Genomic DNA, 144179 nt, shown 5'->3' with positions numbered 1-144179 from the left:
GATAAGCCTTTGCATCCTTTCATTTGTCCTCTAGCCATCCCTGCTTAGCCAATTTGCACTTCCTGTCGATCTCATTTTTGAGATGTTTGTATTTCTTTTTGCTTCCTTTATTTACTGCATTTTCGTATTTTCTCCTTTCATTAATTAAATTCAATATTTCTTCAGTTACCCGAGGATTTCTATTAGCCCTCGTCTTTTAACCTACTTGATCCTCTGCTGCCTTCACTACTTCATCCCTCAGAGCTACCCATTCTTCTTCTACTGTATTTCTCTCCCCCATTACTGTCAATTGTTCCCTGATGCTCTCCCTGAAAATCTGTACAACCTCTGGTTTAGTCAGATTATCCAGGTCCCATCTCCTTAAATTACCACCTTTTTTGCAGTTTCTTCAGTTTTATTCTACAGTTCATAGCCAATAGATTGTGGTTACAGTACACATCTGCCCTTGGAAATGTCTTACAATTTAAAACCTGGTTCCTAAATCTCTGTCTTACCATTATATAATCTATCTGATAACTTCTAGTATCTCCAGGATTCTTCCACGTATACAACCTTCTTTTATGTTTCTTGAACCAAGTGTTAGCTATGATTAAGTTATGCTATGTGCAAAATTATTCCAGACTGATTCTTCTTTCATTTCTTACCCCCAATCCATATTCACCTGTTATGTTTCCTTTTCTACTTTTTCCTACTCTCGAATTCCAGTCACCCATGACTATTAAATTTTCGTCTTCCTTCACTACCTGAATAATTTCTGTTACCTCATCATAAATTTCATCAATTTCTTCATCATCTGCAGAGCTAGCTGGCATATACACTTGTACAACTGTAGTAGGTGTGAGCTTCGTGTCTATCCTGGCCACAATAATGCGTTCATTATGCTGTTTGTAGTAGCTTACCCGCACTTCTATTTTTTTATTCGTTATTAAACCTACTCCTGCATTACCCCTATTTGATTTTGTATTTATAGCCCTGTATTCACCTGATCAGAAGTCTTGTTGCTCCTGCCACCGAACTTCACTTATTCCCACTACATCTAACTTTATCCTCTCCATTTCCCTTTTTAAATTTTATAACCTACCTGCCCGATGAAAGAATCCGACATTCCACGCTCCGACCCGTAGAACGCCAGTTTTCTTTGTCCCGATAACGACGTCTTTATGAGGAGTCCCCGCCCAGAGACCCGAATGGGGGATTATTCTACCTCCGGAATATTTTACCCAAGAGGACGCCATCATCCTTTAACCATATAGTAAAGCTGCATGCCCCCGGGAAAAATTACGGTTGTAGTTTCCCCCTGCTTTCAGCCGTTCGCAGTACCAGCACAGCTAGGCCGATTAGGATAGTGTTTCAAGGCCAGATCGATCAATCATCCAGACTGTTGCCCCTGCAACTACTGAAAAGGCCGCTGCCCCTCTTCAGGAGAGAAGAAGAAACAATAGTCGATTTAGAAGAGACAGGGTATCCAGTATTAGAATCAAAATTTAACAGAGCTTTGGAAGACTTACGATCAAATAAGTCAGAAGGGATAGAGAGCATTGCATCAGAAGTGGCAACAAAACGACTATTGACGTTGGTGTGTGAATATGGCGACATACTATCTACATCTACATCTACATTTATACTCCGCAAGCCATCCAACGGTGTGTGGCAGAGGGCACTTCACGTGCCATTGTCGTTACCCTCTTTCCTGTTCCAGTCGCAATATGGTTCGCGGGAAGAACGACTGCCGGAAAGCCTCCGTGCACGCTCCAATCTCTCTGATTTTACATTCGTGATCTCCTCGGGAGGTATAAGTAGGGGGAAGCAATATATTCGATACCTCATCCAGAACCGCACTCTCTCGAAACCTGGGCAGCAAGCTACACCGCGATGCAGAACACCTCTATTGTAGTGTGTGCCACTTGAGGTTACTAAACATCTCCGTAACGCTAACACGCTTACCAAATAACCCTGTGACGAAACGCGCCTCTCTTCTTTGGATCCTCTCTATCTCCTCTGTCATCCCGGCCTGGTACTGATCCCACACTGATGAGCAATACTAAAGTATAGATCGAACGAGTGTTTTATAACCATCTGAGTTTCGGAAAAATATCATTCGCTCAATTCCGTAGACTGCAAGAGCCTAAAAGTGTGAGAATTATTGCACAACCAGATTAAGAGCTCATGCATCCAAGTTGCTGACAAGAATAATGTACAGAAGAATGGAAATGGAAGTTGAGGATGTGTTAGATGACGGTCAGTTTTGCTTCAGGAAACGTAAAGGCACCAGACAAGTAACTCTGACGAAGAGGTTGATAATGGAAGCAAGACTAAAGGAAAATCAAGACACGTTCTTAGGATTTGTCAACCTGGAAAAAACGTACGGCAATGTAAAATAGTGCAAGATGTTCGTAATTCTGAGAAAGATTGGTATAAAATTGTACAAGAGCCAAGAGGGAATTGTAAGAGAGGACAACCAAGAGCGATGTGCTTGCATTAAAAAGGGTGTATGGCAGGGGTGTAGACGTTCGCCGATATTGTTCAGTCTGTGCATCGAAAAAGCAATAATAGAAGTAAAAGTAAGGTTCAGTAGTGAGAGAAATGTTACAGATAAAATGGTATTAATGATAGGATTCGCTGAGGACAATGCTGTCCTGAGTGAAAGTGAAGAAGAATTACAGGACCTGCTGAATGGAATGAACAGTCTAACGAGTACAGAAATGGACTGGGAGGAAATCGATGAAAGACGAAAATAATTAGAAGTACCATAAATAAGAACAGCGAGATACTGAACATCAGGACTGATGGTCACGAAGTAGATGAAGTTGTGCATTTCTACATACCTAGGTAGGAAAATAACCCATGTCGGACGGAGAAAGAAGGACATCAAAAGCAGACTAACACTGGCAAAAGGGGCATTCCTGTCCAAGAGAAATGTACTAGTGTCAAACATGAGCCTTAATTTCAGGTAGAAATTTCTGAAAATGTAATTTTGGAGTACAGCACTGTATGGTAGTGATACATGGACTATGGGAAAACCGGAACAGAAGAGAATTGAAGCATTTGAGATGTGGTGCTACAGAAGAATGTTGAAAATTTGGTTTACTTATCAGTTAAAGAATGAGGAGTGTCTGCGCAGAGTGGGAGAGGAAAGCAACATGTGGAAAACACTGACAACTGGAAGGAAATGAGTTCGATGTTTCTAGAGAACGCTGTAGGGTTCATAAACTGTAGAGGAAGATAGAGATTGGAATACACTCTGCAAATAATTAAGGACGTAGATTGCAAGTGCTACTCTGAGATGAAGCGTTAGCACAGGAGAGGAATTCGTAGTGGGCCACATCAAACCAGTAAGAAGACTGATGACTCAAAAATATGTCAATGTTAGAGGTAGATCGTGACTGGATGTCCTTCTCCTCGGCACCTCTTCCCAGCCCCTCACCACCCTCCTCCCAGGTAACGGAATATATGTACTCCACCTGCCTCTATCTAGTATTATCTCATGTGAAAGTGTATGAACGTTTACGAAATATTTGCATTACGTGGAACTGAGACTAGGCTGCCTGGTTTGATGTGGGGAAAGCTTTCACATGGCACCGATTATTTCATTTGGGAAACGAATAGCAGTTTTGCCATATTCTACACACGGTTCTCCACGTACCACACATACCGCCAGCAGTGTGTAATGATCGGAATAAAGAGATAGCAGTGGAAGACTTTAGTTGTCAGGGTCCCACTAAAATTAATACTGAAGCCATTACCATTCCTGTTATATGGTAATTAACTCAAGACTTTTTTCCATAGAAAATATCATTTATTCACCGATAATCTGGAATTATAGCTACTTGCAAGCCAAAAAACCTGCGCACAGCCATTCAGAAAGTGAAAATTGATTTTCTTGCTTTATCAGAATGGGCGCAGAACATAAGTTTGAAACTTACCAATTTAAAATGCAAGCAATCTTAGTCCCCCAAAAAAACACTTATCACTCCTCAGCTCAGAGTATATCTTTCAGCTCTGACCTTAAAATGCAGAAAATTGGCTTTTCTTCTTCTACAGAGAATATGGGGTAATTCTGGACCAATACCTGGACTGGACTGAAATCACAACTGTGGTCGATAAGAAAGTGTCGGCATCACTGAATTCATTACATAAATATAGAAAAATATTTTCTCTCTAGCTTAAAAGAGAAACGCGGTAGAGAACACTAATACTCCCCATTCTTGTTTATGGTGATCCTACTCTCCAAGGACTTTCATACGATGGCTCACATCGATTGGAACTGGCAATGAATGCTTGTATTTGATGCATTTGTGAAGTACGATATTTCGACCGTATCACCCCTGGCTATGAATACTGATCATAACTACATGCTGTGTTTGCTGCATCTTCTTGTTAATCACTGCGCAGCTTTCTACTTATCTTCACCCTTTAAGCTACTGACTAAACAACAAAACGGCAAACTCGTTCTCAACACAGTATAGTCCTCTCTGTAACAGTACACAACACTGCCATAGCCTCTAAATAGTTTCGTATATCAGGATCCTGACTTTGTAACAATCTTCGTCAAAACATGAGAGAAATTAAATTTCTTTGAAAGTTCGAAAGACAGTCTTTGGTGACCTGAGTGTAGATTTTTCTTTTGTGAGGTTCGAAGGAAAAAGATACTGTTCACCAAGTAACTAATGCTTTCTATTATATGATGCACAGTTAGTTAGGAAAAATATTATAGCACCTTAAGAGTACCGATACAGCTCAGAGGAAATCACAATAAATAATGACTCCACGACAAATGTTCTTAAGCACAGTTGAGATAACATTGTATGAAATTTATAATGAGCCAAATCGTAAGATTAAAGTTAATATATTCCATGATAAAATCATATGATTCTTTAAAATTAATTTTATGCATAAGCTAATCAGAAATGACACTAAACAGGCATTTAAAAAACCATGGACCAATAGAGCCGTGAAAGAACCTTCTAAAAGGATATGAGATATACATATTTTTGCCAGAACAACAGTTGCACACAGCAAAAACAACTGAGAATTACTGAATAAACTTGTTAAAAAACCAAGGAACAAGCACATAATTAGAGAAATTACTAATTTGAGCAACAGAGTGAACGCTACATGGAGGGACGAAAAAGTGTGATAGGACAACCAGCCACAGTACGGGATAACATGACCATTGAACTGAATGGAAGGGCTGTATATTATGAGTCACAGTTGGCAGTTGTATTCATTTCTTAAATATAGTGGGACATTCAGAGTCGAATAATTGAAGCGAAAAATCTCAGCAGCAAGCTGAATGAATAATACTCACCAACTTCTCCTTCTGAAATGAAGATAGCTATACATTTTTTCTCAAATTTTAAAGCTAATCATGTTTTGGTGGCGAGTCCAGTAGAGTACTACAGGTTCTCTTCCGTAAACCAAGCAGGTCTTATCTGCAGTATGTTCTGCCCCATAAGTCAAGGCATTCTTGTTCAGAGAGACTGAAATATGCCATTGTTAAACCCCTTTTTAAGAAAGGTGATGCAAGAGCTTCCAATATCTACAGAACTATTTCACTGCTGACAGCATTTTCAAAAATATTTGAGACGGGGATATATTCTATAACATCAATAAAATAGAACCTTACCAACAACATTATCCTCATCAAATCACAGTATGAGTTTCAGAAGAGTTGCTCTACTGACAATGCCATTTAAATGTTCACTCAGTAGATTTTGCTAGCATTAAATAATAAAACAGTGCTGGTTGGTGTCTTTATGACCTATCAGTGGCATTTTACTATGTGAATCATAGTACTTTCCCACATAACAGGTTTTTTTTGGCTCATGGTATAGCCAACCAATGGAAATCATATCATACTAAAAGAACATAGAACGTTGAACGTAGGAATTCATCCAGTATGCTCAGAGGACATAATTCTGACTCGGGAGAAATCATGTATGGGGGACCAAGGTCTCAGTCTTAGGTTCACTGTTGTTCCTCATATACGTAAGCTATCAGCCATCCAGTATTCAACAAACAGAAGTAGTTCCTTTTGGGGATGAGACTAGTATTGTAGTCAATTCAAGCATGCATACAGAAAAAGAAGAAACGTCAAAAAACGTTATTGTCAGTATCATTAACACTTTTCCTGTGGGTGGTCTAACACTCGATTTTGAAAAGACGCAACATCTTCAGTTCTGCACATTTAGCGGAAGTATACCACTTATTAATGTAACACATGGTAAAGAAATAGTAAATAGAGTAGAATCTTTGAAATTCTTAGGTGTCCTTTTTGATTAGAACATAAGCCTGAAAAAGCACATCTTGGAAATGCTAAATCAACTTTGTTTAGTAACATTTGCACCTAGAATCACCGCAGATCTTGGTGAGAGACAAAGCAGGACAATGACAAATTATGCACATATTCATTCAATAAAGTAATGTGGAATAATGTTCTTGGATAAATCATCTTTAAGACAGAAAATCCTCGTTGCTCATGTTGTATGAATAGTTCACCCAAGATCACGTCGTAGGTATCCGTTTAAGGAATTCTAACTACAGCTTCACACTCAGGACGTCTGTTATAAGTAATCAACTACAATTTATAAAGATCAATGACGTACGTAATTACAGTACCAGATGAAAATTGAATAACATTCATTACTCCACATTAAGTTTGGCTTTAGCACAAAAAGTGGCGCACAGTGCTGAAATCAAAATTTTTGGATACTTACCCAGTGATACAAATCAAAGTAAAATTTGAAAGGAAACGAAGAAAACTTCTCCGCAACAATTACTTATATTGTGTAGGAGAATTTATGTTATAGTAATGTGCAAAAGATGGTTCGTAGGAACTACTAACTACCACATGAAAATCTTTCTTATGTTAACAAAAATAAAAATATTCAGCATGTAACCATATGTACAAATTAATTGGCAGGGAGAACGTAAAATGAGACGTGTCACATCGTCTTGATTTATCACGCAAAATGTTCCATGGAACATGAAACAAATGTAATAAATTACAAAGTAACGAAGTAACCTGAAAATAATGCTCTGAGTCTTATAGTCAAATGTGTGATAAAGTCCTGCACTAGTCCCATGCTGTCTACTGTTTCGCAGCTCACATGGTACTACATAGCAGGACAACGGATGGCAACTTCAGCGGCACACATAAAGGAAACATTTCGTCGAAGTCTATTGGAAAAGGGAAGACACTGTCACGAGACAACCGTCAGGATAGATAAAAATGGTCGTATCTGTGGCGACATGACAATACAGCATTGAAGACTGCGCATGTTAAGACTAACGCATTCAGTAAGTGACGCAAGTCTGCAAAAGAAGGCAACAGTTTCTGGTACTGCAAGGCATATCTGAGCACTATGGGACTTAACTTCTGAGGTCATCAGTGCCCTAGAACTTAGAACTACTTAAACCTAACTAACCTAAGGACGTCACACACATCCATGCCCGAGGCAGGATCTGAACCTGCGACAGTAGCGGTCGCGCTGTTCCAGACTGTAGCGTCTAGAACCGCGCCGCCGTTCCGGCCGGCATTTGAATACAGATACTTGACTTTTGAAAACGACGTTGAGTAAATGTCTTCTAGCAAAAGTGGATGAAAACGAAAATAAAATTTGCTTTATATGACAAAATGTCGGAGTAAGGGAGACTGAATCTGAAGTACTAAGTTTAGCCAGTATCCTAGTCGGACAACATAACTGGTAACATTATCGACAGCGAAGACACAGCCGTAGTTTGAAGTTAGTGCTTTGCACATGATTTCACCTTCACTCGCAATTCTATTATAGCAAACACATGGCTGCAGATTTGCAGATTCATTCTTGAGAGCTGACCATCGGCAGCATAGTCGACCGATTGCGGACCTCTGGTACAGAGCCGTGTGGAGGGTTTGAATCAGAGGCTCAGACGGTACTGTGACCATGTAGGCTGCAGATTCCTCGACTTGCGCCAAACCGTGTTTGGGTTTCGGGATCCCCTGTGTAGGTCAGGTGTCCACTATACGAAGGAAGCGGCTACACGGATAGTAGCGATTGTGTGGTTTGGAGTGGACGGTTTTTTAAGTCAGAGGGTCTCGGGAACAGTCACAAAGAGTACAGGCCCAACGCAGATACAACAGTCCTAAATGGTCGTAGCTGTGATGGGAAAGTACGAGAGATCCAACCGCTAATAGAAAGCACTGATGCTCAATTCATTACACGCAATGTAAGCTGGCTAAAGCCGGAGATGAGCTAATCCGAAACTTTTGCCGAGAACCTAACGGTGTTCAGAATGTGTAGGCTAAACACGGTTGGCGGTGGCGTGTTTTCTGCTGTTAGAATTAGTTTATCTTGTCACGAAATTGAAGTAGAAACTTCCTGTGCGCTAGTATGGGCAGATGTCAGTGGTGGCAGTCGTAATAACATAATAATAGGATCCTTTCACCGACGTCACAATTCAGATGATAGAGTTGCTCAAATGTTAAATAACTCTTGAGTTTGTTTTCAATCACGTACTCAACTCGTACGATAATAGTTGGTGGAGACTTTAATTTACCCTCAATATGTTGGTGCAATCCATGTTTAATTCCGGAGGTACACATAAATCATCATCCGAAACTGTGCTTAACGCATTCTCTAAAAATTGTTTCGAGCAGTTAGTTCATGAGCCCACGTGGAAAGTAATCCGGTCAGAAAGCAAACTTGACCTCTTAGCAACGAATAATCCTGAGTTAATAACGAGCATCAAAACGGATACAGGGTTCAGTGACCAAAGGGTTGTCGTAGCGAGACTGAATATTGTAACACCCAAATCCTCCAAGAATAAACGAATAATATACCTATATCACAGTTCGTGGTAATTGACGGAAAGTCATCGTGTAAAGCAGAAGTGAATTCTGGCGTTCCCAAAGGTAGTGTTATAGGCCTTTTGCTGTTTCTTATCTACGAGTATATAAACGATTAGGGAGACAATCTGAGCAGCCGTCTTAGATTGCTTGCCGATGACACTGTCATTTATGGACTAATAAAGTCATCAAGAGATCAACACAAATTGTAAAACAATTCAGAAAAGATATCTGAATGGTGCGAAAATTGGCAGTTGACCCTAAATAACGAAAAGTGTACGTTCACCCACGTGAGTGGTAAAAGAAATTCGCTAAACTTCGTTTACACGATAAATCAGACAAATTTAAATGCCGCAAATTCAACTACATACTTAAGAATTACAGTTACGAACAACTTAAATTGGAAGTAACATATAGAAAATTTTGTGCGGAAGGCTAACCAAAGGCTACATTTTATTTGGAGGACACTTAAAAAATTTAACAGACCTACTAAGGAGACTACCTACACTACCCTTGTCTTTCCTCTATTAGAATACTGCTGCGCGGTGTGGGATCCATACCAGACAGGACTGACGAAGTACATCGAACAAATTCAAAGTAGAGCATCACGTTTTGTATTATAGTGGAGTATGTGAGAGAGTGTCACTGAAATGGTACAGGATTTTGGGTGGACATCATTAAAACAAATGCGTTTATCGTTGCGACGCAATCTTCTCACGAAATTACAATCACCGACTTCCTCCTCCGAAAGCGAAAATATTTTGTTGTCGCCGACCTACATAGGGAGAAACGATCACCACAATAAAATAAGGGAAATCAGAGCTCGTACGGAAAAATATAGGTGTTCGTTCTCTCCGCGCGCTATAGGAGATTGGAATAATAGATAATGTGAAGGTGGCTCGATGAAGCCTCTGTCAGGTAATTAAATGTGATTTACAGAGTATCCATGTAGATGTAGGTGTAGGTGATAGAAAATCGTAAGACTACACACTGCTGAATATCTGCCGCATAATATATTAAAAATTTCTTTTTTATAATCACGTAGCACATAGAACTATGTGTTGAATTACAGTTAAAGGATCGGATACAAGTTATGCAAATCATTCAAGTACCACTACAATTAAAAAAATGAGGTAGCATAGAATGACAGAAAAAACATTTGTATAAAGTCAGTATCAGTCGGCGTAATGAGTACAACATAACCGGATTACAAAGGGGGGGGGGGGGGCTGACATGGCGTGGATTCACTGGGGAGTTACTGCACAGTACCAATGGGACTTTCGCCGTTGTTGATAGTGCAGTGATCTCGTTTACTTGAGGGAAGTTCGTGACCTGTGCTATATATATATATATATATATATATATAAATGACCCTACGCATTGTTCACAGTGTTTTCTGAGTGAAATGAGCAAAGACACTTCCGGTTGTGCTGTTGCTATGAGTAGTAATTCTGTGCGTAGAACCGAGGGCGTTCTTCACCATCGGCTTTTGAAAGACTTTGTACTCCAACGTGAATGGTAGTCTCGTTCTACATGTGAGGACAAGAGCAGTATAAAAAATGCAAGAACATGTTCCGAAAGTTTTCGTCCATAGGATTACGAACGGGACATGCAAAATGTTTTACTGGGTTTACCTAGAGAAAAGTTGCTGCAGTCACATGTAGTTCCATCCCAGAAGATATCAACTGCTATGGAAATGAAACTGGTTGCTACTGATATTGCCTGCGTGGAAGACGATGTAAAAGACAGGGAATGTGGTAGTGCGGAAGAGGCATCTCAAAACACTGGAAGTTTTCTCTTCCAAGAAAAGAATACCGTACAAGTCAAGTTGCACAGAAATTTCCTATGGTCCGATCTGTATAAGCAAAGAGGAAGAAATTAAGGACTTAAACAAAGACTTGGCTATTATAGATAGAAGAAACACTTAAGTTGAGCAAAAAATTTAAACTCTGAAGAAAGCTAGGAAACAAGGTCCACCCCTCAAAACATCGGTTCCTGCTACTAAGAATACGGGAAGACTAAATAAGGAGTTTAAGATTAAACTATCTTAGTGTTTCACCCAAGGACAAATTTGGTAGGTGACGAAGAAAAGGAATTGTGTCTTGGAGTTCGGAAGGCACGGAAAATGCAATTTGTTTGAGAACTTTGTCTGCAAAATCAATTCCTTCCTTAAAATGAAAGCCTTGTCATTTTCCCTGTCGATCAACACTCCAAAATTCGACCATGCAGTTTCAGTTTTAACTAGTCATTTTAAACAATGTACTATATTTTATTAAGGGTAAGTTAATAATTTATATATGACTTGAGGTCAGGGCTGTACTATGTGTTGATGCTACGAACACTGACAGTCGCGTGAGCTGCGATTCATCTGACGATGTCATACTTGAACCACACAAGAACGTTCAGTAGCCGTGATAAGATATTTTTTTAAAAGTGGAAACGGTCAAAATATTACGATTTTGATGTCACAGTCACATGCAGTTTGTTTCATACAATCTTTCTGAACTTGATGGAGATGTGGTTCGTGTGGTAGCTGTTACATGAGATATGGGAGCGAAACAATTCGTAAGTGAGGAGAAAGTTTGGTGTGTCCATTATTGTATTTACAAAAACTGTAATAGAAGATCTTGTGCACCGCCAGACAAGTGACGTTTCGATCACCTATCACAATGACGATTTCCGTATGTTGAATGCGGGTTACACTGAAGATGATAATGCACCTCTTAGAAGTGGTCGTGGTTTCAACCTCAGAAGTCAAGAGAGTTTCCTGAAGAAATTTTTGGAAATTTGTTAGAATATGCAATTACGTTAGTTTGAAACCGTACCAAATTGGATTTGCTTCATAAATTAGTCAACTTTTTAGGCTTTTCGCAGATGTGGAAAATGCCGGGGCAACCTAAACCCTGACTGCCAAACTGAATTAACATTGTGCCGGAAATGCCATTTCAAAAATTCGTGATCTTGATACCTTTTCTATAATTCGTGAACTTGGTACATTTTATAGTAATCCCACGCACCTTGAGGTGAAAAACAGGGTACGCCTACTAATACTGATTGACAATGCGAACAATATGCCTTTTTCCTTGGTGCTACCATTGCAGAGGAAGAGGACCAAAATTCTGCCGAAGAAATAGTGGACGAATTCGAGAATTTTATTTCTAAATATTTGCGAAACAAAATAGCCGGGACTTAACATCCCGATACTACAGATGAAGATTTGTTTTGAGATTACGATCTTAGTGATTCAGCGAGCTCCAGTGAAGACGGTACTCAGAATCACTTAAAGTACTTGGTAGGTTACATCGCATTTAAGAACAAACACATTGACATTTCATTAGGAATTACAACAGCAAACTGCCACGTAGATGCAAAATTAATAGCGAAACAACACTGTATAAGTGTACTTTCGAAAGATGGGCTTACTTCTCCATGACCTGAGTCGTCTGCAACAATATCATATGTTGAAATTATTGTTGTATGTTTAGTTGGAGCAAATATCTCACGTTTAAAATGCGTGAGATAGTCAGTAGCACTAGTACAATCAAGATTTCCCGAAACGTAAAAGAAAGGAACTGATGTTTATACAAGTAGGAGACTTTTCATCCGCAATAGATTTTTTTAACAAAAGTGCCAAATAGAATGCAATGAAGTGGGCTTCTGCGAAAATATATGTTCTCTGGACTGATTCCTCATTTCTCTAAATATGTCTAAACTAAAGCAGTACATAAAACTGTAAAATATTCAGCGTATTCACTTACTGAAGCTAGAAGTATTAGTGGCGATCATCTGCAGTCACCTTTGGGGACCGAAAAGTGTTGTCGTTAGTGCTTTTTACCGCCTTACATTTGCTTTCGAATATTTCGTTTACTAATTCTTTCGAATTATATTGAGCCCCATCAATGAGATGTTCAAAATTCGAATGAAAAGGGACGTGAAAAACCCTTAGCGCGTGCGCTAATGCGCCAACGCTGGCTATCCAAATGACGTAACACATCGCCGACGAATGAGAGCGTACTCGCGGAATGGCTGACGATTTTTGAATATGGTTCAAATGGCTCTGAGCACTTTGGGACTTAACATCTGAGGTCATCAGTCCCATAGACTTAGAACTACTTAAACCTAAGTAACCTAAGGACATCTCACACATCCATGCCCGAGGCTGGTTTCGAACCTGCGGTTCCAGACTAAAGCGCCTAGAACCGCTCGGCCACACCGGCCGGCCTTTTAGAATATATACAAACATCTGATACAATTTTACAACAGCACGACGACTGCCAAATATACCTGACAACAAAAACGTTGAGAACGGAAAAACGTGGTACTTGCAAATGTTCAAATGATTCCGCACCATATAACGTAACCGTTAATGAAGGACAGAATAAGGCGGTTCTGTAAAACTATTATCGTAGCTTTAACTCTGATCAGTACAAGAAATAGATTTAGCAGTGGAGCTGAATAAAGTGAACCTCTGAAAAGGTGAAAAAGGTTTATACTTTTAATTGACCAACTAACATCACATCGTTCTGCAATAGATGCGTATACGGCATGCCAACTTGGAATCATCACTGTGTGCATACGAGAAGTCTGAGAAGAGATGATTACTGGTCACTTACTTGTTCCTCAACAGAATCTCGTCAGATACTGGTTTTCTGTCTTCTTCTTAGAACTCGAGAAAGTTCGCACACCCCTAGAAACCAAGAATCACTGTAAGATGTTAGTTAACTAGCGCACGACACTTAATACAGCACAAGTAGCAACACAGAAAGCGTTCACTCGTCGCGAATAAGTATCGCAATGATGCCAGGCAACTGCTCGTGACGTATCAAGCTATATTTCATTGTTGAGAGTGTTGTCTGGGATCGATGATAAAACGTGACAATAGCTTCGACGGTACGAAAGCCTTTGCTCGATAATACGTAAAATGTAACGCATTTACCACGATTATGAGTCTTCAGAATATTAATAACAGAAGATTACGAAACCGTTAACATGGGAATTTCTTCCTTGAATCATTAAACAAGCTACTATTGAATGTAATGTTCAGAAGGATGAATTTACGTATGTCACTACAACAGTCTTTGAATCGAAATCTGTTGCCTTAATATTAGTTTCAAAATCTACAGAACGTCGCTTTGTCTAGAATGCACGGTTATATCATAATCGAAAGTATCCGACAGACTCTAATTGCGTTCCACCTTATTTCTATGCCATACACATAACGTAGCTTCCTTGCAGATCTTCTAATCTCTGTTTGGTACATTCGTTCGACTGTACCAAACTGTTACTACAAGAGACCATGACATAATATTCCTCTTAATGGCAACGAGTCCCTATGTAAATTAACAATTCGATAATGTAAATATCAGGAATGGAGGTATTAGAGATGACGTGGTTTTTAATATTTTTTATTCACAAGTAACAGAGTGTGCAGATGCTTAACTTTAAATGAAGTGGCGTAAAATTTTGTGTTGGGAGAGGATTTGATCCAGAACCTGATCGATTGTTAATTAAGCACCCTCAAATGTAGGATATCAAAATTTTTCTGCAGCCCAACATGAATGAAACCGAAATGACAACAGAAAATTTATTTGCCTTGCCAGAATTTCAAATCAGCAGCTATCTTGGTCGTTTTCTTGTCAGATTAGACATTATTAAATATTTGGTTAATTTAATCAATAGCGAGATGTCCGTATGTGTGAAGTTCGGTTCTGACGCGGAGTTGAACATGTAGGACCATCGTTCTTGCCTACATACGAAGAGACGTTACCTATCGAAATATTTTCACCAGTAGCTAGAAGTGGTATGTTTGAATATAAAGTAATGTGATGTAAGTGTTGTATATGACTGGACTTCAAAACTTTCACCAATAGTAATAATTGACAAAGCATCGGTAGTGGGCCGTTATAAATCGTAATTTTTCCATGTGTGTTTCGGTATGCGCGTGCTACAACCTGAAACGAGGTGATCAAATGTTTTTTGTTGTTCCATGATTCTTAATCAGACACGTGCCTTACGTGAAGACCTTGAGGAGTTTCGTAGCGAAGGCACATGAAATTTAATTTGGATTTCGGACCACTGTGCGACATCCTCAACTTATGCTCGTTAAAAATGGCTTCCTGAAGTCTCAAACGAACTCAATCCTCAGGAATATTGTGTGGGATTTAATAGGAGTGGTATCCGAGTGGCGTATTGTGTAGACAGGAGGCCCAATATTTTTATTAAGTCTTTATTTGCCATACAAAAGACGAATTTAATAGGATGGAAACACTACTGTAAAACCAAAGTTCCTTTGTGGCACGATCAAACGTGAACAGAACTTGAATATTAAAAAATATCCCATTAAAGTAATAGCAATAAATAATACAAACAATTTAATCTATCACTTCAAAGGCAACCATATACAACGTAAGAATTTTTCGTGGTTCTAAAACACTTGAACTGATCTGTAATAAAACAAAATGTCTTCTTACAATAATAATGATAAGTAATACGAATAGTTCCTTCTGTTCCAAATAATCAGCCCTTATACAAAGTTACACGATACAATATACAGCCTGCAGCCGTCAGTAATTGTGTGAATAGTGCTTATTATCCCAAAAAATATTTGATTTATCTGTTATTGAAAGCTAAAATCTCTAGTAGCTACTGCTTGCCTAGATGCTACTAACGTCTCCCAATCACCTATACGTCAACTAGCAATACACTACACAACTGCCCTCTTTTACGTCTATATGACCAGTATACCAGCTACATATGCAAGGTACGTACGAAAAGTTCGGTGAATAGTCGCAAAAAATAAAAGAAATCAGAGTTATAAGCAAAACACTTTTGTTCGTCTTCACAGTAATCAGAATTAGCTAGACAACTTCTGACATCGTTTGTAAACCACGTGGAAAGTGTCAAAAAAGCTTCTTATGGAAACACTGGAAGCACATTGGTCACGCATCATCACGGGAAATGAGACCAGCTACTTACAACATGGCGGGACTAAGTGACTGTTACTGCCATGGTGTTCATCGCTTTTCATGCCTCCCTTGGGCAGAAAGCCCTCGCCGACCAAAAGGGAAACAAGCACTATGTTAATCTTGAATTTTGTCAGCCGATACTTACGGGGAGGCAGGGAAGACGAAGAAGACCATGCCACTGACTGTCTCGTTGTGGACGAGCGGTTCTAGGCGCTTCAGTCCGGAACCGCGCTGTTGCAACTAGTGCAGGTTCGAATCCTGCCTGGGACATGGATGTGTGTGATGCCCTTTGGGTAGTTAGATTTAAGTAGTTCTGAGTTCTTTGGGACTGATGACCTCAGATGTTAAGTCCCATAGTGTTTAGAGCCATTTGAAGCATTTTTGAACTGACTGTCACTTTGGCTCAGGATCGTAATTGCAGTATCAAGATTGAAAGCAGTGTTGTAACACCAATGGATATTTATGGCTCGAACAAACTTGAAGCCTCGTGGAGTAACTGCGCAATTTGAGTCGCTAAGTTACCAATGGCGCGTCCCTTTCCGCCGGAGGTTCGCGTCCTCCCTCGGGCGTGTTTGTGTTTGTAATTTGCTTAGCATATAGTGTAAGTTGTGTGTAAGTCAAGCGACCCACGACCGCAGCACTTTTGGTCGCTTACAAATTCATACACATTTGAAATTTTTTTGAACAAACTTCAAAATTGAATGAATAACACAAATATCGTCTTAAAATAACAATAATAATTAATAAAATAAAATAAATTTAGGTCCACACAGGCAACCAAAATGTTGATGTATTTGTGACCTTCAGTCCAGAGACTGGTTTGATGCAAATCTCCATGCTACCCTATCCTGTGTAAGCCTACATTCTTCTCAATCTACTTAGTGTACCGATCTCTTTGTCTCCCGATATTCACTACCTCCTCTTTAGTTATGTGATCTACCCATCTAAACTTCAGCATTCTTCTGTAGCACAACATTTCGAAAGCTTTTATTACCTTCTTGTCAAAAATATTTATCGTCCATATTTCACTTCCTAACACTTAAATCTATACTCGATGTTAACAAATTTATCTTCTTCAGAAACGCTTTCCTTGTCATTGCAAATCTGCATTTTACATCCTCTCTACTGCGACCATCATTAGTTATTTTACTCCCCAAATAGCAAAACTCATCTACTACTTTAAGTGTCTCATTTCCTAATCTAAATCCCTCAACATCACCTGATTTAATTAGACTATATTCCATTATTCTTATTTTGCCTTTGTTGATCTTCATCTTATATCCTCCTTTCAATTCAGTGTCCATTCCGTTTAGCTTCTCTTCCAGGTCCTTTGCTGTCTCTGACAGAATTACAATGTCATCGGCAAACATCAAAGTTTTTATTTCATCATCATGGTTTTTAATTCCTACTGCAAATTTTTATTATGTTTCCTTTACACCTGTCTCACTCCATGCTTAACCACTGCTTCCCTTTCATGACCCTAGACTCTTATAACGGCAATCTGGTTGCTGCACAAATTGTAAATAGCAGTTCGCTCCCTGTATTTTACCCCAACCACCTTCGTAATTTGAAAGAGAGTATTCCAGTTCATGTTGTCAAAAGCTTTCTCTGAGTCTGTAAATGTTAGAAACTTAGGTTTTCCTTTCCTTAATCTGTCTCGTAAGATAAGTCGTAGGGTCAATATTGTCTCACGTGTTTCAGCATTTCTGAGGAATCCTAACTGATATCCCCCAAAGGTCAGCTTCTACCAGTTTCTCCTTTCAACTGTAGTGAATTCGTGTTAGCATTTTGCAGCCATGACTTATTAAAATGATAGTTCAATAATTTTCACACCTGTCGACATCTGATTTCTTTGGGATTGGAATTATTATATTCTTCTTGAAGTCTGTGGGTATATCACCTGTCTCATACATCTTGCTCACCAGATGGTAGAGTTCTGTCATGGCTGGCTCTCCCAAGGCCACCAGTAGTTATAATGTTGTGTACCCCCGGTTCCTTTTTTTGAAATTGGTCCTTCAGTATTCTGTCAAATCCTTCAGGCAATATATCCCTCACTTCATCTTCATCTACATCCTCTTCCATTTCCGTAATATTGTCCTCATGTACATCGCCCTTGTATAGACCCTCAATATACTCTTTCCACCCTTCTGCTTTCCCTTCTTTGCTTGGTACTGATTTTCCTTCTGAGCTCTTGATATTCATATAGATGGTCTCTTTAATTTTCCTGCAGACAGCATCTGCCTTACCCCTTGTGATATATGCCTCTACATCCTTACATCTGTCCTGTAGCCATCCTTGCTTAGCCATTTTGCATTTCCTGTCGATCTTATTTTTGAGACGTATTTATTCCTTTTTGCCTGCTTCGTTTATTGCATTTTTATATTCTTTCCTTTCATCAATTAAATTTTACGTTACGCAAGGATTGCTAGTGGCCCTCGTCTTTTTACCTACTTCATCCTCTGCTGCCTTCACTATTTCTTCTCTAAAAGCTACCCATTCTTCTTCTAGTGTATTTCTTTCCCCTATACTTGTCAATCATTCCCTAATGGTCTCTCTGAAACTCTCTACAACCTCTGGTTCTTTCTGTTTATCAAGCTCCCATCTCCTTAAATTCCTAGCTTTTAGCAGTTTCTTCAGTTTCAGGCTACATTTCTTAACCAATAAATTGTGGTCAAAGTCCACATCCGCCTGTATAAATGTCTTACAGTTTTAAGCCTGGTTCCTAGACCTTTGTCTTACTAGTGTATAATCTATCTGAAACCTTCCAGTGTCTTCAAGCCTCTTCCACGTATACAATCTTTTTTCATGATTCTTAAACCAGTGTTATCCATAATTAAGTTATTTTTTTTGCAGAATTCTACCAGGTGGCATCCTCTTTCGTTCCTTACCCTCAGTCCATTTTCACCTCGTGCTTTTCCTTGTCTTCCTATTCCTACTATTGAATTCAAGTCCCCATGATTATTAAATTTTCGTCCCCCTTCGTTTTCTTTTGATGCCATATGGCGATCTTCTCTAACTCTCCTTATATAAATACACTCCTGAAAATGGAAAAAAGAACACATTGACACCGGTGTGTCAGACCCACCATACTTGCTCCTGACACTGCGAGAGGGCTGTACAAGCAATGATCACACGCACGGCACAGCGGACACACCAGGAACCGCGGTGTTGGCCGTCGAATGGCGCTAGCTGCGCAGCATTTGTGCACCGCCGCCGTCAGTGTCAGCCAGTTTGCCTTGGCATACGGAGCTCCATCGCAGTCTTTAACACTGGTAGCATGCCGCGACAGCGTGGACGTGAACAGTATGTGCAGTTGACGGACTTTGAGCGAGGGCGTATAGTGGGCATGCGGGAGGCCGGGTGGACGTACCGCCGAATTGCTCCACACGTGGGGCGTGAGGTCTCCACAGTACATCGATGTTGTCGCCAGTGGTCGGCGGAAGGTGCACGTGCCCGTCGACCTGGGACCGGACCGCAGCGACGCACGGATGCACGCCAAGACCGTAGGATCCTACGCAGTGCCGTAGGGGACCGCACCGCCACTTCCCAGCAAATTAGGGACACTGTTGCTCCTGGGGTATCGGCGAGGACCATTCGCAACCGTCTCCATGAAGCTGGGCTACGGTCCCGCACACCGTTAGGCCGTCTTCCGCTCACGCCCCAACATCGTGCAGCCCGCCTCCAGTGGTGTCACGACAGGCGTGAATGGAGGGACGAATGGAGACGTGTCGTCTTCAGCGATGAGAGTCGCTTCTGCCTTGGTGCCAGTGATGGTCGTATGCGTGTTTGGCGCCGTGCAGGTGAGCGCCACAATCAGGACTGCATACGACCGAGGCACACAGGGCCAACACCCGGCATCATGGTGTGGGGAGCGATCTCCTACACTGGCCGTACACCACTGGTGATCGTCGAGGGGACACTGAATAGTGCACGGTACATCCAAACCGTCATCGAACCCATCGTTCTACCATTCCTAGACCGGCAAGGGAACTTGCTGTTCCAACAGGACAATTCACGTCAGCATGTATCCCGTGCCACCCAACGTGCTCTAGAAGGTGTAAGTCAACTACCCTGGCCAGCAAGATCTCCGGATCTGTCCCCCATTGAGCATGTTTGGGACTGGATGAAGCGTCGTCTCACGCGGTCTGCACGTCCAGCACGAACGCTGGTCCAACTGAGGCGCCAGGTGGAAATGGCATGGCAAGCCGTTCCACAGGACTACATCCAGCATCTCTACGATCGTCTCCATGGGAGAATAGCAGCCTGCATTGCTGCGAAAGGTGGATATACACTGTACTAGTGCCGACATTGTGCATGCTCTGTTGCCTGTGTCTATGTGCCTGTGGTTCTGTCAGTGTGATCATGTGATGGATCTGACCCCAGGAATGTGTCAATAAAGTTTCCCCTTCCTGGGACAATGAATTCACGGTGTTCTTATTTCAATTTCCAGGAGTGTAATTCATTCATACAAGAATATATACCAACTCATAATACATGCGACTGAACCGCTGGTTCAGTAAAATGACGCATACTGCATCAACAATATAACTAACAAGTATGGAGCATATCCACTGTTTTAACGAGATTTTAAACTACATTTAATTTTTTCCCACTCACATGCGCTCTGCGTACTGCAATAACCCAGTTTCCTTTGGGACACAATATTCACGTCAGAACACATTGCGTGCAGTAATCAATATTCACTTATCACAGCCCCGTGTGCAGTAGCCACAACGAACCGTAACTACCGGCTGTGGTGTCCGAGCGGTTCTAGGCCCCTCAGTCCGGAATCTCGCTGCTGCTACGGTCGCAGGTTCGAATCCTGCCTCGGGCATGGATGTGTGTGATGTCCTTAGGTTAGTTAGGTTTAAGTAGTTCTAAGTCTAGGGGACTGATGACCTCACATGTTACGTCCCATAGTGCTTAGAGCCATTTGAATCATTTTTGAACCGTAACTGCTGAATGTTGATCGAGAGCCGCCTGACCCCGCAAATTTCGGAGCCATTTTTAAACTTGTGCTAAACAGAAAATAAGAACTGAAACCACGCTGGAAGAAAATTGGCTGTATCGGGGATTTCTATACGGAACGAACTGACTGTCTGTATAAACGAGGAGATATGTGAATATAATATCCAGGTTCGGACAGAACCTTATTTTACGTCTGCATTGAGGACTAGCAATCGACGCTTTAGACAAGTCACAATGCTTTATTCTTGTGGACTCCAGCGGGGACATTCATGATATTTTCCTGGTTTCCACGATGTTAGCGGAGATGGAACTGCTACTGTCTTATTGACTGTGCTGAAAGGCGTGCTTCGGAATTTTGATATGAAGAACTAACTCGTGGCTCAAACGTATGATAGTGCTTTCGTTCTGGCAGGAGAATTAAATAGCCGCCAAGCTCCTATCTGAGCAACTGCCTCACAAGCTCTTTGAACTCACTGCTTTGCACTTCGTTTCAAGTTAGTTTCGCGGCAGAGCTGTTCTTATACCGAAGCAGTGAGAATTTTTTTCTCAACGCTTCATGGTATTCCTCCTTTCTCACACTTTCTTCTAACAGTTGAATGAGACGAAACTGAAACACCAAAATATCTGCCATTTATGAAAACCGTCCAGGGCTACCTTAGGGATTAACTGAAATTATTGAGTAGTCCAGGCTATGTAGCATAGCGACTTCAAGAGAGGCCTGTGGTTTGAAACATACTCTCATAGACCTTGACTTTATTTTCCTTCTCTTCGTTATGAAACCATAATTTTAAAGACTGAAATGCCTACTCAGAAAAATACACAGTGATGTATAGTTTTTGCGACAATGCTGTCTCAGAATGCTTAGCTTACATGAAGAACTCAATAAATGAACATAAATTGACCGACTTTTTAAATTCCACGATGCACTCGACTACTTCGTAAGCCGAAGGTTCGGTGAATAGAGCTCTAATGATGAATGAATACATTGGGAATCCATTGATGTAAAAATAGAACCGGGGAACTTTGATGGTCTGGATAATATTGTATCACAACTGGAAACAAGGTTTTCACATTGTGATAAGCTGCTGTACCTTAAATTAAGTGATACTGCTCAGTTCGACAATCGTATCAGCATTTCCCTGCAGACGGCATGGACTCATTATTGCAAACGTAAATTACCTGCTTCAGTCGCTCAAAGTTGCTTATAGAAATGGAAACTGTATTTTCTTCAAAGTATAAACAAATATTTCAATCCGTAAGTTTGAGAGACGTTGTCAAAAGAATGATTGAGAATGAAACGGATCAATTCTTACAGATGCATACAAACTACTTTTTCTAATTGCTATCATTCCTGAAAAATCTGCTTCAGTTGAAAGGAGTTTCTCTTGTGTAAAACGCGTAAAAACATATTTGTAGAACAGTACGGACCAGGATCGCTTATCAGGTCTTACTTGTACCCCAACTGGAAAACCAGTACTGTGAATACTTGAAAGCCGAGACACATGGTACGACAATGTCATCAAAAGATTCGGAAGAAGCAGTATTGTGGAGTTAATTTGTTTTACAACTAACAACGCTGAAACGCCCACTCTACCAGTACGTTTGTAAATTAAAGTGGATGTCATTATTCTCTTTTTCTTTTTCTGCTTCTTATTATTATTATCGGAGTAGTAGTCGTGGTAATAGCAGTAGTAGTAGTCGTGAGGAATGATAGGTATTCCTATATTAAAACTGCACTGTCCGCTCTTCTCACCAGCAAGGGCCACCGTGGCGTTCTCATTGGTCACGTGTCTCACAGTGCATGCTATCTGGTGGCACTAGTACTGCATATCTAAAACAAGAATGCTGGCGCCAGGGAACATAGCCGTGCCGTTCGACACGGCACGAAGGAACGAACCGAGGATCATTTCAATTGACTATTGCACTACACATACGACTCATTAATTCACCACTATGGAAGAAGCACTGCTCTGGATGATAAACGTGATTGCCTGCAAGTAACTAGAACCCCACTCAATAAGTTCATATCCATGTTCGACCGCATTTCAATTCGCCAGTTGCCTCACCTACTTTTAACTTCATTTTATTATCACTGAAATAATGTGATACAACTGTCATCTGCATCAAATCGCAAAGCTGCTGGAAACTTGTCTTATACAGAATGTGATGTCTTCCACTTTAGAAAATGTGATACAGTATCTGTTCGTGGTGCAGTGGTATATGCTGCGCATTTTATAAGCAAAGTTAACTGTGAAACCACTGTTTTTTTCATTTTTTATATGCATTTTGCCTCTCTACTGAAAAGGTTGGAACTTAAATAGTGGAAGCTATTTGTTCACAACCGATACTAAAGAGATACATGTTTGCACCTGTTGCGGTCCTTCAAAGTACTCACCATCGTCTTGGAGAACCCGTTGCCAGCGATGTGGAAGGCATTGTATTCCGTTAGCAGAGCCTGTTCTGTTGATGGTGCGAATGGAGCGGTCTACTGCCTGTAGAATCTCTAGAAGAGCTCTGAAGCGAATGCCACGCAGTGGTTCCTTCATCTTCGGAATCAAATCAAAGTCACAAGGACTTAAGGCTGGAGAGTATGGTGAATGGTACAGTACATCCCAGCCCCTTTCGACCGAACAGGGCAGCCACAGCTTGCGATGTATGCGCACGCGCATTGTTGTGCAAAATTATGGGTTTTCTGCGAGGTATTAGCCGAGAGGCCCAAGGCGCTGCAGTCATGGACTGTGCGGCTGGTCCCGGCGGAGGTTCGAGTCCTCCCTCGGGCATGGGTGTGTGTGTTTGTCCTTAGGGTAATTTAGGTTAAGTAGTGGGTAAGCTTAGGAACTGATGACATTAACAGTTAAGTCCCATAAGATTTCACACACATTTCAACAATTTGTTTTTTTCATGGGTGGGTCTAGGATAGAGTAGCATGGAGAGCTGCATCAAACCAGTCTCAGGACTGAAGACCACTACTACTACTACTACATGGGTGGGTCTTGAAGTCTTTGATCACACTGTTGTGCTGTACGAGCTAAGGCACATTCTAACTTGATCCAACTCCATTGTTCCCGTTTCGAAAACATAGTGACACCGTTACGTTAGACCGCTCCCTCACAAGTGACTGCGTTTTCCTCGATTGTGTCGCTCGCCGGTGACGCGGGACGGTCGAGAGCATTTGTCCGGAGGTAAAGTAGGTATGGCAACAAAGTGTGCTATCAGCGACAATAGTATATTCCATTGCATAGAGTCTCCACAGCAGTGTTGCCACTATTTAAGTTCCAACCTACGTATAAGCATTACTCTGATGGAACTGAAAGACTTTTTGTTTCACTTCTAAACCATTAGTAATAGCGAAATTAAGAAACGTACTCCTAGGGAAGTTCTATTGTTCCTTTATCCGCACTACAATAATTTCAGCGTGAGAGTTTCGTCAGGAAGCCGTTGGTGTGTAGTAGCTGCCAGCAGCCACCCTGACGCTGCCCGCCTAGTGGCAACTCTTGTGATCGCAACAGTTCAAGCACGTAAATGCAGTGGCAGTAGCTCGATACATGTGTGACGTGTATGGGCCGTGTGTCACTGAATAACTCACCGCAGAAAATCGTTTTTTCGCCTGCTGTATGGTAGTTTTGAAGTGAATTGTTCGACATTCAGGTAGATAATGTACATTAATGATGACTGCTTTTATTGTTTCCACTATAGACCCTGTCAGGATGCCCGTAAATTTTCTGATGTGATGATAGTTATCATTTAACCATAATGCAAAATTTGCATTTAATGTGCAAAGTGTGGAAGTTACCTGTAACTGTAGTACATGCTGTAACTGAAAGAAAGAAAACGTTGTGCTATCCGTTGAAGTGGAATTCGATCTTATCTTTTCTACGAAACATTCAGAACAATTTCTACGTAAGGTGCGACCATGAGAAAAAGAATTTATTTTTCTATTGGGAACCGTAATGTAACACATAAATTACAACCAGCAGAAAACTTCTCTAATCGGAGAGAAAAATATATATTTAAAGGAATGTCTCACTCTAGCTTCCTCAAAACCTTTAACAATTATCACAAAACTTTTGGCATGCGAACATTTGGTGCTTTTTTTTAAAATTCAGGTCATTTCAGACTCCCACAAGCTCCCCTAACTGTAACTCACTCACACCCAGCAGTCCATTGCTGTAAGTCCCTCATAACTTGCCACTCACAGTTATCCATCCTCACTCACTCATTCAGCCCAGACAATTGTTATTAACTCTTAGTGCCTCTTTGGCATTGTTTCCTCCGTCCTATGTCACAGTCACAGACACTTTCGCTCTGTCCTACTAACACAGTCTGCTCTCACTGTCACTGTCTCCCCCTTACTCTCTCTTACTGCTCATGTTGTTTCCTTCATACAGCTGCAGTTGCTTCTCACTGTCACCCTCTCGGCCTTCTTCGTTTTCACTGTCATATATTCTGTCCGCCATTATCACTGCCTGTCACACACTGCTCCTCTCTTTCACTTTATTCCTAGCACCTCCCCCCCCCCCCCCCACGCACCTCCTCCTTCCATGACACTGTCTCCTTCACACTTTTACACTTTTCCTAGCACTGATCTGTGAGTGTCAACAGTGTTCCCCTTCCACTGTGTCCATATCTTTCTCTCACACTGCCACTGTCTCCTTCGCTCATTCTATAACACAACCACTGTCTACTACATTACAGTAGTTATTACTTTTATGTCTCTTTTCACTGCCACTGTCTTCTTCAATCTCAATGTAAAGAAGCGAGAATATATTCGCATGCCAAAATATTTTACAAAAATTTTAATGGTGCTGAGGAAGGTAGAATGGGCCCGCATGGAGTGGCCGCGCGGTTAGAGGCACCAGGTCACGGATTGCGCGGCCCCTCCCGCCGGAGTTTCGAGTCCTCCCTTGGCCATGGGTTTGTGTGCTGACCTTAGCATAAGTCAGTTACATTTCTGCATGTACATCTACATCTATGTGATTACTCTGCTATTAAAAATAAAGTGCCTGGCAGAGGATTCAGTGAACCACCTGCAAGCTGTCTCTCTACCGTTCCACTCTCGAACGGTGCGCGGTAAAAACGAGCACTGACATTTATATATGTGAGCCTTGATCTCTCATGTTATATCGTAATGATCATTTCTCTCTATGTACGTGTGTACCAACAGTATGATTTCGCAATAGGAGGAGAAAACTAGAGCCGGCCGCTGTGACCGAGCGGTTTTAGGCGCTTCAGTCCGGGACCGCGCTGCTGATACGTTCGAAGGTTCGCATCGTGCCTCGGGCATTGATGTGTGTGATGTCCTTAGGTTAGTTAGGTTTAAGTAGTTGAAAGTCTCGGGGACAGATAACCTCAGATGTTAAGTCCCATAGTGCTTTAAGCACTGTAAACCTCCCCCCCCCCCCCTTTGAGAAAACTGGTTACTGAAATTTGCATGAGAAGATACCGTCGCAACGAAAAACGCTTTTGTTTTAATGATTGCCACTCCAGTTCACGTAAAGTCTGTGGCACTACCTCCACTATTTCGCGATAATACAAATCGAGTTGCCCTTCTTTGTACTTTTTTGATGTCATCCGTCAGTCCCACACAGCACAGCAGTACTCCAGAACAGGACGGACAAGCGTGGGTTATGCAATCGCTTTAGTAGGCTTGTTGCACCTTTTAAGTGTTCTTCCAATCGCAGTCTTTGGTTGGCTCTACCCACAACACAATCTATGTGATCGTTCTAATTTAGGTGATTTGTAATTGTAATCCCTAAGCATTTACTTGAATTTATAGTCTTCAGGGATGTGAGGCTTATCGCATAATCGAAATTTTGCTGATTTCTTATAGTACTCATAAGAAGAAGTTCACACTTTTCTTTATTCATGGTCAATTGTCAATTTTCCGCACCATACAGATAACGTACCTAAATCAGTTATTTCTGTAGCGTGCCAGTCCAAGGACCAATGACCTCAGCAGTTTGGTCCCTTAGGAATAAAGACATATTTGAACATTTTTAAGGTATAATGAGGCACAGGGTACAACACTTTAGAGTCAGAGACTTTTAAATAAACAGGAACGTTTTCGCATTTTTGAGCCCCGAAAAGAGTATTTTTCCTTTGGTTCCCTTTTTCTACCTGCAGCAGCAGTGCATGTGTCTTATTTGAAAAAAAAAATGAATGTGATCGTCAGTCTTATTTAGAGAACAAGTTTGTTTGCATGGCCATCCTCCGCAGCAAGCACGGAATTAGATTTGTAAATAATTTCGCATTTTCCTGCTTCGAGTAGCAACAGGAAAAGACTGTTTTATTTAAAAAACACAAATTTAGATATTTCACATATGTACAATGGAAATAAAGCAAAAGTAATTGAACACCTAAACCCAGAATTTACGTGTGAAGCGCTTAGCATATGGTTCAGTACTACAGAATGAGGTTGCTAGATTATATCGGAGACACTTTATACGGCATATTTTGCTGCGCTACGTGACTTTATAAACTACGATTTTGCCTCAGACCGTATTTGACGTACGTATTTTACGTGTAGTAGTAGGGTAACTTTGAACCTCTGTATCGCGAATCGATTGAAGATAGGAAGAAAATTTTCAATGTTTTTTGAGATCAGGATCTAAGAAATACACGCTAAAAATTGCAGCCTTTTCATGCCTTTTCTAGCTTTTTGGAAACCTCGGCTGGATTTTAGTTCGCTGGTGAAGGGGAAAAGATAGTGAAAAGATCCTTTTTGTGAAGTATTTCATGGAACCGCCCATGAATATTAAAGGCGCCTCCATAAGTCCTAAGAAGCCCACCGCAGATCACATCAAATGCTAAAAGAACAAACCTCCTTGCTCCATTTGCCCAAGAGGGAGGAAATGTGTAATATTCACGTTTTGACACTGGATGCCGAATTCTGCTCAACACCTACTCACAAGACTTTCACCAGGATTCTTGTTTCCCGTAGTTAATGCCGCCGTAGCCGTAAGTTAAAAATTGGCAAAAATGCGGGTGTATTTCATTCCAGTTTTTTCTTTCTTCTCCATTTCAGCTGAAAGCAACCATAACGATATCACAAGGGCGTAGTCCGTTAAGCTCTACTGTTCCTAACATTTCGTCCGTAACTGCCCTGGAAGTTTTCAGAGGCGTTCCTCCTCCTTTGAATCTTGCTGACTGACCTGTCGGACGTCTGAGAGCGGCAGATATACTGCAGGAAAAGGGCTTGGCTGGAGTTACACGTGACGAACAGAGACGATCCTTGTTAAAGATATAGCTTGACTTTTGAGTGTCGTCTTGCCAAAGATAAAGAACTGTTTAGTGATTCTGCAGAGCTACCGTACATATGTCACTAAGTTCCACTGTCTCTTCTTTGTTATTAATGTTATCCACTTTTTATATATTTCAATAGCTTCTACTTATAGCCTTGGAGAGTAGTTCGTCGTCATAGGTAAAATTTTATTTTCTGAACATTTTACTTCGCAACTTTCTAACTAAAAAGACAAATCAGTCGTAGCGTAACATGCCCTTCAGTCAGGAAGTCACGAAATGATTTTTCCTGAAACAAAAAGTTTATGTACGAGGACGAACTAATCTCCAAGGCTATGTATAGAAACCACTGGAATATGTAAAAATAAGGATAATTGTAATAGGGAAGGAGAGACTCTGAAACATAGCGAGATACGGACAGCAGCTCAGCACAATCGCTAAACAGTTTTTTTTTTTATCTTCGACAGGACAACAATCGATAGTCAAGTTATATCTTTGACAAGGATCGTCTCTACTTATCGCATGTAACTCCGGCTATGGCCTCTTTTCTGCAGTATTTATGTCACTCTCAGACGTCCGACGTGTCATTCGGCAAGACTCAGTGGAGGAGCAACGGCTCCGAAGACTTCCAGTGTTATCCTAGACGAAACGTTAGGAAAATAAGAGTTTCGTGGCCACGACCCTATACCCCGGGAGGTTTACCAGCACCAATGTCATCCGGTCATGAAAGCTTGTGACATTACAGCCTTTATCACTGCGATTTTTAACATGTAAATTTATTTTTTTCTGTATTCGCGTCAGTATGTGCGAACTTTTAACATATACCAACGAATGTTGTAACCAGATATCTTTGCCGCGCTCCTGAAAAGCGCAGAATATCACGATAGCTATAAACTGTTATACGCTGCTATCGATCAGTAAAAAAAAAAAAAAACGATGCACCTATGTTTTAAAATAACAATTGCCAATTTTTACTTCTGCAGGGAGCCACGCTGCTCTCTAGCTGTTCTGTGAATGTGTTGCGAGTCGGACGCAAAAGTATTGTGCTCCATACTGATATAATCATTTTATTGTAACTTTAAGAGTTTAAGTGATTAAAAAATATATGTAGCTACAAACAAGCGAGAGTGTATATCATGAAAATTCGCTCCACCGCCACAATGGGTGGCCATGTTAATGTAAGTTTCCGTTTCATAATATAGTACTTGAAGCCTTGAAGTTTATTTAATTTCAAAGAAAATCTCTCAACCTTAATTTCATTAATTATACTTGTGATAATCTTTCCTGTTTAAAAGATTTATGCAGCTTATGATCCAGCGTGTGTTCTGTCGGAACAAGAGGCTGTCGTGACGACATCGTTATAGTATTTATTCCAAGTTCTTTCAGTTCCGTTTATATGTTCGTACAAATCCAATTAGTTGGTCCCTTAGGTTTCTTTCATGTAACTTCCGTCTGTTTTCTCCGCGCGATCTTCCTCCGAAAAAAAAATTTCTGTTCATTTTTTTTTAGTAATTTTCGATATCGCGAATGAGAAAAGACAGCCGCCTCCTGCTCCGAACGGAACACCACGACTTTTCTAACGTCGGAGAGTACCGCACGAATTTTCCGCTAAAAGGTAATAGAATTTCTCAAAGCTCGATCAATTACACATGTTGCTGCTGTTCTCCGAGAAATCTGGTGTGATTAATAGTGATTTATTCTGTCACGACAAAAAGAACCAATTTTATTTTTACCAAAGCAACAAAGCTTTCAATTAAATTACTAAAAAAAAATCATACCAGAAGCTTACACTCAGATGTCATAAGAACGTTCCTGACCACGTGCTGAATTTGGTGTAGAATAAACTAGCGTAATTTAGTGCTCATCATCCTTGTACTAGAAAGTCTCAATTTCCAATACTTATTATAACATTTCTACTGTTAATTGGTTAAAATGAGCACAATACTTCATGATGCATCTGGGAGAATGTAACAATTGCGTGTTCCATACTCACAATACTGAATTACAGCGTTACGTCAAAGGTTGCGGTGGAACACAGCAACACAGTCAGACATTGCGGCCCATAGGGACTGACCCAGGCAAAGATGAGCATGACTTTACGTTGCTTATCCACCGGTATTGATAACTGATCGGAAGCTGTGGTGTTCAAGGTGGACTTCCACTGGCTTGGAAACGGCTGATGTTATTAAGCGAAGAGAAATTTGTAAAGGAAATGAGCACTAGTGTTAGGTATTGACCTAACAAAGCAGTTCTTAAAATGTCGTTATATGTACTACAACACTTTACGTGGTCCTCAGGAAACTTAGAAGAATACAAAAACATAGTACTGCACTGGGTCCGTTTAGAACAGCTGACATACATGACCTTCGGGTATCAACACTCGTGTCCCTACATGAAAAGCGCCATTTCGTCAACGCTTTGCAGATGCAGCTGTCGGCCTAAAGACAAGCGTGGGTACAACTGTAGGAACTGCTTAGTGTCAGCAGGTGCTATTTCGACCGTTAGTGTTAATTCTCAACAAGCATTCCTTTACAAAAAAGAACAGCAGAAAAACTCATTCCCTTTATACAGTATCACTTACAGTTTTACTTTACATTGCAGCACTATTTAATCTATTTAATGAAATTTCTATACTGTGATCCCGACTGGGTCGCCGCGTAAAAACCAGTATCAGAAGACAAATTCACCTTCCTCCATTGGTAAACAGGTTCTTCAAGATAGTAACGGTCCATCTCCCTTATTACCACAAACTATTGTGCTAGTTAGATCCATGACAATATCTCTTGCCCTTCATCATAGATGTAAAACATTCAACTGCTACCGTCTTCTTTTTCTCTTTTAAGTTTTCTTACCGTTTCCACATACTCATATTCTGTTACTGTACATTTAGTATTTGTTTATTGTGTGTTATGTATTGAACCGGGGACCTAGAAACGACGGAGAGGCTTCGTCCTGCCGTGGCCCTCTGTAGTTCACACTCCCACAATAGGCCACAGCAGTCCACCCACCCACCTCACCACGCCCCACACTGAACCCAGGGTTATTATGCGGTTCGGTCCCCAGCGGCGCTGTGACCCGTGGAAGTCTTGCACCCCACTCTCAGGACATTAATGCTACAAAGTTTGGTGCTCGTACGGTAATTAGTTTCCGCGTTATAAAGTGTTAAATAGGAAGAGTTTAATTATAACCACCCTTCATAGAAATTTTGGTTCCCATATATACATATGTATAATATATACATATGTAGAATTTTTGTGCACTGTATGACAACCAATTCTGTACAACAGACATTACTTAATTCAGGGATTCAAATAAATAATGAGCTGTTGATTACAGTAGGTCATAAATGTAATCCATTTTAAGACATACAAACACATCTTACATGGCGTCAGCATTTGTTAAACGTAAATAGGCGTTAGTGCTCTAGAATTAAGTTGGAGTGAGCGTGCAGGCCAGTCTACTCACCGAATATCCTCTCGCTCCAGGAATTCCTCCACTTGTGCAGTTCGAATGCGTCTACCATAAAAATGTGGTTCCTCGTTGCACCTCTGAACAGATGCACGTGGGAAAGCAGTACAGCGTCATAATAACGGTGACAGGTGAGAGTCCACTTTCAAAAATATGGAGGTCAGTACGCCCATGAAACATCATTGCTCGCCACGCCACAACACATAGACCACAAAAACGATCATGTTCGACAATGTTCCTGGCCGCATGACGTGTTCCCGCCACCCGCCATATGGCGTTCGACGAGAACCACTACTGAGACTGAATCTGCTGTCGTCAGAGAATAGCACACGACGCCACTGCTCGTTGCTGCAGTCCCTGTGCCCTTGGAAACATCGCAAACGGTGCCACCGGTGGGTGGTTGTCACTGGTGCACGACTTACTGGTCGTCGGAAGAAAAGACACTCCCTCCGTCGCCGTGCTACTATGGGCTGTCAGTCTGCCTGCCTGGCAGTCATGTTAAATTGGTTGAAACTGCTCGCACAAAGGAATTTAGCTATTCGTATTTCCCGCACGCTATTCGAGAGCAATCTGGAGCAATAGAGAAATAACTTTATGGTGGTTCGATGAAACCTCTAATAGGCACATAATTGTGAATCGCAGAGTAATTATATAGATGAAGGTGGTAACTGTAGCATACTTCTCTAATAACCGTGAAACATTAATTTAATTATTTATTTACCCATAGCAATTCTTCATGATTTTTTTTTACATGAAGTAAAGTTATCTTGTATCGTTCCACAGTTTTAATGTAATACCTTCCTTCTATCCTCTATGTGGTTCATGGCAATTTAAAACTCACCGTAAGTTTTGACTATAAATTAAACGCTTTTCGGAAAGTGAACTGATAGTGGTTCATTAATTTCTACGTATTTTGTTTTCGGAGATAAGCATCAGCAATTAACTAACTGGTTCTGTCTGTAAATATATTCTAAGCTAGTAATTATAACGAGGTATTAACGTTTCTTACGTTTTCTGTGCTAACAAGATTTCTTTGGTAAAAATATAGAATGACTTATACATTAACAATTAATAACTAAGAAAGGGGTCTTTTCGGTGAAATAAGTTCATACTGTTTCCAAAGGAGGGGGTCGAGTATATCTTTGAAGTGATGTTTATGTTTCCCTCGATATCTTCCCTCCACGTTTCACTGTTGTTTTAGGATGTACATATCATAGAAAATGTATTGGTGCGAATAACTATCTGTACCGTACCAATAATGACGGATATCTTATTTTTCTTAACATTAATCTCTCTCTTATGTTATTAAGAGATTACCAAGTGAAAAGTGGGTGGAAGCTGTTTTATAAACCTTAATAACCGGCTTGGGCGAAATTTGTATATCCACCATTGTGGTCATTTCAACGAGATAACTACATATTTTATAACTATTTAGAAAATTGCCTTCATTTAATTGAACGTATGCTGACAGCCGACTGCAGAGTAAATTATGACAGTTGAAACATTCCAGCTTCATACAGGTGCGAAAAGACGAAACCAAGCCAGTTATTCCGAAATTGTTACTTTTTGTCCTATCATCTTTAAATACGTAGACATTTCGCCAGTTTAACTCGCCTAGTCCTTATGAAGGAGAGTTAAATACAGACTCACAGACTATTCAATAGCATCACATTTTCATAAACCGTAAATGCTGTAAGACTCTAATAATACTTTACAAAAACAAATAAATTTTGGTGTTATATCACTTTTAAATTTTTATTATGTGTTAAGCAAATGGTTTGTCAATATACAAAACACTGAATTTAGTAACATCAATTTACATGACTCTCCCGAAAGCGTTACAAAACCAAAAACGTTTTGACTTCTTTTCAGTAACACCGGACGGTCCACTGCAACATTTTCCTTAGTTTAACTGCTTGCTGCATATGCGAAAGTTCAACTCTTACGTAATTCTTCGGATTTAATGTCTTCTATTACCAGTTGCCAATAACCTCAAAAAAGACAAACAAGGAACAGGTGAGAAACAGTTGAGAAAATCACCCTATTTCAGTAAATATCATATTTTTCGATTTGCACCAAAGTCGAAGCTGAGCAGCGAAAAACTTCTCTTCTTCAACAGCGTTTGGTGCTAAGAGTTAGTCGTTTTCGCCCTCGACAGGCTGCTGCTGTTCCAGTCTTCCGGTCTCCCATTTCTTCCTGTCTGTATTCTTCCCATTTTAACGCGTCTCTCCTCTTTCTTCCGCGCGGCTTCCACGTTGAAATCTTCCTCGGCGTAAATTTTGATTAATCTTCGAACGTACCGGTACCAGTGAATGTCTGTATTCTTCAAAGATTTAGCTGTGGAGTACGTTATCTCTATTGTCTCCACACTTTATTTCGAAATTTATCTTGTCACGTTACCTGCAGACTTCTCATATGGTCCTATTCCAGTGTTCTAATTATCTCCCTCAATCTCCCCGTTTCAGGCCACATCTCAGCTCCTTACAGAACTATATTCTCCGCCACACTTTAATAATTTCTTTATTAGCGTCCTGCCGAACAATATTATTCCATAATACGACATGGAAAGATTTAGAAGCTCTCATTCCCGTTGTTATAGTGAATTGTATCATTTTCACACGACCAGAAATTTGCAGTTTCTGCAGGATTTCAGTTCTCCTTCCCCATGTCAAAGCTTTATCTCCTATTTAGGCGGTAGCCCTGGCGACCGTGTGGCAGAACGACCACCTTCTCGCCCAGTCTCTCCGCCCAGCAACGGCGGCAGCCGCGTCTGCGGCGAGTTGGAGGCGGCACCTCCCCCTCACTGGAAGCTCCATCGTCTGGGGCGGAGTTCACCTCGGCGACCGTCGAGACAGCAGTCGCATCACTAACCTGCACAGAAAGCGAATACTCACATTGAAATGCTTCAAAGTAGACTGTTCGCGAATATGTAATTTGATGTGTGCACAGGATAACAAGCGTTTTGGAAAAAGTTAATATTGGTTGAACATTGACTTTGCAATAGGACACTGCGCAAGATCTACTTCAGATTAGCAGTGAGAGCTCCTCTAAGAACGAAAGTCTGAATTTAGAATAAAATACGCAAATCTTGTGTTATTAGTATCAGTTCATTAGGCACTATTAATGTCTCCATATGTTAACAACTGTCTCGTAGTTCGCGATTGTCGTGCGGATTATCATGCATTTCGCTGCAGTCGGAGAGATTGACCATTTAGTTCCCGGTACGAAATAGTGGTAAAATATTTCAGCATTTCTGTGCAAGAGATGGTTTCGCAGTTCAGAATGGAATCGGAGGAAGAGGAGTAACAGGAGATTTGTGTTTAACGTGCCGTTCAGAACGAGGTCATTGGGGATCGAGCACAAGCCCTGATTCGGGAAGGATGGAGAAGGGAAGCGGCCGTGCCCTTTGGAAGGAACCACCCCAGCATTTCCATAAGCGATTTAGAGAAATCAATGAAAACCTAAATCAGGAAGGCCGAAAACGGGTTTGAAGTGTCGTCCTCTCGAAAGCGAGCCCAGTGTGGTAACCACTGTGCTACTTCGTTTGGTAAAACGGAATCGTTAACGATCAATTGCTGCTGACCCTGTCTGAGTAATCAGTGATCAACATTGTGCATAGTCTATTACTTCGCACGCGAAAACCGCAAGGTCTGTTTCAGACGAGTGCTGTTTCTGAGAAAGGAATGTAATATCACTCGGCCTTTGATCTACAGTGAATACTTGTCAGTGGTCGACTTCGTTACTTTTCCTTTTCTATTTAGTTCGCTACATTCCATGGGACACTGTCATCGAAAACTACGTGGTCATAGAATGAGGTACTTCCAAAATCGCTCAAAATAGTAGAGGTAAATACCGTAGAAGCTTTTGAAATATGGTGTTACAGAAAAATTCTGAAGGACACAATTCCACACCGAAGGCAAGCATGGGTGGTAAGAGGGGGGGGGGGGGGGAAGGGTAAAAGTCGTAAAGGAGACCAAAAGATCAATACGATGTGCAGATTCAGAAGGATGTAGGTTTTAGTAGTTACTCGGAGATGAAGGAGCTTGCACAGGATAGAGTAACACGGAGAACTCCATCAAACTACAAATACCGAAAGAGCAAATAAAGTAAGAAACCGGTAAGTTTAAGATGACATTATTATTATTAATACATTGCAGTTCAAGTTTCTAAACCACTACGAGGAACTTCTATAAACACTAAAAGCACCGCTTTCAAACAAGAGATGTGATTGTGAAGTTGTTGGCCCTCATCCTTTTTCGCATTTTTGCTCTAACCCACTGAAATTAATTGCTCTAGGACAGTGCATACAATTCCGTACAACTGTTAGAGAAGCATTGAGTAAGTGGGAGAATTTCCTCCGATATGCGTTGGCGAAATCCATCATTGAATGAATCACTCCGTCCTACTAACTATAAATTTCATGAAGGTGTAGCTGTGCATTCTGATGGTATCGGCTCCTTTCATGAACATCATATATGGAAAAATGTCATCCCTAAACTTCCGAAGACAGGAAGGGTAAATAAACCGGCCGACTCTCCACGTGATCTAACGCGCTGCTTTCCGAGCGGGAAAGGGGTTTCTCTCCCCGGCACAAATCCCCCCGGCGGATTAGTGTCGCCGTCCGCTGTGCTGGCCAGCCTGTGGATGGTTGTTAAGACGGTTTTCCATCTACCTCGGCGAATGCCGGGTGGTTCCCCTTATTCCGCCTCAGTTACACCATGCACTATGTCGGCGATTTCTGTGCGAACACTGTCTCTACGTACGCTTACACCACAATTACTTTACCACAGAAACAATTGTGGTTACACTGGTTTGTTACGAGACGTTCCCGTGGGGTGAAGGGGGGGGCGGATGTACGGGGGTTTGGGGGGGGGGGGGATCCACTGGTGGCTGAACCTCACAATAACTCTATGTTCGGTGGGGAACGGTGGTGGGTAGGTGGGCTGTTGTGGGTTCGTGAACCACTGAAGGCTACGGCGGGACGAAGTCTCTCCGTCGTTTCTAGGTCCCCGGTTTAATACTCACAAGGGTGAATAGGTGCGAGATATCCCACAATCTGCTTAAAAGCTCGAGCATCCAAGGTGCTGACGAGAATAATATACAGAAAAGTGGAGAAGCATATCTGACATTGTGATTGACAACGGAAGGAGGGATGCAGAAAAATGATGACACAGTCGTAGCGTAAGTAATCATTCAAAAATTGTCCAACTACGTGAAATGGTGTAAGACATTCTAAAGTCTGAGAGAGATAGGAATAAATCACAAACTAAAATTGAAAAATAATAAAGCTTCACGTTCTCTGATTAGAAAGAGTGTAAGAAAGGACGCAGTCTTTCAGCCCTACTTTTCAATCATTACAGCACAGAAGCAAATTAAAGAATGGTTCAAAAGATGGTCCATAATTCAAGGTTCAAGAATATGATCAATAATAAACGCTGATGACAATCCTATCCTCAGTGAAACTGAAGAAGATGATGAGATTTGTTGCAAGTAATGAACAGTCTAATAAGCATAGAACGAGGATTGAGAATAAACCAAAAAATGAGAAAAAGAATGAGAAGCGGAAAATGAAAATACCAAGCAACTTGACATCAAAATTCGGGATTATCACGTAGGCGAATGTAGAGCGTTCTGCTACTTTGAGAGAGAAATAACCCATGATGGAAGACTCTAGCAGGACATGGAAACCGAAGTAGTACAGTCAAAGAGGACATATCTGGCCAAGATAAGTCTACTGGTAATAAACAAAAAGAATGTGCGTTTGGAGGACTGCATAGTCATGGCAGTTAATCATACACCGTACGAAAACCGGAATGGAAACAAATCAAAGCGTCTTACACGTGGTGCTAAAGAAGAATGATATGAATTAGGGGGACTGAAAAAATAAGAAGTGGGGTTGCACACAGAATACGCGCAGGAAGGACCATATCAAAAACAGTGAAAAGAAGGGACAGGATAACAGGACATGGGTTAAGACATCAGGGAATAACCTCTGTGATACTAGAGGGAGCTGTAGAGGGTAAAAAATATTGGGGGGGGGGGGGGACAGAAGGTGCACAAACTCAGAATTGGAATTTCACTGCCCTAACTTTCGATATACCTTCAGTATTCTTGTCACCTTACCTTCCCCATGCTGCGCTCCTCCTGCTGTGTGTCCTGTAGCCAAGGACTGGCGTCTGCAGCATCAGCTGACATCGGCATCTTCTGCAGCTCTTCTGACTTCGGAAGACCACCCTCCTCTTGACCAGGGCCCAAACGGAACCGCATCCACACCACGTTGAAATCCTGTGGGAGTTTTGTTTTTACCGTCATGTTTTCATTTATTGAATTTACTTTATTTCATTCTTATTATTTAACCATAATCTAAAACAATCGTGTTTTCCAATACATGATACTGTGATTTTATCATCATATAACTACAGTCATGTAATTTTCTCAGTTGGTACAACAAAATTCCGACTTCTTGTGTAAGATATATATCAGGTTAATACGGCATGCTGACGGGTTTATATGGCAATGCGGACGAGAGCATCCGCTCGTTTTCTCCGTGAAGTACTTAACGGCGGCCCTAGCTAACACGAAGTTTTAAACGCCGGGTATGTTGACCCACTTATATTAACTGTGCCCTTAGTGCGGATGTCACTCCGCGGTTACGTTCAATCATGTCCATTGATACGTCGTTGCTTAGCGATGAAACCGAAACACGAATCATCTGTTTCACGATTTTCAGTTTAGTTGGGATAGGGAGGTCAGTGGTCTGACCACGGTGGAGGTCACATGACAGGATGTGCTGCTGTGCTGAAGACACTAATCAGCATGGGAACGTGCAATCATTTATCCATGAAGCATCAAAAAGATTGTGGGGGACCTTTGCCTATAAATATCTCTTTCAAGGGTTGATACACGTGTTTGATAAGAAATCTGTCCACAAAGAAAAGTGATAACAAATATAAAAACTAGTTATGTTTACCTATTTAACGTGCCGTACTCCCCCCTCCTCAAGATTTATCCATTTATCCGGAAATAAGTTCTGATCATGTTTCAGGCAGTGTGGATGTAATTACTGCTCTGTTACATCGGAATTGACAGGAAACTAACACAGACGGTGAATAGTCGGCTTCAAGTTGAAGATGGAAAGTTTGTTGATAATAAAGTGCGTAAGCAGCTAGTCTTCATTTACGCATTCATTGCGTATTCCATCCGAAGCTAAGATGAAATCTAACGTTGTGAGAGAATGTTTGTAGGAATGGTAAAATATAGGCTGGGAGAGTAATATCAACACCAGAGGTGATAAATGGCTACATAAAAAATCTGCGGATCGGTCTTATAGCAGACGGAGGTTACATCACGTTCGACACCGCTCCGTGCCGACACAGTGGGAATACAGTAAAAACGCTGACTCCGCCCACAGACCATCGATACCGTTCAATCGCCGGTTCATCCTCTGGCATTGGCGTCATTGAATGTGGTATGGAGGGGCGATGGAGCATCACACCGTTTTCCAGGTCATTGTCAGTTTTCAATTGCTGGAGCCGCCAGTAGTTCCTCGATTGGTCTCAGGAGGCTGAGTAGCTCGTTCCCGTCCTCAAATTAAATAAAATTCGCTGGAATTACCGGAAACTGATCCTGGGTTTTCCATGTGGTACTCACATCTACTGACCCACTAGCCACGGTGACAATAACCCAGTGAAACTAAGTACTAGCCCACTACATAAGATAACATTACAGCTACCAGTAAGTGCTGGCTCGCTTTTAGCTAACTGTAGCTTTAGAAAATACAGAATTATTCGCGCTTTTCTGTAATGTGATGTGTTAATTAATGACCACTATGATTATGTAGAATCTGCGTTCCCATAAGCTTCAGTGTTACATTCTTCACACTCCTCGACGCTGCTCACCTGTGGGTCCAATAGCACAGGGTCTACGTCGTCATCGCAGACCGCTACGACACGAAGATCTTCGGTGTCGGTCTCCCGCCCACAAGGGAGACAGAAAAAGGCGAGAGCTCTGCGGAACATCTGCGAAGATAAACGAAGTGTATACTTGTATGAAGTGTTGACCTCGATTCATAAAATAGCACAGCAGAATGGTTGCAGCACATATGTAGATTGTAAGGCAATCTCAAGGTTTTGGATGGGTGCTGCGACTGAGTTTTACAAGAAATTTCACGCCTCATCAACATGCTACCGAAAGCTCTGAAAATTAAAGAATTTCTGGCAATGTACGATTTTCGCCGACTTAAAATATTTTCTCACAAAAACCACGCCTTGAGCTCAGACCAAATCAACAGCGCTTACTGCCAGAGTTACACGTATTTACTGAATATCGACATCAGTTCTTCAAGTAGAGTGAGTTTTTGTAGCCCTATACTGGCGAACAAATGGGAAAACTAACTATTTAACGTAAAGAGAGTTTGGTTCCATCGTTAGTTTAGAAATATTGTATGAACGATATATTAAATTGAAACACAACCGAGTCAAGAAAGCATCCCCATACCATATTTTTCAGAAAGTAGGTATTCTCCAATTTGAATTATAGCTCAGGGGCCATGGACACGGTAGACTAGCGATTATCGGCTTTGTTGTAATTTACTACAAAGATGAAAAGGTAAGTCGTCAGATGCACAGGTGAATCATATTTGGTTCCTTTTGCCGGTTTCCAGGCACAAATCTTTGGTACGTCAACGTCAAAATAAGATTAACACTATAGTATCCTTTGAAACAGAGTCGATAAAACAGAGTGACATCTCAAAAAAAAATTCATACTTGTCATGAGTGTTGAATTTCACACAGTACATACTACGCGCGAGAAAATTAAACCACCAATCTGACGTAAGTTGCTTTTCAAGCCAACCCTGCGACCTGCTCGTTTGGAGACGATGGTTGGTAAAGGAACAGTTGAGAGCGCAGCCAGGTTCAAAAAGGCGATAAACTCTATGTTTAATCAATGTGAAATATACATTGCAGAAAGCACAGCTGTCGGTCTTACTACCGGCAACTGCCCACCAACCGCGGATATTTCTTGGCCGAGCGAGACTGAGGCGACCGCTAAAGAGCAGATAATAGCGAATGCCGAAGATTGGACTTCATAATGTATTAAAAAAATAAAATTTAGTGCTGTGTGGCATCAGATCATGTTCGAATGCATACCGAGGCAAACAACAAATACGGGTTTCTTCTTGAATGTCGTATTGAAAGTGAAATATTTTTAGCATTTTCTGTTCCACGTTGATGTATTCATTGCCAGAAAATAGAGAAATGTTGATATTTAATTCTGCTCTAAGCGGTAAATAGCTTGGACTTGGGTGGTTTCTTCTGATGAATGATTACGAACTTAACTAGAAATGTAACTCTTTGACTTTGGTGTATTTTGGGTAACACTCATGTTACAAGACGTTCTGCAAATACACCAAGCGCAATATCGACAACCGCAAGAACAGCCATGGTATTTGTTACAAGGATGAATATAAATGTTAATGCTCCTCGATTCACTCCTAGCAGTTTTGGTTGTCTTCTTCGGTTCCCGCCTAAACATGGACTCGGAAATCGCCAAATATTTATTCATGTATCGTTCTATAATAAATCGTACCAAGAAATTCATGATTCCTTAAATATCCACTACATGTACATGAAGTCATGTGAGAGGCCCGTATCGAACGCTAACGGAAGCCGACAACAGTTACTACTGTTTTTGACATTGCACGTTTGCGGAAAGTATTCTGAAATGAGTGTTAGCCGTGAATTTTCCACATCCATCATAGTTATGAGATTTCTCCCCCTCCACTTCTGCTTAGGCACATTTCAATAGCTCAAGTCACGGCTTATTAACAATTAGTAATATTGTAGTAGTCTAGGGAATTTATCCATAAGTTGATGACTTCATCTGGAAGCACTCAGGTTTCCCCTGGCCAGTCGGTTGAACGAACCTAAGAGCCTGTAGAATAGGAGAACCGCCACAATAGGTGACAACGTTATTTTTGGTTCATTAGGAAAAATGAAAGTTTCATTTCAGTTAGACTTGCCGGGAAGCAGTAATTATGACATGTAAATGCACTACGGTTAGTCTGTCCGGAAATGACCCCAAAGGGAAACCGAGACACCTGTTGCAAACGCACCAGCCTCGTCTTATTAATGAATCAGAACCACGTTGTGGCGGATTTCTTGTGTTGTGATTGATAGGGAACAGCGAATAGTGTGGTAAAGTGTTTGGGACACATGTGTCTTATTAATTAAGAGCTGGGTTCAAAACAGGTATGGCCGATTTACTGCCACTTCGTTGTCCAGTCAGATCTTGGGTGTGGTGCTCATCACAGTTTCCCTTTCTGTTGTCAAGGCCTTGCGATATGGCTGAAGTTCTAAGAAAGCACTACAACGTCTTTACTGCAAGTGGCAGCTTTTGAAATGGCAGTCAACGTTATTTAGAATTATCCCAAACTAAAGCTTCCCAATTGCGCGTTCTTCTGCATTTGTCTCGGACTTATCCCGCGCCGTTACTGGGTGGCGAATTAGTCTGAGAACGGCAATGTTCGGAGGAACCTGTGGTCGAGGGGCAACGTCTTCGACTAGATATTAAAACGTTGCCGGTCCAGGCTTCTAAACCAGCTACCGCTTAGGTTTTGATTTGTAATCAACATTGGCGGCCGAAGACCTCGGCATAAGTATTCACCACCATTCTGCCAAGGGCCTTGTCAAATTTGGCGGAGGAGCAGACAGAGGTACAGGGTACTCTCTCGTTCTTGGTGTGGTAAATTGCCCATTCAGGCAGAAGAATCAGTAATGATCAACGGCATGAGGATGCAGAAAGCAATGCAAACCATTGCATGAAAGACACATAAATGGCAACCACGGACATGTGGTCTGTATCTGAAAAAGTGTCATGATGATCTCTCCATTGGCAAAAGATTCCGGAAAAGTCCTCCATCGGGTTCTGCGGTTGGGGACTGTCAAGAGGGAGGTGGCTATGAGAAAAAGGCTGAATAACCAAAGAGACGATAGCGTTCTCTGAGTCGGAGAGTGAAATATCAGAAGCTTAAATGTGTTAGGGAAGCTAGAAAATCTGAAAAGGAAAATGCAAAGCCTCGATCCAGATATAGTAGAGGTCAGTGAAGTGAAATGGATAGAAGACAAGGATTCCTGGTCACATGAGTATAGGGTAATATCAACAGCATCTGAAAATGGTATAACGGGAATAGGATTCGCTATGAATAGGAAGGTAGCGCAGAGATTGCGTTGCTCTGAATAGTTCAATGTTAGGACAGATCTTATCAGAATCGACACTAAACCAACACCAACAACGATAGTTCAGGTATACATCCCGAAGTCGCAAGCTGAAAATGAGGAGATAGAGAAAATACATGAGGGTACTGAAAGGGTAATTGAGTACATAAGGGGAGATGAATGTTTCCCAGTCATGGGGGACTGAAGTGCAGTTGTAGGGGAAAGAGTAGAAGAAAAGGTTAGAGGATAATGTGGGCTTGGGACAAAGAATGAGAAAGGAGAAAGACTAATTGAGTTATGTAATAAATGTCAGCTAGTAACAGTGAATACTTTTTCCAATAATCACAGGAGGAGAAGGTATACTTGGAAAAGACAAGGTGATATGGGAAGATTTAAGTTAGATAACCACATCGTCAGCAGAGATTCCGAAATCACGTACTGGAGTGATAGGCGCAGCCAGAAGCAGACAATGTAGTAGTGATGAAGAGTAGGCTCAAGTTTAAGTGTTTAGTCAGGCAGAATCAATATTCATAGAAGCATGACACGGATCTACTAAGGAATGATGAAATACATTTAAAGTTCTCTAAATCAATAAGAACTAGTTCAGTATGCAGTACAGTTGAAAACGAATGGACATCTCTAAAAAGGGCAGTCGCAGAAATTGGAAAGAAAAACTTGGGTACAAAGCATATAACTGCGAAGAAACTATGGGTAAACGAAGAAATACTTCGGTGGATCGATAAACGAAGGAAGTACAAAAATGCTCAGGTAGTTTCAGAAATACAGAAATACAAGTCTCTGAGCAATGAAATAAATAGGAGGAGCAAGGAAGCTAAGACGAAATGATTACAAGAAAAATGTGAAGAAATCGAAAAAGAAAGGACGGACTCAGCTCATAGGAAAGCGAAAAGAATCTTCGATGAAATTAAAATCAAGGATTATAACAGTAAGCGTGCAACGGGAACTCCACTGTTAAATGCAGAGGAGAGAGCGGATGGAAGTAAAGAACACGTTTAATGTCTTTATAAAGCAGATGATTTGTCTGATTTGATAGAAGAAGAAACAATAGTCGATTTAGAAGAGTTAGGGTATCCAGTATTAGAATCAAAATTTAAGAGAACTTTGAAGGACTTAAGATCAGATAAGGCAAAAGGATACATAACATTCCACCAGGAGTGGCAAAAAAAAACAATTGACGTTGGTGTGTAGAGTGTACGACACAAAGTTTCGGAAAAATATCATTCGCACAGTTCCGAAGACTGCAAGAGCCTACCAGTGCGATAATTATTGCACAGCCTGATTAATAGCTCATGCAACCAAGTTGCTGACAATAATAGTATACAGAAGAATGGAAAAGGAAATTCAGGATGTGTTAGATGATGATCAGTTTGGCTTTAGGAAACGTAAAGTCGCCACACAGTAATTTTGACGTTGCGGCTGCTAATGGAAGCAAGGCTTCAGGAAAATCAAGACACGTTCTTCGAATTTGTCGACCTGGAAAGAGCGTTCGACAATAATAAAATGGTGCAAGATGTTCGAAATTCTGAGAGAAATTGGTGTAAGGTATAGGGAGAGGTGGGTAATATACATTATATACATGATCCAAGAGGGAATTATAACAGTGGACAACCAAGAGCGAACTACTGGGATTAAAAAGGGTGTATGACAGGGGTGTGGTCTTTCGCCGATATTGTTCAGTCTGTACATCCAAGAAGGAATAATGGAAGTACAAGGAAGTTTCAGTACTGGAATTAAAGTTCCTGACGAAATGATATCAGTGGTAGGATTCGCTGAAAACATTGCTATCCTGAGTGAAAGTGAAGAAGGATTACAGGACCTGCTGAATGGAATGAACAGTAACGGAGTGAAAGTGAAGAAGGATTACAGGACCTGCTGAATGGAATGAACAGTAACGGGTATAGAAAATGGACTGAGAGTAAATCGAAGGCAGACGAAAGTAATGAGAAGTTCCAGAAATGAGAACAGCGAGATTCTTAAAATCAGGACTGATGGGCACGAAGTAGATGAAGTTAAATAATTCTACATACCTAGATAGCAAAATAACCAATGGCGGACGGAGCAAGAAGACCATCGAAAGCAGACTGACACTGGCAAAAGGGGCATTTCTGGTCGAGAGAAATGTACTAGTGTCAAACATAGGCCTTAATGTGATGTAGAAATTACTGAGATTGAACTTTTGGAGTACAGTACTGTATCTACATCTACATCTACATCTATACTCCGCGAGCCACCTTACGGTGTGTGGCGGAGGGTACTTATTATACCACTATCTGATCCCCCCTTCCCTGTTCCATTCACGAATTGTGCGTGGGAAGAACGACTGCTTGTAAGTCTCCGTATTTGCTCTAATTTCTCGGATCTTTTCGTTGTGATCATTACGCGAGATATATGTGGGCGGTAGTAATATGTTGCCCATCTCTTCCCGGAATATTGTCGTGCAACATGGACTGTGGGAAAACCGGAACAGAAGAGAATCGAAGCATTTGAGATATGGTGCTACATAAGAATGTTGAAAATTTGGTTTACTTATCAGTTAACGAATGAGGAAGGTCAAAGCAGAATGGGAGAGAAAAGCAGTATGTGGAAAACACTGTCACGTGGAAGCGAATGAGTTCGATGTTTCTAGAAAAAGCTGTAGAGTTCAGAAAATGTAGAGGAAGACAGAGATAGGAATACATTCTGCAAATAATTGAGGACATTGCTTCTCTGAGATGAAGAGTTTCGCACAGGAGAGAATTCGTAGTGGGTCGCAATAAACCAGTTAGAAGACTGACGACTCCTAAAAATGTGAATGTTAGAGGTAGAGGGTGGCTGGATGTCCCTCCCTTCCTCCTTCCAGGGAAAGGAATACGTGCACTCTTCCTGCCTATAAGTCGTATTATCGCATGTGGAAGTGTGAGAACGTTAACGAAATGTTTGCGATATGTGTGACCGAGACGAAAGGGGACACCCTAGTTTGATGTGGGAAAACCTCCCACAAGGCACCGATTATTTCATTTGGAAAATGAATCGCAGTAAAGCCATATTCTGCACAACGGTTTCCCCGTACCTTACATAGCGCCAGCAGTGTGCAATGATCGGAAAAAAAGAGATCGCAGTTTAAGAAATTAGCTATCACGGGTCCACTAGAATTAGTACTGAAGCCAATCCTATTCATGTTATATGTTAATTATATGAAGACCTTTTTTCCCGTTGAAAATATCATTTATTCGCTGATGACTTTGAGTTATAGTGACGTACGGGCCAAAAAAACCTGCCCACAGCCATTCAGAACGTGAAAGTTGATTTACTTGCTTTATCAGAATGGGCGCAGAACATAATTTTGAAACTTACCCATCTAAGATGCGAGCATTCTTAGCCCTTCAAAAAAGACTTATTACTCCTCAGCTCAGAGAATCTCGTCCAGCCATAATCGTAAAATGGACAAAATTCCCTTCTCTTCTTCTGCAGAGAATCTGGGGATTATTCTGGACCAACACCTAGACTGGGATGAAAACACAACTGCAGTCTGTAAGAATATGTGTGGGCATGATTTCACTCATTACATAAATATAGAAAAGTATTTTCTGTCTAGCTTGAAAGAGAAACGCGGTAGAGAACACTAACACTCCACATTCTTATTTATGGTGGTCGTATTCTCCAAGGACTTTCGTATGAGAGGTCACATCGTTTGGAGCTGGCAAAGAATACTTGTATGTGATACATTTGTGAAGTATGATATTTCGACCGAATCACTCCTGACTATGAACACTAATCATGATTACACACCGAGTTTGCAGCAGCCTTTTTGTCAATCAATCACTATGCACGTTTCTATTTATTTTCATCCCTTAGACTACTGGATGAACAACACGCCGGCAATACTCGTTCTCAGCACAGTACAGTCCTCTCTGTAACAGTACACAATACTGCCATATTCTCTAAATAATTTCGTATATGAGAAACCCGACTTTGTAACAGTCTTGCTCAAAACTTGAGAGAAGTTTAAGTCCTTTCAGACTTCGAAAGACAGTTAACGGCCCGTTATCGGTGAGAGTGGTTCTCTCTAATTCTGCTCATTCTCATCAACGCTCCATCCTCCATCACTTTTCTCTTCCCTTGCCTACAGCATTCTCTTCTAAAATTTCTTCATTCCGAGCATCCATTGACACTTTCATTTGAATCCCCACCTCCTCCCTTCCACTTTCTCTAATACCATACACGGCTTCAAAAGTGCTAAAACAATCAATATCATTTTTAATGCCTCCATTATATTATTATTATTATTATTAGTGGTGCTATTATTATCGTTGTTATTTAGAACTTTAATTTTTTGTTAATAAAGCAGATTTCTGTTACTGAGTACGTTGAGTAACAAAAATTTAGTATCGTTAGTAATTCCTTCATTATTTGATTATCATTATTAGTTGCACTACAACTATTATTAGTATTCAAACTATTAATTTTTAATAACGTATTAAAAGTATTGTGATTTTTATGTATTTTTCTGTTCATGTTTACCTTCTCAGATGTAACTGAGGGCCTTAATGACCTGATCTGGTAAGGCTAGTACGAAATAAGTAAATAAATACGGATTAAGTGGTCCATGTTTAGCGTTCATCCGCTGTGCTATGTCAAGCACATTTGAGAAATTCTTTGTCACTCGTGTGCGAAAAACCGCTGTGATGAGTCGAAGTTGCACAATGCGTTTGTCAATTTTGATGGTTTCCTTTTGAATTTAGCATGTAAACTAGAGAGTTGTTCGCTAGAGTTGCGCGAGAGAGGTGCTTAACGTAATTTCGTAGAGTTGTGTGTGTCGCTAAACGTTGGCAGAAGTGAGCAGTGATTGGGAATTGACAACTGTTGGGGACAGACAAGTTATCGTGCAGATACAGTGTGTGGTAAGGCGAGTTCAAGATGACTACCAGGAATTTTAGTGACTTGGATTGAAATCCCGTGAAGAACTATGTTTAATTTTTGTTTGTCTAGGTTCCAAAAATAAAGCTGAGATATTACGAAATATCTTCCCTGTGGCAAGGGCCATTTGTGAGATTTAGAGTTGGTGAGTGGGAACATTAATTTTTGTAGTGATGGAGGGTCACGTGTATAGGATAGCAAGTTCAAATGCTAGTACTTGTTATTGGAGTAATATTTAATGGTATCGGAATCCTCCGATTTTCTGTGATGAACTTTTAGGTCGCCTTTTCACTCTGCCAGAGGTAACTGGCTATTTGCAAATTTACTTTACTGGATTGTGTGGTGTATTGTTGCATCGAATGAGGTAATGTCTCCATTACGGTTGTGGCTTAGGTGTGGCACTAACAGAAATATTCACAGATTTTGCTTACTTGAGTTCAAGTTGTTACCGTAAAGTAACTGAAATCGCTCCTTAGTCAGAAATGGTTTTTTGAAAGTTGGTAGACCTCAAGGAACCATCTATACAAAATGAATAGCATTACTGAGACATATAAATTTAAATAAAGTCGAGTTACTGTTGAAATGTTTCACTGTGGATTATAAGAGGATGCATACTTCCAACGGTTGAAGATGTTTAGAATAGCACTTTTTGAACGAACGTTAATGTAAGGTAATGGTACAAAGTGGCGGTGGCATTTAGGACTTTATTTTGTTTTTGTGTTTTTGTTCTTAATGTATAGTGATAAATGATGTTTACCTTCTATCATAGCACTCGCTATTTAAAACCTAAGAAAATCAGTAGTAATTTGAGTTCACTAAATAGAAGAACTGCAACGCTGGCCCCAAGATAATTATATCTGCTTTATAACTGTGGAGTATTACTTGATAGTGATCGTTATTATTCAGTTAGGTGTGAAATAATTGAACGGTTTGATTTGACGGATGAGTACAAAAATTTAACGAGAAAGATTATCTTTAGAAGACAAAGATACTGCTTTCGTTTGATAATTAACGAACGGTATTTAATCTGGTAAAACGATATTACTGTGTTTTTATTTGAAAAGAGACTTTGTGAAAATGCTTAGAGGTAACTCTGAATTATTACAACGTCAATCAAAGCTGATATGTTAATATTGTGACTCTTAGGAACTTCAAATCGAAAGCAACGACCCACAGGCACAGACTGACTGTTTTAAGCAGACGGAGAAACTAATACTTTGATGAAATTAGTTCCGACTGATAAAGGGAGAACACTTTGTCTCGAAAGCAAGTCGGTTACGTGTTACCTCGACTATGACAGAAGCTTTAGGACAAGGAACTCTAATATATTTGTATGTACGGAATTCTGTCTCATTTATGAGCTCATTACTAAAGAAGTTATTATACATTCAGTATACTATACGCATATGATCGCTGACCAAGATAAAGGGATTTTGTTGACAGTTGGCAAGCTCAGGAAGTTAAACATTTGAGAGACCTGTCTGTATCATTTACGGAATACCTCTGTAAGTCGCCACTTAGTGCTTAAATTTTTCTCAAATCTGAAGTTCGTCGTGCTTTTGCCTGTTATTAAAGGTGTTACAAAAATGATGGATACAAAAGATTGTATTAGGTGACGGTAGCCTACATATACTTGTGCTGACGTAGACTGGAGTACTAATGCACACTACAGATAGCCAGCCGCTCTGTAAGTTAGTGCAAACACTGTGTCTGAAGTGACTATGCACAAGCTACTTAATTAAAGCTCTCGCCACGCGTCCAGAGAGTTACCGTTCATCTTTCATCGTGAGTTTTGGTTTTCCCTGCCACCACTGCCACCACTGGATTACTTTATGAAGTCAGATGCTGTTTCCTACGACGAGATAAAGTAACTAGAAATCACTGTCCTACATAAATTCTGGTGTGCTCTTGCTGTACATGTACTGGAGCAACAGCGCAACAGTTGGTCCTACATGAACGGAGTAGCATTTAGTGCAGTAGCTCACGCGATTAGCAGTACAAAGCTCTTGTTTACAAACAGACATAATACATCGCCTGCGTTGGAATTCTGTTCACTCCCTAATTTAGTGAGCTCATTCTCGTACGAATAAAGCCGTGACGTATTCTTATGTAGATTAGGGATGAAGTGTCAGTAGATATGCATGTGAGAGCATTATCATGAACAAAGAATCATATTTCGAAAAACAACATATAATGGACTGCTAATTACAATGACTGACAGTTCTTGTTACTGTTATGTCCGAGCACAGTGTACAGTGGTACCACAACCAAGACGTGAGATAGCTCTGGAACGCATTATGGGCTGATATATTTTTTTTGGTCAGGGTAAGATGTTAAAGGTAGTGCTGAAAATTAACTACAAAATAAAGTTGATGAAGGATTCATTGTGTTCACTTTTCAAGTAATTGTGCAGAAAATATTACGAAAGAAGGATAGGATCGTAGAGTGGGCGTATCCCTGACGATGAAATAATTAATTACTTAGTCAGATCTCAGACTGCACAGGCGAAGCGTCCTACGGCTGTTCAGCTCCCAGAAATAAGTTGGGTATAAAAATTTTCGAAATACGCCCAAGACAAGGAAACGAAGCTCAATGAAGGAATTATCCGAATGGGATGATATCCGCAGGTGTGATGTACATGTAAAAACAAGCAAATGACTAAAAATTCATCATTTATTCAAGACAAAGAGCTGTAAGTCAGTTAAGCGTTGGTCCACCACTGGGACTTGAGCGTGCAGTTATTTGGCTTGGTATTGATTGAGAGAATTGTTGAAAGTCTTCCAGATGGATATCGTCCCAAATTCTGCACAACGGGCGCGTTTATCTTCAGAATCCCAAGATGCTTGGAGGGCCACACCAACGAAGCTCCAAACATTCTCGATTCGAGAGAGATTCGGCTACCTTGCTGACCAAAGTGGTATTTCGCAAGTATGAGGACAAGCAGTAGAAGCTGTCGCTTTGTGCGAGAGCGCTTATCTGGCTGAAACGGTAACAAAGGTTGGTTTGACAAGAAGGGTAACAAATTAAGGCGTACCACTGTGTTGTAAGGGAGTGGCGGGTGACAACAACCGAAGGGGTACTGCTACGAAGAGACATCCCACTGCAGACAACACGCCTGGTTGTCGGGGCGTTTGGCGGGTGAGAGTTTGGCATGCCGTCGCTGTCCACTGCGTCTCCAGACACGTAATCGCTGGCCCTCAGTTCGTAGCGCGACCCATCACTGAAGGCATCTGTACTCCTGTCACTGAGATTCCAGGCCGAAGTGATGGTGAAGTACAGTCTGAGTTTAACTTTTATCGTGACCTTTTGCTTCAGTTAACTGTTACGTATTACTCGCATTACGCGATTGCGTAACGAGTTTCTGGTATCATGTGTGAACAATGAAACATGATCTTTTTCCCCTACAGATTTCTCCAATTGTTATTCTTATTTTAGTATTCGACTCACGTCCGCTCACGTCCATTGGAAAGCTTCCTGTCAGTGCAGTCTCATTTCCTGATTGGTCATGTACAAATGACTTACAACAAACAGTCAAATTCGTTCATACCTCCAGAAGAAACTCATTATATATTTAAAAAGCTACTTCCATTGAAGTAGTTCTACTGTTACGTTAGACTTAAGCTGAGAAATTTTGGTTCTGCATTGGTCTGAAATGATTGTAGGTGATGCTGGTATTGCTAACACAAGGTAAACGATCATTCAACACTGTAGATTATACTGAGAACTGCTTGAGTGGTGATGGGTCGAGACATTTGGCTGAATTAATAAAAAAGTAAATATTTTCTTCTATGTACATTAAATATGCACGTTATACAGAGTGTGAAGGATTCAAAGTAGCAGAGTTTCTGATTTGAGAATTTCATCTACACTTAACTTTGGGTCACACATTTACCCAGGTGGAATGCAATATGCATATGTTAAGACTGCTTTAACATGTCTCTCCAATGTAAACAACTAAAACCCGGCATAATTGATTAATGGTGTAGTTTTGCGTGTACCTCGCCGTTGTTGTTTCTATTTTATGCATCAAATGGAGATAGTCGGGAGAACTCCCACAAATAAACTATTAAAAATTGGTACGTTCGTTGCTACTTTTGTTAAATAATGCGTGAATCATGGTTGAAACAACGAAATGTTTCTCAAACAGTAGAAGCAGTGGTATCTTTAGGATATCCCGGAATTTACAAGTACCAGTATCGGGTACTGGTGTTCAACTCATATGCAGTGATATCTACGTGTCAAGTGCAATCGAGAAAAGATGAGAAGATCTTGGGGACTGGGTAAAGGTCACAATCAATGGGTGAAATAGGGAAGACCTCTTCAACCTCATCTACTCAATGTAGGTTAGTACCAAAAAATACTAGGAAGAAAAGTCTTACTGCTATGTAGTAGGCATGGGACGGATTTAGGCCAGATGGTACAGGACAAATTAATGAGGGGGTACCATGTCACATATATAGCTAAGCGAAGAGCTAGCCTTAGGCAGGTGACATGGAACATACTGCTTTTGTGCAAAGGTTTTGGGCAAGGAGAGTCAGCGTATTCTAGTCGGCAGATCAGGGAAGAGCCTGACTAAGAACGGTAATTATAGCATTAGATGTGATTGGATCACATACGAATAGCAATTACTCATGCAAACGCTTTGTGGAGGTCCTGCAGCGCCATATCCAGCCCTGAGTTAACGCTGGTGAGAACTGTCTGAGTATGGATGTGGGCCATGCTGTTGACTGTAGTGAAATCTCTTATTAGTGCAATGCCTGTTGCTAGGGAAAGCTAGACTGATTGGACTTCTTGATCACCATCACACAAAGCGAGAAACCAGTGGTTACTGATGTCAGAGAGGCATCTCTGTAGGTTATATCAGGATCCAGGCACACTGCTTTGAAAGAAATCAAAATAACAGAATAGCGCCATAAAATACCTAAGAATGCACATGAAAGTAAGATTAGCTTATTTCATAAAAATATTAGAAGACCGAGTAACAAATTAGAAGCTTCCTGTGAGTTTCGAAAATTTAGAGATCTATGAAAAGGTAGAGCAAAATATAAGTTATATATAAAAAACTTACAATCTGGTGGCTCACTCATGCAGAACTAATGCCGAAAAAGTAGTTGTGGGATATGTTAAAAAAGAACGCAAGATCAAAAACGGAAAACTGTTTGCCTTTCAACTTTAACTACATATGTATCCATACTGGGAAATTTTGAAATTTTTGTGAGGAGTGTGAATACCTTATTGTGCTGTATGTCAGACACCAGCAATCAGTTAACAGTCCTTGGTGACCTGAGTGTAGATTTTCTAAAGGATTCTGTTAGCAAAATGACCTGGAAGGCTTATTTGGATCCTAAAATTTGATTTCAATAATTAATTAGCCAACATGGTTGGTTAAAAACAATAGAACACAAATTGTTTGTATTTTCTTTGGTGAAGTTTGAAGAAACTAAATAACTGTTCACCCAGTAACAAATGCTCGCTCTTATATCATGCGCAGTTAGTCAGGATAAATATTATGGCACCTTAGAGTATCGATAGAGCTCAGTGGATATCAGAATAATTAATGACTCGAGGACAAATGTTCTTAAGAAAACTTGAGATAACATGGAATGAAATTTATAATGAGCCAAATTGTAGGATTAAACATAATCTATTTCTTGATAAAGTAATATGATTATTTGAAATTACCTTTATGCATAAGCTAATCAGAAATGACGTTAAACAGTCATTAAAAAAAACATAGACCACTAGATGGGTGAAAGTACTTTCGAAAAGGAAAAGGAAATCCATCTTCTGGCAAGAATAAGTAGAGATCATGCAACTGTTGCATACTGCAAAAACAACTAAACAACTGACAAATACTGAAAAAGCTTATTAAAAAAGTCAATTTGAGAAATCAGTAGTTTCAACAAAACACTGAAGGCTATATGGAATGTACAGGTAATGTGACAGGACAACCAACCAGAGAAAGGGATAAAATGATCATCTGAACTGAATGGAAGGGCTATAAATTATGAGTCACAGGCGGCAAATGTATTTAATAATCATTTCTAAATTATAGTAGAAAGTTTAGGGTCGAATAGTTCAAGTGATAAATCTCAGCAGCAAGCTGATTGAATAACTCTCATCTTCACCTTCTGAATTAACATGATTATACGTTTTCACAAATATAAAAGCTCATAACGTTTTGGTGGCGTTTCCAGTAGAGTACTACAGATTCTCTTCCATAAACTCATCAGGTCTTATCTGAAGTATGTAATGCCCCATAAGTCAAGGCATTTTTTTGCAGAGAGACTGTAAATTGCCATTGTTAAACCCCTTTGTAAGAAAGGTGATAAGAGAGATGCCAGTAGCTACAGAACTATTTCACATCACCTCCAAAAATATTTGAGAATGAGATAGATCCTGTAACATGAATAAAATAGATTCTTACCAACAGTAATATCCTCATCGAATCACAATATGATTTGCTCTACTGAGAATCCCATTTACATGTTCACTCACCAGATTTTACTAGCATTAAATAATAAAACAGTGCTGGTTGGTGTTTTCGTGACATATCAGAGGCGTATGACTATGTGAATCATAGTATTCTCCCACATAAAACAAGTTATTTATGACTGATGGTATAGCCAAAAAATGGATGATATCATATAGCACTAAAAGAATTTAGAAAGTGGAACGAAATAATTCATCCAGTATGGTCTACATACATAATTCTGACTGGGTAGATATAATGTATGGGGAACCCAATTCTCAGTCTTAAGTTCAGTATTGTTCCTCATATATGTAACCAATCAGCCATCCGGGGTACAACAAACAAAAGTAGTTCCTTTTGGAGATGACACCAATATTGTAGTCAATTCAAGCATGCATACAGAAAAAGAAGAAATCTTAAACGAAGTTATTATTAGTATCATTAACACTTTTCCTGTGGGTGGCCCCACACCCAATTTTAAAAAGACACAACATATTCAGTTTTGCACATTTACGGGGTACTATACCATTTATAAATGTAACACATGCTAAGGAAATAGTAGATAGTATAGAAACTTCGAAACTCTTAGTTGTTCTTTTCGATGAGAGCATACACTGGGAAAAACACATCTTGGCACTCATAAATCAACTTTGTTCAGGCACTTTTGCACCTAGAATCACCTAAGAATTTGGTGAGATACAAATCAGTAAATTGAAAAATTTTATACACTTTCATTCAATAAAGTAATATGGAAAAATGTTCTGGGATAACTCATCTTTAAGAAATAAAATATTCATTGCTCAATAACATGCTGTATGAATAAAATGTGGTGTTCACCCATGATCATGTTCTAGATATATTGTTTAAGGAATTCTGACTACTGCTTCACTGTCATGAAGTCTGTTTTAAGGAATCAACTAAGGTTTATAAAGAACAATGACGTACGTAATTACAGTACCGGAAGAAAAATAAATAATATTCATTACTCCACATTAAGGTTGCCTTTGGCACAAAAAGGGAAGCACAGTGCTGAAATAAAAATTTTTGGTCACTTACCCAGTGATACAAATCAAAGTAAAATTTGAAAACAAACGAAGAAAACTTCTCCATAACAACTAATTATATTGCGTAGGACTATTTCTGTTATAGTAATGTGTAAAAGGTGGTTGGTAGGAGCTACTAACTCCCATATGAAAATCATTTCAATATTAAGATACTTACAAATATTCAGCATGTAACTATATGTATAAATTATTTTGCAGTGAGAAATGAAATGTGTCATATCATTATGACGTATCGCGCAAAATGTTACATGGAACATGAAACAACCAAAATTAATTACTAACTAAGCAGCTAAGTAACTTGAAAATAATGGCCAGTGTCTGATAGTCAAATATGTGAAAAAGTCCTACAGTAGAACCATGCTGTCCATTGTTTCACCGCTGACATGGTACTATGTAGCAGGACAACGGATGACAACTTTCGCTGCATACATAAAGGAAATATTTCGTTGAAGTCTATGGAAAAATGGAAGACTCTGTCTCGAGATACTCGTCAGGATAGAAAATAGTGATCGTATCTCTGTCGAGCTGAAATTACAGCATTGAATTCTGCGCATGTTAACATTCATGCAACAGTAAGTGACGCAAGTCTACAAAAGAAGGGGACAGTTTTTGATACTGCAAGGCATATTACTGCGAATACCTTAGTATTGTTTGAACACAGATACTTGACTTTTGACAACGACGGTGGGTAAAAGTCTTCTAGCGAAAAGAGATAGAATCGAAATTAAATTTGCCTTCTGCGACAAAATGTCGGAGTAAGGGAGACTGAATCTGAAGTACTAAGTTTAGCTAGGATCCTACTCGGACAACACAACTGGTAACATCGGCGCCGGCTGAAGACACAGTCGTAATTTTGAGTTAATGCTTTGCACATGGTTTCAGCTTGACTGGTAATTCTGATAAAGCAAACACATGGCTGCAGATTTGCAGGTTCATTCTTGAGAGCTGAACATTGGCACCATATTCGACAGCACCGATTGCGGACCTCTGGTACAAAGACGTGTGGACGGTCTGAATCAGAGGCTCAGGCGGTATTGCGACCGTGTAGGCTGCAGATTCCTCGACTTACACCAAAGCGTGGTTGGGTTTCGGGTTGCGCTGAATAGGTCAGGTGTCCACTATACGCAGCAGGCGGCTGCACAGGTAGCAGGGTCTGTGTGATGAGGACTGGGCGATGTTAGGTTAGTGTGTAGCGGGAACAGTCGCAAAGGGCGCAGGCCGAGCACAGGAAGTTCGTAGATAGAGGAACCATCGGTATAACAGTTGTAAATTGTCGTAGCTATGCTGGGAATGTACGAGACCTCCAATCGCTAATACAAAGCACTGATGCTCAATTCGTCATACTCAATGAAAGCTGGCTAAAGCCGGAGATAAGCCCAGCCGAAACTTTTGCCAAGAACCTAAGGGTGTTCCGAAAGTATAGGCTAAACACAGTTGGCAGTGGCGTTTTGGTTGCTATTATAAGCAGTTTATCTTGTTGCGAAATTGAAGTAGACACTTCGTGTGACTTAGTATGGACAGAGGTCATTGGTGGCAGCCGGAATAAAACAATAATTGGATCTTTTCACCGACCTCACAATTCAGATGCTACAGTTTCTCAAAGGTTCAAAGAACTCTTGTGTTTGTTTTCAAACTCTTACTCGGCTCGGCGATAATAGTTGGTAGTGACATTAACTTACTCTCCATAAGTTGGTGAAAATCCATGTTTAATTCCGGAGGTACACATAAAAAATCACCAGAAATTGTGCTGAAAATTATTTAGAACAGTTACTTCATGAGCCGACGCGAATAGTAAACGGTTGTGAAAACACACTTGACTTCTTAGCAACAAATAATCCTGAGTTAATAACGAGTATCAAAACGGATACAGGGATCAGTGAACACGGGGTTGTCGTGCTGAGACTGCATATTGTAAACCCCAAATCCTCCAAAAATAAACGAAAAATATACCTATTGAAAAAAGCAGATAAAAGTTCACATGACGTGTTCCTGAGAGACAATTTGGACTCCTTCCAAATTAATAATATAAGTGCAGACCAGATGTGGCATGAATTCAGAGTGATAGTATCGGCGGCAATTGAGATATTTATACCAAATAAATTAACAAACAAGGAGCTGATCCTCCTTGGTACACAAAATGGGTCAAAACACTGTTGCAGAAACAAAGAAGCAAACATGCCAAATTTAAACATACCCAAAATCTCCAAGATCGGCGATCTCTTACATGAGCTCGAAATTTAGCATGGACGTCAATGCGAGATGCTTACAACAGTTTCCACAACGAGACTTTGTCTCGAAACCTGGCAGAAAACCAAAGGGATTCTAGTTGTATGTGAAGTATGTGAGTGGCAAGAAACAATCAATGCATTCTCTGCGCGATAGCAATGTAGATACTATCGAAGACAGTGCTGCCAAAGCAGGTTTACTAAACACAGCCTTCCGAAATGCCTTCACAAAAGATGATGAAATAAATATTCCAGAATTCGAAGCAAGAACAGCTGCGAACATGAGTAACGTAGAAGTAAATACCGTCGGAGTAGTGAAGCAACTTAATCACTTAATAAAAACAAGTCTTCTGCTCCAGACTGTACACCAATTAGGTTCCTTTCAGAGTATACTGATGAATTAGCTCCATACTCACCATTCATATGCAACTGTTCGCTCGACGAAAGATCCGTACCCAAAGACTGGAAAATTACACAGGTCACACCAATATTCAAGAAAGGTAGTAGAAGTAATCCACTAAATTTCAGGCCCAAATCATTATCGTCGATATGCAGAAGGGTTTTGGAACATATATAGTGTTCGAAAATTATGAATTACCTCGAAGAAAGCGGCCTATTGTCACACAGTCAACATGGGTTTAGAAAACATCATTCCTGTGAAACACAACTAGCTCTTGATTCACAATAAGTGTTGAGTGCTATTGACAAGGGATTTCAGATAGATTCCGTTTTCTGGATTTCCAGAAGGCTGTTAATACTGTGCCACACAAGCGTCTTGTAGTGAAATTGCGTGCTTATAGAATTTCGTCACACTGATGTGACTGGATTTGTGATTTCCTGTCAAAGAGGTCATATTTCGTAGTAATTGACGGAAATTCATCGAGTAAAACAGAAATGACTTTTTACGTTCCCAAAGTTAGTGTTGTAGGCCCTTTGCTGCTCCTTATCTATCTAAACGGTTTGGGAGACAATCTGAGCAGCAACCTTACGTTGTCGGCAGATGACGCTGTCATTTATCAATGATGAAGTCATCTGAAGCTCAAAGCCAATTGGAAAACGATTTAAAAAGATAATTGAATGGTGTGAAAATTGGCAGTTGTCACTAAATAACGAAAAGTGTGTGGTCATCTACATGAGTGCTAAAAGGAATTCGTTTAACTTCGGTTACACGATCAATCAGTGTAATCTACAAGCCGTAAATTCAACTAAATTTCTAAGTATTACAATTAGGAACATGTTAAATCGGAAGGAACACATAGACAATGTTGTGGGGAAGACTAACCAAGCACTGCGTTTTGTTGGCAGGACACTTGGAAAATATAACAGATCTACTAAGGTAACTGCCTTAGACTACGCTTGTCCGTCCTCGTTTAGAATACTGCGGCGCGGTGTGGGATCCTTACCAGATAGGACTGACGGAATAAATCGAAAAAGTTCAATGAAGGGCAGCACGTTTTGTATTATCGCAAAATATGGGAAAGAGATTCACTGAAATGTTACAGGATTTGGGCTGAACATAATTAAAAGAAAGGCTTTTTCGTTGCGACGGAATCTTCTCACGAAATTCCTATCACCAACTTTCTCCTCCGAATGCGAAAATATTTTGTTGACACCGACCTACGTTGGGAGAAATGATCACCACGATAAAATAAGGGAAATCAGAGCTCGTACGGAATGATTCGGTGTTCGTTGTCTTCGCGCGCTATATGAGATTGGAATAATAGAGAATGATGAAGCGTCTATGAGGCACATAAATGAGACTTTCAAGGTATCCATGTAGATGTGGATGTAGGTGAGAGAAAATCGTAAGTCTACACACTGTTGAATATCTGCCGCATAAGATATTTAAAATTCTGTGTTTTTATAATTACCTAGCACATAGAACTATGTGTTGAATTACAGTTAAAGAAGGAGATTCAAGTTATGCAAATCATTCAACTACCACTACATTAAAAAATGAGGTAGCATAGAATGAAACAAAAAACATTTGTTTAAAGTCAGTAACAATCGGCATAATGAGTAGAACATAACCAGATTACCGTGGGGTGGGGGGTGGGGGCTGACAAGGTGTGGCTATATATATATATATATATATATATATATATATATATATATATATATATATATATATATATGACCCTACGCATTGTTCACAGTATTTTCTGAGTGAAATGAGCAAAGACACTTCCGGTTGTGCTGTTGCTAAGAGTAGTAATTCTGTGTGTAGAACCGAGGGCGTTCGTTATCATCGGTTTTTGAAAGACTTTGTACTCCAACGTGAATAGTAGTCTCGTTCTAAATGCGAGGACAAGAGCAGTATAAAAATGCAAGGACATGTTCCGAAAGTTTTCGTCCATAGGATTACGAACGGGACAAGCAAAATGATTTACTGGGTTTACCTAGAAAAATGTTGCTGCAGTCACATGTAGTTCCATCCCCGAAGATATTCAACTGGTATGGTAATGAAACTGGGTGCTACTGATAATGCCAGCGTGGAAGACAATGTAAAAGATAGGGAATGTGGCAGTGCGGAAGAGGCATCTCAAAACACTGGAAGTTTTCTCTTCCAAGAAAAGAAAACTGTACAAGTCAATTAGCACAGAAATTTCCTATGGTTCGATCGGTATAACCAAAGAGGAAGAATTTAAGGACTTGAACAAAGACTTGGCTATTATAAATGGAAGGAACACTTAAGTGGAGTAAAAATTTAAACTCTGAAGAAAGCTAGGAAACAAGTCCACCTCTCAAAACATGGGTTCTTGCTACTAAGAATACGGGAAGACTAAATAAGGAGGTTAAGATTAAACTATCTTAGTGTTTCACCCAAGGACAAATTTGGTAGGTGACGAAGGAAAGGAATTGTGTCTTGGAGTTCGGAAGACACGGAAAATGCAATTTGTTTGAGAACATTGTCTGCAAAATCATTTTCTTCCTTAAAATGAAAGCCTTGTCGTTTTCCCTGTCGATCAACACTCCAAAATTCGGCCATGCAGTTTCAGTTTCAACTAGTCACTTTAAACAATGTACTATATTTTATTAAGGGTACGTCACTAATTTTTACATCACTTGAGGTCAGGGCTGTACTAAGCGTTGATGCTACGAACACTGACAGTCGCGTGAGCTGTGATTCATCTGACGATGTCATACTTGAACCATACAAGAACGTACAGTAGCCATGATTAGATTTTTTTTTCAAAGAGCAAACGGTCAAAATATTACGATTTTGAAGTCACAGTCACATGCAGTTTGTTTCATACAATCTTTCTGAACTTGATAGAGTTGGGGTTCGTGTGGTAGCTGTTACATGAGATATGGGAGCGAAACAATTCGTAGGTGGGGAAAAAGTTTGGTGTATCCATTACCGTATTTACAAAGACTGTAATAGAAGATCTTGTGCCCCGCCAGACAAGTGACGTTTCGATCACCTATCACAATGACGATTTCCGTATGTTGAATGCGGGTTACACTGAAGATGATAATGCACCTCTTAGAAGTGGTCGTGGTTTCAACCTCAGAAGTCAAGAGAGTTTCCTTAAGAGGTTTTTGAAAATTTGCTCGAATATGCAATTACGTTAGTTCCAAACAGTATCAAATAGTATTTGCTTCATAAATGATTCAACTTTTTGGGCTTTTCGCAGATGTGGAAAATGCTGGGGCAACCTACATCCTGACTGCCAGACTGAATTAACATTGTGCCGGAAATCCCATTTCTTGAATTCGTGATCTTGATACCTTTTCTAGAATTCGTGAACTTGGTACATTTTATAGTAATCCCACGCACCCTGAGGTGAAATATAGAGTACGCCTACTAATACTGACTGGTAATGTGAACAATATGCCTTTTTCCTTGGTGCTTCCATTGCAGAGGACAAAGACGAAAATTCTGCCGAAGAAATAGTGGACGAATTCGAGAATTTTATTTCTAAAGATTTGCGAAACAAAATAGCCGAGACGACACATCATGATGTTACAGATGAATATTTGTTTGGAGATTACGATCTTAGTGATTCAGCGAGCTCCAGTGAAGACGGTACTCAGAATCCCTTAAAGTACTTGGTAGGATATATTGCATTGAAGTACAAACACATTGACATTTCATTAGGAATTACAACAGCAAACTGCCACGTAGATGCAAAATTAATAGCGAAACAACACTAAGTGTACTTTCGAAAGATGGGCTTACTTCACCCCATGACCTGAGTGGTCTGCAACAATATCATATTTCGAAATAATTGTTGTATGTTTTCTTGGAGCAAATATCTCACGTTTAAAATTCGTGAGATAGTCAGTAGCACTAGTACAATCAAGATTTCCCGAAACGTAAAAGAAAGGAATTCACGTTTATGCAAGTAGGCGACCTTTCATCCGCAATAGATTTTTGAACAAAGGAGCCAAATGGAATGCAATGAAGTGAGCTTCTGCGAAAATATATGTTCTCTGGACTGATTCCTCTTTTCTCTAAATATGTCTGAATTAAAGCAGCACATAAGACTTTAAAATATTCGGCGTATTCTCCTTCTGAAGCTGGAAGTATTAGTGACGAGTATCTACAGTTACCTTTGGAGACCGAAAAGTGTTGTCGTCAGTGCTTTTTACCGTCTTACATTTGCTTTTGAATACTTCGTATACTAATTTTTTCGAATCATATTGAGCCCCGTCAGTGAGATGTTCAAAATCGATTGAAAAGTGACGTAAGAATCCCATTAGCGTGGGCGATAATACGCCAAAGCTGGCTATCCAAGTGACGTAACACATCACTGACGAATGAGAGCGTACTCGCGGAATGGCCGACGTTTTTAGACTTAGAAGTACTTAAACCAAACTAACCTAAGGACATCACACACATCCAAGCCCGAGGCAGGATGCGAACCAGCGACCGTAGTGGACGCGCTGTTCCAGACTGCAGCGCCTAGAACCGCTCGGCCACACCGGCCGGCCTTTTAGAATATGTACAAACATCTGATACAATTTTACAGCAGCACGACGACTGCCAAATATACCTGCCAACAATAACGTTGAGAACGGAGATACGTGGTACTTGCTAATGTTCAAATGATTCCACATCATATGACGTAACCGTTAAAGAAGGACAGAATAATGCGGTTCTGTAAAACTATTCTCGTAGCTTTAACTCTGATCAGTACTAGAAATAGGTTTATCAGTAAACTGGAGTTGAATGAAGTGAACCTCTGAAAAGGTGAAAAAGGTTTATACTTTTGATTGACCAACTAACATCACAACGTTCTGCAATATAGGCGTGTAGGGCATGCCAACTTGGAATCATCGCTGTGTGCATACGAGAAGTCTGAGAAGAGATGATTACTGGTCACTTACTTGTTCCTCAACAGAATCTCGTTAAGACACTGGTTTTCTGTCTTCTTCCTAGAACTCGAGAAAGTTCACGCACGCTTGGAAATCAAGTATCACTCTAAGATGTTAGTTAAATAGCGCACGACACTTAATACAGCACAAGTAGCAACACAGAAAGCGTTCACTCGTAGCGAATAAGTATCGCAATGATGCCAGGCAACTGCTCGTGACGTATCAAGCTCTATTTCATTGTTGACAGTGTTGTCCAGGATCGATGATAGAAAGTGAGATTCGCTTTGACGGAACTAAAGCTTTTGGGCGATAATACGAGATGTAACGGATTTACCACGATCACGATTTTTCAGAATATTAATAACAGAAGATTACGAAACCGTTAAAATGTCAATTTAACGCTTGAATCACTAAACAAACTAGTATAGAATATAACTTTCATCCTAAATTGTATCACTTCCAAATTCTATACTTATTGTAATGGTTGACTCCAAAAGCTTATCGAAATGAATTTAATGTTCAGCAGAATGAATTTACGTATGTCAGTACAACAGTCTTCGAATTGAGATCTAACCCCGTAATCCAATTTTCAAAATTTACAGAACATCGCTTTGTCTACAATGTACGGCTATATCATAATCAAGATTATTCGACAGACCCGAACTACGTTGCACCGCAATTCTGTGCAACATACATAACGTAGCATCCTTGCAAATCTCCTAATCTCTTTTTTGGTACATTCGTTTGACTGTACAAAGTTTTTACAACAAGAGACCATCAGATAATATTCCTCCCTATGGCAATGAATCCATATGCAAATTAACACTTGGATAATGAAAACATCAGGAAAGGAGTTATTAGAAATGACGTAGTCTTTAATGTTTTTTATTCACAAGTAACAGAGTGTGCAGATGCTTAACTTTAAATGAAGTGGCGTAAAATTTTGTGTTGGGAGAGGATTTGATCCAGAACCCCTATCGCTAGTTAATTAAGCACCCTAAATGTAGTATATCAAAATTTTTCAGTAGCACCAACTTAATTGAAACCGAAATGACGAAACAAAATTAATTTTCCTCGCCAGGATTTCAACTCGACAGCTATTTTGGTTGTTTTCTAGTCAGAATAGACAAAGGTGCCGAGTTCGAGTCTCGGTCGGGCACACAGTTTTAATCTGCCAGGAAGTTTCATATCAGCGCACACTCCGCTGCAGAGTGAAAATCTCATTCTGGAAACATCCCCCAGGCTGTGGCTATGCCATGTCTCCGCAATATCCTTTCTTTCAGGAGTGCTAGTTCTGCAAGGTTCGCAGGAGAGCTTCTGTAAAGTTTGGAAGGTAGGAGACGAGGTACTGGCAGAAGTAACGCTGTGAGTACCGGGCGTGAGTCGTGCTTCGGTAGCTCAGATGGTAGACCACTTGCCCGCGAAAGGCAAAGGTCCCGAGTTCGAGTCTCGGTCGGGCACACAGTTTTAATCTGCCAGGAAGTTTCAGAATAGACATAATTAATTATGGGTTTGTTTAATCAATAGCGAGATGTCCGTATATTTTCAGTTCAGTGGTGACGCGGAGTTCAACATGTAGCACCATCCTTCTTGACTACATACGAAGAGACGGTAACTATCGACATATTTTTCACTATTAGCTAGTAACGGTGGAATTGAATATAAAATAATGTGACGTAAGTTTTGTATAATACTGGAAGTCGAAACTTTCACCAATAGTTATAGTTGACAGAGCATGGAAGGACGTTAAATATCCTAATTTTTCCATCTATGATTGGGTATGCGCGTGCTACAACCTGAAACGCGGTCCATGATTCTTAATCACATACTCGCCTTTCGTGGAGACTTTTGGAGTTTGGTAGCAAAGGCACATCAAATTTAATATGGATTTTGAACCACTGCGCGACAGCCTCAACTTATGCTCGTTAAAAATGACTTCCTGAAATGTGAAACGAATTCAGTCCTCAAGGATGTTGTGTGGGATTTAAGAGGAGTGGTATTCGAACTGGTTCTTGTGTAGACAGGAGGATCAATATTTTTATTAAGTCTTTATTTACCATGTAAAAGTCGAATTTAACAGGATGGAAACACTACTGTAAACCAAAGTTTGTGGCACGAATAAACGTGAAAAGAATTTGAATAATAAAAAATATCCGCTTAAAGTAATAGCAATAAATACTACAAACAATTTAATCTATCACTTCAATGGCAGCCATATACAACGTAGCATTTCTTCGTCGTTCCAAAATACTTGCTCGGATCTACAATAAAACAAAAAGTCTTCTTAAAATTATAATAATAAGTAATAAGAACATTTCAGTCTGATCCCAAACAATCAACCCTTCTACAGTGTAGCACCATACAATATACTGCCTGCAGTCTTCAGTAATTGTGACAACAGTAGCTTATTACACCAGAAAATATTGATTTATCTGTTGCTAAAAGCTGAGTAAAATCTCTAGTAGCTACTGCTTGCCGGCCGAAGTGGCCGTGCGGTTAAAGGCGCTGCAGTCTGGAACCGCAGGACCGCTACGGTCGCAGGTTCGAATCCTGCCTCGGGCATGGATGTTTGTGATGTCCTTAGGTTAGTTAGGTTTAACTAGTTCTAAGTTCTAGGGGACTAATGACCTCAGCAGTTGAGTCCCATAGTGCTCAGAGCCATTTGAACCATTTTTTAGCTACTGCTTGCGTGGTTGCTCTAAAGTCTCCCAATTCGTAGATATCATCTAGCAATACACTACTCAACTACCCACTCTTACGTCTATGTGATCATTATACCAGCTACATACGCAAGGTGCGTACGAAAAGTTCGGTGAACAGTCGCAAAAAATAAAAGACATCAGAGTTATGAACAAAACACTTTTATTCGTCTTCACAGTAATCAGAATTAGCTATACAACCTCTTACGTCGCTTGTAAAGCACTTGCAAAGTGTCAACAACGTTTCTTATGGAAACACTGGAAGCTCATTGGTCACGCAGCATCACAAGCGATGAAACCAGCTACTCACAATATGGAGGCACTAAGTGACTGTTAGTGCCGTGGTGTTCATAGCCTTTCATGCCACCCTTGGGCAGAAAGCCCTAGTCGACCAAAAGGGAAATAACCATTACGTTAATTTGGAATTTTGTCAGCCGATACTTTTGCGTGGCAGGAAAGACGATGAAGACCGTGCCACTGACTCTCTCTTTGTCTCAGGTTCATAATGGTAGTTCCAAGATTGAAAACAGTGTTGTAACACCATTTGTCATTTATGGCTAGAACAAATTTGTAGCCTCGCTGCGTAAATGCGCGGTTCAAGTCGCTATGTTACGGATTGCGCGTCCCATGTCGCCGGAGGTTTGAGTCCTCCCTCGGGCATGGGTGTGTGTGTTTTGCTTAGCATAAGTTAAAGTTAGTTTACGTTGTGTGAAAGTCATGAGACCGATGACGATAGCACTTTTGGTCGCTAAGAAATTCACACACATTCGAACATTTTTGAACAAATTTGAAAATTGCTTGAATAACACAAATATCGTCTTAAAATAACAACAATAATTAATAAAATAAAATTAGTTTAGGCCCACACAGGCAATATAAATGTTGTTGTTATTGTGATTTTCAGTCCAGAGACTGGTTTGATGCAACTCTCCATGCTACCCTATCCTGTGAATGCCTTTTCATCTGCGAGTAACTACTGCAATCTACGTTCTTCTGACTCTGCTTAGTGTATTCATCTCTTGGTCTGCCTCTACGATTCTTACCCTCAACACTTACCTCCAGTACTAAACTGCCGATCCCTTGATGCCTCAGAACGTGTCCTACCAACCGACCCCTACCTCTAGCCAGGTTGTGCGACAAATTCCCTTTCTCCCCAGTTCTCTTCAGTACCTCCTCATTAGCTATGTGATATATCCATCTAATCTTCGGAATTTTTCTGTATCACCACATTTCGAAAGCTTCTATTATCTTCCTGTCGAAACTGTCTATCGTCCATGTTCACTTCCCGACGCTTAAATCTATACTCGATGTTAACAAAATTCTCTTCTTCAGAAACGATTTCCTTGTCATTGGCCGGCCATTGTGATCGAGCGGTTCTTGGCGCTTCAGTCCGGAACCGCGCAGATGCTACGGTTGCCGGTTCGAATCCTGCCTCTGGCATGGATATGTGTGATGTCCTTATTTTAGTTAAGTTTAAGTAGTTCTAAGTCTAGGGGACTGATGACCTCAAATGGTGAGTCCCATAGTGCTTAGAGCCATTTGAACCATTTTGAAGCTTTTCATTGCAAGTCCGCGTTTTATTTCCTCTCTACTGCGACCATCATCAGATAGTTAGCTCCCCAAATAGCAAAACTCATCCACTACTTTAAGTGTCTCATTTCCTAATCTAAATCCATCAACGTCTCCAGATTTAATTCGACTACATTCCATAATTCTCGTTTTGCCTTTGTTGATGTTCATCTTATATCCTCCTTTCAAGACAGTGTCCATTCCGTTCAGCTGCTCTTCTAGGTCCTTTGCTGTCTCTGACAGAATTACAATGTCGTCGTCCATCACCAACGTATTTATTTCCTCACCATGGTTTTTAATTCGTACTCCAAATTTTTCTTTTGTTTCCTTTATTGCTTGCTCAATATACTGACTGAATAACATCGGAGACAGTGTAATATCCATGACACTATGTTCTAGCTACAACATGTTAAAATGAACTAAGTGTACAAACTTCAACATATATTATCGATACTACGTTTAAAAAAGACCGCAAATGACGGTAATTATTTCATTAGTTTTGTAATAATTTAATTTCTGTGTAAATTGAAACTATTGTTAGAGAACTATACTCGTGGACAATGACAGTTATAATGTTTTTTTGTTATCTGTGATAATTGTGGATCAGTTGCGCTGCCTGTGCTAATCGATGAAATGTTGGGACGTGCAACGTGTGAGGTCTGTAAATAGAAAACCTGTAACTCTATTGTTAATTATTATTTGAAAAATAGTGCCGCTATTGTCTTGACTTGGATTTGTATTTATTTCAATTGTAATCCAATCTAATGAATGGTTTTAGGTGGTAATTTTCAAATCTGCAATTTGGAGCGCAGCCATTAGCGCCAGTAACTTACAGCAGAGTTTAGTAGTAGCTGGTATAAAAAATATGAAACATTTTTATTGAGCATAATTTTAAATGCTAAAGAATAGAGAACAAGAGAGATTTATCTAAATACACTCCTGGAAATTGAAATAAGAACACCGTGAATTCATTGTCCCAGAAAGGGGAAACTTTATTGACACATTCCTGAGGTCAGATACATCACATGATCACACTGACAGAACCACAGGCACATAGACACAGGCAACAGAGCATGCACAATGTCGGCACTAGTACAGCGTATATCCACCTTTCGCAGCAATGCAGGCTGCTATTCTCCCATGGAGACGATCGTAGAGATGCTGGATGTAGTCCTGTGGAACGGCTTGCCATGCCATTTCCACCTGGCGCCTCAGTTGGACCAGCGTTCGTGCTGGACGTGCAGACCGCGTGAGACGACGCTTCATCCAGTCCCAAACATGCTCAATTGGGGGACAGATCCGGAGATCTTGCTGGCCAGGGTAGTTGACTTACACCTTCTAGAGCACGTTGAGTGGCACGGGATACATGCGGACGTGCATTGTCCTGTTGGAACAGCAAGTTCCCTTGCCGGTCTAGGAATGGTAGAACGATGGGTTCGATGACGGTTTGGATGTACCGTGCACTATTCAGTGTCCCCTCGACGATCACCAGTGGTGTACGGCCAGTGTAGGAGATCGCTCCCCACACCATGATGCCGGGTGTTGGCCCTGTGTGCCTCGGTCGTATGCAGTCCTGATTGTGGCGCTCACCTGCACGGCGCCAAACACGCATACGACCATCATTGGCACCAAGGCAGAAGCGACTCTCATCGCTGAAGACGACACGTCTCCATTCGTCCCTCCATTCGCGCCTGTCGCGACACCACTGGAGGCGGGCTGCACGATGTTGGGGCGTGAGCGTAAGACGGCCTAACGGTGTGCGGGACCGTAGCCCAGCTTCATGGAGACGGTTGCGAATGGTCCTCGCCGATACCCCAGGAGCAACAGTGTCCCTAATTTGCTGGGAAGTGGCGGTGCGGTCCCCTACGGCACTGCGTAGGATCCTACGGTCTTGGCGTGCATCCGTGCGTCGCTGTGGTCCGGTCCCAGGTCGACGGGCACGTGCACCGTCCGCCGACCACTGGCGACAACATCGATGTACTGTGGAGACCTCACGCCCCACGTGTTGAGCAATTCGGCGGTACGTCCACCCGGCCTCCCGCATGCCCACTATACGCCCTCGCTCAAAGTCCGTCAACTGCACATACGGTTCACGTCCACGCTGTCGCGGCATGCTACCAGTGTTAAAGACTGCGATGGAGCTCCGTATGCCACGGCAAACTGGCTGACACTGACGGCGGCGGTGCACAAATGCTGCGCAGCTAGCGCCATTCGACGGCCAACACCGCGGTTCCTGGTGTGTCCGCTGTGCCGTGCGTGTGATCATTGCTTGTACAGCCCTCTCGCAGTGTCCGGAGCAAGTATGGTGGGTCTAACACACCGGTGTCAATGTGTTCTTTTTTCCATTTCCAGGAGTGTATATTAACTTGATATAAAATAAATCAAGAATAACAATAGACAAATTGACTATCGTGTGTCTGCCGCCATCTTAGCAATACTATCTCTACGGCAGTTTTGAATCGAGAATATTATCAAACATAAACGTTGTTAGATATAAGTGAATATAAATGAAAGTGCACCGATGTTCCCGAATCTACTTTGAAAGACAGAAAACCAGTGCTCACAGCATGTTACGTAATATCAATTTCTTATTTGCTGATGTATGTAACCTAATTATTTCGAACGATTTACATGAAATATTTTAATAGGAGACATACCTCAGCGTTGAGCGCGGGTAGTTTTTTGTTACTAAATGTTACCTTTTGCTAGAGAAAAGTGCTTCCAACTTAAGTAACAGTTGTGTAAAATCAAATAAACGATATGCAATTTAGCGTCACTCACACGACTTTACAGACAACATTTGTACACAACGTCAGGTGGAGATTTCTTTAGCAGAGTGACAAATATTAGCCGGGATAATAATTGTTGAGATCAAACGAATTGTGACGTTGACAATAGGTAACAGGTTTTATATTTTTTTTGATCTACCTGAAATATCATTTATAAGTAACGAATGGTGACGTTGACAATAGGTAACTGGTTTTATATATTTTTTGATCTACCTGAAATATCATTTATAAGTAACGAATTGTGACGCTGACAATAGGTAACTGGTTTTATATTTTTTTTATCAACCTGAAATATAATTTATAAGTAATTAAAGTCACGAAGTACTATATACCGGTTCCGCCAGTATAGAATACTAACCTGTCTCACTCCCTTCTCAACCACTGCTTCCCTTTCATGTCCCTCGACCCTTATAACTGCAGTCTGGCACCTGTACAAATTGTAAATAGCCGTTCACTCCCTGTATCTTATCTCTGCCACCTTCATAATTTGAAAGAGAGTATTCCAGTCGACGTTGTCAAAGTCTTTCCCTGAGTCTAGAAAATGTTAGAAACGTAGGTTTGCCTTTCCTTGATATGTCTTGCAAGATAAGTCTTGGGTCAGTATTGCCTCGCGTGTTCCAACATTTCTACGGAATCGAAACTGATCTTCCCCCGAGGTCAGCTTGTACCAGTTTTTACATTCGTCTGTAAAGAGTTTGTGTTAGTATTTTGCAACCACGACTTATTAAAATGATAGTTCGATAATTTTCACATCTGTTGACATCTGCTTTCTTTGGGGTTAAAATTATTATAATCTTCTTGAAGTCTGTGGGTATAAACCTGTCTCATATATTTTGCTCACCAGATGGTAGAGTTTGGTCATGGCTAGCTCTCCCAAGACTATCAGTAGTCCTAATGGCATGTTGTGTACTCCCCAACTTTGGTCTTTAGGAATTCTGTAAATCTCTTCAAGCAGTATATCTTCCATTTCATTTTCATCTACATACCCTTCTATTTCCGTATTATTACCCTCAAGTACATCGCCCTTGTATAGACCCTCTACATACTCATTCCACCTTTCTGCTTTCCCTTCTTTGCTTAGGACTGGTTTTCCTTCTGAGCTCTTGATAGTCAAAGAAGTGGTTCTCTTTTCTGGAAAGGTCTCTTTAACTTTCCTGTAGACAGTATCTGTCTTACTCCTAGTGATATATGCCTCTCACCTCATTTTTGAGACGTTTGTATTCCATTTTGCCTGCTTCGTTTACTGCATTTTTATATTCTCTTTTTTTCATGTGTTAAATTCAATATCCTTTCTGTTACTCAAGGATTGCTAGTAGCCCTCGTCTTTATACCTATTTGATCCTCTGCTACCTTCACTATTTCATCTCTCAAAGCTAGCCATTTTTCTTCTAGTGTATTTCTTTCCCCTATACTTGTCAATCATTCCCTAATGCTCTCTCTGAAACTCTCTACAACCTTTGTTTCTTTCAGTTTATCAAGCTCCCAACTCCATAAATTCCTATTTTTTGCAGCTTCTTCACTTTTAATGTACAGTTTATAACCAATAAATTGTGGTCAAAGTCCACATCTGCCTCTGTAAATGTCTTATAATTTAAAGCCTGGTTCCTATTTCTCGGTCTTACCATTATATAGTCTATCTGAAACTTTCCAGTGTGTCCAAGTCTGTTCCACGTTTACAACCTCCTTCCACGATTCTTAAACCAGTGTTAGCTATGATTAAGTTGTTCTCTGTGCAAAATTCTACCAGGCGGCTTCTTCTTTCATCCCTTACCCGCAGTCCAGTTTCACTTCCTGCTTTTCATTGTCTTCCTATTCCTACTATCGAATTCAGGTCCCCTATGACTACTAAATTTTCGTCTCCTTTATCTATCTGAATAATTTCTTTTATCGCATCAGATATTTCTTCAACCTGTTCATTATTTGAGGAGCTAGTCGGCATATTAACTTGTACTACTGTGATGGTGTGGGCTTCGTATTCATATTAGCTACAATAATGCGATTACTATACTGTTCGTTGTAGCAGGGTGCATGGTTTATAGGGGTGGGGGTGGGGGGGGGGGCGCAACCCAAATACAGTGCAGCAATTCTTCTGTAATGATGCGAAATTTCAACAATGCGCGACAAATGTGCTTCGAGCTATTCCAGAAGTAATGTTTGCGAACAGTGTCCTGTAGCATTAAACTAATATCATAAGTGTGCTGCAGCTAATGGTGATTACAATGAAGGCCAGTAAAGATTCTTTGCTCATAGCTGTGCTTTCCCTTTTTTTTTTTTTTTGACCCTATTTGGCGAACTTCGCAAAACTCTCCTTATATAAAGAATTCATTCATACAAGAAAATATACCAACTCATAAAGTATACCACTGAACCGCAAGTTCAGTAAAATGAAACATGCTGAATCAACATTACAACCACCGTCTATGGAAAAAAATCCATATTTTAAATAACTGCAGTATCCTAGCTTTCTTTGGGACGCAACATTCACTTCAGCGCACGCTGATTGCAGTACACATTATCACAGCCCCATGTGCAGTAGCCACAACGATGCGTCACTCAACGCTCACAACTCTCTTATCAACGTGACTACAATTTGCTTCCCTTAATGCACACATGCATGTAACTCTGTGACTCAACAGGATCAACAGAGCAGCAACATAACAAGACTGACTTCAGAAGCATTCTGATTGTGCTCCTTGCGACCTTCTAAAGTTTCTCCTCGCCCTCCTGCAATGCTGTGTGTGCGACAGGGTAAGTTGGGACCTGCTCCAACAGGTGGTTGTCCACACGCCAGAGCTGCCCACGCTGTGCATTCTCATCTAGAATCGATACACACAAAATTGCGGCAAGTGTCTGAGACTTGGCTTCGTGCAGAATTCCTTTCTTTAGTGTCCCTCCTGCAACACCCATCACTCACCGTTCATCTCGAAAGGAGATGAAACCACCTTTACCCTGTAGGTCCCATGCGAATGTTGATGGAGAGCCGCCGGACCCCGGAAATTTCAGAGCCATTTTTAAACTTGTGCTAAACAGAAAAGATGAACCGAAACCACTCTGGAAAGAAATGGGCTATTTCGGGGATTTCTGTACAGAACGAACTGACTGTATGTATAAACGAGGAGATACGTGAATATAATATCCAGGTTCCGATTGAACCTTGTTTTACGTCTGCATTGCGAACTAGCAATAGATGCTTCAGACAAGTCACAATGCTTTATTATTGTGGACTCCAGCGGGGACATTCATGATATTTTCCTGGTTTCCACGATTTTAGCGGGCATGGAAGTGCTACTGTTTTATTGACTGTGCAGAAAGGTGTGCTTCGGAATTATGATATGAAGAACTAACCCGTAGCTCAAATGTATGATAGTGTTTTCGTTCTGGCAGGAGAGATCTGAGCAATTGCCTCACAAGCTTTTTGAAGTCACTGCTTTGCACTTTCATTCCAAGCTAGTTTCGGAGCAGTGCTGTTCTTGTACAGAAGCAGTGAGAATTTTTCTCTCAACGCTTCATGGTATTCCTCCTTTTCTGCCATTTTCTTCGAACAGTTTGAACGAGATGAAACTGTATCATCAAAGTATCTGCCATTCACGAAGACCGTCAGGGGCTAATTTAGGTTTTTTCAACTGAAATTATTGAAATTGTTTAAGGCTTTTCGTGGCCAGTTGTTGACAAGCTGCCTATTGGCTTCTGTCTTTTGGTTCTTCGGCCGACGTTCATCTAATGATTTTACTGACGTTTTGCCAGCACGAGTGTCTGGTATTGTCAAACATTCAGCCTCCATTGCCGATGGTGAACTGGAGCCGATCTCGCGGCCGCAGGCTATATGTACCGGGCGCGCCAACGTCCGAGGGCTTCACTGCAGTCATTTCCGGTGCGGTTCTCCTCTTGCTACCTTCTCACGGTCGTTCTCTACAGTATGGGAAGCCAGGATCCGTTTACCTTAAGGCTTTCCTCTTTCTTGTTGAAACTGGTTGCGTGTTTTTGTATATCTACGGCTTCTGTGAACAGGTGCGTGTGATAGTGCTCCTCCACAGTCAGAACTTCCTTGTCGGCGAATTTTATTACGTGGTCGGTCTCATTCAGTGCGTGCTCTGCCACGGCCGATTTATCCACCTGCCCAAACATGAAATGTCGCTTTTGTTCTTTGATCCTGGTGTTGATTGATCGTCCAGTCTTTCCGACATAAACTTTTCCGCATGTGCATGGTATACGGTATATTCCCGACATTGCAAGTGGGTCCCTTTTCTCCTTTGCCAATCTAAGATACTCTTTGATCTTCCTTGTCGGTTTGAAAATCGTCTTTACGCCATGTTTGCGCAATATACGGCCGATACTGTCCGTCAATCTTATAAATGTACGGCACAAACGCAGTACGCAACCTTTCTTTTTCTGATTCCTTACTTTCGCCGAATGTTTGGCTCTGTTACACTTCTAATATCATTTGTGGAGTACCCATTGCTCCTCAGAATACTTTCCAGGTGTTGCATGTCGCGTCTGAGTTGCTGCGGCTCACATAGTCGTCCTGCTCGCGTTACGAGCGTATTAATCTTGCCTCTTTTCTGTCTCGGGTGGTGGCTTGATAGTTTGTGCCGGTATCGGTCTGTGTGTTTCGGTTTTCGATAGACGCTGTGTCCCAGGTAAATTTTATGTTGGCATGGAGGCAGTTCAAGTGTCTTGGGAAGTCACCGAGCCGGCCGGAGTGGCCGTGCTGTTCTAGGCGCTGCAGTCTGGAGCCGAGCGACCGCTACGGTCGCAGGTTCGAATCCTGCCTCGGGCATGGATGTGTGTGATGTCCTTAGGTTAGTTAGGTTTAATTAGTTCTAAGTTCTAGGCGACTGATGACCTCAGAAGTTAAGTCGCATAGTGCTCAGAGCCATTTGAACCATTTGAAGTCACCGAGTTGTTCTTCACCATGGCTCCACACAGCGAAATTATTGAGTAGTCCAGACGACGTAGTATAACGACTTTCAAGAGAAGCATGTGGTTTCAATAATAGTCTTATAGGCCTTGCCATTATTTTTCTTCTCTCCGTTGTTGTTGTTGTTGTGGTCTTCAGTCCTGAGACTGGTTTGATGCAGCTCTCCATGCTACTCTATCCTGTGCAAGCTTTTTCATCTCCCAGTACCTACTGCAACCTACATCCTTCTGAATCTGCTTAGTGTATTCATCTCTTGGTCTCCCTCTACGATTTTTACCCTCCACGCTGCCCTCCAATACTAAATTGGTGATCCCTTGATGCCTCAGAACATGTCCTACCAACCGATCCCTTCTTCTGGTCAAGTTGTGCCACAAACTTCTCTTCTCCCCAATCCTATTCAATACTTCCTCATTAGTTATGTGATCTACCCATCTAATCTTCTGCATTCTTCTGTAGCACCACATTTCGAAAGCTTCTATTCTCTTCTTGTCCAAACTATTTATCGTCCATGTTTCACTTCCATACATGGCTACACTCCATACGAATACTTTCAGAAATGACTTCCTGACACTTAAATCAATATTGGATGTTAACAAATTTCTCTTCTTCAGAAACGCTTTCCTTGCCATTGCCAGCCTACATTTTATATCCTCTCTACTTCGACCATCATCAGTTATTTTGCTCCCCAAATAGCAAAACTCCTTTACTACTTTAAGTGCCTCATTTCCTAATCTAATTCCCTCAGCATCACCCGACTTAATTAGATTACATTCCATTATCCTTGTTTTGCTTTTGTTGATGTTCATCTTATATCCTCCTTTCAAGACACTGTCCATTCCGTTCAACTGCTCTTCCAAGTCCTTTGCTGTCTCTGACAGAATTACAATGTCATCGGCGAACCTCAAAGTTTTTATTTCTTCTCCATGAATTTTAATACCTACTCCGAATTTTTCTTTTGTTTCCTTTACTGCTTGCTCAATATACAGATTGAATAACATCGGGGAGAGGCTACAACCCTGTCTTACTCCCTTCCCAACCACTGCTTCCCTTTCATGTCCCTCGACTCTTATAACTGCCATCTGGTTTCTGTACAAATTGTAAATAGCCTTTCGCTCCCTGTATTTTACCCCTGCCACCTTTAGAATTTGAAAGAGAGTATTCCAGTCAACATTGTCAAAAGCTATCTCTAAGTCTACAAATGCTAGAAACGTAGGTTTGCCTTTTCTTAATCTTTCTTCTAAGATAAGTCGTAAGGTCAGTATTGCCTCACGTGTTCCAGTGTTTCTACGGAATCCAAACTGATCTTCCCCGAGGTTCGCTTCTACTAGTTTTTCCATTCGTCTGTAAAGAATTCGTGTTAGTATTTTGCAGCTGTGACTTATTAAGCTGATAGTTCGGTAATTTTCACATCTGTCAACACCTGCTTTCTTTGGGATTGGAATTATTATATTCTTCTTGAAGTCTGAGGGTATTTCGCCTGTTTCATACATCTTGCTCACCAGATGGTAGAGTTTTGTCATGACTGGCTCTCCCACGGCCGTCAGTAGTTCCAATGGAATACTGTCTACTCCGGGGGCCTTGTTTCGACTCAGGTCTTTAAGTGCTCTGTCAAACTCTTCACGCAGTATCGTATCTCCCATTTCATCTTCATCTACATCCTCTTCCATTTCCATAATATTGTCCTCAAGTACGTCGCCCTTGTATAGACCCTCTATATACTCCTTCCACCTTTCTGCTTTCCTTTCTTTGCTTAGAACTGGGTTTCCATCTGAGCTCTTGATATTCATACAAGTCGTTCTCTTGTCTCCAAAGGTCTCTTTAATTTTCCTGTAGGCGGTATCTATCTTACCCCTAGTGAGATAGGCCTCTACATCCTTACATTTGTCCTCTAGCCATCCCTGCTTAGCCATTTTGCACTTCCTGTCGATCTCATTTGAGACCATAATTTTAAAGACTGAAATGCCTATTAGGAAAAATACACAGTGATGTACAATTTTTGTAACAATACTGCCTCAGAAAGCTTAGCTTACATGAAAAACTCAATAAATGAACATAATTTGACCGACTTTTTAAATTCCACGATGCACTCCGCTTATTCGTAAGCCTAGGTGAACAGAGCTGAAATGATGGATGAATGCAATGGCAATTTCATAGATGTTAAAATACAACCGGGATACTTTGCTGGACTGGATAATATTATATCACAACCGGGGACGAGGTTTTCACATTGTGATAAGCTGCTTTACCTTAAATTAAGCGATAGTACTCAGTTCGACAATGTTACACGCATTTCCCTGTAGACAGCATGGACTCTTTATTGCAAACATATGGTACGTGCTTCAGACGCTTACAGTTTGCTTATAGAACTTGAGGTCTGTATTTTCTTCCCAGTATAAACCAGTATTTCACTCCGTCATGGGACCGAGCGAGTTGGCGCAGTGGTAGCACGCTGGACTCGCATTCGAGAGGACGATGGTTCAATCCGGCGTCCGTCCATCCTGATTTAAGTTTTCCGTGATTTCTCTAAATCACTCTAGGGAAATGATGGGATGGTTCCTTTGAAAAGGCACGTCCGACTTCCTTCCCCATCCTTTCCTAATCCGATGAAGTTTCGAATGCTGCCTCGGGCATGGATGTGTATGATGTCCTTAGATTAGTTAGGTTAAAGTAGTTCTAAGTCTAGGGGTCTGATGACCTCAGATGTTAAGTCCCATAGTGGTTAGAGCACTGTGAACCCCACCCCCCTCCCCCCTTAGTGAAAACTGGTAACTGAGATTTCATGAGAAGATAATGTCGCAACGAAAGACGCTTTTGATTTAATGATTGCCACTCCAGTTCACGTACAGTCTGTGGCACTACCTCCCCTGTTTCGCGATAATACAAAACGAGTTGCACTTCTTTGTACTTTTTCGATGTCATCCGTCAGTCCCACCTGCGGCTCCCACACAGCATAGCAGTACACCAGAATAGGACGGACAAGCGTGGTGTAAGCAATCTCTTTAGTAGGCGTGTTGCACCTTTTAAGTTTCCTGCCAATCGTAGTCTTTGGTTTGCTCTATCCACACCACAATCTATGTGATCGTTCTAATTTAAGTGATTTGTAATTGTAATATCTTTCTTATAGTACTCATGTGAAAAAGTTCACACGTTTCTACATTCACGGTCAATTGCAGACAACGTATCTAACTCAGTTACTTTAATTAGTGTGCCAGTCCAGGGTCCAATGACCTCAGCAGTTTGGTCCCTTAGGAATTCACAAGTATTTGAACTTTTTTTAAATGTAGAACGAGGCACCGGGTACATCACTTTAGAGTCAGAGACTTTTAAATAAACAGGAACAAATTCGAATATTTGTGCTCCGATAAGAGTATATTCTCCGTTGGTTCCCTTCTTTTACCTGCGGTAGCAGTGGATGTGTCTTATTTGAAAAAAAGAAAAAGTGATCGTCAGTCATATTTAGAGAACAAGTTTCTTTGCATGACCATCCTCCGCAGCAAGCACAGATATAGATTTATAATAAAACCACCTTTTCCAGTTACAAGTTGCAGCAGGAAAAGACTGTCTTATTTACGAAGAAAATTTTCAAAGTTGTTAGAGGTCAGGATCTAAGAAATACATGGTCCAATTGCAGCCTTTTCATGCGCATAGCTTTTTGGAATCCTCAACTAGATTTTAATTCGCTGGTGAAGTCGAAAAGATAGTAGAAAGATCCTTTTGTGAAGTTTTTCAAGAAACTGCCTATGAATATTAAAGACGCCTCCAGACGCCCCAACAAGCCTACCGTAGATCACATCAAATGCTAAAAGAAAAACCGCTTTGCTCCATTTGCACAAGAAGGAGGAAATGTGTAATATTCACATTTTGACTCTGGATCCCGATTTCTGCTCAACACCATCTCACAAGACTTGCGCCAGGCCTCATGTTCCCTGTAGTTAACGCAGCTGTATCCGTAGGAAATGGGAGTGTACTTTACACCAGCTTTTTCTTTCTTCTCCATTTCAGCTGAAAGCACCCATAACGATATCGCAAGGTCGTGGTCCACGAAACTCCACAGTTCCTAACGATTCGTCCATAACTACCCTTAAAGTCTTTAGAGGCGTTCCTTCTCCTTTGAATCTTGCTGACTGACGGGTCGGACGTCTGAGAGCGACAAATATGCTACAGAAAAAGGGTCTTGGCCGGTGTTGCACATGATGAACAGAAACGATCCTAGTCGAAGATATAACTTGACTATCGATTGTCATATTGCCAAAGATAAAAAACTCTTTACTTATTCTGCAGAGCTACCGTACATATGCCACTAAGTTCCATTGTCTCATCTTTTCTATTTAAGTTATCCACTTTTTATATATTTCAATAACTTCTATTTATAGCCTTGGAGAGTAGTTCGACGTCATAGGTAAAATTTTCTTTTCTGACCATTTTACTTCGCAACTTTCCTACTAAAAAGACAAATCAGCCGTAGCATTGCATGCTCTGCAGTCATGAAGTCACGAAATGATTTTTTTGAAACAAAAAGTTTATTTACGATGACGAACGTATGTCCAAGGCTATGTATAGAAACCATTGGAATACACAAAAGTAAGGATAATTCTAACAGGGAAGGAGAGACTCTGAAACATAGCGACATATGGACAGCAGCTCAGCATAGTCGCTAAACAGTTTTTTTTAACTTTGTCAGGACAACAATTGATAGTTAGGTTATATCTTTGACAAGGATCGTCTCTACTTATCGCATGTAACTCCGGCTGTGGCCCTTTCCCTGCAGTAAATATGTCGCTCTCAGATGTCCCACATGTCATTCGGCAAGGCTCAATGGAGGAGCAACGCCACTGAAGACGTCCAGTGATATCCTGGACGAAACGTTAGGAACAGAAGAGTTTCGTGTCCACGACCTTATAACCCGAAACGGTTACCAGCGCCAATGTCATCCGGTTCTACACTCTGATGTCGTAAGAACGTTGCTGAGCTCGTGCTGGATTTGTTGTAGATTAAACAAGCATAATTTTATACATATCATCCCTTTAGTTGAAAGTCGGAATTTCCAACACTTCTTACAACATTTCTATTATTAATTGGTTCTCATGAGCACAACCCCTCATGATGGAGTTACCAGCGCCAATGTCATCCGGTTCTACACTCTGATGTCGTAAGAACGTTGCTGAGCTCGTGCTGGATTTGTTGTAGATTAAACAAGCCTAATTTTATACATATCATCCCTTTAGTTGAAAGTCGGAATTTCCAATACTTCTTACAACATTTCTATTATTAATTGGTTCACATGAGCACAACCCCTCATGATGGATCAGGAAGAATGTAACAATTACATTTTCCAAACTCACAATACTGAATCATAACGTTATGTCAAAGGGTCCAGTGGATCACAGAAAATCACAGTCAAACATTGCGGCCCATAGGGACTGACCCAGGCAAAGAGGGCATGACTTTTCGTTGCGTATCCATCGATTTTGAAAACTGATCGGTAACTGTGGTGTTCAAGGTGGACTGTGTGGAGGCTTAGAAGAGGCTGATGCTCTCAATCGAGAGAAATTTGTAAAGAACGTAACCAGTAGTGTTATTGATCTAACAACGTAACTCTTAAATTTCGTTATATGTACTACAACACTTTAGTTGGTCCTCAGGAAAATTAGATAAATACAGAAACATTATACTGTACTGGGTCCCTTTAGAACAGCTGATACATGAACTTCGGGTATCAACACTTGTGTCTCTACATGAGAAGCGCCATTTGGTCAACGCTTTGTAGATGCAGCTGTCGTCCTAAAGACAAGCGTGGGTACAACCGTAGGTACTGCTTAGTGTCAACAGGTGCTATGTCGACCGTTACTGTTAATTCTTAAAAGAACAGCAGAAAAATTCATTCCCTCCATAGAGTATCATTTACAGATTCGGCTTACGATACAGCACTATTTAATAAAATTTCTATACTGTGATCCCGACTGAGACGCCACGTAAAAAAAAAAGAAAAGAAAAAAAAAAAACAGAATTGAAAGACCAATTCACCTTCATCCATCGGTAGACAGATACGCAAGTAGGTTCCTCAAGATAGTAACGGTCCAACTCTACTGTAACCTCCCCACAAAATATATTAAAGTAAATAATATGAATAATATTCCCCACCAAAATTCATTCCAATTTAGTGTAACCTCAAAACAGAATTCTTTCTCATTTGTACCTCCCTACGAAATTCTTTTCACATTAACCTCCTCACAAAATTCTTTCTGATTTAATCTAAGCTCAAAATTCATTCACATTTAGCGTAACCTCAAAAAAGAAAGATTCCTAAACCTCTCAACAGTAAAAATTATAATTATGTCGTTCACATTGAGTGTAATGTCCCAATAAAAAATAAATTCAGTAACCTGGTAATAAAACAATGTAACTAACCTCTCAATTAAATTGTCGCCCTCTTATGACTTTTCAATAATTCACTGTGAATTTAACCTGGTAAATTTTGGACGACAGCAGTGCTGCGTCATGCCCCTGAAAGATCATTTTGAATAAAAAAGGAAAAAATTCTTACCTCCATGAAGTCGCCGGATATATCTGCTCTTACAATAAATTTTTCCGGCACAGCTCTGTGCAATGCGGGCCGTTATATCTCTCATTTATGAAAGGAAGCAACAGATTTTTTTTTCTTTTGCAACAATCGGGATGATCATGGATGGGAGAAATTAGTAAATTCTTTAAATTGAAATGAATGGTTGTTAAAAGTTACTTTTTATGAGCAAGATTATTGTTACGATATTTTTTAAAACATTTACATGGAACTTGAGATAACATTACTACATATGCGCGAGGCTGCTTTCTTACCTTATAAAATAATACTCAGGCTCCGGCATCGTTGCACCGCGACCGGGCCAGCCAACACGATACACCATACCAGACCAGAGCAGACTCCAGACTAGCAACAACTTACTGCTACAGCTACACAGTTCAAAAATGGTTCAAATGGCTCTGAGCACTATGGGACTTAAATACTGAGGTCATCAGTCCCCTAGAACTTAGAACTACTTAAACCTAACTAACCTAAGGACATCACACACATCCATGCACGAGGCAGGATTCGAACCTGCAACCGTAGCGGTCACGCGGTTCCAAACTGAAGCTCTTAGAACCGCACGGCCACACCGGCCGGCCTACACGGTTCCTACTGCAGTCAACACTGCTCTCTGGTCAGAGATTTTCTTATACCTTGCATATCGCAGGCAGCGCATGAGCAATACATCGAAATTACATCTGCTCGGACCTCTTACACTACTATTATCACAGACTATTATTCTAGGTACATCCACGTCAATATCTCTTGCTCTTTACCAAATCTGTAAAACGTTCAACTGCTATCATCTTCTTACTCTTTTTTAAGTTTTCTTACCGTTTCGACATACTCATATTCTGTTTCTGCACATTTGCTATTTGTGTATTTAACCAGGGACCAAGAAACGACGGAGAGGCCTCGTCCTGCCGTGGGCCTCAGTGGTTCACACTCCCACAACAGACCACAGCAGTCCACCCTCCCCACCGCCGACCCACTCCGAACCTGGGGTTATTGTGCGGTTCGGCCCCCAGTGGAGCCGCCGGGAGCGTCTCATATAAAACTAGTGTAACCCCAGTGTTTGCGTGGTAGAGTAATTAGTGTGTACGCGTATGTGCAGACAAAGTTTGCACAGCATCGCCGACATAGGGTAACAGGCGGAATAAGTGGAAGCAGCCCGTATTCGCCGAGGCAGACGGAAAACCGCCTTAAAAGCCCCGCACAGGCTGGCAGGCACACCGCAGCTCGACACTAATCCGCCGGGTGGAGTCATGCCAGAAACAGGCACGCCTTCCCACTAGGGAAGCAGCGCGACAGAACGCGCTGCTAGCCAGGTGGGCTACATTTACTATTACTTACTAGCTTCATTTATTAGAATTATTTTCCACCTTGAGACTGTCAGTGTTAGTAACATAAATAGTATTATTATCCATTAAAACCGAAACAGGTCCGAGAATTCCTCCATTTGCGCAGTTCGAATGCGTCAACCATAAAAATGTCGTTCCTCGTTGCGCCTCTGAATAAATGCACGTGAGGAAGCAGTACAGCGTCACAATGACGGTGACTGGTGAGTGTACCATGTTCAAAACTATGGAGGCCAGTACTCCGATGAAACATCATTGCTCCCCAGGCCATAACACTGAGACCACAAAAGCGATCATGTTCGAGAATGTTCCTGGGCGCATCACGTGTTCCTGTCACTCGCCATATCAGTGTACGACCACTGATACGCACTGAATCTGCAATAAACAGAGAATAGCACACCATCCCAGTCATCGTTGCTGCCGTCCCTATGCTCTTGGCAACATCGCAAACGGTTCCACCGGTGTTCGGTTGCCAATGGTGCACAATGTACTGGTCGTCGGGGGAAAAGACCGTCCCTCCGTCGCCGTGCTACTGTTGGCTGCGGGATTGAGTGCCTGGCAGTCATGTTAAATTGGTTGAAACCCCTGTTTCATGTGGGTCTCTTGTTTCCTTTTGTAAAATGCAGGCGTAATTTGATACTGTACCCGACCGTGGTCAACAGCTTACTCAACTGCGGGCAGTAATGCCTGTGGTTCGGAACGCTCCCAATGAGTGTGTTAAAAAATTCTGTGAGCAATACTGGACCCCAGGCTTACGCTTGTTACATTTCGTCCTTCTTCCAATGATCCTTGCCCTTGTCAATTCAATGAGATGTTGTCTCCAACCTATTTTGTAATGAAGAAGACCAACCAAGTCTTCCGTAACTGCTCACTGATCGATGCACACTGTCTTTCTCTGTTCCTTCAACTGCCTCGTGCGTCACACCATTCCCACTTCCCGCTAAGGCCATGCTATTCTTGCACCAAATTACGTTCAGCTCTCTGTTGACGTGTGGGAGATCTCGGGTGATATAATCAAGGACTTCCATTCATTATCACGGAGTAGTTAATATGTTACGTTAGTTTATCTATATTGTATTTTAAGTTTTGCAGACCACAGACCAGTGTATCAGTCGTAACTGGTACTACGCTAATGAAATGTACGTTTTTACGATATATGTTTTGAGAGAGAGAGAGAGAGAGAGAGAGAGAGAGAGAGAGAGAGAGAGTGAGAGCTGCAACCTCCCGCTCTCGTTTTCGAAACTAATTGCTACTGGTTACAGTTCTGTCCGAAACATCTGATGTACGATAGTTGTGCCGGAATGTTTTGCACAGAAATGTCTAAGTATCATTGTTTTTAAATTTTGTTTCCAAACAAATACTTGCAGCCCCACTAATTTTGTAACTGGAGTGGTAAAACAACATATTTACGGACAACACAGTAAGAAACTCAATTTTACGTAAGGAGTATCTACCTCTAATGGATACTGCAAATATTTTTCCATTCCCACCAGTTCAAAAGTTTTCATTGATGCACAGCGTAGTGAAATAATCGTTCGTATTATGTGGACTTTGTTTCCAGTGGCATATGGACGTGTAGTATATGTTACATTACCATATTGTTTGAAGGGCGAGCTCTGCGAGACACAACTGGTGTACTATTAATGTCGTGTGTCGTGAGGGATGAATGGTAAAGCGCCATGAAAAATTCCACACCACCTGCAAAAGGGAGCAGTTTTCATTCGTCAGGTTTACTGTGTGTTTTGGATTCAGATTACAATCATGTTGAACAAGAATAATATTTAGGTATTTATTACATGGTTTATAGCCTGCGTAGTTGGGGTAGTTATTAGTCCTTTCCAGCTCCAATAAAATACAAATATTTTCATTAGTAATCACCCAGACAGTAGTGGCACAGTTTTTTTTAAATATAATTTTCACTTATAGTTCATTCTGAGAATTATTATAATGAGGCATTTACAAGATAACCCCCGGTTGTTTAATGAAGCGAACTTTCATCGATAAAAAAATTTACCGCTATATTCAGTGGCATGTGCGGGTACCGTCTGCAAAATTTGTGTTAGCGGTAAGGAAGCAGTAATTCATCACGTCACTGCTGAAGGTGAAGCTTCACTGCCTGAGAAACGATAAAATAGTAAGCGACAAACTTTCTTGTTCTCATTATTTTACGCGGATGGCAAAAAAAAAAGGTTTCAAAGAAGTTTTAAATTATGGGTAATGTAAGTGGGATGAAATGTAATGTTCTTATTCTCAAATACTGGACAAATATACTGGGTAGTTTCTACGCCATGGGTTATACTGCCTCAAGATATGTATATAGTTTCTATCTTACTGTGTTACAAGATCAACGCAAGAATATTCACTTGTATTAGTAGACTGTGACAGAATTTTAAATTTTTAAATTCCGTCCAAAATCATGTAAGCTACAGAAAATAAAATTGTTATAGCTTCTGGAAGCTGTTGGATATCTAACGTGCCGCTGAAATAACGCACCGTGCTAGCCGTTCAGTCACGTAGATATAATACTAGACGTGATTATACGGACACATCGTTACTCTAAAATGAACATGTAACATGCAACATAATTTCAACTCCATTGCGGTTTGCATTAAAATACCGTCTAAAAGATCCATTTCTTGGTGCAAACCTCGACTGGTAACGTATAAGTGTAGTACTCACTGAAATTCTGAAATGTATATGAAACTGTGAAACCATTTGTTTCTGTGTGTTCGTAGGTTTTCTCAACCGGATTGAACATCTATAGACTTTTTCAGAGTTTAAAGTGAAGAACTACCGTTTCGGCCACATGAGAACTCCTCGACGAATACCAATAGCAGTAGACACAGGATGTACGTTCAAAACCTATCAATATCTCAGGATGTACAGAACACGAAAACATGTTGCATATTGTGTGTGACGTTAGTATAAATTTCCTTTTGTAGTGATGTCAAATTAGTGTGAAGTACGTCACAAAACTGTGAATGGTTTTATTACTTTTTCCATTCGAACTGAAAAAAAACCTTGGTATCTTAAGCTATGATGCTCGGCTTCTACATAGGACATTCTTCGTAGCGATTAATTGCCGTTATAACTGAGGGATCTTCAAACCGGTGAACACGAGTTGACTACAGCGACACCCCAGATAAATGCACATTAGCACTCTGTGATGTATGCTTCGAAAGCATATTCTCCATCTGCGACGTACCAAGTGAATTCTGAAACTGTCACAGTCAGTAGCGCTCTCAAGACCTGGGCAGTAAAGTCATGTCTGTTACTTAGGTGTAACTGGCACATTTACTTTTCTCCATCAACCCTGAAAATATGTAACAATATCAAAGAATCATCCTCTTTATTTTCATCGTATGGTCTCATTAATATAAGCGCTACAGAGAGAGAGAGAGAGAGAGAGAGAGAGAGACAGAGAGAGACAGAGATAGTGAGTGAGGGGGGTGGGGAGATATTAGGCAATTATCATGTGCATCTGAAAGTCATGGTATAGAGAAGTCTAAAATGAAGGTCGAAACTGATTTTAGAGCTTCATGAAGTTCTAAAAAAAGGCAACTGCAGTGACTTTTCATTAACGTTTCAGACTGCCACAAAACTATTTTGCGTTGCTCTAGCAGTCCACAGGTATACTGCCGGTCCACAAAGTCCAAAGGGGGAAACTGAAGTATCACTATTTCGTGTTGCCTCAAATCTGTTTTAACTTGCAGCAAAACTGTCACAACTTGCCGCCAAACTAATTGTCCCGGCCCAAAAACTGTATAACCTGCTCTCAAAACTGTGTCAGGATGCTTAAAAATTGCATTCTGCCCCGAACTCTATCAACGTACCCCCTGAAAAATATTATCCTATCCTGAAACTACATAAATGTGACCCGAAACTCTATCAGCTGATTCCAAAACTCTTCCAGCTTGAACACAAAACTGTAACAACTTGCCCCAAATCCGTACCAACTTGCTCCCCAAAGTGTATCATCTTGCCCTGTATGTGTATCAATATTACCAAAAACTTGCCCTAAAACACGACATACCTGCCTCAATACTGTATTAGTTTGTCCCAAATCTGTTTCATATTGTCCCAAACTGTAACAACTTCAGCCCATGAAAATATCAATGTGTCCTTGAACTGAGTCAAGTTGGCTCACGGATGTAATAACTTGTCCTTCTGAAACTGTACCAATTTGCCCTGAAACTGCAACCACTTGCCCAAAAACTGACAACATGTTCACATCAGATGAGCTGTTATAGTTGCAGAGCAGGGTGTGCCCACTGCAGAGCAAGATAATAGAGTTTTGTTGGCAAGTTGTTACAATTGTGGAGCATGGTATTACTGTTGGGGGAAAGTTTATAACATTTTGGGGGGAAGCTGTTATAGTTGGTGGGTCAGTTGTTACAGTTTCATATGAACATTGTTGCAGTAGCAGGGCAAATTGCTCCATTTGTGGAGCAAGTTGCTACAGTTCCAGGGTTCATGTTGTTACAGTCGCAGAGCAAGATGTTCTACAAGTGAGGCAAGTTACACAGTTGTGGAGTGGCAAGATTTTATAATTTTTAGGCAAATTGTCACAAATTCACTACAACAGGATGCAACTGTTGGGACAAGTTACAAATTGCCGGGAGAAATCTCAACTTTCTTATTTCATTACATTGTTAGGCTTGCTGATGCCTGTGTCCATGAGTTTTGTGGACAACAACAATTCATAAATATAATGCTCTGTCCTGAGTCTGTATCTGAATCTGTCGAATAGTTTTGGGATAAGTTAGAAAGCTGACTTCACTCCTGAGCGCAGCATGGAACGTCACTACCTCTTCTTGTTTCTGTCCTGAAGGAAGAATGGCGGGAGGGGGCGAGGGCATTCCTATATAGATAGTCAGGCATCTCATTTAAGGCATTAAGTCATGAGTTCATGCAATTATAAGTGCAATGTAGGGGGTGGGACTGCTTTTGCCCATGACACGTCCAAAATGATGACACATAGGCCATTTGTTCCAGTTTATTGCAATTTATTGTGATGTACCAAGCTGATTTTCCTTGTGACAGTAAAATGAAGAATTACAACAAGAAGACATAACTCCAACAGAAACACTTACAGAACAAGAAATAACTTGTTCTTCACTGGAAAAGGCTGCAAAAAAATATTGAATAAATTTAATGATACTGCAGCTATTCTGTCAAAAAAATAAACCAATTTCTTCTGGTAATAGCGTTTTCAGTCACACATAATCATAAAATTTAATCATTTAAGTGGATCTTGGGTAATAAAAATTATATAGAGAATGATGAAGTAAGTTTTAAGTTTCAAATTTGTTGATATCTTCCAAAACAATCACAGTGACTCACTCTGCAAAAGAACGTTAAATACAATATTTTTGTAATCTCTTGTGGGCACTTGTTGGAAATAATGTATTATTCTCTATTACAGATTCTAATCCATCTGTGCCTAATATTTGATGCAAAAATTATGACCAGGTATTTTTCAAATTTCGATGAAGCCGTTATTCTTCCGAAAAGGGCAAGCTGAAGCAGAATCTGTGCTGGAAAAAGAATTTAAACATATTTGTAAAATGATGCAGAGAATGGGGCAGCTATTAAAAAAAGAAGAAGAAGAAAAAGTGAAGAAGATGAAGAAGAAGAAGACAGATAAGAAAAAGAAAACAAGACTGAAAAACGTGAATAATGTAATATGTTCATAATAGTAGGTTACAGAGAAGTTAATCTGACCACAATCTATTGGTTATGAACTGCAGATTGAAACTGAAGAAACTGCAGAAAGGCGGGAATTTAAGGAGATGGGACCTGGATAAACTGAAAGAACCAGAGGTAGTAGAGAGTTTCAGGAAGAGCATAAGGGAACAATTGACAGGAATGGGGGAAAGAAATACAGTAGAAGAAGAATGGGTAGCTCTGAGGGATGAAATAGTGAAGGCAACAGAGGATCAAGTAGGTAAAAAGACGAGGGCTAATAGAAATCCTTGGGTAACAGAAGAAATATTGAATTTAATTGATGAAAGGAGAAAATATAAAAATGCAGTAAATGAAGTAGGCAAAAAGGCATACAAACGTCTCAAAAATGAGATCGACGGGAAGTGCAAAATGGCTAAGCAGGGATGGCTAGAGGACAAATGTAAGGATGTAGAGGCTTGTCTCACTAGGGGTAAGATAGATACTGCCTACAGGAAAATTAAAGAGACCTTTGGAGAGAAGAGAACCACTTGTATGAATATCAAGAGCTCAGATGGCAACCCAGTTCTAAGCAAAGAAGGGAAGGCAGAAAGGTGGAAGGAGTATATAGAGGGTTTATACAAGGGCGATGTCCTTGAGGACAATATTATGGAAATGGAAGAGGATGTAGATGAAGATGAAATGGGAGATAAGATACTGCGTGAAGAGTTTGACAGAGCACTGAAAGACCTGAGTCGAAACAAGGCCCCGGGAGTAGACAAAATTCCATCAGAACTACTGATGGCCTTGGGAGAGCCAGTCATGACAAAACTCTACCATCTGGTGAGCAAGATGTATGAGACAGGCGAAATACCGACAGACTTCAAGAAGAATATAATAATTCCAATCCCAAGGAAAGCTGGTGTTGACAGATGTGAAAATTACCGAACTATCAGTTTAATAAGTCACAGCTGCAAAATACTAACGCGAATTCTTTACAGACGAATGGAAAAACTGGTAGAAGCGGACCTCGGGGAAGATCAGTTTGGATTCCGCAGAAATGTTGGAACACATGAGGCAATACTAACCTTACGACGTATCTCAGAAGAAAGATAAGGAAAAGGCAAACCTACGTTTCTAGCATTTGTAGACTTAGAGATAGCTTTTGACAACGTTAACTGGAATACTCTCTTTCAAATTCTGAAGGTGGCAGGGGTAGAATACAGGGAGCGAAAGGCTATTTACAATTTGTACAGAAACCAGATGGCAGTTATAAGAGTCGAGGGGCATGAAAGGGAAGCAGTGGTTGGGAAAGGAGTGAGACAGGGTTGTAGCCTCTCTCCGATGTTATTCAATCTGTATATTGAGCAAGCAGTAAAGGAAACAAAACAAAAATTCGGAGTAGGTATTAAAATTCATGGAGAAGAAGTAAAAACTTTGAGGTTCGCCGATGACATTGTAATTCTGTCAGAGACAGCAAAGGACTTGGAAGAGCAGTTGAACGGAATGGACAGTGTCTTGAAAGGAGGATATAAGATGAACATCAACAAACGAGGATAATGGAATGTAGCCAAATTAAATCGGGTGATGCTGAGGGGATTAGATTAGGAAATGAGACACTTAAAGTAGTAAAGGAGTTTTGCTATTTAGGGAGTAAAATAACTGATGATGGTCGAAGTAGAGAGGATATAAAATGTAGACTGGCAATGGGAAGGAAATCGTTTCTGAAGAAGAGAAATTTGTTAACATCGAGTGTAGATTTAAGTGTCAGGAAGTCGTTTCTGAAAGTATTTGTATGGAGTGTAGCCATGTATGGAAGTGAAACATGGACGATATCCAGTTTGGACAAGAAGAGAATAGAAGCTTTCGAAATGTGGTGCTACAGAAGAACGCTGAAGATAAAGTGGGTAGATCACGTAACTAATGAGGAGGTATTGGATAGGATTGGGGAGAAGAGGAGTTTGTGGCACAAATTGACTAGAAGAAGGGATCGGTTGGTAGGACATGTTTTGAGGCATCAAGGGATCACAAATTTAGAATTGGAGGGCAGCGTGGAGGGTAAAAATCGTAGAGGGAGACCAAGAGATGAATACACTAAGCAGATTGAGAAGGATGTAGGTTGCAGTAGGTACTGGGAAACGAAGAAGCTTGCACAGGATAGAGTAGCATGGAGAGTTGCATCAAACCAGTCTCAGGACTGAAGACCACAACAACAACAACAACAACAGAGAAGTTGGAGGAGAAGAAGAAGTAGATGATGATTGAGATGAAGAATACAATGACGATGTAGAAAAAGAAGGAGAAGAAGAAGGGGATGAGTACAGTGAAGAAGATGCTTGTGATGAAGGACGAGAAGAAGAGCATGATTACAAAGAAGACAATGAGTTTCTGATTGGAAGACTATCTTCGGTGAATTGCCGGCAGATAACGACAGTGCTCACCGGAATAACCCATATACACTGGTAGAGCTATTATTTTTCTGGGTAGCATCGATAGTGGTAGGCAGAAATTCACACGATAGTAGCACAATAGATACTGAAGAGTTAATCTGACAAGCATCGAGTACAGAATGGAGTTTACAATGGCTACAGAAAACGTAAAAGACACAATTTCAGACTGGTTATCCGCATACAAGAACATTAACTCTTTCGTGAAGAAGTGTGCTTAGATAAGTAATGATGAACGTACTCAACCGTATCAAATCTTCACCAAGTTACCGACTAAACCGAGATTGCACAAGATGAAGAAGATCGAGAAAAACGGGTTTCAACAGTTTCAACTTCTCAGAGGTTTTTGTTGCCATTAGATGTATAAAGAAAGGCCATGTGCCAGTAGGATACGCCCACTGATGGTTCTGTACAGATTTTGTTACGTGTAGCGAAAGTTAATCAATTCTGGGAATCAAGAATCTCGACGATTATTCCCTGATACTCGCAAGATACTGGTCTTAGAGATTCTGAAACTTTTCAGAATGTTTTAATTTCAAGTCAGACAACGAGTAACAAAAGGAAAAAAATATTGATTGATGGAATTAAAAATTAACAGTTATTTTTATTTTTTCATTTACTTTATTGTGAAACCTCAGGGCTTGCCGAATGTCATGACTCTACGACAAGGAGGAGCACACTGTAGATTATAATGAGTGAGTGTGTGAGTATCAAATTATGTAATCTGACTGTGTCATTTGATTACATTGACTTTGAAGTTTAACTTTTTTACACCACCGATTTAACATCGACTTCAGTAGGTGACTTAAATTTCAACTTGATACTCCTACTCATTCCTGAGAAAAAGGGGACTCGACAGACAGACACACAGACCTGTATAATTCCTAATTCATAATTTTCCACTACTTGCATAGTGAAACTTTGCTTCTTGCCAAATTTCTTAAGCCTAGACTAATGGGAATCAGCCTGGTGCGTGGGTTTGGGAGTATCAAAATATGTGAAGAAACGGCCAGATCATTTGGTTTCATTGCCGTAGAAGCTTACATTTATCACACTGTCAAAGGGTCATTAACCTTAGTTTGTGAAAGGAACCTCTCTTTCTTCCGGAGATAAGGGATTTAACAGACAAATGGACATATAGTCTGGTAACGAAAGGCGAAAAAGTAGTTTCCGTATGATATACTTACGAATTATCTTTTTCGGATTTTTTCTTTTGGATGTACTGTGAAACTCTGCTTTTTGCGAAATTTCATGGTTTTCGGGCAACAGGAATATTCTTTAGGTTCTGATAAGTGAGTTTGCTAGTGCCAAAATATGTGACGTATTTGGTCATATATTTTTTTGGCTCTGGCTTAGAGGCTTCAAATTTTTCACCGGCAAGAGACCGTAGACCTCAGTAAGTGACGTAGATTTCAGCCTAACACGTATGCCATTTCCGGAGAAAAAGGATTTTTAACAGTCAGGCAGACAGATCCCATAACGGTTCTGTTTTCATCGATTGAGGTGTGGAATACTGAAAAAAAATTTCTTGTGGTAGGCATTATCATACCGTAATGGTAAATACGTTATGAGCATTGTAAGATATATGAATGAAAAGTAAAGAACCAGCAATTGCTTTTCGCAACCATAAGATGTTGTCAATGACAAAGTCGTGGAAATAACATTGTATACTTTCTAGAATGAAATTTTCACTCTACAGCGGAGTGTGTGCTGATTTGAGACTTCCTGGCAGATTAAAGCTGTGTGCCGGACCGAGACTCGAACTCGGGTCCTTTGCCTTTCGTGGATAGAGCACTTGCCGGTGAAAGGCAAAGGTCCCGAGTTCGAGTCTCAGTTCAGCACACAGTTTTAATCTGCCAGGAAGTTTCATTGTATACTTTGCTAATCGTGGCCGACAACTGCACTTGAAGCCATATGTTAGATCAGCAGTAATGCCTATTTGTTTCTCGATGTTGCAGAAACAAATTTTACGGAACGAATTTAAATAAATTTAATCAGTCGGACAGAAGTCGATCAACGGTCGTCTACTGAACTATCGTATATTGCAGTAGTGTAAATAAATGAGCTGTGTGAACTTTAGTAAGTGGAAACATTTAATCTGAATGTTCAATTTACTTGAAAAATGTGGTACAACAACTGCAGTTAGGTCAATAAGAAGTGCTACTTAACCTGAAAAAATTTTTATTAGTAGTGCCAGCACGCAAGTTGCACGTATTATTTAATTTTGGAGAATAATTAAATTACAACAATAGTACCACGTATGTTTTATATTGGAAGTCTTCCATACGAGAAACAACGAAAGTATTTCATTTAGCTACAAATTTTTGTTTATGATCACAAATCTGTAATTATACATGGGATAAGCAACATGCGTGCCAGTGTGTGTGTTTGTGTGTGTGTGTGTGTGTGTGTGTGTGTGTGTGTGTGTGTGTGTGTGTTCCTGTTTCTGCTCGATAAATAACAAATAATTTTATATTTGTACCAACTGTAATTTTCGAATTATCGACATTCCATCTCTTTTTTTGTAGCACAGTCGTCTGTAGCAAATTGTAAGTTTCATCTCTGTTTCGTTCCAGCACTATCTTTGGCAGTGTTCTGATGAATGTAAAGATATCAGAGGTGCTCCGCGTACATAATGGATTTAATACCAGGTTAAATGATGCATTCCATTAAAATATATCATCAAAACAATTTTAACCTCCCGTCCTAAAATTGTCTTAAGTCAGTTTCTCTATTATTTAGCTGCTTTCACATGAGTGTATCCTTTTTGCATTGCGTATTTCGATTAGATTTTTTATTTATTTAGTAACTGATTGTGGTAAATGCAGGTTTAGAGAGTTTTGCCGCTTCATTTCTGGTTTTTATACATTGCAGCTTCCTTAGAAATCGCTTTAGCCGAATATGCCCAATCACTTGTAATACAAAGTAATTATTATCCGTCAATATCGTCAACTATATTCCGTACTGAAGATCAAGAATCATAGAACCCTTTCTGGTTTGTTTAGCAGGAACCTTACTGAAAGGCTTTCGAAAATAACATATGATTACAGCTCTATGAACCTCAGATTGAACTGAGAACACCCTTAACGTATTTTTAGTGTAAAAATACTATTTAATGCTCGCCAACTACAACAGAACTACTGAGATGTGGACGTACGTAATTTGTTGGTACACTGTATCCTTCAGCAAGAGTAAGCCAAAGTAAGGGAATTATTTACCTTCTTTCAGTTGGTGATTTCATTTCAGACTGCCCCTTTGTTTTTGTGCTTTCCTTCTTAGCGCAGTATTTTACGTATCACGCGTTACCTGCGTCATTAGTTAGGCCTAACTTCTGTCAGCTGTCTGTTTAGCATGTTATTATTGCCACTAGTGTTCGGACATGGAAATAACGTTGAGACTCCTACTTAGAGAGTCGAAAATGATGTTTTATGCATCACTTTTACATGTGTGTGTGTGTGTGTGTGTGTGTGTGTGTGTGTGTGTGTGTCAAATAACTATGTGACACTGGACATAATCGTCGCATTTTTTGCGTGCAGACGTATTTTTGCAGAGTTTTAGATGTGGAAAGTTCATCATGACGCCTCAGAAAATTCATAAACTTTATAACGTCCCACGTCGTGTTGTGCCAACTCCACTGTAGCTTGAATGGATTTTTAAGTTTGTTTCATATACCCGACTTCTAATTTCACCACACAAGTCTCCAGGGTTGAGCAGTTATTTCCCGATGACGACACGCAATACAGTTTGTTAAACCGGAGTTCGCCGTTATTAATTACGTTTTTAGATTTAATTTTATAACTCCTACAGAGACTCAACGTTCCTTTGTTTAACAGCCCGTCGTCAAAATAAGTATGAAATGCTAATATCTTTGCAATACATAGTGTCGACTATTGAGTTAAAGTACGTACCTATTTTGCCATTTTAGAGAAGAGAAACCTTAAGCGCTCCTGCTTCTATTGTCTCAGTATCAAATGTTCACTAATTTGAATTTACTGCTTATCTCAGTTCAGTATTTCGCACCAATTATATATCAGTGTCATTGCAGAGATATTACGTCGGATCCACACTAACGGAATAACACGTAATTGTCATTTAACAACACTTTTATTAATAATCCTTTTTCTTATGACCTAAATGTTAATGAATTATCACCATCTAGGACGAAAAAGGGTTTGATCCTAATTCATGAGATAATAGCTTTTAATGAGCCCGCAATCGTTAATTAAATAAAAAGTTACGTTCAAGGACGATATACGAACAACTTCCGTTACGTCCGTTTTCACTTATCTGTCAAAACTAATCTTGTCGCCCACAATTCAAATTAACACTGACGTTAACCCCTTTTGTCGGAACATAGAATCGAAACTATTATGTGAAAGTTTATTCTAGTCCCCGAATTAATTCATTTCAGATACGCGCACGACCGAACAGCAGACCGGAACACAAACGACTTGTTTTAACAACCGAACAACGCAATGACGTTACATTACGACAATGTCCGCCCAATGAACATCTCTTTGACTCTATCATTCCTAACTGCAATTTATTATTTAACGAAAACATCTAACAAAAATAAAATAAATTTATCCCAACGTAAAAGAGCCATTATAACTTGTCATAAACACTGCATTGTTTGTACAGCTGACCTATTTCTTCGAGATTTATAAATTTTGGAAGATCAGTGTGACCCTTGGCAAGCATGATAGAAGCGTATAGGTGTGGAAGGTAGATTGAGGCTCTTTTGTGCATTATACCATCAATAGAAATATTAGCTCTCGACTGTAGGCATGTCACCACGAAATACTATCTTACAATTCTCTTCTGTCTGAATAGTTTAGAACGCGAAGATTTTGTTCATCTACGTTATAAGTGTAGCGATCATCCATAGCATAATTTGAAGGGAATATGGTAATAGCGGTACAATCCAATACATATTTTACAGAATAGTGAACAAAAATTATCGAGTCAACTGAAGGATGGGATCAAGCCCGTCGGCTTTGACCAATGACGTCATAGTTTACTCATAGATATTTATCTCTTTATTTTCCAGCCGTAGATAATAAATCGGTTGTCTTTACTACGATACTTTTCAGTCGTGTATCCCGTACTTCAGTTGACCTATATAGGTCAACTGCATAGGTGAAGGATAGGTTGTCAGTAGTAGCGGAGGCAAAAAAACCTACACCTGCAAAATTTATATCTCGTACTTCAGTCGATCTATAATTATAGATAAACTGAAGAACAGGATATTAGTGCTAGCGAAGGCGAAAAAGTCGACTTAAGTTAAAACTAGTATCCTGTAATGTAGTTAACCTACTGTATAAAGATCAGCTGAAGTTCGGGATACAACTAATATACGTCAACTGATGTGCGTCATTCTATCGTTACTTCTCCCTTTTTTCTTTTTTCACTGCTATCCCATTCTTCAGTTGAGCTCTTAGAATTGGAAATTTGTGGTAAGGACTATGGGACCAAACTGCTGAGGTCATCGGTCCCTAGGCTTACATGCTTCTTAATCTAACTTAAACTAACTTACCATAAGGACAACACACATACCCATCCCCGAGGGAGGATTCGCTGCTCCGACGGGGGAAACCGCATGAACCGTGACAAGGCTCCTGAGACTGCACGGCTAGCGCACACGGTGAGCTATTAAGTCAAGTGATGAATAGGGTACTGAGACTCAAAGTAGGGATATACTTAACATCATGTTCGAAATTTGAATGTACATAATCTATGTTTACTATATGTTTTCTCTGTCCTGCATTCTGTTGTTTCTCAACATTCGTCCGTGCGGTTAAATCTCTGCAATGCAAAATCTGTGGTAACTTCTGACATCATTAGTCAAAGCCGACGGGTTGTATCCCATTCTTCAGTAATCCCAAACTATCGGTTACCTATTTTAATCCATGCAGCGTAAATTAATATGTTAGCAGCTACAAAAATTCCTATGAATAGTGTGTGTTCGCATTCGTAACTATGCGGGTCGCAGGGGCGGTGGGTGGGTGAATTGGATGGTATACTGTGCTACGATGTGTTGGTAGGTAACTCCACTGAAAAGACTAGGTAGTTTACTTGATTTTTGATTCGAATTAATTAATGTAAACTATCAAGAATCACTAGACAGTATGGTAAACCATCGCCGCTATTACTAGACTCATTTCGTATAATATGCTTTCCTGATCCACAATTTCTGCTACACGTACCCCTTTTGTGTTATCGAATCTGATCATCAAGCAGCATACATACCAGTTATAGTGATGTGTAACCAATGTCATACTCAGGTCTGCTAAAGAGAGGCTGCCTACACTACGCTTGTTCGCCCTCTTCTCGAGTGTTGCTGTGCGGTGTGGGATTCGTAACGGATGAGATTGAAAGAGAATGTAGGGAACGTTCAAAGAAGTGCAGGGTTGGAGAGTTTCACGGGTATCACACGTGAATTTGGATGGCTTTCATAAAAACAAAGACGTTATTCGATGAGGCATGATCTCTACATGAAATTTCAATCGCCAGCTTCCTCCTTGGAATTCGAAAAAATTTTATTGGCACCCTGCTACATAGGGAGAAGTGATTTTTAAATAAAATAAGAGAAATTAGAGCTCACAAGGAAAGATTTTGCTGTTCGTATTTCCTTCAAGCTACTCTAGAGCAGACTGAAGCAATGGAGAAATAACTGTATGGTGTATGCGAATGCAGGCTTCATATATGATGTCTTCACGGGTTGTCGGCTGACTACCCGTGAAGACTTCATAAACTGTATGGTGATACGCTGAAACGTCTGCTAGGCACTTAACTGAGATTTACAGACTATTAATATAGGTGAAGATGTACCTGTATCATACTTCTCCAATAACTGTGAAACCTTAATTTAATTATTTATTAACTCTTAGCGATTCTTTACGTTAGTATTGACATGAAGTAAAGATATATTGTATGATTACGCAGTTGAAAAGTGATACCTTCTTTCTATACCTCTATGTGGTTCATGACATATTTAAAACTCACCGAAAGTATTGACTATAAATTAAACGATTTTCGGATAGTGAACTGATAGTGGTTCATTAATTTCTACATATCTTATTTTCGGAGTTTAGCATCGGCAACTAACTAACTGGTGTTGTCTGTAAATATAATCCCAACTAGTACTTATAACGACCTATTAACCTTTCTTCCGTTACCTGTGCTAATAAGATTGCTTTGGTAATTATCCTGAATGAATTATACGCTAAGCAATGAATAACCAAGAATGGGGTCTTACTGGCAAATGAAGTCCATTCTGTTTCCAAAGGAGGGCGTCGATTTTATATCTTTGAAGTCATGTTTATCATTTGTCTGTCTTCCTTCTTACTTCAGTTCCCTCGATATCTTTCCTCCACCTGGCACTGATGTGTTAGGAAGTACATATCTTTGAAAATGTACTGGTGTGAATAATTATCTGTACCCTACCAGTAATGGCTGGTATTTTATCTTTCTTAAAATTAATCTGTCTCTTAAGTCATTAAGTGAATACCAAGTGAAAAGTGGGTGGGTGCTGTTATATAAATTGCAATAACCGGCTTGGACGAAATTTGTATAGGCGTCATTGTGGCTATTTAACCGAGATAACTACGTATTTTAGTAACTGTTTAGAAAATCCTCTTCATTTAATTGAACATAATGCCGACAGCAGACTCCAGTTTAAATTATGACACTTGAAACATCCGAATTCAAACAGGTGCGAAAAGACGAAGCCTAGCATCTTTAAATCCGTAGACCTTTCGTCAATTTAACTCGCCTTGTCCTTATGAAGGAGAGTTAAATACTAAGTCACAGAATATTGGTTCAAATAGCTCTGACACTATGGGACTTAACATCTGAGGTCATCAGTCCCCTAGAACCTAGAACTACTTAAACCTAACTAACCTAAGGACATCACACACATCCATGTCCGAGGCAGGATTCGAACCTGCGACCGTAGCAGTCGCGCGGTTTCGTACTGGAGCGCCTAGAACCGCTCGACCACCGCGGCCGGCACAGAATATTCAATAGCAACACACTGTCATAAACAACCAACGCTCTGAGATTCTATTAATATTTTTACAAAAACCAAGAAAACACTTTGATGTTATATCACCATTAAAATTTTATTGATTGTTAAACAAATGGTTTGTTAATACAGATGAATATAGTAACATTAATTTGCATGACTCCCCCGAAAGTGGCACAAAAACCAAAAATTTTTTGACTTCTTTTCAGCAACACAGAACGTTCCACTTCACCAGTTTCCTTCGTTAAACAGCTTGCTGCATATGCGAAAACTCAACTGTTACGTTGTTGTTCAGATTTAATGTCTTCAGTCACTGGTTTCCAATAAGCTCACGAAAGACAAACAACGAAACGGTGAGAAATAGTTCAGAAAAATCCCCCTTTGTTCCGCCAATATCATTTTTCCAATTTGCACGACAAATCGAAGCTGAGCAGCGAAAAAAATTTTCTCTTCTTCGACATCGTTTGATCCTAACACTTAGCCGTTTTCCATTTCGACAGGCTGCTGCTGTTCCACTCTTCCGGTCTTCCATTGCTTCCTCTCTATACACTTCCCGTTTTAACGCTGGTCTTCCTTCTTTCTTCCGAGCGGATTTTAGTTTAAAATCTTCCTTGGCGACAAATTTTGATTAATAGTCGGACGTACCGGTACCACCTAAGGTCTGTATTCCACAAAGATTTTGCTATGGAGCACTTTTTCTCCATTGGCCTCCAAACTTCGTTTCGTAATTTATCTTGTCGCGTTACCTGCAGACGTCTTCTCATATCGTTCTTTCCCAATGTTCTAATTATATCTCTAACTCTCCCCGTTTCAGGCCACATGTCTGCTCCCTACAGTACTATGTTCTTAACCACACTTTAAAAATTTCTTTCTTAGCGTCCTCCCGAACAGTACTATTCCAGAATATCTCACGGAAAGATTTAGAAGCTCTCTTCTCGTAGTTGTTGTGAACTGTATAATTTTCACACGACCAGAAATTTGCAGTTTCTGCAGGATTTCAATTCTCCTTCATCATGGCAAAGTTTTATCTCCTACTTAGGCGGTAGCCCTGGCGGCCGTGTGGCAGAACGACCACCTTCTCTCCCAGTCTCTCCGCCCAGCAATGGCGGCAGCCGCGTCTGCGGCGAGTTGGAGGCGGCACCTCCCCCTCACTGGAAGCGCCACCGTCTGGGGCGGTGTGCACCACGGAGACCGTCGAGACAGCAGTCGCATCACCCACCTGCACAGAAAACGAATACTCCCATTGAAATACTTAAAAGTAGACTGTACGCGAATCTGTAATTCGATGTGCGCACAGCTTAACAAGAGTTTTGGAAAAAGTTAACATTCTTTGAATATTGACTTTGCATTGGGACACTGCCGAAGATCTACTTCAGATTAGCAGTGAGAGCTCCTCTAAGAGCGGAAGTTTGGATTTAGAATTAAATACGCCAATCTTGTGATATTAGTGTCAGTTGATTAGACACTACTAATGCCTCCAATGAACTGTCTCGTAGTTCGCGATTCTTGTATAGATTATCATGCATTTCACTGCACTAGGAAATAGTGATCATTTAGTTCTAGAAACGAAATAGTGATGAAATATTTCTGTGCTTCCGTGCAAGAGATGGAACGCAGCTCAGAACGTAATCGTAGGAGGAGGGATGACAGGAGATTGGTGTTCAACGTCCCGTCGAGAACGAACTAATTGCGGGCCGAGCACAAGCTCTGATTATGGAAGGATGGAGGACGAAAGTGGCTTTGCCCTACTGAAGTAAACACTCCCGAATTTCCGTAAGTGATTTAGAGAAACCGCGAAAAAGCAATGCAACGAACGTCTGTAAACAGTAAAATCGGTGTTCTACCAACAGCACTTTCAAACAAGAAATGTTAGGCCTCTTTTTTCTCATTTCTGCTCTAAGCATACTGAAATTAATTGCTCTAGAACAGTGCATAGAATTCCGTACAATTTTTAAAGGAGCATTAAATAAGTGGAAGAATTCCCTCCGTAATGCAGTGGCGGGACCCCTCATTGAACGATTTTCTCTGTCCTATTAACTGTAAATTTCATGAGGGCGTAGATGTGCATTCTGATTGCATCGGCGCCTTACATGAACTAGATATATGAAAAAATATCATCCATAAAATTCCAAAGACAGCAAGGGTGCCGGCCAGGGTGACCGAGAGATTCTAGGCGCTGCAGTCTGGAACCGCACGACCGCTTCGGTTGCAGGTTCGAATCCTGCATCGATCATGGATGTGTGTGATGTCCTTAGGTTAGTTTGGTTAAGTAGTTCTAAGTTCTAGGGGACTGATGACCTGAGAAGTTAAGTCCCATAGTGGTCAGAGCCATTTGAACCATTTGAACAGCAAGGGCAAATAAGTGCGAGAGCTATCGCAGAATCTGCTCAAAAGCTCGTGCATCGACACTGCTGACGAGAATAATGTACAGAAACGTAGAGAGGCATATCTGGCACTGCAATTGACAACGGAAGCAAGGCCGAATAAAAATAAAGACACGGTCGTAGGGTATGTAAACATGGAAAAACCGTCCAACTATGCGAAATGGTGTCAGACATTCCTAATTCTGAGAGAGATATTAATAATCCATAAACCCAAAATTGAAAGACAAAGCTCAAAGGTCTCCGATTACGAAGAGTGCAAGAAAGGATGCACTCTTTCAACCCCACTTTTCAATCAATACAGCACAGAAGGAGTGATGGAAATTAAAGGAACGATCAAAAGTGGGTTAAAAATTAAGGTTAAAGGATATGAATAACGATATTCCCTGATGACAATGCTATCCTCAGTGAAGGTGAAGAAGAACAGATTTGTTGCATGCAATGAACTGTCTAATGAGCACAGAACGTGGACTGAGAGTAAACGGAAGAAATGAGAAGAAATAATGAGTAGTTGACAAATGAAAATAGCGAGATAATCGACGTCAAAATTCGTGGTTACGAATAGGCGAATTTAAGGGGTTCTCATAAATTGGAAAGTTAATAACCCATGATGGAAGACTCAGAGAATACATAGAAAGTACAGTAGAACATTCAAAGAGTGCATATGTGGCGAAGAGAAGTCTACTGGTAACAAACAAACAAAAAATGCGTTTGGAGGACAGCATTGTCATGATAGCGAATCATACACAATACGAAAACCGAATGGGAAAAGAACCTAAGCGCTTAACATATGGTGTTAAAGAAGAATGTTAAGAATCAGGTGGACTAATAAGATAGTAGATAAGCTTGCACACATAATACACGAAGAAAGAATCATATCGAAAACAGTCAAACGAAGAGACAGGATGACAGGACATGGGATAAGATATCAGGGAATAATCTCTGTGGTAGTAGAGGGAGGTGTAGAAGGCAAAAATGGTTGGGGAAAAAAGAAGATGGGGCACATTCAGCATAAAATTTCGGCCGTAGAGTGCATATTCGGCTTCTTCATGAAGAGGTTACTGCAAGTTGAGAAATTCGTGGCACTCCGCAGCAAAGCAGTCAGTAGATTGCTAAGTAAACGCAGTAGAACACACTGGGGACGTGTTGCAACGTGCAGCGGCCGTTTGGAGGTACTGTCTTCAAACACTGTATGACGTCTGGATGACCACGGTTGAAGACTGCCACCGGTTTGTGCAAGAATATTACGACCATCTTCCGGACAGCTTACCTAGGATGTTCCTCGCAATATGGAAAAAATAGGGTTCAGCTACGTAATGGAGACTTTTACACAGCAGCACTTTTTGCTTTCTGTGATGTTCATTCTCAAACATAAAACATTTGCTTTGGTTCTCTTCTAGATTTTATCTCACATTAAGTCGATATGTTTCACATATAGAAACTGTATTCCTTTACTCCGTGCTCCCCTTCAGACTATTCACACTCAGTAATAAAGAACTGGTGCCAAATTACTCTCTTATATTTTTACCCTGTCCTAATAGAAGCTCCACAATTGTCTCATGACTTTGCTACATTAAAATGTTGCGTCAACAAGATGGTCCCCACATTGAACTGTATTTCCGTGGATCCTTTTTAAAGTTATTATGTTAACAAGGGCTACCAACGCGCTTTTTTAATAACTTGGACGTGACCCAAGGGAGAGGGACTCGCAGAGAATACGGGATGGAAGATCAGCTTACTCTTCGACGTGCTCAAATTCAGAATTAGAATTTGACTGCCCTAACTTTCGGTGTAACTACAACATTCTTGCCCTCCCTGGTAATCACAATGTCGTCTCACCTTCCCCATGGTGCGCTCCTCCTGCTGTGTGTCCTGTAGCCAAGGACTGACATCTCCGCCATCAGCTGACATCGGCATCTTCTGCGGCTCTTCTGACTTCGGAAGACCACCCTCCTCTTGACCGAGGCCCAAACGGAACCGCATCCACACCACTTTGAAATCCTGTGGAATTTGTATTCGAATACAAGATACTGTGATATTATCATTATGTAACTAGAGTCAAGCAATTTCCTCAGTGGGTACCATAAAAGTCAGACTTTCTGTGTAAGACATATATCAGGTTAATACGGCATACTGAGGGTTTTATATGGCAATGCGGACGAGAGCATCTGCTCGTTGTCTCCGTGAAGTACTTAACGGCAACCTTAGCCACCACGATTTCTTAAGCACCGGGTATGTTGACCTCCTATTATTAACTGTGGGTGGACTCAGTACAGATGTCACTCTCCTGTTAGGTTCAATCATGACCATTCATACGTCATTGCTTAGCGAGGAAACCGAAACACAAATCATCAGTGTCATGATTTTCAGTTTAGTTCGGACAGGGGGGTCAATGGTCTGACCACAACGGAGGTCACCCGACAGGATGTGCTCCTGTGCAGAAGACACTAATCAGCAAGGGAAAGTGCAGTCATTAGTCCATGAAGCAACAAAGTCCCTCAATCTCACGGAAATCAGTCCATTGCCTATAGATATCTCTTTCAAGGATTGCTTCACGTGCTTAATATGTATTCTGTCCACATAACAAAATGGTAACAAAACTAAATCTTAATTTTGTTTGGCTATTTAATGTGCCTTACTCCCCCATATTCAAGATTTATCCATTTATCCGGAAACTAATTCTGATCATGTTTCAGGAAGTGTGGATGTAATTACTACTCTGTTGCATCAGAATTGAGAGGAAAGTAACACAGACAGTGAATAGTCGGCTTCAAGTGAAAGATGTGTGGTTAGTTGGCAATTAGGCGCGTAAACAGCTAGTCATCCTTCAAGCATTAATTGCGAAGTCCATCTGGAGCTAAGATGAAATCTAACAGGGTGAGAGAATATTTGTAGGAATGGTAAAATCGATGCTGGGAGAGTAATATCAACACCAGAGGTGATAAATGGCTACATAAAAAAATGCACGGATCGGTCTTATAGCAGACGGAGGATCCATCACGTTCGACACCCCTCCGTGCAGACTCAGTGGGAATACAGTAAAAACGCTGCCTCCGCCAACAGACCATCGATACCATCCAATCGCAGGGTCATCCTCTGGCGCTGACGTCATGGAATGCGGTATGGAGGGGCGATGGAGCAGCACACCGTTTTCCAGGTCAGTGTCAATTTTCATTTGCTGGAGCTGCCACTACTCAGTGTCAGTAGTTCCTCGATTGGTCTCAGGAGGCTGAGTAGCTCGTTCCCGTCCTCCTATTAAAGAATATTCGCTGGAATTACCGGAAACTGAGCCTGGGCCTTCCGTTTGTGTACTCAGATCTACTTACCTTCTAGCCGCGGTCACAGTCACCCAGTGAAGCCAAGTTCTAGACCACTACAGAAGATAACCTTACAGCTATCAGTAACTCTTGGCTCTCTTTTAGCTAGCTACGTGTATCTGTGGCAGCTTTAGAAAATACAGAATCACTCGCGCTATTCTGTAATGTGATGTGTTAATTAATGTTTACTATGATTATGTAGACTCTACGTTCCCCTAACCCACAGTGTTTCATTCTTCACACTCATCGACGCTGCTCACCTGTGGGTCCAATGGTACGGGGTCTGCGTCGTCATCGCAGACCGCTACGACACGAAGATCTTCGGTGTCTGTCTCCCGCCCACAAGGGAGACAGAAAAAGGCGAGAGCTCTGCGGAACATCTGCGAAGATAAAAGAAGTGTACACAAATATGAAGTGTTGTTTTTGATTCATAAATTAGGCGAGCAGAATGCCTGCGACACAGATATGGATTGTGAGACAATTTCAAAGTTTGGGATGGGTGCTGCGGCTGCGTTTTGCGAAAAGTTCCACTTCTCATCAACATGCTACCGAAAGCTCTGAAAATTAAACTATTTCTGTCTATGTATGATTTTCAGCGACATTAAATATTTTCTTCCAAAATCCACGCCTTGAGCTCAGAGCAGATCAACAGCGCTTACTAGGAAAGTTACACACATTTACTGAATATGAAAATCAGTACTTGAAGCAGAGTGAGTTTTTGTAGCTCTATGCTGGCGAATAAATGGGAAAACAAACCATTTCACATAAAGAGAGTTTGATTGCATGGATCGTTTAGTATTTTATATAAACGATATATTTAACGTCAAATACAACAGATACAAGAATGCATCCCAATACCATATTTTTCAGAAAGTAGATATTCTTCCATTTGAATGATATATCAGGGGCCATGGACACTCTAAGGTTCCATTATCGTCATGGTTGGAATTTACTACAAAGATAAAGAAGGTCAGTCGTCACATGCAGAAGGAAATCATATTTGGTTCTCTTTACCGGTTTAGAGGCTCAAATCAATGGTGAGTCAACGTCAAAATAAGCCTAACACCACAGTGTCCTTTGAAGCAGAGTAAATAAAACAGGGTGACATCTCAAAAAAATGTCATACTTGTCATGAGTGGCATACAAATAACTGATGTATTTCACACCGTACATAGTATGCGTGAGAAATGTCAGCCACCCATTTGACATAATTTACTTTTCAAGCCAACCCTGCGACTTGCTCGATTGGAGATGATGGTTCGTAAAGGGACAGTTGAGAGCGCAGCCACGGTCAAGACTGCTGGCAATTATATGTTTACTCAATGCGAAATATACGTTGCAGTAAGCACAGTTTGTATTAGTAAGCACCGCTGTCGGTCTTATAATCGGCAACTGCCAACCATCCTCGGATAGTCCATGACCGAGCAAGAATGTGGCGAGCGTTAAAGAGCAAATAATAGCGAATGCCGAAGATTGGACTTCATAATATATTAAAAAAATATAATTCAGTGCTCTGTTGCATTAGGTCATGTTCGAATCCATACACAGCCAAACTATAAATATGTGTTTCTCCTTCAATGTCGTACCGATACTGAATTATAATTACGATATTCAGTTCCGCGTTGATGTATTCATGGCTAGAAAATAAAAAAATGTTGATATTTTATTCTGCTGGAATTGATTAATAGCTTGAACTTGGGTGGTTTCTGCTGATGAATGATTATAAGCTTAACTTGAAATATTACTGTTGGACTTTGGTAAATTTTGGGTAACACTCATGTTACAAGACGTTCTGCAAATACACCACGTGCAATATCGACAGCCAAAAGAAAATCCATTGTCTTTGCCACAAGGGTGAATATAAATGTTAATGCTCCTCGTTTCACTCCTAGCAGTTTTGGTTGTTTTCTTCGGTTTCTGCCTAACCACGCACTCGGAAATCGCCAAATATTCATTCATCTTTCGTTCTATAATCAGACGTAAATGTAAATGTAGTCCACTATTGCGGAATATTTTTGTTAAAAGTAACCACATGTGTTAAAATCACTAAGATGAAAAAAATATGTACATATATTTACGTGTAGTGGGTTGCGTACGTACATCCTTCGACTCCACATACCACCACACTACCTAATACGGTCGCACTTTGTGTTGGAGTATTAGTCTCCTTTCTTGGTTATCTTACTATGTCTTGAAGGCTTGTATCGTTGATGCATTATTAACTGACATTTAATAATAATGGTGACATGTTTGTGATAAATTATGACTGGACCGTTTCTTGGACTACTGCAAATTATAATAAAAGTTTGTCTCATTTGTAAATTATTAATGATAAGAACTGCAATTTAATTGCAACAATACTTATAATATATCGTACCAAGAAAGTCATGTTTCCATAAATCTACAATACACGTATATGAAGTCATGTGAGAAGCCCGTATCGAACGCTAACGAAAGCCGACAACAGTTACTTCTTTTCTCGACATTGCGCGTTTGCGGAAAGTATTCTGAAATGTGTGTTAGCCGTGAATTTTCCGCATCCTGTCATCGTTACGAAATTTCTCCCCCTCCACTTCTGCTCAGGCACATTTCAATAGCTCAAGTCACGGCTTATTAACAATTAGTAATATCGTAGTTGTCTCGGGAATTTATACTAAGGCGTCGTTTTATGTGGCTTATCCATAAGTTGATATCTGCATCTGGAAGCACTCAGGTTTCCACTGGCCAGTCGGTTGAACGATCCTAAGAGCCTGTATAATAGGAGAACCGACACAACAGGTGACAACGTTAGTTTTTGTTCATTACGAAAAAGGAAATATTCATTTCAGTAGGACTTCCCAGTAAGGAGCAATTATGACATGTAGATGCACTACGGTCAGTCTGTCCGCAAATGACCCAAAAAAGCAACAGAGACACCTGTTGTAAACGCACCAGTCTCGTCTCATTAATCAATAGGACCACGTGGTGATCGATAAGGAACAGCGAGTAGTGTGGTAAAGCCTTTGGGACACATGTGTCTTATAGATTAAGAGCTGGGTTCAAAATAGATATGGCCGATTTACTGCCACTTCGTTGTCCAGTCAGACTATGGGTGTGGTGCTCATCACAGTTTCCCTTTCGGTTGTCAAGAGCTTTGCGATATGGCTGAAGTTCTACGAAAGCTCTAGAACGTCTTTAGTGCAACTGGTAACTTCTTAAATGGCAATCTACGCTGTTTAGATTAATCCCCAACTAAAGCTTCTCAATTGCGCGTTCTTCTGCATTTTTGTCGGACTTATCCCGTGTCTTTACTGGTTCTGCGAATTACTCTGATTATGGCAATGTTCGGAGGCACCTGTGGTCTAGGGGCAATGTCATTGACTAGAACTCAAAAAGTGTCGATCGAGGCTTCGAAATCAGCTATCGCTTACGTTTTGATTTATAATCAGCATTGGTGGTGGAAGAATTCACAGCCATTCTGCCAAGTGCCATGACAAATTTGGCGGAGGAGCGGACAGAGGTACACGGCACTCTCCTCTTCTTGGGGTGGGAAATTGCCCCTAAAGGCAGAAGAATCACCAATGATCAACGGAATGAGGATGCAGAAAGCAATAGAAACCATTGCATGAAAGACATATAAACGGTAACCACAGGACATGTAGTCTGTAATTGAAAAAGTGTCATGATGATCTCTCCGTTGGCAAAAGATTCCGGAGAAGTCCTCCATCGGAATCAGCGGGTGGGGACTGTCAAGGAGGATGTGAATATGAGAAAAAGGCTGAATAACAAAAGAAAGGATAGCGTTCTCCGAATCGGGGCGTGGAATATCAGAAGTTGGAACGTTGTAGTGAAACTAGAAAATCTGAAAAGCGAACTGGAAGGGCTCGATCTAGATATAGTCTGGGTCAGTGAAGTGAAATGAAAAGATTCCTGGTCACATAAGTATAGGGTAATATCAACAGTAGCAGAAAGCGGTATAACGGTAGTATGATTCTCTATGAATAGAAAGGTAGGGCAGAGTGTGCGTTCCCCTAAACAGTTCAAAGATAGGATAGTTCTTATCAGAATCGATAGCAAACCCTGACCCACTACAATTGTTCAGGTACTCATGCCGACGTCGCAACCTGAAAATGAAGAGATGAAATACATGAGGGTACTGAAAGGGTAATACAGCACGTCAGGGGAAAATTTAATAGTCATTGTGGACTGGAATGCAGTTTTAGGGGAAGAAGTAGAAGAAAAGCTTAGAGGAGAATGTGGGCTTAGGACAAGGAATGAGAGAGGAGAAAGAATAATTGAGTTCTGTAATAAATGTCAGCTAGCAATAGTGAACACTTTGTCCAATAATCACAAGAGGAGGAGGTATACTAGAAAAAGACACGGTAATACGTGAATATTTATGTTAGATTACTGCATCGTCAGCAGAGATGCTGAAATCACATTACTGGATTGTAAGGTGCAGCCAGAAGCAGACAATGTAGTAGTGATGAAGAGTAGGCTGAAGTTTAAGTGTTTAGTCAGGCAGAATCAATATTCAATGAATCATGACACGGAATTACTAAGGAATGACGAAATACGTGTGAAGTTCTCTAAACCAATAAGAAACAGTTCAGTGCGCAGTACAGTTGAAAACAAATGGACATCTGTAAAAAGGGCTGTCGCAGAAATTGGAAAGAAAAACATGGGTAAAATGCATATAACAGCAGAGAAACTATGGGTAAACGAAAAAATACTTCGGTGGATCGATAATCGAAGGACGTACAAAAATGCTCGGGAAATATCGGGAATACAGAAATACAGGTCGCTGTGGAATGAAATAAATAGAAAGTGCAAAGAACCGAAGACGAAATGGCTACATGAAAAAAGTCAAGAAATCTGAAAAGAAATGGTTGTCGGCAGGAGTGACTCAGCTTATGGGAAAGCGAAAAGAAGCTTCGGTGAAATTAAAAGCAAGGATTGTAACATTAAGCGTGCAACGGGAACTCCACTGTTAAATGCAGAGGAGACAGCGGATGGAAGGAGAGAACACATTTAATGTCTTTATAAGGCAGATGATTTGTCTGATTTGATAGAAGAAGAAACAACAGTCGATTTAGAAGAGATGGGGTATCCAGTAGTAGAATCAAAATTTAAGAGAGCTTTGGAAGCTTATGCATGAGGGATAGATAACATTCCATCAGGAGTGACAACAAAACGACAGTGTATCGGTCTGAGTTTCGGAAAAATATCATTCGCACAATTCCGAAGGCTACAAGAGTCGACAACTGCGAGAATTATTGCACAACCTGATTAATAGCTCATGCATCCAAGTTGCTGACTAGAATAATATACAGAAGAATGGAAAAGGAAATTCAGGATGTGTTAGATGACGACGAGTTTGGCTTTAGGAAACGTAGAGTGCCACACAGGTAATTCTGACGTTGCGGTTAATAATGGAACCAAGGCTGGAGGAAAATCATGACACGTTCTTAGGAGTTGTCGAGCTCGAAAAAGCGTTCGACAATGTAAAATGGTGCTAGAAGTTCGGGATTCTGAGAAAAATTTGTGTAAGATATAGGGAGAGGCGAGTAATATACAGTATACACATGAGCCTTGAGGGAATTGTAAGAATGGACAACCAACAGCGAAGTGCTCGGATTAAGAAGGGTTTATGACAGGGGTGTAGTCTTTCGCCGATATTGTTCAGTCTGTACATCCAAGAAGGAATAATGGAAGTAAATGAAAGTTTCAATAGTGGAATTAAAGTTCCAGATGAAATGATATCAGTGGTTTGATTCAATGAAGACATTGCTATCCTGAGTGAAAGTGAAGAAGGATTACAGGACATGCTGAATGGAATGAACAGTCTAACGATAATAGAAAATGGACTGAGAGTAAATCGAAGACGGAAGAAAGTAATGAGAAGTACCAGAAATGAGAATAGCAAGATACGTAACATCAGGATTGATGGGCACGAAGTAGACGAAGTTAAGGAATTCTACATACCTAGATAGCAAAATAACCAAATGCAGACGGAGCAAGAAGAACATCGAAAGCAAAGTGACCTTGGCAAAAGGGGCATTTCTGGTCGAGAGACATGTACTATTGTCAAACATAGGCCCTAATATTATGTAGAAATTTCTGAGAATGTACCTTTGGAGTACAGCACTGTATGGTCGTGAAACATGGGCTGTGGGAAACCCGGAACAGAAGGGAATCGAAGCATTTGAGATATGGTGCTACATAAGAATGTTGAAAATTAGGTTTACTTATCAGTTATGGAATGAGAACAGTCTGCGCAGACTGGGAGAGGAAAGCAATATGTGGAAAACATTGTCAAGTGGAAGCGAATGATTTCGTTGTTTCTAGGGAAAGCTTTAGAGTGCAGAAACTGCAGAGGAAGACAGAGATTGGAATACATTTTGCAAATAATTGAGGACATAGTTTGCAAGTGCTTCTCTGAGATGAAGAGATTTTCACCGTGAGGAGGTCGTAGTGGGCCACATCAAACCAGTTAGAAGACTGACGACTCCAAAAAATTTCAGTGTTAGAGGTAGAAGGTGACTGGATGTCCTTCTCCTACTTCTAGGGAAAGGAATATATGCTCTCTTCGTGCCTATAAGTCGTATTATCGCATGTGGAAGTGTGAGAACGTTAACGAAATGTTTGCGATACATGTGACCGAGACGAAAGGGGGCACCCTAGTTTGATGTGGGAAAACCTCCCACAAGGCACCGATTATTTCATTTGGAAAATGAATCGCAGTAAACCCATATTCTGCACAATGGTTTCCCCATACCTTAAATAGCGCCAGCAGTGTGTAATGATCGGAACAAAGAGATCGCAGTTTAATAATGTAGTTATCACGGGTCCCACTAGAATTAGTACTCATGCCAATTCTATTCATATTATATGTTAATTATATGAAGACCTTTTTACCCGTTGAAAATATCATTTATTCGCTGATGACTTTGAGTTATACTGACGTGCAGGCCCAAAAAACCTGCCCACACCCATTCAGAACGTAAAAGTTGATTTACTTGCTTTATCAGAATGGGCGCATAACATAATTTTGAAACTTACCCTCTAAGAAGCAAGCAATCTTAGTCTCTCAACAAAGACTTATCACTCCTCAGTTCAGAGAATCTCTTCCAGTCCTAATCGTAAAATGGACAAAATTGCCTTTTCTTCTTCTGCAGAGAATTTGGGGATAATTCTGGACCAACACCTAGACTGGGCTGAAAACACAGCTGCAGTCTGTAAGAATGTGTCGGCATCATTTCACTCATTACATAAATATAGAAAAGTATTTTCTCTCTAGCTTGAAAGAGAAACACGGTAGAGAACACTAACACTCCCCATTCTTGTTTATGGTGGTCGTATTCTCCAAGGACTTTCGTATGAGAGGTCACATCGTTTGGAGCTGGCAAAGAATACTTGTATGTGATACATTTGTGAAGTATTATATTTCGACCGAATCACTCCTGACTATGAACACTGATCATGATTACACGCCGAGTTTGCAGCAGCCTTTTTGTCAACCAATCACTGCGCACGTTTCTATTTATTTTCATCCCTTAGACTACTGGATGAACAACACGCCGGCAATACCCGTTCTCAGCACAGTACAGTCCTCTCTGTAACAGTACACAATACTGCCATATTCTCTAAATAATTTCGTATATGAGAAACCCGACTTTGTAACAGTCTTGCTCAAAACCTGAGAGAAATTTAAGTCCTTACAAACTTTGAAAGACAGCTAACGGCCCGTGATCGGTCAGAGTGGTTCTCTCTACTTCTGCTCATTCTCATCAACGCTCCATCCTCCATCACTTTTCTCTTCCCTTGCCTACAGCATTCTCTTCTAAAATTTCTTCATTCCTAGCATCCATTGACACTTTCATTTGAATCCCCACCTCCTCCCTTCCACATTCTGTAATACCATACACGGCTTCAAAAGTGCTAAAACAATCAATATCATTTTTAATGCCTCCATTATATTATTATTATTATTAGTGGTACTATTATTATTGTTGATATTTAGAACTGTAATTTTTTGTTAATAATGCAGATTGCTGTTACTGAGTACGCTGTGTAACAAAAATTTAGTATCGTTAGTAATTCCTTCATTAATTATCATTATTAGTTGTACTACAACTATTATTAGTATTCAAGCTACTAATTTTTAATAACGCATGAAAAGCATTGTGATTGTTATGTATTTTTCTGTTCATGTTTACCTCCTCAGATGTAACTGAGGGCCTTAATGACCTGTCTGGTAAGGTTACTACGAAATAAGTAAATAAATAAGGATTAAGTGGTCCATGTTTAGCGTTCATCCGCTGTGCTATGTCAAGAACATTTGAGAAATTCTTTGTCACTCGTGTGCGAAAAACCGCTGTGATGAGTCGAAGTTGCACAATGAGTTTGTCAATTTTGATGGTTTCCTTTTGAATTTAGCATGTAAACTAGAGAGTTGTTCCCTATAGTTGCGCGAGAGAGGTGCTTAACGTAATTTCGTAGAGTTGTGTGTGTCGCTAAACGTTGGCAGAAGTGAGCAGTGATTGGGAATTGACAACTGTTGGGGTCAGACAAGTTATCGTGCAGATACAGTGTGTGGTAAGGTGAGTTCAAGATGACTGCCAGGAATTTTAGTGACTTGGATTGAAATCCCGTGAAGAACTATGTTTAATTTTTGTTTGTCTAGGTTCCAGAAATAAAGTTGAGCTATTACGAAATATCTTCCCTGTGGTAAGGGCCATTTGTGAGATTTAGAGTTGGTGAGTGGGCACATTAATTTTTGTAGTGATGGAGGGTCACGTGTATAGGATAGCAAGTTCAAATGCTAGTACTTGTTATTGGAGTAATATTTAATGGTATTGGAATCCTCCAATATTCTGTGATGAACTTTTAGGTCGCCTTTTCACACTGCCAGAGGTGACTGGCTAGTTGCAAATTTACTTTACTGGATTGTGTGGTGTATTGATGCATCGAATGAGGTAATGTCTCCATTACGGTTGTGGCTTATATGTGGCACAAACAGAAATATTCACAGATTTTGCTTACTTGAGTTCAAGTTGTTACCCTAAAGTAACTGAAATCGCTCCTTAGTCAGATATGGTTGTTTGAAAGATGGTAGACCTCAAGGAACCATCAATACAAAATGAATAGCATTACTGAGACGTAGAAATTTAAATAAAGTCGAGTTACTGTTGAAATGTTTCACTGCGGATTACAAGAGGATGCATACTTCCAACGGTTGAAGATGTTTAGAATAGCACTTTTTGAATGAACGTTAATGTAAGGTAATGGTACAAAGTGGCGGCGGCATTTAGGACTTTATTTTGTTTTTGTGTTTTTGTTCTTAATGTATAGTGATAAATGATGTTTACCTTCTCTCATAGCACTCAGTATTTAAAACCTAAGAAAATCAGTAGTAATTTGAGTTCACTAAATAGGAGGACTGCTTTATAACTGTGGAGTATTACTTGATAGTGATCTTTATTATTCATTTTGGTGTGAAATAATTGAATGGTTAGTTTTGACGGATAAGTACAAAAATTTAGCGAGAAAGATTATCTTTAGAAGACAAAGATACTGCTTTCGTTTGATAATTAACGAATGGTATTAAATCTGGTTAAATTATATTACTGTGCTTTTATTTGAAAAGAGACTTTGTGAAAATGTTTTGAGGTAACTCTGAATTATTACAACGTCAATCAAAGCTGATATGTTAATATTGTGTCTCTTAGGAACTTCAAATCGAAAGCAACGACCCACAGGCGCAGACTGACTGTTTTAAGCAGACGGAGAAACTAATACTTTGATGAAATTCATTCCGACTGATAAAGGGAGAACACTTTGTGTCGAAAGCTAGTCGGTTACGTGTTATCTCGACTATAACAGAAGTTTTATCTTAATACAAGGAACTCTAATATATTTGTATTTACGGAATTCTGTCTAATTTATGAGCTCATTACTAAAGAAGTTACTATACATTCAGTATACTATACGCTTATGATCGCTGACCAAGATAAAGGGATTTTGTTGACAGTTGGCAAGCTCAGGAAGTTAAACATTTGAGAGACTAGTCTGTATCATTTACGGAATACCTCTGTAAGTCGCGACTTAGTGTTCAAATTTTTCTCAAATCTGAAGTTAGTCGTGCTTTTGCCTGTTATTAAAGGTACTACAAAACAGATGGATGCAAAAGATTGTATTAGGTAACGTAGCCTACTTATACGTGTGCTGACGTAGACTGTGTGGTGTCAACGCCAGACACCACACTTGCTAGGTGGTAGCTTTTAAATCGGCCGCGATCCGCTAGTATACGACGGACCCGCGTGTCGCCACTGTCAGTGATGGCAGACCCAGCGCCGCCACACGGCAGGTCTAGAGAGACGTCCTAGCTCTCGCCCCAGTTGTACAGCCGACTTTGCCAGAGATGGATGACTGACAAATACGCTCTCAATTGCCGAGACGATAGTTAGCATAGCCTTCAGCTACGTCATTTGCTACGACCTAGCAAGGCGCCATTATCCTTTGTTATATTGCTGTTATACTTCTGTACAATCAAGAGCGATGTTCTACAATTATGAATTAAAGTTAAGTATTCCAGAAGCTATGTACAATTTTGGCTACTCTAATTCCTTGTAATGTTCCAGACCTCACGCCAGTCTGCGTGAGCGTAAACGCGTGCGTTTCGGCTTCCTCGCCTAGTGACTTGGCTGTCTTTCCAAGTCACAACAGGCTGGAGTACTAATTCACACTACAGATAGCCAGCCGCTCTGTAAGTTAGTGCAAACACTGTGTCTGAAGTGACTATGCACAAGCTACTTAATTAAATCACGGGCCTCGCGTCCAGAGAGTTACCGTTTATCTTTCATCGTGAGTTTTGGTTTTCCCTGCCACCACTGCCACCACTGGATTATTTTATGAAGTCAGATGCTGTTTCCTACGACGAGATAAAGTAACTAGAAATCACTGTCCTACATAAATTCAGGTGTACTCTTGCTGTACATGTACTGGAGCAACAGCGCAACAGATGGTCCTACATGAACGGAGTAGCATTTAGTGCAGTAGCTCACGCGATTAGCAGTACAAAGCTCTTGTTTACAGACAGACATAGTACATCGCCTGCGTTGGAATTCTGTTCGCTCCCTAAATTAGTGAGCTCATTATCGTACGAATAAAGCCGTGACGTATTCTTATGTAGATTAGGGATGAAGTGTCAGTAAATATGCATGTGATGGCATTATCATGAACAAAGAGTCATATTTCGAAAAATAACATATAATGGACTGCTAATTACACTGACTGACAGTTCTTGTTACTGTTATGTCCGAGCACAGTGTACAGTGGTACCACAACCAAGACGTCAGACAGCTCTGGAACGCATTATGGGCTGATATATTTTTTTGTCAGGGTAAGATGTTAAAGGTTGTGCTGAAAATTAACTACAAAATAAAGTTGATGAGGGATTCATTGTGTTCACGTTTCAAGTAATTGTGCTGAAAATATTACGAAAGTAAGATAGGATCGTAGAGTGGACGTATCCCTGACGATGAAATCATTAATTACTTAGTCAGATCTCAGACTGCACAAGTGAAGCGTCCTACGGCTGTCCAGCTCCCAGAAATAAGTTGGGTATAAAAATTTTCGAAATACGCCCAAGACAAGGAAACGAAGCTCAATGAACGAATTATCCGAATGGGATGAAATCCGCAGGTGTGATGTACATGTAAAAACAAGCAAATGACTAAAAATTCATCATTTATTCAAGACAAAGAGCTGTAAGTCAGTTAAGCGTTGGTCCACCACTGGGACTTGAGCGTGCAGTTATTTGGCTTGGTATTGATTGAGAGAATTGTTGAAAGTCTTCCAGATGGATATCGTCCCAAATTCTGCACAACTGGCGCGTTTATCCTCAGAATCCTGAGATGGTTGGAGGGCCACACCAACGAAGCTCCAAACATTCTCGATTCGAGAGAGATCCGGTGACCTTGCTGACCAAAGTGGTATTTCGCAAGTATGAGGACAAGCAGTAGAAGCTGTCGCTTTGTGCGGGAGCGCTGATCTGGCTGAAACGGTAACAAAGGTTGGTTTGACAAGAAGGGTAACAAATTAGTGCGTACCGCTGTGTTGTAAGGGAGTGGCGGGTGACAACAACCGAAGGGGTTCTGCTACGAAGAGACATCCCCTGCAGACAACACGCCTGGTTGTCGGGGCGTTTGGCGGGTGAGAGTTTGGCATGCCGTCGCTGTCCACTGCGTCTCCAGACACGTAATCGCTGGCGCTCAGTTCGTAGCGCGACCCATCACTGAACGCATCTGTACTCCTGTCACTGAGATTCCAGGCCGAAGTGATGGTGAAGTACAGTCTGAGTTTAACTTTTATCGTGACCTTTTGCTTCAGTTAACTGTTACGTATTACTCGCATTACGCGATTGCGTAACGAGTTTCTGGTATCATGTGTGAACAATGAAACATGATCTTTTTCCCCTACAGATTTCTCCAATTGTTATTCTTATTTTAGTATTCGACTCACGTCCCCTCACGTCCATTGGAAAGCTTCCTGTCAGTACAGTCTCATTTCCTGATTGGTCATGTACAAATGACTTACAACAAACAGTGAAAATCTTTCATACCTCCAGAAGAAACTCATTATTTATTTAAAAAGCTACTTCCATTGACGTAGTTCTACTGTTACGTCAGACTTAAGCTGAGAAATTTTGGTTCTGCATTGGTCTGAAATGATTGTAGGTGATGCTGGTATTGCTAACACAAGGTAAAGGATCATTCAACACTGTAGGTTATACTGAGATCTGCTTGAGTGGTGATGGGTCGAGACATTTGGCTGAATTAATAAAAAAGTAAATATGTTCTTCTATGTACATTAAATATGCACGTTATACAGAGTGTGAAGGATTCAAAGTAGCAGAGTTTCTGATTTGAAAATTTCATCTACACTTAACTTTGGGTCATACATTTACCCAGGTGGAATGCAATATGCATATGTTAAGACTGCTTTAACATGTCTCTCCAATATAAACAACTAAAACCCGGCATAATTGATTAATGGTGTAGTTTTGCGTGTACCTCGCCGTTGTTGTTTCTATTTTATGCATCAAATGGAGATAGTCGGGAGAACTCCCACAAATAAACTATTAAAAATTGGTACGTTCGTTGCTACTTTTGTTAAATAATGCGTGAATCATGGTTGAAACAACGAAATGTTTCTCAAACAGTAGAAGCAGTGGTATCTCTTGGATATGCCTGAATTTACGTGTACCAGTATCGGGTACTGGTGTTCAACTCATATGCAGTGATATCTACGTGTCAAGTGCAATCGAGAAAAGATGAGAAGATCTTGGGGACTGGGTAAAGGTCACAATCAATGGGTGAAATAGGAAGACCTCTTCAACCTCATCTACTCAATGTAGGTTAGTACCAAAAAATACTAGGAAGAAAAGTCTTACTGCTATGTAGTAGGCATGGGACGGATATAGGCCAGATGGTACAGGACAAATTAATGAGGGGGTACCATGTCACATATATAATTAAGCGAAGAGCTATCCTTAGGCAGGTGACATGGAACATACTGCTTTTGTGCAAAGGTTTTGGCAAGGAGAGTCAGCGTATTCTAGTCGGCAGATCAGGGAAGAGCCTGACTAAGAACGGTAATTATAGCATTAGATGTGATTGGATGACATACGAATAGCAATTACTCATGCAAACGCTTTGTGGAGGTCCTGCAGCGCCATATCCAGCCCTGAGTTAACGCTGGTGAGAACTGTCTGAGTATGGATGTGGGCCATGCTGTTGACTGTAGTGAAATCTCTTATTAGTGCAATGCCTGATGCTAGGGAAAGCTAGACTGAATGGACTTCTTGACCACCATCACACAAAGCGAGAAACCAGTGGTTACTGATGTCAGAGAGGCATCTCTGTAGGTTATATCAGGATTCAGGCACACTGCTTTGAAAGAAATCAAAATAACAGAATAGCGCCATAAAATACCTAAGAATGCACATGAAAGTAAGATTAGCTTATTTCGTAAAAATATTAGAGGACCGAGTAACAAATTAGAAGCTTCCTGTGAGTTTCGAAAATTTAGAGATCGATGAAAAGATAGAGCAAAATATAAGTTATATATAAAAACCTTACAATCTGGTGGCTTACTCATGCAGAACTAATACCGGAAAAAGTAGTTGTGGGGTATGTTAAAAAAGAACGCACGATCAAAAATAGAAAACTGTTGGCCTTTCAATTTTAACTGCATATAAATCCATACTGGGAAGTTTTGAAATTTTTGTGAGGAGTGTGGATACCTTATTGTGCCGTGTGTCAGACACCAGGAATCAGTTAATAGTCTTTGGTGACCTGAGTGTAGATTTTCTAAAGGATTCTGTTAGCAAAATGACCTGGAAAGCTTATTTGGATCCTAAAATTTGATTTCAACATGGTTGGATAAAAACAATAGAACACAAATTGTTTGTATTTTCTTTGGTGAAGTTTGAAGAAACTAAATAACTGTTCACCCAGTAACAAATGCTCGCTCTTATATCATGCGCAGTTAGTCGGGATAAATATTATGGCACCTTAGAGTATCGATAGAGCTCAGTGGATATCAGAATAATTAATGACTCCAGGACAAATGTTCTTAAGAAAACTTGAGATAACATGGAATGAAATTTATAATGAGCCAAATTGTAGGATTACACTTAATCTATTTCATGATAAAGTAATATGATTATTTGAAATTAACTTTCTGCATAAGCTAATCAGAAATGACATTAAACAGTCATTTAAAAAAAAAACATAGACCACTAGATGGGTGAAAGTAATTTCGAAAAGGAAAATGAAATCAATCTTCTGGCAACAATAAGTAGAGATCGTGCAACTGTTGCATACTGCAAAAACAACTAAACAACTGACAAATACTGAAAAAGCTTATTAAAAAAGTCAATGAACATGCACATAATTTGAGAAATCAGTAGTTTCAACAAAACACTGAAGGCTATATGGAATTTACAGATAATGTGACAGGACAACCAGCCAGAGAAAGGGATAAAATGATCATCTGAACTGAATGGAAGGGATATAAATTATGAGTCACAGGCGGCAAATGTATTTAATAATCATTTCTAAATTATAGTAGAAAGTTTAGGGTCGAATAGTTCAAGTGATAAATCTCAGCAGCAAGCTGATTGAATAACTCTCATCTTCACCTTCTGAATTAACATGATTGTACGTTTTCACAAATATAAAAGCTCATAACGTTTTGGTGGCGTTTCCAGTAGAGTACTACAGATTCTCTTCCATAAACTCATCAGGTCTTATCTGAAATATGTAATGCCCCATATGTTAAGGCATTTTTTTGCAGAGAGACTGTAAATTGCCATTGTTAAACCCCTTTGTAAGAAACGTGATAAGAGAGATGTCAATAGCTACAGAACTATTTCACATCACCTCCAAAAATATTTGAGAATGAGATAGATCCTGTAACATGAATAAAATAGATTCTTACCAACAGTAATATCCTCATCAAATCACAATATTATTTGCTCCACTGAGAATCCCATTTACATGTTCACTCACCAAATTTTACTAGCATTAAATAATAAAACAGTGCTGGTTGGTGTTTTCGTGACATATCAGAGGCATTTGGCTATGTGAATCATTGTATTCTCCCACATAAAACAAGTTATTTATGACTGATGGTATAGCCAAAAAATGGATAATATCATATTGCACTAAAAGAATATATAAAGTGGAACGAAGTAATTCATCCAGTATGGTCTGAGTATATAATTCTGACAGGGTAGATATCATGTATGGGGAACCCAATTCTCAGTCTTAAGTTCAGTATTGTTCCTCATATATGTAACCAATCAGCCATCCAGGGTACAACAAACAAAAGTAGTTCCTTTTGGAGATGACACCAATACTGTAGTCAATTCAAGCATGCATACAGAAAAAGAAGAAATCTTAAACCAAGTTATTATTAGTATCATTAACACTTTTCCTGTGGGTGGTCTCACACCCAATTTTAAAAAGACACAACATATTCAGTTTTGCACACTTAGGGGTACTATACCATTTATAAATGTAACACATGCTAAGGAAATAGTACATAGTGTAGAAACTTCGAAATTCTTAGTTGTTCTTTTCGATGAGAACATACACTGGGGAAAAAAAACATCTTGGCACGCATAAATCAACTTTGTTCAGGCACTTTTGCACCTAGAATCACCTAAGAATTTGGTGAGATACAAATCAGTAAGCTGAAAAATTTTATACACTTTCATTCAATAAATGCAATACGGAAAAATGTTCTGCGATAACTCGTCTTTAAGAAATAAAATATACATTGCTCAATAACATGCTGTATGAATAAAATGTGGTGTTCACCCATGATCATGTTCTAGATATATTGTTTAAGGAATTCTGACTATTGCTTCACTCTCATGAAGTCTGTTTTAAGGAATCAACTAAGGTTTATAAAGAACAATGACGTACGTAATTACAGTACCGAAAGAAAAATAAATAATATTCATTACTCCACATTAAGGTTGCCTTTGGCACAAAAAGGGAAGCACAGTGCTGAAATAAAAATTTTTGGTCACTTACCCAGTGATACAAATCAAAGTAAAATTTGAAAACAAACGAAGAAAACTTCTCCATAACAACTAATTATATTGCGTAGGACTATTTCTGTTATAGTAATGTGTAAAAGGTGGTTGGTAGGAGTTTCTAACTCCCATATGAAAATCATTTCTATGTTAAGAAACTTCCAAATATTCAGCATGTAACCATGTGTATAAATTATTTTGCAGTGAGAAATGAAATGTGTCACATCATTATGATTTATCGCGCAAAATGTTACATGGAACATGAAACAACCAGAATGAATTACTAAGTAAGCAGCTAAGTAACTTGAAAATAATGCCCAGTGTCTGATAGTCAAATGTGTGAAAAAGTCCTACAGTAGAACCATGCTGTCCATTGTTTCACCGCTGACGTGGTACTGTGTAGCAGGACAACGGATGACAACTTTCGCTGCATACATAAAGGAAATATTTCGTTGCTGTCTATGGAAAAATAGAAGACTCTGTCTCGAGATACTCGTCAGGATAGAAAATAGTGATCGTATCTCTGTCGAGCTGGAATTACAGCATTGAATTCTGCGCATGTTAACATTCATGTATTCAGTAAGTGACGCATGTCTACAAAATAAGGGGACAGTTTTTGATACTGCAAGGCATATTACTGCGGATACCTTAGTATTGTTTGAACACAGATACTTGATTTTTGACAACGACGGTGGGTAAATGTCTTCTGGCGAAAAGAGGTAGAATCGAAATTAAATTTGCCTTCTGCGACAAAATGTCGGAGTAAGGGAGACTGAATCTGAAGTACTAAGTTTAGCTAGGATCCTACTCGGACAACACAACTGGTAACACCGGCGCCGGCTGAAGACACAGTCGTAGTTTTGAGTTAATGCTTTGCCCATGGTTTCAGCTTGACTGCTGTTACTATTTTTCATCCAGCTGATTTTCGAGTGATTGATCTCGTCTGTTCCTATCTGCCTCTATTTTTTTCTTAACCTCACATATGCCACGCACGGTATCATCTGTACTGCTTGGTGTAAGTGAGGATGTTTTTATGACCAGTGTCAGCTTTGAATTTCGTAATTAGGAAACTTATTTCTTAGCATCGCGCCTTGTCATTATGTCAAATATTAACTGCCAAACATTGCCAATGTCTCTAGTAATTTGCAAAAATCTTCATTAGCAATCCTCATAGTGACTGTTTTAAGCCTGGTATCTGCCCGCTGTTTGTTCACATGTCATATTACGTAACTATATTCGCTGCTTCGTCGTTCTTCCCTGCAACTGTAGAAGTGTCTATTAAATGTGCATAACATCCAGTAAGGACAAAAACGTTTCTAGAAACTTTAATACTGCACTACATATTGTGGTATGAATTAACAGGCAACATCCACCACTCCATGTAGGCCTGCTTCAGACATTCCCACGTATTTGTCTTCAAGTATTTGTATCGATACTGCCCGTGAATTTGTTCTAATGTCATCTACTCACCGTTTATTAGGTTTTCATTGACGTATCCTAATACGTCTTGTAATCTATCAAAGAATTTCCTTAGTCATTTTCAAAGTGACGTGTCCTTCCCACCTTTATATCTCGGTCTCTACAGTCATACCAAGCCTATATTTACATTCACATTCTTTAAACCTTTGCGAATTTCGTCGCTGTCAGTAACGCGTCTGATAGTTCAGGTTATTCATCTTTTGTGTGAACCCGTCTACTGGGACAAGTCCGTTCTGTATCCACATATTGTCTGCCTGTTTCTTCTTATGTCTACCCATATAAATTCAGTTTGTCAGTTTAGAGACTAATGTTTATTCTAGATGTTGTAATTCGTTTGTTTCTTGCTGTACTACTTGCTTTCTTAGGTGTAACGCTCATGAGTAACCGCGAGTTTAACTGAAAAATTTAATTTCGGTTCTTCGTATTCCACGTAATGCAGTCTATTATGGCACACGAGATTTGCGTCCATGTAGAAGTTCTAAGGTTATTAACGCCACCAGCAGTGAAAACATGACTGATACTGGGCTATCACAGCCGTATTCATTGTACTAAACATAGCGGGCAACGGGTACATCGAATTTAGGTAGGTCCGCAGCTCGTGGTCGTGCGGTAGCGTTCTCGCTTCCCACACCCGGATTCCCGGGTTCGATTCCCGGCGGGGTCAGGGATTTTCTCTGCTTCTTGATGACTGGGTGTTGTATGATGTCCTCAGGCTAGTTAGGTTTAAGTAGTTCTAAGTTCTAGGGGACTGATGACCATAGATGTTCAGTCCCATAGTGCTCAGAGCCATTTGAACCATTTTTTGAATTTAACTGGGACAAGAGATTGGAGCGCTTGACTGGATCGCATGCGCACACACACACACATACATACATACATACATGTGCGTGTATCACGGATTTTACAGAAAACCTAGAAACAGTACATTGACCAACCACTCTGCTCACTCAAAGGAGTGCTTTATGAAGAGCTAAACAGGAATGGAAAGGATGTAGAGTGCAACTGGGGAAACTGTTGACGAGATCCCCTCATTATATGGAAATATGGCTTACATGATTGCGTGGCGCCGTCAGTGGCGGCACAGAATGGCTTCACAACTGTCTTTTTAACATAGAGACGCAGCTTGCCTTGTAGTTTCACCGTTCAAACTTTTCCATTGTTCATGGCTCGGACCCCTCGGCTATAAATACCAACCAAGGTGGGTGGGACCTGAAGGAAAAATCCCCGAATCATAAGATAGCCACTAGTTTTGCCCAAGCCGAGGGTAACCATCTCACACAGTTCAGAACGCTGCCACATAGGGGCGACAGCTGTGGACATCCATTGTGTGCTGTTCTTTGGTGGCTGGCTCTGGACTCTTGGCATCACTCCGTGTAACGGCGGCAAAAGGCGCCTTTTTAACGCAACAAGACTTTCGAAGGAGCCCTGTCCTGCCCTTATCTGCTACATTACTGTTAATTTAAATGGCTCTGAGCACTATCGGACTTAACATCTGAGGTCATCAGTCGCCTAGAACTTGGAACTACTTAAATCTACCTAACCTAAGGACATCACACTCATCCATGTCCGAGGCAGGATACGAACCTGCGATCGTAGCAGTCGTGCGGTTCCGGACTGAAGCGCCTAGAACCGCTCAGCCATCGCGACCGGCTGTTAATTTAAGGACACTCATCTGACTGAAGTCACCGCTATTTGTGATGCTACCCTGGACATTACAAATAGAAAGATGTGGTTTTTTTATAGGGTGTGTGATCACCACGGACAGCAATATACTGATATACTGCGCTTCAGATCAGCACATGTCTCTATGTTCCACTGGTAAACCCTGCCCTCCGATTCAGGTGGCCCCGCAACCAGAAAAGATACGCAGGTGATCGTGCCGGCCAACCATTTCGAAACTATCGGCTGGTAATTTGATCGTTACCAAATGTGTTTCAGAGATACATGTGAACTTCACGAGCGAAATGCGGTGGGGCCACATCTTGCATGACATATGTTGAGTTCAGTGAGTCTATCTCCTGTAAGCCGGCCGAAGTGGCCGTGCGGTTCTAGGCGCTGCAGTCTGGAAGTGGGAGACCGCTACGGTTGCAGGTTCGAATCCTACCTCGGGCATGGATGTGTGTGATGTCCTTAGGTTGGGTAGGCTTAAGTAGTTCTAAGCTCTAGGGGACTGATGACCTCAGAAGTTGAGTCCCATAGTGCTCAGAGCCATTTTTTTTTATCTCCTGTACGGCAGGTATGATATGCTGGCGAAGCATATCGCAGTAACGCTGGGCAGTTACACTGCACGTCTTTGGTCGTTGAGTGCCAACCAGTTCAAAAAAGAATGGGCCAATGATGAAAGTAGCCGTTATGCCACACGAAACGCTCACACGTTCCCCATACATAGGAACTTCTTGCACTGTGACTGGAGGTGAAGAACCCCATGCTAGGCACTTTTGAGTATTCACCTCATCTGTCAGAGAAAAATGAGCTTTGTCTATCCGTAGGATGGTCCAGGGCCAGCTCTTGTCAATTTCAATTCTTGCGTGAAAGTGGAGAGCGAAGTCAACACGTTACTATCCGTTCAGTGGTGCAATCTGTTGTTGAATGCGGATCTTGTACGGATATCGTATGAGAACGGTTCGAAGCACCCTCCATACAGTGGACCACGGCATGTTCAACTGTCGTGACACAGAACGCGCACTGCCTGCCGGTCGGGAATTGCGCGCGGCGTTGTCTGCCATAACAACAGCGATTTCACCAACCACCTGTGGGGAACCAATCGTCAGCCTCTTCCCGGAGCGACACCCAGGTCTCCGGTTGATTCGAACTTCTTCATCACGCTCTACATAACAGTTGGAGAAAGAGAACCGTTCCGTAATCCTTACAGCCGGCGATATTCTCGAAGTGCAGCTGCAGCATTACTCTTCTTTTGATAATAGAGCTTCACAACAGTCGCCTTGCTCCTTTTGTCCAAGCTCATGTTGATACGTCAACAAGTGCACTGATACTGGTCAGGTGTGAGAGACTATAAATAACGATGACAGCTCACATCACCTGGAGGCCTTAGTTGGAACTGGATGGTGGTGCTGTGACCCGTGAAAATCATGCATCGTACTCTAATAACATTATTGCTACCATGTTTGGTACTCGTACGGTACTTAGTTTCCGCGTTATAAAGTGTTAAATAGGGAGATTTTAATTATAGCCACTGGGAATATAAATTTTGATCCCCCTTATTATGACATTTTGTAGTAAGTTCCTCGTTTTCGTATAATAATATATAAATGTGTAGCATTTTGTGCACTATATGACACCCACTTCTGTACAATAAGCGTTATTAAACTGAAGGATTCAAATAAACACTAAACTGTTAATTAAAGTATGTCATAAATTTAACCCATTTTAAGACATACAAATATATTTTACCTAGCGTTAGCATTTAGTAAACGTAAATAGGTGTTAGTGTTCTCGATTTACGTCGGAATGAGCGTGCACGCAAGTCTATGCACCGAATATCCTCACGTTCCGGGAATTCCTCCACTTGTGCAGTTCGAATGGGTGTGCCATAAAAATGTCGTTCCTCGTTGCACCTCTGAATAGATGCACGTGGGGAAGCTGTACAGCGTCCCAATAAAGGTGACCGTCAAGTATTCCACTTTCAAAAATATGGAGGTCAGTATACACATGAAACATTATTGGTCCCCATGCCATAAGACATAGATCACAACGATCATGTTCGACAATGTTCCTGGGCGTATCACGTGTTCCCATCACTCGCCATATGAGCGTACGACCTGAACCTCTACTGAGACTGAATCTGCTGTCATAAGAGAATGGCACACGAACCCACTCCTCGTTGCTGCAATCCCTGTGCTCTTGGAAACATCGCAAACGGTGCCACCGGAGTGTAGTTGTCAATGGTGCACAACGTACTGGTCGTCGAGAGAAAAGAACATCCCTCCGTCGCCGTGCTACTGTGGGCTCTGACTGCGTGCCTGGCAGTCATGTTAAATTCGTTGAAACTGCACTCACGAAGAGATTTAGTTGTCCGTATTTCCCACACGCTGTTCGAGAGCAGACTAGAACAATGGAGAAATAACTTTATGGTGGTTCGATGAAACCCCTAATAGGCACTTAATTGTGAATTGCAGAGTAATAATGTAGATGAAGGCGTAACTCTATCATACTTCTGTAATAACCGTGAAACATTAATTTAATTATTTATTTACCCATAGCAATTCTTCACGATTTTTTTTACAGGAAGTTATCTTGTGTCGTTCCACAATTTCAATGTGATACTTTCTTTCTATACCTCTATGTGGTTCGTAGCAAATTTAAAACTCACTGTAAGTTTTAACTATAAATTACACGGTTTTCGGATAGTGAACTGATAGTGGTTCATTAATTTCAACATGTTTTGTTTTCGGAGTTTAGCATCAGCAATTAACTAACTGGTTCTGTCTCTAAATACATTCTCAGCTATTAATTATAACGACGTATTAACGTTTCTTACGTTTTCTGTGCTAATAAGATTACTTTGGTAAGTATATTGAATGAATTGTACATTAAGCAATTAATAACTAAGAAAGAGGTCTTTCGGTGAAATAAGTTCATACTGTTTCCACAGGAGGGTGTCGAGTATATCTTCGAAGTGATTTTATCGTTTTCCTCTTTTCGTTCTTATTTCAGTTCCCTCGATATCTTCCCTCCACGTTTCACTGTTGTGTTAGGATGTGCATATCTTAGGAAATGTATTGGTGCGAATAACTATCTGTACCGAACCTGTAATGGCTGATATCTTATTTTTCTTAACATTAATGTCTCTCTTATGTTATTAAGAGATTACCAAGTGAAAAGTGGGTGGAAGCTGTTTTATAAACTGCAATAACCGGCTTGGCCGAAATTTGTATAGCCGGCATTGTGGCCATTTCAACGAGATAACTACATATTTTCGTAACTATTTAGAAAATTGCCTTCATTTAATTGAACGTATGCTGACAGCAGATTAAGGAGTAAATTATGACAGTTGAAACATTCCAGATTCATACAGGTGGGAAAAGACGAAACCAAGCCAGTTATTCCGAGAGTGTTATTTTGTGTCCTAGCATCTTTACATCCGTAGATTTTTCGACAGCATAACTCGCCTGTCCTTATGAAGGAGAGTTAAATACTGACTCACAGAATATTCAATAGTATCACATTTTCATAAACCGTAAATGCTCTAAGACTCTAATAATACTTTACAAAAACAATGAAAAAATTTTGATGTTATATCACTTTTGAAATTTTATTAAGTGTTAAGCAAATGGTTTGTCAATATACAAAACACTGATTTTAGTAACATCAATTTACACGACTCTCCCGAAATCGGTACAAGACCAAAAACATTTTGACTTCTTTTCAGTAACACCGGACGGTCCACTGCACCATTTTCCTTAGTTTAACTGCTTGCTGAATATGCGAAAGTTCAACTCTTACGTAATTGTTCGGATTTAATGTCTTCCGTTACCAGTTGCCAATAACCTCACAAAAGACAAACAACGAACAGGTGAGAAACAGTTGAGAAAATCACCCTTTTTCCGTTAATATCAATTTTTCGATTTGCACCAAAGTCGAAGCTGAGCAGCGAAAAACTTCTTCTGTTCTTCAACAGCGTTTGGTGCTAAGAGTTAGTCGTTTTCGCCCTCGACAGGCTGCTGCTGTTCCAATCTTCCGGTCTCCCATTTCTTCCTGTCTGTATTCTTCCCATTTTAACGGTAGTCTCTCCTCTTTCTTCCGCGCGTCTTCCACGTTGAAATCTTCCTCGTCGCAAATTTTGATTAATCTTCGAACGTACCGGTACCAGTGAAAGTCTGTATTCTTCAAAGATTTTGCAGTGGGCACGTTATCTCTATTGGTCTCCACACTTTATTTCGAAATTTATCTTGTCACGTTACCTGCAGACTTCTCATATAGTCCTACTCCAGTGTTGTAATTGTCCCCCTAAATCTCCCCTTTTGAGGCCACATCTCTCCTCCTTACAGAACTATGTTCTCCACCACACTTTAATAATTTCTGTATTAGGATCCTGCCGAACAATATTATTCCATAATATGTCATGGAAAGATTTAGGAGATCTCATCCCCGTTGTTATTGTGAACTGTATCATTTTCACACGACCAGAAATTTGCAGTTTCTGCAGGATTTCAGTTCTCCTTCCCCATGTCAAAGCTTTATATCCTATTTAGGCGGTAGCCCTGGCGACCGTGTGGCAGAACGATCACCTTCTCTCCCAGTCTCTCCGCCCAGCAACGGCGGCAGCCGCGTCTGCGGCGAGCTGGAGGCGGCACCTCCCCCTCACTGGAAGCGCTATCGTCTGGGGCGGAGTTCACCTCGGCGACCGTCGAGACAGCAGTCGCGTCCCTCACATGCACACAAAACGAATACTCACATTGAAATGCGTAAAAGTAGACTCTTCACGAATATGTATTTTAATGTCCGCACAGCTTGAAAGTGTTTTGGAAACAGCTAATATAGGTTGAACATTGACGTTGCAATAGTGCGCTGCCGAATCTCTACATCAGTTTACCCGTGAGAGCTCCGCTAAGAACGAAAGTGTGAATGTAGAAATTAAAATACGCAAATCTTGTGTTATTAGTATCAGTTGATTAGGCACAATTAATGTCTCCATATATTGACAATTCGCTCGTAGTTCGCGTGTGTCGTGTGGACTATCATGCATTTCGCTGCACTCGGCCATGTTGACCATTTAGTTCCCGGTACGAAATAGTGGTAAAATATTTCTGCATTTCTGTGCAAGAGATGGTTTCGCAGTTCAGAATAGAATCGGAAGAGGAACGGTAACACGAGATTTGTGTTTAACGTCCCGTTGAGAACGAGGCCATTAGAGGCCGAGCACAAGCTGTGATTAGGGACGATGTAGAAGGAAATGGGCCGTGCCATTTCGAATGAACCACTCCAGCATTTCCTTAAGCGATTTAGAGAAATCACGGAAAACCTAAATCAGAACGGCCGAAAACGGGTTTGACGCGTCGTCCTCCCGAAAGCGAGTCCAGTGTGGTAACCACTCCGCTACTTCGCTCGGTACAACGGAATTGTCAAGGGTCATGTGCTACTTACCTTGTTTGAGTAATCAGTGATCAACATTGAGCATAGTCTATCACCTCCTACCCGAAAAGCGCAATGTCTGTGTCAAACTAGTGCTGTTTCTGAAAAGAGGAATTTAATGTCGCTCGGCCCTTTAAACACTTGTAAGTGGTCGACTACTTTACTATTTGCTTATTTATTTTAATTCGTTACATTCCACGGGACACTGTCATCGAAAACTACTTCGTCACACAATGAGGTACTTCCAAAATCGCTTAAAATAGAAGAAATAAATACCGTAGAAACATTTGAAATGTGATGTCATAGAAAAATTCAGAAGATTAGACGGTTAGAGCACGTAGCTAATGGGGAGGTACTGAATTACGGAGAAAGCAAATTTGTTACACAACCTGACTAGAATAAGTGATCGATTAGTAGGATACATTATGAGACATTAAGGGGTTGAAAGGGTCAGCACCCGAGTCGAGCAGGGGTTGGGGGTAAAAATCGTGAGGAGACAAAGACATCAATACGCTACGTAGATTAAGAATGGTGTAAATTGCAGTAGTTACTCGGAGATGAAGGGGCTTGCAGAGGATAGAGTAGCATGGAGAGCTCCATGAAACCAGTCTTTGGACTGAATACAACAACTACAACAAATACCGAGATAGTAAATAAACCAAAAACCCCGTAAGTTTAAGATGACATTAATATTACTAATACATAGCAGTGCAAGGTTCAAAACCACTACGAGAAACTTCTATAAACAATAAAAGCAGTGTTCCACAAACAGCGCTTTAAAACAAGAGATGTGAATGTGAAGCTGTTGGCCGTCTTTCTTTTTCTCATTTCTGCTCTAAGCCACTGAAATTAATTGATCTAGGACAGTGCATACAATTCCGTACAATTGATAAGAAAGCATTGCGTAAGTGGAAGAATTTCCTCCGTTATGCATTGGCGGAATCCATCGTTGAAAGAATTAGTCCTTCTTAACAACAATAAATTTCATTTGGGTTTAGATGTGCATTCTGATTGTATCGTCTCCTTACATGAACATGATATTTGGAAAAATGTCATCCGTAAAATTCCGAAGACAGGGTGGATAAATAGCCCGCCCCACCACCAGCGTGGACTAACACGCTGCTTCCCGAGCGGGAAGGCGTGCCGGTCCCCGGCACGAATCCGCCGGGCGGATTAGTGTTGAGGTCCGGTGTGCCGGTCAGCCTGTGGATGGTTTCTAAGGCGGTTTTCCATCTGCCTGTGCAAATGCGGACTGGTTTTCCTTATTCCTCGTCACTTACACTATTCACTATGTCGGCGATTGGTGTGCAAAGACTGTCTCCACGTACGCGAACGCGAACATCGTAATGTACCACGCAAACATAGGGGTTACACACGTCTGTTACGTGACGCTCCAGGGGAGGAGGGGGGGGGGGTGGGGAGGGGGGGTCCACTGGTGGCCGAACCGCACAACCACCCCAAGTTCGGTGTGGATCGGTGGTGGGGTGGGTGAGCTGCTGTGGCCTGTTGTGGGTTTGTGAACCACTGAGGGCTACGGCGGACGAAGCCTCTCCGTTGTTTCTAGGTCCCTGGTGTAATACACAATACTCACAAGCGTAAATAAGTGTGAGAGCTATCGCACAACCTGCTCAAAATCTCGTGCATCCAAACTGCTGATGAGAATAATACACCGAAATGTGGAGAGGCATATCTGGCACTGTGATTGACAGCGGAAGGAGGGCTGAAGATAAATCAAGACATGGTCGTATGGTAACTAAACATTCAAAAATTTTCAAACTGTATGGAACGGTGTAAGACATCCTAAATTCTGAGAGAGGTAGGAACAAATTATAAATGAACATTGAAAAACGTAGCTTAAAGGTCTCGGGTTTAAGTGTAAGAAAGGACGCAATCTTTCAACCCTACTTTTCAGTGATTACAGCACAGAAACAATGATGGAAATTAAAGAAAGTTTGAAAAGTTGGTCTAAAATTAGAGGTTAAAGGATATAGATAATGATATTCGCTGATGACAATGCTATCATCAGTGAAAGTGAAGAAGAAGAACAGATTTGTTGCATGAAATGAACAGCCTAATTGGCACTGAACGTGGATTTAGAGTAAACTGAAAAAAATGAGAAAAAGAATGAGAAGTGGAAAAATGAAAATACCAAGAAACTGGACGTCAAATTTCGGGATAACGACGCAGAAGAATTTAGGGTGTCCTGCTACTTTGAAAGGGAAATAACCCATGATGGAAGAATCAAGAGGACATAGAAACCGAAGTAGCACAGTCACAGAGAGCAAATGCGGCCAAGAGAAGTCTACTGGTAACAAACAAAAGGAATGTGTGTTAGTAGGACAGCATTGTCCTGGTAGTGAATCATACACCGTGCGAAAACCAGTACGGAAAAGAATCTAAGGGTCTTAGATGTGGTGCTAAAGAAGAATGACACGAATTAGGTGGACTGAGAAAATAAGAAATAGGGTTGTATACACAATACGCTACGAAAAGCTCATCAAAAACAGTGAAAACAAGGGACACGATGACAGGACATGGGTTACGATATCAGGGAATAACTTCAGTGATACTAGAGGGAGCTGTAAAGGGAAAAAACTGATTTGAAAGACAGTAGGTGGGGCACATTCAGCATAAAATTGAGGCCGTAGGGTGCATATCCTGCTTCTTCATGAAGAGGTTTAAGCAAGTTGAGGAATTCGTGGAGCGCCGCAACAAAGCAGTCAGTAGACTGTTAAGTCAACGCAGTAGAGCATGCTGGGGACGTGTTGCAACGTGCAGCGGCCGTTTGGAGGTACTGTCTTCAAACACTGTATACTTCTGGAGGGCCACTGTTGAAGACTTCCACCTGTTTGTGCAGGAATATTACGACCATCTTCCGGACAGCTTACCTAGGATGTTCCTAGCAATATGGAAAAAATTGGGTTCAGCTACGTATTGGAGATTTTTACACTGCAGCACTTTTTGCTTTCTGTGGTGTACATTCTCAAACATAAAACATTTGCTTTGGTTCTCTTCTAGATTTTCTCTCACATTAAATCGATATGTTTCACATTTAGAAACTGTATTCCTTTACTCCGTGTTCCCCTTCAGTACAAGACTATTCACACTCAGTAATAAAGAACTGGTGCCAAATTACTCTCTTGTATTAGTACCCTGTCCTAAAATAAGCTCCATAATTGTCTCGTGACTTTGCTACATTAAAATGTTGCGTCAACAAGATGGTCCCGACAGTGACATTGAACTGTATTTCCGTGGATCCTTTTTAAAGTTATTATGTTTACGAGGGCTACCAACGCCCTTTTTTAATAACTTGGTCGTGACCCAAGGGAGAGTCACTCACAGTGAATACGAGATGGAAGAACAGCTTACTCCCCGACGTGCACAAATTCAGAATTGGAATTTCACTGCCCTAACTTTCGGTGTAACTTCAATATTCTAGCCCTCCCTTATGATCATTACGTCGTCTTACCTTCCCCATGGTGCGCTCCTCCTGCTGTGTGTCCTGAAGCCAAGGACTGACGTCTCCTCCATCAGCTGACATCGGCATCTTCTGCGGCTCCTCTGACTTCGGAAGACCACCCTCCTCTTGACCGGGGCCCAAACGGAACCGCATCCACACCACGTTGAAATCCTGTAAAAGTTTTATTTTCGTAGTCATGTTTTCATTTGTTGTTTTTCCTTTAATTATTTAACCCGTATTTAACCATAATCTAAGACACTCATGTTTTTCGACACAAGATACTGTGATCTTATTACTGTGTGACTAGTGACATGTAATTTTCTCAGTGGGTACCATAAAAGTCCGACTTCCTGTGAAAAACATATATCATGTTAATATGGCATGCTGCCGGCTTTATATGGCAAAGTGAACGAGAGCATACGGTCGTTGCCTCCGTGGAGTAATTAACGGCAACCCTAGCCAACACGAGGTTTTAAAAACCGGGTATGGTGACCCGCTAGTATTAACTGTGGACTCAGTACTGATGTTACTCTCCGGTTAGGTTCAATCATGTCCATTTATTAGTAGTTGCTTAGCGAGGAAACCGTAACACGAATCATCCGTTTCACTCTTTTCAGTTTAGTTAGGACAGGGTGGTCAATGTTAGCATCACGGCGGAGGTCACACGACAGGATGTGCTGCTGTGCAGAAAACACTAATCAGCAAGGGAAAGTGCAGTCATTTGTCCATGAGACAACAAGAATCCTCATTCTCATGGAAATAGGTCCATTTTCTATAGATATCTCATTCAAGGATTACAACACGAGCTTGATACGTATTGTGTCCACAAAGCAAAGTGACAACAAAAATAAAAGGTAATTTTGTTCGCTATTTAACGTGCCTTACTCCCCGCTCGTTAAGATTTATTCATTTATCCGGCAACAGATTATGAACGTGTTTCACGATGTGTGGATGTAATTACTGCTCTGTTGCAAAAGAATTGAGAGGAAACTAACACAAACAACACATAATCGGCTTGAAGTTAAAGTTGTGTTGTTAGTTGGCAATTTGTTGCGTAAACAACTAGTTTTCATTCACGCATTCATTGCATAGTCTCTCTGGAGCTAACATGAAATCTAACAGGAGTGGGAGAATGTTTGCAGGAATAGAAAAATCGGGGCTGAGAATGTGATATAAACGCCAGAGGTGATAAATGACTGCATAAAAGAGAATAAAATGTACGGATTGGTCATATAGCAGACGGAGATTCTTCAAGGTTCACCTCCATCACGTCCGATACGCCTCCTTGCCGACACAGTGGTATCACAGTAAACACGCTGACTCCGCCTACAGATCATAAATACCGTCCAATCGCCGGTTAATCCTCTGCTATTGGCGTCATTGAATGCAGTATGGAGGGGCGATGGATCAGCACACACTTCTGCACGTCATTGTCAGTTTTCATTCGCTGGAGCCGCCACTTCTCAGTCTCAGTAGATCCTAGATTGGTCTCAGGAGACTGAGTAACTCGTTCCCGTCCTCCCACCAAGAAAATTCTCTAGAATTACCGGAAACTGACTCTGGGTTTTCCGTGTGGTACTCATATTAGTGACCGATTAGCCGCGGTGACAGTAACCCAGTCAAACTAAGTTCTAGCCCGCTGCAGAATATAACCTTAGAGCTATCAATAAGTGATGGCTCGCTTTTAGCTACCAGTATCTGTGGCTGCTTTAGAAAATACAAAATTGCTTTCGCTGTTCTGTAATGTCATGTGTTAGTTAATGACCAATATGATTATGTAGAATCTGGGTTCCCCTAAGATTCAGTGTCACATTCTTCACACTCCTCGCCGCTGCTAACCTGTGGGTCCAATGGTACAGGGTCTGCGTCGTCGTCGCAGACCGCTACGACACGAAGATCTTCGGTGTCTGTCTCCCGCCCACAAGGGAGACACAAAAAGGCGAGAGCTCTGCGGAACATCTGTTAAGATAAAAAAAGTGTAAACATATATGAAATGTTTTCCTCGATTCACAAATGCACAGGGAAGTCATATTTGGTTCTCTTTAGCGGTTTCAAGGCACAAAGCAATGGTGCGTCAACGTCAAAATAAGAATAACACCATAGTGTCCTTTGAAACAGAGTAAACAACACAGAGTTTCATCTAAAAGAAAATGTCATACTTGTTATGAGTGGCAAACAAATAACTGTCAAATTTCGCACCGTACATAGTAAGTATGCACGAGAAAAGTCAACCACCAACCTAACGTAAATTACTCTTTAAGCCAATCCTGCGATTTGATCGACTGGAGATGATGATTGGTAAATGGACAGTTTAGAGCGCAGCCAAGGTCAAAAATGAGGGGAAATTCTATATTTAATCAATGCGAAATATACGTTGCAGAAAGCACAGTTCGTATCAGCAAGCACAGCTGTCGATCTTATGATCGGCAACTGCCAACCATCCTCGCGTGTTCGAAGGCCGAGCGAGAATGTGGCGAGCGTTAAATAGCAAATAATCCCTAATGCCGATGATTGTACTTCATAATATATTGAAAACATAAAATTCGGTGCTGTGTTGCACTAGGTCGTGTTCGAATCCATACACAGCCAAACTGCAAATATGGGTTTCTTCTTGAAAGTCGTACTAAAACTGAAATATAATTAATATATTCAGTTCCGCGTTGATGTATTTATGGCTAGAAAATAAAGAAATGTTGATATTTAATTCTGCTCCAAGTGATTATTAGTTTCGACTTGTTTGGTTTCTTCTGATGACTGTTACTCTTTGACTTTGGTGAATTCTGGGTAACATGTTACTAGACGTCCTGCAAATACACCACGGGCAATATCGATAACGGCAAGAACAGTTATCATCTTTGACACAAGGCAGAGTATAAACGTTAATGCTCCTCGTTTCACTCCCAGCAATTTTGGTTGTCTTCTTCGGTTGCTGCCTAACCACGCACTCGGAAATCTCCCAGTTTAGCTTCATCTTGCGTTCTATAATCAGGCAGAAATGTAAATATAGGCGACTATTGCAGAACATAATTGTATTAAAAGTCACAAAATGTGCTAACATCACTAAGATGAAAAAAATATGTACATATAATTACATGTAGTTGGATGCATACCTACATCCTTCAACTCCACATACACCACATGAACTATTACGCTCACACTTTGTCATGGATTATTAATCTCCTATCTTGGATATCTTACTATGCCTTGAAGGCTGATATCGTTGATGCACTATTAACGGACATTTAATAATAATGGTGACATGTTTCTGATAAATTATGAATGGACCGTTTCCTCTAATACTGCAAGTTATAATAAAAGTTTATCTCATTTGTAAATTATTAATGATAATAACTTACTCCTGAGAGAGATCTCTTGCGTGCAGGAGACAACCTTCGAAAAACATTGTATGTTTTTTAATTACAACAACAATCATAATAAATCGTACCAAAAACGTCGCGATTTCATAACTCACTAATACACGTACTTTTTCGATATTGCGCGTTTGCAGAAAGTGTTCTGAAATGAATGTTAGAAGAGAATTTTCAGCATCCTGTCATAGTTATCAAATTTCTCCCCCCCCCCCTTCCCACTTCTTCTGCTTAGGCATATTTCAGTAAATCATGTCAGATCTTAATAACAATTAAAAATATCGTAGTAGCCCCGAGAATTCATACTATGTCGCCGTTTTGTGTGGCTTATCCGTATGCTGATGACTGCATCTCGAAGCATACCGATTTCCACTGGCCAAACGGTTAAACGAACCTAAGAGCCTGTAGAATATAGGAACCGCCACAACAGGTGACAACGTTGCTTTTTGTTCGTAACGAAAAAGGTAAGATTCATTTCAGTTAGACTCACAAGTAAGCAGGAATTATGACATGTCAATGCACTACGGTCAGTCTGTCCGTAAATGACCCCAAAGGAATTCCGAGACATCTGTTACAAACGCACCAGCGTAGTCTCATTAATGAAGCAGGACCACGTTGTGGTGGATTTCTTGTGTCGTGATTGATACGGAATAGCGAGTAGTGTGGGAAAGTATTTGGGACACATGTGTCTTATTAATTAAGGGCTTGGTTCAAAATAGTTATGACCGATTTACTGCCACTTCGTTGTCTAGTCAGAGCATGGGTGTGGTGCTCATCACAGTTTCCCTTGCTGCTGTCAAAGGCTTAGCGATATGGCTGAAGTTCTAAGAAAGCTGTAGAACGTCTTTAAAGCAAGTGCGAACTTTTGAAATGGCAATCAAAGTTGTTTAAATTTATCCCTAGCTAAAGCTTCCCAGTTGCGCGTTCATCTGTTAATTGTCTCGGACTTATCCCGTGTCGTTAGTAGGTCGGCGAATTAGTCTGAATATGCCAATTTTCGGAGCCACCTTTTGTCTAGGGGAAATGTTTTTGAGTATAAAGGAAAATGTTGTCGGTCCAGGCTTCGAAACCAGCTAGCGCTTAAGTTCTGATTTAGAATCAGCATTGGCGGTAGAAGACATCGGCAAATGAATTCACCGTCATTCTGCCAAGGGCTTTGCCAAATTTGGCGGAGTAGCTGACAAAGGTACAGAGCACTCTATTGTCCTTGGGGTGGGAAATTGCCCCTAAAGGCAGAAGAGTCACCAACGATCAACGGTATGAGCATGAAGAAAGCAATGAAAACCATTGCATGAAATACACATAATCGGTATCCACAGGACATGTGGTCTGTAATTGAAATAGTGTAACGATGATCTCTCCATTGGGAAAAGATTCCGGATAAGTCCTCCATCGAGATCTGTGGGTGGGGACTGTCAATGGGGAGGGAGTATGAGAAAAAGACTGAATAACCAAAGAAACGAAAGCGTTCTCCGAGTCGGAGCGTGAAATATCAGAAGCTTGAATGTGTTAGGGAAGCTAGACAATCTGAAAAGGGAAATCCAGATATAGTAGTGGCCAGTGAAGTGAAATGGATAGAAGACAAGGATTCCTGATCAGGGAAGTGAAATAGATAGAAGACAAGGATTCCTGGTCACATGAGTATAGGGTAATATCAACATCATCTGAAAATTGTATAATGGAAGTAGGACTCGCTATGAATACGAACGTAGGGCAGAGATTGCGTTGCTCTGAACAGTTCAATGTTAGGATAGTTCTTATCAGAATCGACAGTAAACCAACACCAACAACGATAGTTAAGGTATACATGACGAAGTCGCAAGCTGAAAATGAAAAGATAGAGAAAGTATATGAGGGTACTGAAAGGGTAATACCGTACGTGAGGGGAGACGAAAATTTCACAGTCATGGGGGACTGGAGTGCAGTTGTAGGAGAATGAGTAGAAGAAAAGGTTACAGGAGAATAAGGGCTTGGGACAAAGTCTGAGAAAGGAGAAACCCTAATTGAGTTATGTAATAAATTTCAGCTAGTAACAGTGAATACTTTGTGCAATAATCACAGGAGTAGGAGGTGTACTTGGAAAAGACAGGGTGCTACGGGCAGATTTAAGTTAGATTACAACATCGTCAGCAGAGATTCCGTAATCACATACTGAATTGTAAGGCGCAGCCAGGAGGAGACAATGTAGTAGTGATGAAGAGTAGGCTGAAGATTAAGTGTTTAGTCAGGCAGAATCAAAATTCAAAGAAGCATGACTCGGAATTACTAAGGAATGACGAAATGTGTTTGAAGTTCTCTAAGGCTATAAGTCCAGCAATTAGATATATTTCAGTAGGCAATACAGTTGAAAACGAATGGACATCTCTAATAAGGGCAGTCGCAGAAATTAGAAGGGGAAACATGGGTACAAAGCATATAACTGCGAAGGAACTAGTGGTAAACGAAGAAATACTTCAGTGGTACGATAAACGAAGGAAATACAAATTTGCTCAGTTAGTTTCAGAAATACAGAAATACAAGTTGCTGAGCAATGAAATAAATAGGAAGTGCAAGGAAGCTAAGACGAAATGATTACAAGAAAAATGTGAAGAAATCGAAAAAGAAATGGTTGTTAGAAGGACTGACTCAGCATATAGGAAAGCCAAAGGAGCATCGGTGAAATTGAAAGCAAAGAATGTAACATTAAGCGTGCAATGGGAACTGCACTGTTAAATGCAGGGGAGAGAGCGGATGGATGAAAAGAGCACATTTAATGTTTTTATGAGGCAGATGATTTGTCTGATCTGATAGAAAAAGAAACAGTAGTCGATTTAGAAGAGATAGCGTATCCAGTATTAAAATCAAAATTTAAGACAGCTTTGGAAGACATAAGATCAATTAAGGCAGATGGGATAGATAACATTCCAACCGGAGTGGCAACAAAACGACTATTGACGTTGGTGTGTAGATTGTATGAATCTGAGTTTCGGAAAAATATCATTCGCACAATTCCGAAGCCTGCAAGAGCCTACGAGTGCGAGAATTATTGCACAACATGATTAATAGCTCATGCATCCAAGTTGCTGACAAGAATAATATACAAAAGAATCGAAAAGGAAATTCAAGATGTGTTAGAAGACGATCAGATTGGCATTAGGAAGCGTAAAGGCACCACAGAATTAATTCTGACGTTGCGGTTGACAATGGAAGCAAGGCTTCAGGAAAATCAAGACACGCTCTTAGGATTAGTCACCCTGGAAAAAGCTTTCGACAATGTAAAATGATGCAATATATTCGAAATTCTGAATTAAATTCGTGTAAGATATAGGGAAAGGCGGGTGATATACAATACGCATGAGCCGAGCGGGATTTGTAAGAGTGGACTACCAAAAGCGAAGTGCTCGGTTTAAAAAGGGTGTGAGACAGGGGTGTGGTCTTTCACCTATATTGTTCAGTCTGTACATCCAAGAAGAGATAATGGAAGTTAAAGAAAGGTTCAGTAGTGGAATTAAAGTTCCAGATGAAATGATATCAGTCAGCGGTACGATCCGCTGAAGAGATTCCTATCCTGAGCGAAAGAGAAGATGAAATACTGGACCTGCTGAATGGAATGAACAGCCTAACGAGTATAGAAAATGGACTGAGAGTAAATCGAAGACAGACGAAAGTAATGAGAAGAACCAGAAATGAGAACAGCGAGATACTTAACGTCAGGATTAATGGTCACGAAGTAGATGACGTTAAGGAATTCTATATACCTAGATAGCTAAACAACAATGGTGGACGGAGCAAGGACATCGAAAGCAGACTGACACTGGCAAAAGGGGCCTTCCTGGGCAAGAGAAATGTACTAGTGTCAAACATAGTCATTAATTTCATATATAAATTTCTGAGAATGTACTTTTGGAGTACAGCACTGTAAGGTAGTGAAACATGGAGTGTGGGAAAACCGGAACAGAAGAGAATTGAATCATTTGGGATGCGGTGCTGCAGAAGAATGTTGAAAATTTGGTTTACTTATTAGATAAGAAATGATGAGGGGTCTGCACAGAATGGGAGAGGAACGCAATATGTGGACAACACTGACAAGTGGAAGGGAATGAGTTACATGTTTCTAGAGAAAGCTGTAGAGTTCAGAAACTGTAGAGGAGGAAAGAGATTGGAATGCACTCTGCAAATAATTGAGGACACAGTTTGCATGTGCTACTCTGAGATGAAGAGTTTGGCACAGTAAGGAGCACGTAGAGGGGCCACATGAAACCAGTCAGAAGACGGATGACTAAAAAAAAATGTCACTGTTAAGGGTAGAGGGTGACTGGATGTCCTTCTCCTCGGCACCTCTGCCCCCTCACCCCCCCCCCCCTCTCCCCCCACCACCCCACCATCCTCCTTCGAGGGAAAGGAATATGTGCACTCTACCTGCCTAAATGTCGTGTTATTGCATGTGAAAGTGTATGAATGTTTACGAAAAGTTTGCATTACGTGTAATTGAGACTAGGCTGCCTGGTTTGATGTGACAAAAGCTTTTACATGGCACCGATTATTTCATTTGGAAAATGAATCGCAGTAATACCATATTCCACACAACAGTTCCCCCCATACCTGACATACCGTCAGCAGTGTACAAAGATCGGAATAAAGAGGTCGCAGTGGAATAATGTAGTTGTCAGAATCCCACTAGAATTAGTGCTGAAGCCATTATTTCTATTATATGCTAATTATCTGATGACCTTTCTTCCCATTGAAAGTACAATTCATTCGCTGATGACCTTGAATTATACCTAGGTGCAAGCCAAAAAATCTGCGCACAGTCATCCAAAAAGTGAAAGTTAATTTACTTGCCATATCAGAAAGAGCGCGGAACATAATTTTGAAACATACCAATCTAAGATGCAACTAATCTTAGTCCCTCAAAAAAGACTTATCACTCCTCAGCTCAGTGAATCTTTTCCAGTTCTAACCCTAAAATGCAGGAAATTGGCTTTTCTTCTTCTGCAGAGAATTTGGGGTAATTCTGGACCAAAATCTGGACTGGACTGAAACCACAACTGTGGTCTGTAAGAAGGTGTCAGCATCACTGAATTCATTACATAAATATAGAAAAATATTTTCTCTCTACCTTAAAAGAGAAACGCGATAGAGAACACTAATACTAGCTCGTGGTCGTGCGGCAGCGTTCTCGCTTCCCACGCCCGGGTTCCCGGGTTCGATTGTCGGCGGGGTCAGGGATTTTCTCTGCCTCGTGATGGCTGGGTGTTGTGTGCTATCCATAGGTTAGTTAGGTTTAAGTAGATCTAAGTTCTAGGGGACTGATGACCATAGCTGTTAAGTCCCATAGTGCTCAGAGCCATTTTTTTTTAACACTAATACTCCCCATCCTTGTTTCTGGTGATCGTATTCGCCAAGGACTTTCGTATATGAGCTCATAACGTTTGTAACTCTCCATGAATGCTTGTATTCGTTACATTTGTGAAGTACGATATTTCGACCGTATCACTCCTCGCTATGAACATTCATCATGACTACACGCCGTGTTTGCTGCATCTTCTTGTCAATTACTGCGCACCTCTCAATATATCTTCCTCCCTCTGAATACTGACTAAACAACAAAACGGCAATACTCGTCCTCTGCACATTAAGTCCTCTCTGTAGCAATACACAACACTGCCATACTCTTTGAATAATTTCGTATATCAGGAAACTGACTTTATAACAATGTGAGAGAAATTAAAGTCCTTTCAAACTTCGAAAGACAGCTAACGGCCCATCTTCGGTCAGAATGGTTCTCTCTTCTTGCAGCTCACTCTCATCGACGCTCCCTTCTCCATCATTTTTCTCTTTCCTTGTCTACAGCATTCTCTACTAAAATTTCTTCATTCCTAGCATCCATTGACACTTTCATTTCAATCCCCACCTCGTCCCTTCCACTTCTTCTAATACCAAACACGGATTCAAACGTGCTAAAATAATCTGTATCATTTTAATGCCTCCATTATATTATTATTATTATTGTTATCTAGAATTATTATTTTTTGTTAGTAATGCAGTTGCTGTTACTGATTTCGTTGTGTAACAAAAAAATTATATCATTCCTAATTCCTCCATTATTTGTCATCGTTATTAGTTGTACGACAACTATTATTAGCATTCCAAATATTATTTTTTAATGACGCATTAACATTATGGTAATTTTTATGTATTTTTTGTTTGTTAATTAGCCCTCATAGACGTAACTTAGGGCCTTAATGACATGATCTGATAAGGCTAGTAACAAATAAATAACTAAATAAATATGGATTAAGTAGTCTATGTTTAGCGTCCATCTCTATCCGCTGTGCTATGTCAAGCACATTAGAGAAACTTTTTGTCACTCGCGAGCGAAAAACCGCTCTGGTATGATAGTAATTATACGCGTAAATTGTTAACTGTACTGATGTGAACATGTTCTACATCCGTCATCCTTGTACCTTGCCCATTGTGAAACGCAATACGGAGCAGAAATCAGCCAATGGACAGCGCAGACTCCAGAGATAAAACGACACCAAGGAGTAGCAGTCCACTCTAAGAGATCTCCGACGGCTGATTCTAATAGTTAATCGAGTGTCAAAAGACGAAGTTGTACAATCTGTTGGTGCATTTTGATGGTTTTCTATTGAATTTAGCATGGGAGCTAAAGAGTTCTTCGCTAGAGTTGAGCGAGAGAGGTGTTTAACGTAATTTCTTAGAATTGCGTGTGTCTAATCGTAGGCGGAAGTTCAGTAGAGATTTGGATTTGAGATCTGCTGGGTTCAGAAAAATTATAGTGCAGATACAATGGCTGGTAAGTCCAGATGAAGTAGAGTACCACCGATTTTAGTGACTTGGACTGATATCTCGTGGAGACCAATGTTTAATTCTTGTATCTAAGTTCCAAAAATAAAGTTCAGCTTCTACGAAACATGTTAGTTGTGGCAAGTGCTATTTGTAAGATTTTGAGCTGGTGAGAGGATATATTAATTTTTGTAATGACGGAAGGTCACGTGTATAGGATAGCGAGTGAAAATGTTAGCACTCGTTTTTGGAGTGGTGTTTTATGGTATCGGAATCGTCCGTTTTCTGTGATGAACTTTTGGGTCACCTTTTGACACTGCCAGAGGTAAATGGGTGGTTGCAAATTGTCGTTACTAGACTGTGGGGTGTATTGATGCATCGAGTGGGTTAATGTCTCCATTACGGTTGTGGCTTAGGTGTAGAACTAACAGAAATATTCACAGATTTTGCTTACTCTCGTTCAAGTTGTTACCCTAAAGTAATCGAAATTGCTCCTTAGACATGGTTGTTTGAAAGATGAAAGACCTCTGGGAACTATCAATACAAAATGCGTAGCAATACTGAGACATGGAATTTCACAAATACGTCGGTTTACTGTTGAGATGTTTACTGCGCATTATAAGGGGATGCATATCGCCAACGGTTGAAGATGTTTAGAATCGCACTTTCTGAACGAATGTTAATGTAAGGTTATGATACAAAGAGGCGGTGGAGTTTAGGACTATATTTTGTTTTTGTTGTTTTGTTCTTACCGTGTAGTGAGAAACGATGTTTATCTTCGATCATAGCACTGGGAATTTAAAACCTACAAAAATCTGTAGTAATTTACGTTTACTACCTACAACGACTGCAACGTTGGCCAAAAGATAATTATATCTGCCTTGTAACTGTGCAGTATTACTTGGAAGTGATCGATATTATTCAGTTTGGTGTGAAAATAATAGAATGGTTTACTTTGCCTGATCAGTAAAAAATTTAAGAGACTTT

This window comes from Schistocerca piceifrons, chromosome 1 (genome assembly GCF_021461385.2).
Source record: "Schistocerca piceifrons isolate TAMUIC-IGC-003096 chromosome 1, iqSchPice1.1, whole genome shotgun sequence".
NCBI classification, from domain to species: Eukaryota; Metazoa; Arthropoda; class Insecta; order Orthoptera; family Acrididae; genus Schistocerca; species Schistocerca piceifrons.
This window is presented reverse-complemented; position numbering follows the sequence as displayed.